The sequence below is a fragment of the Argiope bruennichi genome, chromosome X1 (assembly GCF_947563725.1).
Source record: "Argiope bruennichi chromosome X1, qqArgBrue1.1, whole genome shotgun sequence".
Taxonomy (NCBI): Eukaryota; Metazoa; Arthropoda; class Arachnida; order Araneae; family Araneidae; genus Argiope; species Argiope bruennichi.
The window spans coordinates 25,358,984-25,462,932 of record NC_079162.1 but is presented as its reverse complement, the minus strand read 5'-3'; the positions used below and the strand labels follow the sequence as shown (position 1 = coordinate 25,462,932).

General features: G+C 28.6%; 1 protein-coding gene across 3 annotated transcripts; it reads left to right on the top strand.

The window, feature by feature from the left end:
• Window positions 1-30,621: 30,621 nt before the first annotated feature.
• On the top strand, window positions 30,622-103,170 carry LOC129959555 (suppressor of lurcher protein 1-like). Of its 3 annotated transcripts, none has more exons than XM_056072463.1 (9): window positions 30,632-30,762; window positions 37,725-37,781; window positions 85,686-85,875; window positions 90,350-90,543; window positions 92,256-92,294; window positions 96,120-96,288; window positions 97,065-97,264; window positions 98,939-98,989; window positions 100,794-103,170. In XM_056072463.1, exons 1-9 carry the CDS (start codon window positions 30,681-30,683, stop codon window positions 100,859-100,861), a joined length of 1,050 nt encoding a protein of 349 aa, XP_055928438.1. In that variant the 5' UTR covers window positions 30,632-30,680; the 3' UTR covers window positions 100,862-103,170. The 3 variants fall into 3 exon arrangements, with proteins under 3 accessions (XP_055928441.1, XP_055928438.1, XP_055928440.1); XM_056072465.1 differs by having other exon boundaries at window positions 90,353-90,543; window positions 100,794-103,164; XM_056072466.1 differs by lacking the exon at window positions 37,725-37,781 and having other exon boundaries at window positions 30,622-30,762; window positions 100,794-103,165.
• Window positions 103,171-103,949: the final 779 nt, after the last annotated feature.

The window sequence follows — 103,949 nt, the reverse complement described above, 5'->3', positions numbered from 1 at the left end:
TTACAAATTTTTAAAGTTTTTACGTACTTTTGCCCACCCTGTATAAGCAAGATTTTATGGTTCTTACTATTCTTTTCCTTTGTACAATGTATGGAATGCATTTATAAAAATCATGAATTCTGTTGTTAGTACCATGAATGTCCTATTACTGTATCCTATTTTTGCAATACATAAACAGAACCTAGAATTTGAGTGTCTGCAAGATGAATCGATTCGGAAAACGAAGCGCAGATTGTAAAAATGCTTTTAAGGACAAACAATTGGAACTATATTATTATATTCTAAGTGAAGAAATTTGCAGTATCGTAGATATATTTAAAATGTAACAAAAAAAAAAAGATACGACCTGCATGAAACTAAATATTATGTTTGCTAAATATTCCATAATAGCGCCATTAAAAGTTGTTTTCTCTTTAATGAAGGAAACTGCTCTCCAAATATTTCAATAAACATATAAATTACAATTTAGGACATTGTATAACATTCGACACACTTACAAGAAATAAAAAGTAATAATTTCCGGAACTGGTAAATGCAGTTTTATCAACCGAAGATCGAATTTACCGAAGCAAGAATAATTTTTCATATTCCTAAAGAAATTTTTAGATGAAGATGCACGAAGATGTAATCACATAAATGTGCTATGTGAATATTCATGCGTCATACACAGTTTTCTACCCTTTAGATGTTTATTGGTTATGTTCCAGTTTTGTAACATTGAAATCAGTCGGTTGGCAATAATTACTGGAAATAAGAATGCCAAGTATAGAAAGTACAGATTCTACAACACATAATACAAAAATTATTGTTATTTCTCTTGTATCGTCAAATAATCCATGATTTAATTTTAGAAGTTTTATGTAGAATTTTAATGGAAAACCATAAATATTTCCATTTAAAATTTTATTAAATTTTCCTTTCAAATGGGAAAATTTTTATATGCACTTTTTCTGCAGCAGAAATCATAACATAAATCAATATTAATCTTGCAGCAAATCCGAATTTATTTTCTAAATTTACTAAACCTACAATAGGAGTTTACAGAAAAGTTTATCTATGAATTGCTATATTTCTTAGAATGTTTCTCTTTTCTCCTTCATATTCATTGTTGTAATCGAAATAAGTATTATTTCAAATAATATTTACTGCGAATAAATATTATTACTATCTAATAAAACGTCTGATTTATATTTTTTAAGCCTGATTTATATTTTTTAAGCCCGATATATATTTTATATGTGCCATTGTGAATATTTTGCAAATTATTTGTTTATCGATTCGGATTTGATATAAAGTACATTCCATTACATAGTGACAAAATTTCTTCTTGAATTAATATCATATATTCTCGGTGCAAAATATATGATCATATATAAAAGAAGCTTCTGGCCGTATGCCAAGCGGATGAAAAATGCTCATATTATTTTCTCGTATACGAAGAGAGAGTACTGTGTTCATAAAAGAAATTTCGACCATGAGATTTTGATGAATCTCCACGTTTTAGATATTCCCTCAGTAAGGGAAAAAAATACATTTTTAGAATTTTGCCTTTTACTAAAATTACTCAAAAAGGCAAGCTAAACAAATAAAATTTGACTTTCAGTCTTTACAACAAAATTGAGGATTTTGATCAAGACTGCAGACGAAATACGCCAAAAGAAAATCTGTCTTTCCATGCGCATGCGAGTAGGGTAATTCAACGATGGATTATATAGACAAAATGTGATGCATGGTTTGTTTCATAGAATTTGTTTTAGATCTATATCACATTATCTATTAAATTCTTTAAAAGATTGACTGCCTGTAATTCTGTTCCCTGCATTGCTTAAGACATATCTTAAAAATGAAGCAAGATATATAGGAGAACTTTATGATTATTATACCAAAAATGTATACACGTGTCTAATTTTGATGAAATCCATTAAACGGCACACTACCTTTTTTGATTACCCATATGTATAAACACGATAACTCAGAACCAAAACAAGCAAGAATAATGAACTTTGTTATATTGTTGATTTGCGTCAAACTTAAGACCTAACAAATCGGCAGATAAACATTCAAAATGCTCATGGGGATTGTCTTTATGACACTACAAAGCTAGACATAAAATGCAGGCATTATATAGCTTTACAAAAAAAGGAAGGGAAAATAACTCCATTGTTTTTTTATATTACTTAGAAATTTTCATTTATTTTTAATAAAAGTTTATATCTTCATATGCTTATATTGACGCTTAATGGAAATAAGATCGAATGAAATATTTCATCGATTTTGTTTTAGGTTATAAAAGTAGCCACATTTTAGATGACAGATTCTTTAATTTAACTATATAAGGTGAAACCTGTCTATAACGATACAATAGAGACCAAAATAAAATATTTTTATAGTCAACTTATCATTATTGCCAATTCGAATGTATAAAGTCCTATTTTGTAACTTTAAATTATTTAAATTTTTTATAAGAACTTTAAAATGAAAATTTCACTAACAGTAATATAAATATGAATTACTCTCTAGTATTCAAATGAGATTAATATTTCTTTTATTTTGTCATACTGGCCATTCTAAAACAGGAGTCTGGCTTTTATTATCCTACTCTCATCTTTTCCAACTTGGAAATGTCATAAGTTTACAAGTCAAACACAAACTCTCTGAAGAATCGCATTGAGATAAATTCCGTGCACAATGTGTCACAATGTCACAAATGATCAATGTCACAATGAGGGACAATGAAATGAACATATCGTTTTTCTCAGTAGAATTGCACGCCTCTACGTGTCCCCTCATCCGTCCATAGTAGGCTTGACGGTGAATTTATGTTATTTCAAAATCTACTAGCTACAGGGTTAAACTATACGAGTTATAACTGAATCTTATTTGGATTATTTTAATAGTACAGACGTCTACAAAAATAATGGGACATCTTTATAAATTTGTTATTTATTAAAGCATCTTCATAAAACAAGTAAAGCTAGAAATTACTCGTTTATTCTGATAGAAAAATTGATTGATCGGCTTAATTTACATAGTCAATTAATTAGTATCTAGGAATTTCCCAATTACAGAAATCTAGTTTTCAATCATTCGTTCCAGATGCCTTATATATATATATATATATATATATATATATATATATATATATATATATATATATATATATATATATATACAAAATTGGCAGTAGCTCTTGAGTTATAATTAATTTTGTTTGCTTAAAACACAGCCTCTAAAAAGCTAACCTACTATGGACCATATATTCAGTAAACCTAAAGTTTCTAAAAGCAAAAAGAACATTTTTTTACATTTTATTTCACTGAGATTCTTAAAAAAGTAACTAAACATGACTCAGATTGATCTTTATTATGGATATTCATTTTTAAATTCAAACTAAAATACGATTATTTTTTTTTGAAATTCAAGCATTTTATTATGTTTCAAAATATTTTCGAATCTGCCTCGATGTTTGATCCAGACCTTCATTCTTTGTAGTTATTGGTTAATCACTATTTATATTCAATTATTTTTCTTTAAACTATTCTATCTTACCTTACCTATTTCAGAAAAAATATAAAGTCATATCTAAAGCGCAGTTCAAATAGTAATTTGAAACAATAGAGCATCTCAAGTAAATATAAAACAGTAATCGCTCTAATTTCTCTATAAAAGTTACTTTTAAATATGAAAAATAGAAATTTATAGTTATATTTGATTGTCATTTCTAAATAGTACAGATTTTATAAACCCTTACTTTAAAACCTTATGTACAAGGAAATCCAAAGTATTTAAATTATTGGATTGATCCTTAAATTTTACTAACAAATTCATAAATAGGCATTAATTTGTCAATAATAATTAAATCTTAGAAACGAAAGACAATAAAATATAAATGATCCGTTAAAAATCACAATCCGGATATTCTTTCGACTAATAAGAAATTTTTCTTAATATTCTACATCTTTTAAATCAACAGATTACTTTTGATAAAAAAAGGTAATCTGAATTTATATAAAAATCATCTGATCTACAAATTAGCTACATAGTCATAACAACAGTTAATACTAATGCATCACGACGAGTAGATCGATAGGAACAATTTGAAATAATAAACTATCCTTCAACAAGTAGTAAAGTGCAAAGGAGTTTCTAAATATTTAAAAAAGCTATTACAAGTAAGCAAATAATTTTTAGAATCCAGATATTTTAGTATACTAGATTTGCTCTCATGTAAAAATTTTACTATGTTACAATTTACTTTTTAATCACAGCCGTTCTAAAAAAAATTGTAAAAATTATTATTTTTTAAAATTTAAAATTTTATTTCATTCATTTGTGTAGTAAAATTACATTCTTTAAATTAATCAAAAAAATTGAGAAATATATTATAATTTCCGAGATATCTCCAAGAGGTTGTGTGATTCATTTAACATTGGACGTGCCCTTTTTCAAAACTTATAACAATTGAAATTTTAATCTAAAGCTTATAAAACTTTTGGTGCCTATTTTCCTGATGAACAACCGATTAATCGAAAAAAAATTGTAGGCATAATGGGAAAATTTCGTGATACTAATTAATTAACTATGTTAATTAGCTCAGTTAATCAATGTATTTATACAAACAAACTTGCCCTTTTGAGTCATTTCCATTGACACCTGTTTTGTGTAGATACGATAGTAGATAGCAAAGTTACAGATGTATCCTATTATTTTTGTTGATGACTGTACACTAAATAATATCTTATTATCCAGGTTATATACTTCCAAAGTGCATTCATTCATATATCGCATATTTAATAGTACTGGATGTGAAATACAAAAGTATTTACGTTAAAAAATTCATAAAATTCGGGTGAACAGATTTTTGTAAGAAAGAGAATAAAGGTAGAAAATTGACTGCATCAAGGAATAAATTTCAATAACAAATTCACTCATAAGTGAATGAATCTATAATTGCTTACATTTCCTAGAGAACAAAATACACAAATGTGTCTAGATCATAGTCTTGACCACTTATTGCAATTCTATATCATTTTATTTTTCAAGCATTCGTGAAAAGTTTGGCTTTAATTCATATCCTTCACACACTTCAATAATCCGACCAAAATTTCCACCTCGATTTGTGATGTAAACACGTGGAATTGAAACTAATTTTGTCGCCACATTTGGGCCCACGCACGCCTATAAACATTTTCCTCCATCACTGGCCGGATTGCCTTCATATTATCGATTTCTCCATCGCCGTAATTAAGATTCTGCTATCCACAATTTCTGCAAGTCTGGATTTTCCATTAATGGATTATCCTACGTAACATTATTCCGCATCTACATTGGTTGCAAATCCATTATCTAACTCATATGCTGAACCGATCAATTGAAACTGCTGCATAATAAAGACCGAAATTTACAATATGAAGCTTATCATTCAAATAGTTAACAATTTCAGATCTTGTCTCATGAGAAACATAGTTACAAAGTTTAAACCCATCGTAACAGTTATCTTTTCTCAAAAGGCTTTTCCTCTTTGGTTATTTTTCTACTTTCAAAGGAAAAAAAGGAATTATCCATTCTAAGCTAATAAGGCAGGCTTAATTTACTAATGCATAATTATTTCCTTATTTTATTGAGCAGCTCAAAAATATTAATTAAAAAGCAAAAATGGCGTTTTTCGTGAAAAGATATTTGACCGTGTCGAAATATTTCTGAATTTAGCCTTTTAAGTGACAAACAGTAAAAAGTTGTAGTAAAATTTTTTTGGATTGTACATACTAATTAAGCAAGGTAGGTTTAATATATTTATGTGTTTCCAGAAACTTATTTTTATTAATAATTAATAAATTTTAATTTAATTAATACTTAGAAATTTATTTTCATTCTCACCCAGAAATTTGTGTACGAAGGTTATGTCTACAATACCCATATAAAGTATTTGAAATTATAGATATCTTATAAGAGCCAATGAAATCACATATTACTTCTGAGTAACCATGCCTAGTAAAGGTTCAAGGACATTGAAAATTCTTTTCAATTTTTCAGTAGCATTTGGCTACATGGATTTCCTTTTGATGATTTTTCAGAGAAGGTATAGAACGAATAAAATTTCCCATCTCATCATTTAACTCTTTGATTACTAAATATAAGCGATATTTTCCCCATGATTTATTTTCAAACATGGTTAATTTGGTGTCAAATATCATAAATTTATTCGACAAAGAAAACTCTTTATTAAAGACCAAGGGAGAAAGATTTAAATGTGTGAAAGTAAGTGCCTCCAAACGTATTGTATTAATTAGTAAATTTAATAAAAATATAAGAAAAAACAACATTATTTTGTATAGCGTGATTAAAAAACACAATATTTATACATTATTTTTTGGACCCATTCACCATCGCTCCTGAATACCTATACCAAGTTTCCATTCGTACAAGAATGTACAAAAGTGTCCCAAAGTTGTCCTTTTTTAAGATGGTGGATCCAGTTTAGGAGATGGTTCTTTCTTGACTTAAAGCTAAAATACCTTATAAGATGTTTATGTTCCAGGGAATAAATGTTTACCTGTATCGAAAACTATATATGCTGAACCCATATCACATATCCATGAAATAGAGCTATCTCTCTACAGTTAAAGTTACATGTTTTCGGTAGATTCACTCGAAATAAAAAAAAATCTAGTTCGGTGGTGCATACGTCTGCATATCAAAATCGATATTTTAACGTTCAGGTATTTTTATAAACTGGTAAGGCATAATGTACCCTCTCAGAGGAAATGGTTGAAATAAAATATTCTAAAGCTAGCTATGTTATTCTAAAAATATAATATTTTTCGGATTTTCGGAAGATATTGAACATTTATTTACTCATAGCCATTATCACTTATTATGGTAATCAAATTATTCTCTGATTTGATTTTTCAAGGCTTGGAAGACAATTTCTTACTTAGAAGCAAACGCCATCATGTAATTTAAAATTATGTTCAAAATCCGACTGGAACTTAGGAAAATCACTTGAGAAGTTCATTAAGGAAAATCTTTTAAACTGAAAGAAAATCGTGGAGAAAGCTGAAAGCTGCTGACCAAATTCTGCTGAGCCTTCCAGTAATAGAAAGAAAATTGTAATCAACTATCTCACTGCTCTCATTTAAATAGAATTTCTGAACAGTTTTTGTTTGATTGAATCTATGTTCAGTAAAATAGTTGCCCAGCAATGCCATTTCAATGGATTTTATCACAGGAAACTATTTCAAAAGAAAATTCAAATGTGCTGTTGACAATTTGAATACATTAATTCCAACTTAAAATTAAATTTGAAATACTAAACCCAAATCTTGAAATAGTGAAAAGAATATTTTAATTTGAGAATCAAGTTTTAAACGGCAGGTAACAATATGGTTCTTAGCATTAAAGAAAAAAGATTTACGGAGACAAACAAATGAACCACCTAAGTAATCTGATTATGTTCGACCTTCTTTTACATTTTTTTAATGAATCTCAGGAAAACCAGCTTACTAAATCTTTTCAGTTTTAGAAATAAATATCATTTGGTTTCATAAAAAATCCCATTTAAGCTTAAAAAAAGTATTTAAATTGAAAAATCCAATGAATCATGTATAACCTATAAAAATGCATACAATAAAATCATATAACGAACTATAATTAACAGTGTAAAAGAATATTACTATAAAAGAAATACTGATAGCTCAAGTTAAAGAAGAATTTATCAATAATTAATTTTATACCGGTACGTTAGAATTTAAACAACTTAGTATTAAATCTGACCGCAAACTATTCTTGAAAATACTTCAAAAAACAAGTAGAAAATCCCGATTCCGAACATTTAAAAAAAATGCGAATTAGGGAATGAAATATCGATGGGATGAATTTCAGAGCATGATGAAGAAATGTTCGACAAATAAATAAGAAGGGAAGAAAAAAGAAGCATTATGCAAAGGGTCGTTGTTTTATAATTCAGTCATTATCGTAATGCATCAATGCGAAATTAAGAATCAAAAGCCTTATACTAGTGAAAGAAGCCCTAATACTTGCACATTCATTCAAGTTTTAATTTAGTAATTGCATGTAAAGTGAAGTGAAATATGGAGTGTTTCAGATAAAAGTAACTATTTTAACCAGGTGTCACTTTTTTAATAATTTTTTTACATCATTCATTGATCCTGAGGGAAGTGCCACAGAAATTGGGATGAGAAGCTTCCGATACGTTGGTTGGTTCTCGCCATCCTGATAAGCGTAGTAAAGATATAGGATCAAGTCACCTCCTTCCGATGACGAGACTGCCTCTACACGTTGGGTTGTACCGTGACGGGTGATGATCCTTAGGTATCAACCATAGTTCCCGTCTACTGCTGTCGTGACATCCTGATCAATCAATATACCTGCATACCTTCGGGTAGGATGGATATTTTCATTAAGCATATCATTTGTTTTCCTATCATTGGAATTGTAAGCCCTAAGATGCTATCTTTATATGATTTAAAACTTTTTCTTCTAGAGTGCTCTGTACAAATTTAAATTAATTGTAACCAAAATACATCTCAAATTTCTAAATAAATTATTTAATGTCATTTAATAGATATTTCTTTAACTACTGTTATCAGGATCCCTTTTTAAAGGAAGTTAAAATTAATGCTTAATCTTCAACATACCCGATACAAGAACGTGATACAGGGAACCATAATTATTCTGATAAAGTCAAGAATTTTTATCAAAAGTTTCGAAAATCCTTTTACGTGCAAAAGGAACTGGGAGTTATTTTTTCCCCTTTAATTTGATATACCTTTCAATCTCTTCCTGAAAAAAAGTTTCTCATTCTCTGCAAACTTTCTCAGACCGCCCTTCGGAATCGATTTGAAAGAATTGAGCGTTTTTCAAAAGAATTTTCTCTTTCTTCCCTGAAGCTCAGAATCAATTCAAAGGCAATGAAGGAAGGAATAAAATTTTTCGATCATATGATTGAGTGATTAAAATAACGGATGTTATCAATAATCTTTATTCGTATTTCAGTACCAAGAGATGTTACCAGAATGTTAATGTTGGCCTATGTTTTTCAGTTCTTTTACAAAAAAAATATCATCAAATGGGTAAACTTCTAAAATTTTGATAAGTCCAGATCAAGCTTCAAAATCTAAGATCGTCCGAGTGCCGTTCCAATAAATTCTTATTTTGAGCCATGATTACTTGGCAAAACAAACACCAAATGGTCATGCTTCTTATTTATTCAATTCAGTTCACAATATAAAATATTAAATGCGATATATATTTAAAAAGAACAGTTAATAATAAAAGGAATCTCACCCGACTGCGGTTAAAAATAGCAAAATTCTCATAACTACCAAAGGCATGTTTCAAGAACTGAAAATATTGATAAAGGATTAGCAGATGTCATGTAAAATTCGCCATGAAACAAGATTATTGTTACCCTGAATGACGTTTGAGACAGTGTTTTACTTTACTTGTATGGTGTATTAGAGAAATAGGTGGATTTATGAACACCATTCAAGAAACAAAATCAAATTGATTTTTCTAATCCCTCACCAAATCCAACAGCCATGCTAAAGAATTTGGTTGCGATACTATTATTGCAGCAAGAACCATTCTTTAATTGTGTTATACAAATTTCCTTTCATGAAAAAACTATGATAAAAGTATGATTTTTAAGAGCCCTTGAAGCACCTAAATATAGATTAAGTAGGCATCTAGTTTGTTAAATTATATGTGAGTAGGTTGCTTTCATGTAAGACGTCGAGGGAAACTGACCTACATTTGTATTTCTCTTGGAGGAAAATCATGACAAATTTTTAAGCCAGCTCGACCGTGCCAAATAATCATTGTTATCGCTCACATCTTTAATAATTACCAGTGTTTGAATAATTCTGGTTAAAACTGAAATCAAAATATATAGTTTGCAATCTTTTCCATCTGATTCACAATGTTCAGCTATAACTTATTACAATCCACTCAGCCACTTGTGGAGCCAAGATTTATTTATAGCGACATGAAGAAAATGCTACAAACCGGGAAATGCAATATTTCCGGTTTTAATAAATCTTTGAAAACAAAGTTACATATACGCAATTCATGTAAATGATTTGCGCATATATAACAAATTCTCAACTACTTTAAAATTTAATTTCTTACAAAGTCTAGCTTATTCACTGATGTGATCTGTCTTTTCTCGCTTCTAACCATTTTCTCTCAGTACCATCCGTTTTCGCAAAGAACTAATTTAATTGCAGAATTTAACACTAATTTAATTACGGAAATAAAGGGATCTGGATTCTATTATACGTGATTAAAATGAACTCGAACTGAAGGCATTTTGGCCATATAATTACAACTAATATTGGGAAAATATATCGCATACTGAATATAAAATGTCTGCAAATTCATAATTCTCTTCAATAAGCACGAAAGAATATCGTTATTAGAATAAATGCAAAGGCTTTTCTTTCGAGATGGAACAGTTCTCTTTTTTCTTCTTTCTCAGTAATTGTTTACTTTTGGGTTTTCTTATCATTCTCATACTTTATACAAATTACGTATAAATAGAATATTTAGAAAAGTATAATATAATATATATATGTAACATAGTCTTGTAGATGAGTGACCGAATAGAAGACAAATTTGGTATTAACTTCAATTTATTTTTCCACGGCAGGGAATGATTAATAAATGGGTATTGAAGGCGGAACAAGTCTGTTTGAACCAGATTACAAGAGGAAAAAGTGTGAGAAAATTTTCCCTCTTCTTTTGCAAGGAGATTTGTATGAAGATTTCTTTGGCCCGTGTCGATTCAGGAAAGGGAATCTTAGGTATGTTTGGAAGGAATGCGTGAGACTTTATCCCTTCGTTGGAGCGTAAGAATTGAAATAGTCATCAACTTTATAAATCCTGTGTTAGAAAGGATGGAATTAAAAAGTGGGGTTCGTATGAGGAAATTAGAGAAAACTTTAGAATAAAGTAATATGGGCTAATTGAAGATAAAAATAGGAAAATAATAAGAATTTAAATTAGAAAAAGGGATATAATTACATATATTTATACAATTTTAAGTAATATTTTATTCAAATACAATTATAAAATTTTACACAAATATACAGAAAAATTTATTTCCATTATTAAACTCCTCTAAAATTAAATAAACGTATCTTTATTTCCATATGCATTGCGTGAGCATGCAAAATTAACCTTACAAATAAAATACTTTTTTACAATTTTAAATACAACATTTATTCATGTTGTGATCAAAATTTTTTAATTTAAAATATTTTTTCAGTATTACCAGTCTATTTTTTCAGCATTCTTCATTTTTTTAAATTTATTAGTACAACTGAATAAATGTAGAAATGTTTTATAAGAAAAATACACGATAGTATTTTGTTTTAAAAAGTGGAATGGTTTCCTATGCAATGATATCCTTATTGTTCATTTAAACCGTTCAAAATGTGTTCCAAATGGAATGATATTACGTGCATCATTTCACATAATTGGACACTGCTTTTACACAGTTGAAAATATTTTATATTCCCTGCTTTCATATTTTTTGGCGTTAGTTTTGAAAACTATGACCAGAAAAATAATGCAAATCAATTTAAAATTCAAACTATTTTTCAATCAATAATATTAGATTAATTGAAGTGCTGCTTTTTCAACTAGCTTTTGAAGACGTCTTACTGTATAGTCATAATAACTTCCACGTAAAAAATAAATTTAATATTTGCACTAGATGGTGCTGATGAACACGAGTAACAGAACAAATTAACTAAAAATGAACATAATAAATACCTTAATTGTGAATATAGACGCTCAGTTAAATAAACACTATCATTGAAAACGCATTGAACTATTTACTTTTATATGAAGAGTAACACATGTATTAATAATATCTTTGAAAATAGATTTAGACGGTTTTTCAAACCAGGTTTTAAAAAAACGGGTTTTTAAAGTAAATTTTTCATATTTGAAAACTGGTTTTTAAATTAAGAAAACCGGTTTTTACGGAACGCCTGGATATTCCTCCTCCTCCTCTTCTTCTTCTTAGAAAAAATGAATTTTATCGGTTGAACCGAATCGTTCAGCAGCTGAAGGCTTAGGGCGACGAGATGCCAATTTATTAACAAGTGAAGGTATATTTGAATTTCTGTTAAATGAACTAAAAAATGTAGACACTGAAATAAGTTTGAAATTATTACATGCTTTAGAAGAACGAATTCAAGTAGAATTAGCAACTCTTTTACTGTGTTTGCAAAATCCACAAAACATTACTAGTTCAGCGAAGAAATCTAGTGTACTTTTATTAACTTCAGAAACCGAAATTATTAAGTTATCTGGAAAGATATTGTCTAGAATATTTCCAAATCCTTATGTGGGGACCGATTCTGATAAAGAGCAAATCGAAGAAACTAATCATCAGAGTAATGCTTTTTTAAAGGAAGCCATGGAAAAATCAATTCATAAGTTTCTGAATAGACCCTGAAGGAAAACTTACAAATCCAGAGACACTGAAAGCTGAATTTTCATTATTTGAGGCAACGTATAAAAGAACAAAAGCCTTAGATCTGTTATTTGATGTTTTGAAAACAGTAAAACCAACCTCAGTAGCTTGTGAAAGAGTCTTTTCAATTTCAGGCACTATTGTGTCCAAAATAAGAACAAGTTTTAGCCACCGCTCAGTGGATATTTTATGTTTTTTTTTAAATCCTATTTTCTTCGTTATTTTGTGTAAGTAATATGTATATGTAATCCTTAATTTTTTTTATGTTTTGAATTTGATATTGATTTCCTTTTTTGTTATTTTATATAAATTAAATAAAATATTTTTTCCCTATTCTATTTTTTTTGACAAAAATTCGAACATTGGATAAAACCGGATTTTTGGAAATATTAAATTCGAAAACCGGTTTTTTGTATAAACCCTATTTGAAAACATAGCTCCTTTTTTTAAGCATAAATTTCACTACATAAAGAAAGAAAAAGGGCGTTTATATTTTAAAAAATCTCCCCAATGGATTGAATTAACTTAAAGTTTGGTACAAAACCCATGTATACAAAAGATTTCATCCATCTAGCATGTTTGCATTTTAGAGTTATCGTATTCTAATCTACAGGGACAAAAAAATAGACCTGCATAATCCAACAGTACTATTTTTAATGCGTCAAATAATGTCTAAATCATTTATAGTAATTTGTGACAGTTTTAAGCATTTTATGAAAGTTTCATTAAATAAAACTTTAAAAGTTCTTTTTTAATATGATATTTGATTTAAAATTTAAAACAGCTTATTTAGCTTAAATCTTTCAATGGGGGAATACAAAACTATCTTATATTCATACACAGTTTCTTCTGCTGCAGAGAGATAAATAGTTGAAAAATGCTCAATTTTGTTAAGGATACATTGAATGAATTGGGCGCATCCCTATCATTCTCTAATCTAGGTCTCTTCACGAATTCAACTTCTGATTAATGGTATTAACTGAAATGAAAAGTCCTGAATCCGAGTACAAAGGGTCGCAGTGTCTATTCTTCGGAAGTCCTTTCATCATTTTAATTTATTCGAGGGGCATTTGTCATGGAGCAGATCGAATTCCTAATGTTCTAATGCATTTTCTGATTTATAGAGTAACGGAAACGTAGATGTATGCTTTTAGATATTGGATTTATATAAAATGTTTCAAGATTTGTTTGTGTTCATAATAACTGAAGCGCTGAAAATCAATCACCGCGATTTTAAAAGGAGATGGGAAATTTTCTTGAAGTATCCAGCCAAAAACTAATCAGTTTTAATTGATAAACCTTTGCATTACTTCCATTTGATGATTTCTGACCGCATTTTGAATATTGGCAGCGTTTTAATAATTTAATAACAGTTAGTAATTAAAACGCTATATTAAATAAGAATAATTATTTGATTTCAATTGCTAAAAATCGAAGAAATGGCTGTTTTGTAATAGTTCCAATAATTGACTTGCAGTAATCAAAATAGAAAAAAATGCTGATAAAAGATATTTAGTAGTGCATGTAGCTCAGTTACTCAATAATTAATGAGCCAGAATTGAAATGCAAAGAATCAATTGCTAGAAAATATTCGTTATATGTGACCAAATAGGAATTTTAGGGATGTTTGGCGCGAAATTTAGAAGATAATTTTAGTTGAACCATTATTTTTCGAATATGCATTAATTACTGCTATTTTTTCTAATCACTATTTCGTCATTTGGAGGAGACTCTTTTCTATGGGATGAAGCAAAACTGTGATTTCAGCAAAAGCAGTTTCTAAAATCTTCAACCACTTGTTTTCCTGGCCAATAGATTTAAAAATATCATTATTCGATATATGGTGAGAGGCCTCCACGATCGCCAGATTTACGTTCATCAGATTACTTAGTTTGAAATTACTTAAAAAATAAAGTACACTAAATATAAACAAATAGTAGTTCAGATTTGATACACGGTTTTACTGCGTCACGTAGATCTATTACACCAACAATGGTGCATAATGTGCAAGAAGAATTTGTTTCGCTAATGCGTTTTTGCATTTTAAATAAGCGAAAGAAGCCATTTCGAGGAAATAATATGATAAAGTGACTTTTATTTCAAATTTTAAGAATTGTTTTTTATAATCATATTTTTTAAATTATATCACATTTTTTTTAATTATGTATTCTGTTTTATCATGTTGTATTGTTGTTCTTATTCATGTTGTTCTTCTTATTATTTGTTGCGTATAAGCAGAATATCTGTTTTAAATGTTCCTGGCGAATACTTAAAATAATAAAAAAGAACAATACATTTATAATATTTTCCAAATATTTTACTTTTCAATAGCTGATAATTGTCCGCTCAAATAAATTTGTACATGACCTCTTTTAAATTTCAACTCTTATTAGTCAATCAGTTTCAGTCACAAAACAATGGATCGTTTTTATTGCATACATTAGGGTTATACTACTGTTTTACTAGATATGAATAATTGGTCTGAATAAAAGTTTAGATTCAGCAATTTTACAGGACTAAATTTCTTGACAAACAGTATAAAATATTATTTTTTAATTCACTTAAATTTTTCAACTGAATAAATATGCTTATATCTAAGCTTAATTTTTTACTTTATTTTCTAAATTTAATTTTTAATCTAAACACAAAAGGACATGTAAAATAAACAAAAAAAACTTAAACAAAAATATATACTTCAAAATATAATAAAACTCCATTACGCATAATGCAGTTATACGAGCCTGAGTTACTTAATCGGAGGGAATATGAAGCAAAGAATAAACAGTTCATGCAATCAATGAAATAATTTTTCGTATCATTATGAGAACGAATAGCATAATGAGCATTGAAGTTCAAAATTTGAAATGGCGCGGATTACTTTAAGTTTATCATGTGAGCATGAATTGATTCTGTTGCACAAGATACATTGTTTAAGACAATTGTAGGATTTATCCTTTTTTATGCTTTAAACTTTGCTACAGTGAGTCGTGGAATTTTATGGTTAGAGAAAATGGTAATTCTTCCAATGAATTTAAAGATTAACAATTGACTCATGAGTTTTGTGTGGAAGTGAAAGAAATAAATGAAGTACATTATGTGTTTGTAGAAAATCACGAAATTAAAAAATTTTTTAACATATTAACAGTCACTGATAAAAATGAACGGCATTTCAAAATATGTTAACAAAGTAAACTATAAAGATGTTATCTGCGCTTGTTAGAGAAGAATTATAAAAAAATTCGGATTGCTAAACAACTCTGATTTATTTTCCTTATTTTTACTTTCATGCTTTATAGTAATTAATAAATGTATTTCAAAATCTTGCATAAAATTATTCAATGAAGCTTGATGAATGATTTAAAATTATACTTCTGGAATATATTAGTTATATTACTTGAATTCTGTTATTAGTATACATAAATGACATTATTAGCATAAATTAATTACGTTATTAGAATTAAATAAAATTCTGAATATATCTCCCTAAAAAACTTATATCCTTTCCATTGGGTCATAAACATCACGTTTATTATTGTCTTCTTAAACAATTCGAGAAATATAAATCATTCGTTAGGTCCAGTTCTTTTTTGATATAATTTAAAAAGAAATCGAGAACAAAAACTGCTCGAAATTAAATGTATCAAAATCAACAAAATCTGTATAATATTTTCTCGCTTTCCTAATTACGAAATATATTGATGAAGAGATTTGGGAGGTATTGAAACATTAAAGCAATAAAGAATCCAAGTAATGAAAATGGTTTTGAAAGGATCACCAATAAAAGAGCAAACATACGGCCAGGAATATTATTTCTCAGTGGAACATGTGCTGATTTTAGAGCGAGCATAATCAAAGACTCCAGAAAATTCAGATTTTATTTATTTCATTTAGATTTTTTTCGTTGAAGTGGGACGTGATTTGAAACTGCGATTGCGTGACTTCGCACAAAACTACGTGCTCGAGCTTCCGGATTTTCCATTGATTTTAGAAATGAACTAAAGAAAAGCGTCTTCTTGGCAGTTGTGAAAGATAACAAGCTTGCAAAGCAAAATCCATTAGCAGTACCCTTAAAAAATGTATTTATTTTGGAGGGAAAGATCTTTTTATATTATTTTTTAAAAATAAGAGACCAACATTCAATACTCTGGTGGCATTTGACATTAAAAATAATTTTTTTTAGTAGGACAGCATTTCTTAAGATATATTGGATTTTTTTATGAAACGGAGAAATAAGTTGAAAATTGATTTTAATAACTCATCTAGTATTGTTTACGACTTATCATGTAAAGTTTTGTCTTTAAAAACAAAAGAAAATTCATTAGTTAATACTAAAACAATTGAAATCGCCATCTCAATTTATTTTTAGATATCTTGAGGAAATCAAGAAAAACAGATTTATATTGAATTTTTTTAAATATAAGGATTCTGGCAGTTTTTGTTACTGGCTACATGAAATTTGAAGTTATATATATGAAATTCTTATAATGCTCCAAAATCCTTCAAATCTGACAGGATAATATAATAACATGGTAATACATTATAACAAACTATAACATACTTCTGTTTATTTATGTTATATTATATTTCCTAATCCGTATATCATGCAATATATGTAAAGAATTCCAAAGAATTCTATACGGACCGATTTCGCAATAAAAATATAACAGAATATATATATATATATATATATATATATATATATATATATATATATATATATATATATATATATATATATGGAAAACTTTGACATGAAATGGAATCTATACGAAATGTTGTAACTATCCATCCCGTAGAAATATCCATCCATTAGAAATTGTTAAAAAAAATGGATATTTGTATATAAACGTCACATTTGTAGTTTATCTCTTTAAATATTAAATAAATAATAAACGAATTTCTTTCCTAAATATATGATACCTGCCAAATACATGATTAAGGTAGAAGTAAGTTTATATTCAATGCCGGTCAGTTTAATATTAAACTGTACAGCAACTAACCTACAAAATAAATCTATGATGACGTTTAGGGTGTTTTCGGGCACTCGGATTATCATTATTTATGATGAGAAATGTTAAAATGTTCGATATTCATGTTATTTTAATTTTCTTTGAATTTAAGGAAGTAAATTAGAAAGCTAGCGATATTACGCATTTTTATATAAAAGTAAATTTTAGGGGGAAAAAATATTGTCCAAGGGGTGTTAAAAATAGAGTTCAGTAATCAGTATTATGACGATATACGACACTGAAACAGTCTCTTAAAAATATATTAGAGTTTTTTTTTTGTATATATCTGAGAAAGCATGATATTAACTTAATTAACTGATTGAAAGTGATTCATTCTTAGAAGTTCATTATTAGAAAGTTATTCATTAAGCAGAAAACAATCAAATATTAAAAGAAAGCTTGATCATCAGTGAGATATTTATGAGGGATTTCATTTAAAAGATTTGGTTTTATAAAAATAACTCAGCGCAACTACAGTTCATTAGTCTGATTGCTACTCAAATAACAGCAATCTTTTATCGGCTCATTTCCTTCGAAATCAAGAAGAGAATCTCAAGATTGTCTAAGAATAGATAATGTTACTTTATGAAGCTGATAAATGATAAGCAGCTTACTTATGTTTCAATATAATCAATTCAGAAGTAAATGTTCTTAAATATTCTGTGAATAATCCATTAAAATTATTTTTAATTAAAGTACGTTGGAAAGAGCAGAAACTAATTTTGTAGAGTGGCAACAAATCGATAGCGAAGTTGAGTATGGAGAGAGGATGGCATTTTAAACGCAGTGCACAATGACATTGTTGTGTCAATATCCGCATATGTTATAATATGGACTTTTTTTTATCATGTGCATGTGATAACATGAAATTGCACAGGTAAATAAAATAAAATTTCAATGGCGAGTTCTGTAAAACACCAATTAATTGCAACATAGGGCAGTAATTTCATTAATGATAATTTGCGCTCTCGTAAGATAGCGTGACAAGAGCTATTGTAGTGCTGTTCCACTATAATGGTCATTATCGCGGAAATTTTGTCATTACATGCGTGTGATACCGTTACACAGCTGTTGAGCGCTCGAAAATCGTAACACAGAGTTGTGTTTGCAGCGGTAATCAGCTGCAATCTTGATTAGAAATTTTAACAATTAAAATTTAGGTCTTAACACCAGTGACCCTTCAATACATCATCAGGGTCATTGGAAAGAAGTGATTTAATTAATATAACAGTGGAACTAATCACGCTGTTTTATGAAATTTACAGAGAAATATAGTTACAAACTAAACCCTGTGCTGCTGTCTGTTAACCTTCTATAGAATAAGTCCATGAGCGGTTTTTCTTTTAATACCATAGTGTCTCATTTCTAGGATTATAAGAAATCAGGTTCGAAATCCATTTCTTCTAAAGATTCGCTGCACATGTGACTCCTGTTCCCGTTGAATTCGATATACATAGTCAAATGTCTTCCATTGATGTGAGACGAGAGTCTGGAGAGAGGGCTGCAAGCTCAGGTGTCTTCCTCGTTATCTGACAGACAGAAATTACAAGTTAGATTAATTTAAAAAATTTACCCTAAAAAGGATGTTCTTTTAGGGTTCTTATAACCAAATGTTTAATTAGACTTTTCCTACATAACTAAATAAACATAGAAATCTTTTTTTGTAAAAAATTTCTCCATTTCAGTTTGTCTAAAGAACTAAATTTTATGATAAAAACTTCGGAAAAATCGCTTACAAACTCACAAACTTTAAAAATTCTCAAATATTTTCGAAATATTAGATAAAAGAAAATTACACGAAGTATACGCAATTTCGGCTGGAAATATTTCTTTAATAAAATTCGTTTGTCTCAATATCACTGTGTTTTATTTGCTTTCAATGTCCGTATAACAATATTCTTTCACCTTATTGTTCGAAAAATAATACAATCAGTCTTTTAAAATAAGCAAATGTAAATACAAACATCTGGAATTTTCCATCGAAATATCACTAAAAAGAATTTGCCTTTCAATTCTTTGTTAAGTTGCAATATCATGCTTCCGTTTGTATCACGCGAATGTTTGACATGTCATTCAAGTTGAAATGCACCAGATGTTTGTGACAAAATTGAATTTACGCTCCATAATTTACATTAAGACATCGTCTCAGCCTCGGTGCATGTTTGTCAGAGATTCTGGCGCTGTTTTAACTCACGTACATAGATTTTACACATGCTCGCGATATTAAACTTTTGACTTTTTCCTATAAATCTTCTTGTATGACTTGTGCAAACTGTTATTGAGTTCTTAGTAAAAGCCAAAAGCCTCAAACTATCTACTGAATGTTTGTGATAGGAGAGTCAATCCAAAAAGTTTCTTTAGAATGACTGTTCGTAAATAATAACAATAAAAAAATAATTTGTTGGAATGATAGTTAGGACAGGTAAATACTTTACTTTATTTCTCAGAGTAATAAAACAGTCTTATGCATGTTATTTTTTTAATTCATGGACATTTTCAATTTTTTTTTATTTCTGTAATATAAAGAGTGATTTAACAAACTATTCGTTTTTTGAGGTGGAAACACTCAATCTAGAAACAATATTTCTAAAGAAAAATGCGAAAAAATTATTCATCTTATATTCCGCGTCTTTTATTATAATGAACTGCCAATTTTAAATATAAATAATTTCCGCCTTTGATGTGCAGTTTCATCCAAAACAATATTTTTGATATATTTTCATATAATAAGTAATTAGAAAATTTGGGAATTTTTTAATTTCATTTGAGATTAATGAAATAGCTTCATTATAATATTTCCACACACATAAAGAAGTTCCTTTGCAAATAGAGGCAGAATTATTTTTTAGAAATAAAAAATAATTAATTTAACTATTCCCGTAACGTAGATGAACTTTTTGGTTATTTTTTAAAATAATTCTTCGAAATCGTTCAATTAAAAGTAAAAGTAATACCAAATATGCATTACAATATCTTGGTAAGTAAGAATGAATAGCCATGATTTATTAGGAACGACGCTTCAGATGGTTTAGCTTAAAACTTTCAGAAACTTATAATATTTTGTACACTTTTTCTTCAAAAGGCATTTAAGTAAGAATTTTAAAATTTGTATTCAATTTTAATTGCCGCTTTACATTTACTGTTATCTTTGCCTTAATTTTTATTTAAAATATAAAAGATATCAGACAGCTATACAATAACTTCAGATTTGATGATTTATTAGATTAATATCTCTTTTTTTGATGTGTGTTTCCAAGGAAACAAGGGCCGCGGTGGCCTGGTGGTAAGGACTCGGTTTCGAAACCGGAGGGTTTCAGGTTCGAGACCCGATTCCACCGAAGAACCGTCGTGTAAGGGGGTCAGTTGCACGTTAAATACGTCCTGACAAAATGTCCTCCCGCTGGTGTGGTGTGGAGAGGGGGGTACCAGCTCACGTGTCGTCCTCGTCATCTGACCGCGGTTCAAAATTACGAGATCCGTCCCGAAATAGCCCTAGTGTCAAATCTGGACTGTCTGGACAAACAAGACTGTCAAATCTGGGCAAAATTTAAATTGGTATCCAACTCTTCTAGCATCCACACCATATTAAAGTACCAAAGTTTGACCTAGGATAGATTCCATATGAGCTATTCTGAAGAATGAAGAATAAAAGCTCTAAAATCTAGATCCCGAAGCTATCATTCGCCTTTTAGAAAAGCCCCTCCCAATTTATACTAAATAGTTTCACAATCTTTTTCTACTGAATTGCGTAATTGCGAATCTGAAAATTTGAACTAATTAAATTAACAAGACTTATCATAGACTAATTAAATTATTCGCTTTAAAACAGTGGTTGCTGTTTTCATTTTTATAAATTAATATTAAAATCTACATCATTAAATTCTATTGTCATGATAATTAAAAAATCCCCATCCTTAACCCTTCATGAACAAACAATAAAAGCGAAGGAAACACAAATGTTTGTATTGCATTTCTGCCTTCATTCAGAAGCCTCAAATAGCGTCAAAACTCCTAATATCGTAGCTACATGGCAAATGTATCACTGAACTGCACTCCAATAATTTTTCTCATGCATCATCAGTTTAAAAACGGTACTGATATGTATATGTGAACATAAACTAAAAGCGATGAATACAAAAATCAAACTTCACCCAACATTGTGCAACAAGAAGTGTTTGCATCATGTTTCACAATGTTGTCAATCTAGGTTATGCATAAGAAACGACATTTAAAAATATATGTTTAATAATTATAAAAATTACAATTAGTTATATATACTTGTAGATTATTTTTATCATATTTGTAAGTAAAATGAAACATAGTAATATTTAAAAATATTTTCACTAATTTTATCATTTTCCAGTTTGAATGATGAAACCTATTAAAAAACAAAATGTACATTAAGAACTGCAACTAAACCTAAATAAAAGTTTAATTTCAATTCCTGAGACATTCGACCCCCCCCCCCTTCCCTTGCCAGACGGAACTCAGATGAGAAAGCACTTCTGAAGGGACAAGTGTTCAGATCACGTACATCATTAAATATCGTCACGTAATAATCATTGTCATATTTCAGACAACAAGCTGTAGACAGGCTTATACTTGTCTATATGGCTCTTTCGCGATCGATAGCGAGGGGTCTGTCACTTGCCCAATGTAGATATAAAGGACTCACTACCAAAAAGATCTATTAGAGATACTTATTGGCGAATAATTTCAAACTTAATTCTTTAATGGCATGAATTTTATTCATAGAAATTATTGTAACAAAGATTAATTTTCATTTCTGGAAATATTTTAAAATTTTGTATGCTAGAATTTAAAGGCACTAATGTAACTAATGGAATAATCTGAACTACAGATGTCATTTGAAATGTAAACAATGCAATCCTTTAAAAAATTCAAATGTTGAAGCTTTAATGGCAGTCAAATTATTTTAACAACCAACCCTCTTTCGTATTCTATGAAATTAATCCTTAGTAAAAGGTTAAATATAACTAAAATGCCTTGCGTTGAATGCATTTCGTCTAGATGACATGGAAATAAGTTCTTTCATAAATTTTATTTTTGTATCAAGAAGCTGACTTAACAGCTTGATAGTGGGAAGTGGAAGGAGAATGCTTCATACTGAACTCATTTAATTCTATTCGAAGCATTGGATAGGACGAAATCAATCCACTTATGTAGCTTCTTTCACCATGAAATACGCTGATTTTATTCAATTTAGTCTTTTCAGAAATTTCGTTTTTATTTAAAGGAACTGCTCAAGCAACTTTCTTAAAAAAGACGGATGGAGAATGCATGTCTATTAAACCAAATTAAGCCTATTCACACCGATAGATGGACCGAAATTGAAACTCTTAGTTTTGTGTGTAACTCGTCGTGATATCGAAATTAGACATTTCCACAATTCCATGAACCTTCAAAAAATAACAGCTGACTGACAAGAAAAGGGAATATAACATGTGTAAAAATAAACAAGTTTAAATCATACCTATTTAAACCAAAACACTTATTTTTCAACTATACTACCCTGATAGCTTCGAAATTTCCCTTTTCATAAATTCTCATTTCTATTTAATGAAAGCGTTGGAATATTTTAACACAAAGAAACTGAAAAAACTTATATATATATATATATATATATATATATATATATATATATATATATATATATATATATATATATATATATATATATATATATTAAACAAGAATTAGCCTGTTCGAATAGATAGATGGTCCAAAGGTCCAAAAAGAAAAATTTTCTTCTTCGGTCTGTCATGATGCGATATCATCTAATATCTTGAAATTTCTTGATATCAATTCTAGTATTGATTTGTCTTTTGAATCTTTGTTGTATCAAAAAAGCTAGTCACTATTAATTTGTAAGGATTCCCGGTTTACCTCTCGTTTATTTTCATTTCGAGTAAAAATCGTTAATTCTTTATTGGTTTTTCTAATGCTTGGTTTCAAAGAAATCCTAGCCTTCAGCCTTGCTTTGAATTATCCCTGAACTGTTGATAAAGGTATTTGAAGCACAATCCAAGTTTTTGTAAAGCTTCAGTGAATTGTTCTATAAGGTCTGCATCCGTTTAGAAGTAAAACTTTTCTGGACTGATAACTTTTGTAAAGCTTCAGTGAATTGTTATATATATTCTGCTTTCGTTTGGAAATAAAATTTTTCTGGACTGATTAATCAAATTTTATAAACATACGGAACATACTTTGCACCGGTTCATTTTTGTCTTGCTCCTCTACTTTTATGGTCCCTCGTAATTGGGAACTGAACACCTCGTAATTGGGGATAAGAAACTTCAGATATGGTGGCTGGTTCTCTCTTCCCTTGTGGGCACACGAAAACACGGGAGTCTGACTTCTTCCATCGATGACGGAACGTACAACCCTTAGAAAAAGGGTTGTACTGTGGTCAGTGATGGCCTTTAGGACTGAACTACAGTTCCCGCCAATGTTTTTGTGGCGGTCCGGTCATTGAAGTTTTTCCGTGCGCCTTCCTGCGAGTCGGAGCAAATATATTAAAATAATCAAATCAGTTAATTTATCTTAAGGAAATCATTTATCTCAATCGCAATATAAAACTAAAAATGAAATTCACGTCTTAAACTCGTAATTACATGCAAATTCGGTTCTGCATTAAAAAAAACATCGATGAAAGAGAAGGGAAAATGACAAAAGGTGGAAAAGGAAATGGGTGGGGAGTGGGGAAGACCAAAATGCACCAAACATCTAACTAATCCTGTTAAAAGTGATTTCCCTCGCTTTACAATTAAGCTTAATAGACAATTTATCGAATTGAAGGATTATTGAATTAATATTACTTGTTTATTTCCGGATAGAATTTATGAAGAGCAAATTATTATTTGCGATTAATAAATATATATTTAAGAAGTTCATATATATATATAATATTACGTGCTTTTAAATATATAAAATTCAAATACATTAGACGAGCGATTTGTGATAAAACTGTACATGTTGGAAACTTTAAATCATTTTTTCCAGTAACCAGCATCCAAAAAACACTTATTTTAATCATTAGTGTCTCCGCTAATAAGCTAATTTTCAAGCATTAAAAAATAATTTTAATTAAAATGTTTAAAAAAGGTTCGTAAATAATATCAGGACCTTTGTGCTTTTGTTCGATGTAATATCATTTAATTATTCATCAACATTTAAACGTATTCGAATATAGCCCGGCAGTTTCAACAAAAATGCTCTCTAACATCGATTCCAAACATTGAATCTCATAGTATTCAAACCAGACACAATTGAATTCCTTGTTTGAATTATCTCCTCTCTTATCGGAGAATAAAGGTTGTCTTTATGTTTTCAGACAATGATAAAAATGTCAAACTGTAAAATTCAAAAGAACTTCTTGCTCTTTCCCTCCGTGAAACGACTAATACATTTATAGTCAAGTATTTTCATAGTTAACGAAGTCTGGAAAGTTTATGTTGGAAAAACTTTGATAAGTAAATGTTCGCACGTCATTAACAGCAATTCAATGAGCAGATAAAAAAATTAAATAGAGAAATGTCAGTCTGCAATGTAACGTTTTATGAACTGACGAAATATCTCTACCAGCAGATTTATTTTTCCTTTTAGCATGAGAGGGTGCAGCTTTAGAGCTCAGAAATATTAGTTCCACTTTCTTTGCATAGCTAAACTTTGAAGTATTTATTCACCATATCCACATTCCGGTCTTTCTGCATTACACATTGATAGATTAAATGTTAGGAGTAAAGTTAAAAGAGAAATCTTTTGAGTGTTGAAAGAAACATAAGGTCTTATCTTCTGATTACATAAAAGGGAGAGAGGCCTTCTGTTTTTTTTCCTCAAAGCCCTCTTCTTAAATGGTCATCATGCTATGGTAATCCTTAAATTTTTGAATCTGGTTTTCATCATTTTTTTGTATTTATAAAAAAAGGAATAATCACAATTCTAATTTTTCTATTTACGTTTTGAATTACACACATTCACCCTCTCATCTTCCTATAAAATATAAACTTCGTATTCCAAATTTTTCTTGAAATCCACTTAAATTTTTATTGCAGCGACCTAAATATACTCAGTCATTTGCTTTTATGCGAAATTGAGCTTATCTTTTAAAAAACTAAATACATCTTCAATACAAATAACAGAATGAATTGCTTCTTGCTCTATATCGGGCAACAAAATTAGGAACTTCCAAACTCAAAAGGCAGGCTGAATAAATCGCGTCAAAGGTTATCGTGACAGAGAGGCATAACATGCTGAGGAAAGGCAATTATATCTTCATTAGGGATGAAACATACTGTAGTTTTCGGATCGGATGATCTCCGTGCTAGTCCATTGGGATATTCTGGAGAAATTATTCTCAAATTTGCTCTTTTCCACCTCTGTGGGAATAGCGCATTAACAGACCTCTAGAACTGTGGTTAAAAAAACCGTCCAAAATGAGAGCAATTATTGTTTCCTAGAAGAAATTAAAAGTAACGATTTTCTTCCTCTCCATCAAAAATCCAGCTACAAAACTTGTATCAGCGTAACATTTCGGTGTGAAGAAACATACTTTTTAGCAGATGTATATGAATGTCTTTTAATTGGTCGCAATTATAAAAAAACAGTTTTTAGTACTTTATTTTGCGTTTGAGAGAAGAAAAAGATAAAAGACACAGCGATAATCGTAAGTTAACTGTTTTTGTTCATCTATATCAGCTATTTTATGAGTCTGAAATCTTTGTTCTGAAGCGTTTTGAGGGATGATTTAGTATATATAGGATGAACTAAAATGTAGAGCGATATATCAGTTATTTATGGTACTATCAATCAGAGGAAAAGCAAATACTTTTGAAAATATTACATCATAGTGAAAAATAACAGCATCACGAATATGTTTTAAGAAAATAATGGATGTGGTTTTTCAAATGTTTATTTCTTTCAATGAACAGATCGTTTATCTTTTCTAAAATAATGGAAACGTCGATCACAAGATTCAAGTCGTTATTTATAGCGGTGCTTTAAAACCAATGGTGTTTTTTTTTTCCCAAAAATAACCGTCACTAATTTAAAACACTGGTCAATCCTAATTGGATGTAATACTTTTCATATAAAGTTAGCATATTCTTAGTAAGACTTATCAATCGCCTAGTTTGCAAAATTGTTTCAGGCAAAATTCAGTGGTAGGTAACGAGATTATGAGCTCAATAACGAATTTGCAATCACTTGGATTACAAACTTTCTAAAGTTACCACAAAAACGTTTCAATTGAGAACTCTAAATTTAGTTAAAAATAGATATTGGGCAAAGTAGTATTGTCATTAACTTAGGTGAATAGATAGAAATTTGATTTCAATACCAGTTTCAGTTATGATTATAGTATTTTTACATCGTTTCTCTTCCGAAAGAATGCACGCATCATTTTGCTGTTGGAAGATACGATAACAATAACAAATCATGCATTCTATAAGGCTACTTTGAAGACTTGGATAATTTCTTTTTAGTAAGAGATTAAATTATTGATTTTATTTGAATTTATAAATCTCAGCTGCATTTCTTACTGGATAAAACTAAAGGCTTTGAGATCCGCAAATATAAACTTCTCGTCTAGTATTCAAAAACGATGCAAAAGAAAAGCGCAGGAATATGATTGTGGCGCTAGTTTCATAAGCCAGTTAAAAGCCTCTGGGCAGAGGTGATCCCTTTTGTCTAGTGGTTATGTTAAGCGGCTTCAGATCGTAACCACTAGACAAAAGGGATCATCAAAGTCTAGAGGCGTTAACTAGCTTATGAATCTAGCGCCACGTGATGAACGGCAGACAGAAAAACTATTCACAGATCTTTGAAGGCAAATCTATAAATGTTATTAATACTTTTATCGACATATTTAAAAAATAAATAATGGAGTAATTTTAAAATAAAACTAATAAGGCGAACGAAGATGTTTTACAAACATCAAACAATTCATATTTTTAGGGGGTGGAGATAAGTATAGTCATAGACTGACAACTCCAACCCGCACGAAGGCACACGGAAAAACTCGAATGACCGGACCGCCACGACACTAACACTGACGGGAACTGTGGTTGAGTCCTAAGGGCCATCACCGGCCACGGTACAACCCTTTCCTAAGGAAGTACGTCCCTTCATCGATGGAAGGAGCCAGTCCCCACCTTTTCGTATACCCACAGGGAACCAACCACTATGCCGGAAGCTTCTCGTCCTCAGTTACGAGGTTAAAAATTTCATTAAAGTTTAATTGATTTTAATTGAATTTCCCTTCATTTATCGTTAGTTACTGTTTACTATGTTTATTTAATACCACTCAGTTTTTTTTATTATATGTTTATGTTTTATTTTCCTATTTTATTTATTATCCGAATTTTTTCTTTTCTGTTTTTCTTTTCTTCTATTTATCATCCGATCTGAAAAATTGGCTTCCAAAAAAAATAATTAGGTCTGAAAAGGGATTCGTAAGGGAAAAAGAAACTTATTTTGTGGTACAACAGTCGATTTAATCTTTACACGGAGAAAAAATAATCTGCTGCTACTGCATCCATTTCACCCATGAGGAAAAGCACAAATAATAACATTTTATTGTTTTTAGACCTCTTACAGCTTATCTTTCAGTGACATGTTACTTGATCTAGGTTTCATTTACTAGCTACTAGATCAGAAAAAGAGAAAAATCCATTTCCTCTCTAAGCGCTAAAAAGGATTTATGAAAATCATATCTTAAAGCTTTTTATATCTTGGTAATGGTAGCATATTTTAATACACGGCATTTGGTACTTTTTTCAAATATGATCACCAAGCTACAACTAATTCGATTCTTTCATCTATTCGAATATGTATTTTTTTACCCTTTAAATACTCCAGACGCGTCCGAATCATTATAAATCACAATTACCATGAACTGATCCTGTAATACCTCTTTCATCATAAAAAAATGGAGGAAAAGAGAATCATTTTCTTGAATCTCCCTTTCCCTTTTCGTGAAATTAAGGTTTCTTTTTCTTTTTTTCCTTTTCTTTTTTTCCTACGTTATTACAAATGTTGAATTGTTCAATGACGAATATTAAAAACGTTAGTGCCGAAATTATGAATCGTAAATCTTCATTTGCAGTTCTTATTACTTTCAATCGATCTTTCGATTTTTTTTGCATTGTATCATGATTTGCGGCTGGACCAATCTAAGTAGGATTAAGTTAGTTTCTGGAAGCCATCATTTATATTGAAATTTTTTGTACAAGTAAACTTTTATATAAAGTAATTTTCATCCACAATGTCCAACGCATCATATTTCTAAATATGGATATGTAAGATCATATAATACTGAAGTGAGATTACTATAATCTATATACCGTGTATGAAGTTCAGGTGAACTGTCTGTTATGTTTATTACAACGAATTATGTATCTTATAATATCCGCTTTAAAAAAAGCAAAAGGTTTGCAAGAAATTAAAAGTGTCATTATAATAATTTTTGTTGATTTTATATTCAACAGAAAAGAGTGTCAAATGTGTTAGCTTGTAAAAAAGAAATAACTGAAAAATAACACAACTAGTACAATTAAAAACATGATTAAAAGAAATCATTACAAAACGAAATATTATTTAAAACACGTTTATAATGCACAATTTAAATACTAATCATATTATAGGGAAATTTGCTGAAAATGGCTTCCTTCGGATGAAATACAGAAATACATCTATCAAGCAAATCCATCATGTAAATTCTATAACATTGTTGTTTAACAGATTTATATGCCATGATAATACGTTTATCAAATCTGCTCTATTCTTGATTTCTCTTTCATGATCTCTATTTTTTAGGTAATCTATAAGTACGTAATCTAACTCATTTTTAACTCATGAGCGTTCACAGTAATTGAAAGTGATATTTTTGTCACTGGTTTAAGTCAAACATTTTCTTGGAATTAGTCATATAAATTTTAGGGAATAAAACTGAAATTCTGGATCAATTTTAAGTACTATTTTTATACTTTTATACATAATTTGCTACACATTTGTAGAGATGGAATTTTATAATCACTATTTTACTGATTTCCTAATATACTTGAGTTCTGAAATTTTGTAAAGTCATATGTTCCCGATGAAAAACATTTTTTTTTTCATACTTTTAAGAAATAAGGATTAGTTCATAAATTAATTTTGTTTAAATTATTGCTCCATGATAAATATAATCTTTTGAAAGAATTTGAGAAAAATGTTGATTACCAGATTCATAATATTTATAATAATGAATTATGAAAAATACCACATTAGATAATTATAAAAATAAAACATAATTTTTATAATTAGTTAAAACAATTTTATCAATTCTCAGAGCTTTTAGAATTTTGTTTTGACCTTTACATTTAAATGATAAAATTTAATTCCGAGTTTTAATAACCTTAATAAAAGCCGATTGTTAAAAGTTTTTTTAATTTGCAATTATTAACTTATTAACTAAACCAAATTAATTATTAACTTAAACTTAATTATTAACTAAACAAAAATAACTAATGAGCAAATTGTCCCCTTTTTATTCATTAATTTTTTCCCATTTGTTTACAGTTTTAATAAAAATATCAAATGAAAAAGTTATTAACGTTAAAAAATTACAAAAATATATGTATATAAAATATACACAATTTCAAATTAAATCTCAAAATTTTTCTATGTTCTCTTGATGGAACAGCAGATACCTGTTTCTTAATTTTAAACTAGTCAATAAAATTATAGTTATGCTAACATATTTATATAATTCTTAATAACTGTCTCACAAGAAATTTATTCGCTTTAAGCAATAACAAAGAAATATTCTACGAAAAAAACCGCTTAAATTTTATCTTGAAAAATTTCCAACAACGGTTGTATTAATGGAAAATTAGAAAATAACATTCTAATTCCTTGCACGGCGAGGGAAAATGTGCGCTCATAAATGATGAAAACGTGTCAGACCGAAAACACAAACTGACGGAATAACTACCGCAAGTAATCCACGATTGCTGCATGGGTTCTCCCGCTCTCAGCAATAATAATAATGAAAAAAAGTCATGTCCTCTACTGCGCATGCGCCGCTGCTCTTGGGCTTCCGTGGGCAAGGGTTTAGAAGGAGTTGACTGGCAGAACTCGAGTCCATTTCTCCACTGCTCTCCGAAATGTGGGCTCTACTGTTTCTACTAACCACCGGAGCAGCTCTAGTGCAGAGCGTGAGCCGTTTTGAACGAGCTTCTGTGAAAGGTAAATAAGTCTTGCAACTGATCAACTTGCTCTTAAGTAATGAAGCGAATGCCTTTTATTATAGTTTTGCTGTCAGAATGTTGAGACAGAATGATGCTGTGTGCATGTGCTGGTTTTTTATTAAATGTAAATAGCTACGGACGGCAAAAGTGTAGATTGTTGCTTTTTAGTTATATCCGTTCCAGGTAGACGGTTTCGTTAGTTCTCTTGTTTAGTAAGAAAGTTTAAATCTCAGACTAGAAATTTTTGTCGAAAATGATATATTTTAAAAATTGAATATTTCGTAGCATTTGAATGTAAAATAAAATGTTGGAATGACTGTTTAATTTTACAGTTAGAAATTTAGTGTTTTTTAATTATACCTGGCTCTCTGCAGATAGAATTGTTATATTAGTATGATGTTATGAAGTAAATGTGCTGTTAAATTTCATGTTTTTTTAATACTTATTATATAACTCTTATAATTTCAAAATTTCGAGTAGAATTGAAATGACAAAAAGTTTCATTTTGAAATTCTTCATCGTGTTTTTGAACATTTTTATGAACTTCGATGAGAATTACTTTTGTGATGTTTTTTGAAACTATCTTATTTTTATATGCTACTTTCATATTCTAGATGGTACTTCAAATTAAATTGCCCGCATTTGAATTTTCATTTCAATTTTTATGCCTTTTTTCATTTAAAAATATTTTTGTACAATTTTTATAGCATTCTACAAATTTTTATTACATACACTGACTGAATTCTTGAACATTATTTAGCGCATCAAATTCTAAAAATTTACGATTTGCACCAGAACTAATAAATCATCTCCTATTTGTTTTTATACCATTTATTAAAATGCAAGCAAGGACGAAATTAAGTATAAGAAAGAAAAATATACCTTCATGTTAACATCCATTCGAAAGAAAAAAAGAATGCTATCGAATGAATATTCTGAAAATCCTTCCATTTTTGTACTTTGTGAAACAATGAATTGTATTCCAAATAAATACCATTCATACTTATTCTCAATAGACGAATAAATTTATTTAAATCTTACCTTAATATAACACTGTTATTCTTTACATTTTAGTAGAGAAATAAATGAGTCTATTTCCAAGAATAATTATGTGAAAAAACTCTTAATTAAAAAACCCGTTCGGAAAGACATATTCAGCATTGTTTTAACGCATTAATATGGCTATAAAATTCAAATATTTCTGTTGTTAAATTTGCCTGGATTCAAAATATGTGTGAAGTAATGTACTTTTTCAGAAGTATTTCAACTATTAAAGTGGCAAATATGAGAAAACTTTTAAGACGCACTTTATGAATTACGTTCGAAAACTGCGATTACTACCTAATATAAAAATATTCTAACATAATCAATAAAAATTAAATTTCTCAAGTATAAATCATTTAAATGTATTAATATTAAAATTGCATTAATAGTAATATCATAATCCCTAGTACTCTTTGATTTTTATAAACGCAGTATGGTTTGGATAAAAATATTCATTGCAGTAGTTAAAAGGCTAATCAAAATTATAAGATTTTCGAATGACTCCATACTTTTCTGTATTCTGGGTAATTGGTTTACACACAAGCAGAAAATATAGGATAATTTTTAATATACTGTAGAATAAATTAATTATAAAGAAAAATTATTTTAAATTATTTCCATCTAAAAATCCTTCAAATTCTTTTTCAAATAATAGAAAAATTTACTTCTAAAATGCGTTATTACCTATTACTGATAATTTATATTACACAAAATTTATTTTAAAAAATTGTAAATCATACTATCAAAAATTAAAACAATTATAAATTATGTATACTTTTTCGCTTTAAAATAATAATTCATTATTAAAATTTATAAATTTAAACCTTATATTCTAAACAGTTCTTATAATTACGCATATTCTTAGTTGCAATGCAAGAATTACAAATTTGAAATCAACAATATATCTTACTTTTACAATGACTGAAACATGAAGACTCAAAAAGTTAACTTTTCTTTTTGTAGTTAAAAACTTTTTCATTCTATAATTTTTTTGAAAAAAAATATTGTTTTAAATTTGTCTAGAAGTTAAATTTTAATGTATCTAAATTTGTCTAGTTTCCTGATTGGCTACATGATACAAGTAATTTATTATTGCATATTTAAATGTAATAAATATTAATCAATTGAAATTTTATTCAGTTGGTAAGAAATTTTTAAATTGAATCTGAATATGTTTAGCAATATATGATTCCCTCCGATTATTCTGTATGAATCAAGAAAAATTACTTTATTAATTATTTAATAAAATTTTAAGATTTTTTGAAAACTATTTGCTTACTTAAACATGGGGAAAATAAACTTTCAGATAAATTTTTATAAGCAGAACATAAAATTCTGTTACAATTTTCATTCCATAAGATAACTTATTTTCAAATTTATATTATATGAAAATGACAGAAAGTAATACAAAAATTATTTTATCACGTTTATAATAATAATAGATATAATATTTAATTTGTGCATCCCCAGATGAAAATGCGCATATTTTAATTATTTTTTCTTTTTCTAATTCTAAATGAAGCAGTCTTTCTTAGTTTTAAAAGTTGCCATTTCTTTGACAATAAATTTTAATAATTTCTTTATCTCATTCGACTGTTTAAATCGAATTATATATAGTTGTATTAATCTTATACATAATGGAATTATAATGTAAAATGTTTAAAACCATTCAAAATAAAAGAAGTTACGTTTAGATTATTTCATGGATGTATATACAAAAATACCTAATCTTCATAATATAAATACAAAAGTACCTCATCTTTTCTGTGCTGAAATATTTGGAAGCTTAATTACACAATATCAAATGCATTGTATAAAAATCTTACATTTGACTCTTTAATTTGACGTTAAAAGAATTCAAAAAATGCAATAAGAAAAGAACACAGAATTATATTCTCGTGGAAATATAAGAAATAAAAAAATATAACCATATATGCAATAAAAAATAAAACTGTATTTTGTTATATATTTAAGTTATTTTCAGTACAAATTAAAACAACGTTGAATATAATTAAACGTTCAATCCTGCAAAATTAAAACAAATTCTTAGATAGGAATCCACAATTTCCCTTACAAACCCGGCGAGGGAAAAAAGCATTTCTAAAACCTGCAATAAAACGTTATCAGACCAATTTTATTTGATACCTGTTAAGTAAATACTGGTCAAATATTATTTCTCTGTTTGACTTACTACCCTTTCTATATAATTTAAGGTAAGAATAATATTTGATATGTCTCATGCTTGTATCACAAGGGAGCATAAATGAGAAGGACAGGAGGTCATGGATACAGTAAAAATTCATATAAATCATTTAAAAATAATTTTATCAATGGAAAAATTAAAATGCATACATTATTTAAATAAAACACTTCTAATTATTTAAATGAAAATTAATAAACATCTTTTAATAATTTTTTTAAATAATTTATTGCACAGAAAATTAAATTTATTACAATAGAAGTTCCGATTTTCTTGGTTATAATTATGATCATCTTTTAATACAAATAAATTAAAGTAATAAAGTAATAAATTAAAGTAATAATATATATATATATATATATATATATATATATATATATATATATTTCAAATTTCTAAACAATGATATGAAAAATTATTCCTTGATACGCTGATTTATCAAAAAGCAATTATTTTCTCATAGAAAGTCGTAACGTAGATTTTTTTATTTCTTTTTTCTTGAATGTTGGTTTAATGAACCAATAAGAATTTAATGTCGTTATTTCTATCTAACTATTGTAGCCTACGATGGAACTTATTAATTTTAAATTTATAAGACCTAATTTGGTAGAGTAATTTATATAACATTTATTAAAAAATTTATAAAAAATGTCATTAATTGGAAAGTTTAGGAACAAAGCTTTTATCTTGCGTTTTTCAAGTGAATGTATCATTATTTGCAGATTATAAGCATAATATGAATGAATAAAAAATATAAAGAATTCTGGGCATTTTCATTACATTTTTCTGATTTGAATCAATCTGAACGAGCGTTTGGAGACTGTATCCCGCTTGAACTATTCTTTCCAATCAGTTCATCTCTCGAGTACAAGCATTTCTATAAGGATTAGGATATTCGGAGAGTTGCTGCCTGAAAGACTGATTGAATTTTATCATACGAATCAAAGTTTTACCGACTTCGCTAATTAAGATAAATAAAATAATAAATAATTTATTACTCATACTTTATATATCTAAAGTATAAATAAACTAATCTTTAATTTATTACTAATACTCCATATATCTAAAGTATAAATAAATTTATTCCTAACTTTATTACTCATACTCCATATATCTAAAGTATAAATAAACTAATTCCTAATTTATTACTCATACTCCATATATCTAAAGTATAAATAAACTAATTCCTAATTTATTACTCATACTCCATATATCTAAAGTATAATTAAACTGATTCATAATTTACTATTCATATTCCACGTATGTAAAGTGGAAAATATTCGTACATTTCTCTTATGCGAAATGTACCATAAGATGTACTGAAATGTACTGATGTTTATAACATTCGTCGAAGCTGGAAAGAATAGATGCATATAATAAGGAGTAGAAAGGAGACAGGAAAAAGAAGATTTTCTTTTAGTGAAAACATTCACATCTAAAATTACTTAAAACCCACGGAAACAAACGAGGCGCTATTATTTTTATATTTACTCCCTTTTAAGCGCATAAATTTTGGTACTATTATGAAGGAATCAACATACAGATCCAACTGTCCAAATTAAGATTTATCTCAAACAGCACGGCTTAGCTTTTAAAATCAAATGAATAAAAGGACAAAAATTAAAGAATAATTTTAAAATAATACTCATATTCCATTCTTTGTATAGAATCTCATAGGAAAATGAAAGCCAAACCAGCAAGCATTAAGTATTTATCATTTGACTATTTTGTACAACAAAAAAAAACATGTAATTGCAATTTCCTTCCTGAAATTTTAACTTGTTACTAAATTTCAAAATATAAAATTTAAATATGAAAGTTCTAGTAACTCATAGATACGTTAGTGTACTGGTCTATGATAACCAATCAAAATTCAGGAAAAGAAAGAAGCTGTTTTCAAAGCGTTCTTTATTAATTCACGAAAAAAATATACGCAACCACAAAATTGTAAAGGATCAACAATTAGACTGATTATTTCGATAGCATTATAAAAATGCTCAATAAAATATTTTGTAAATTTAGAAAACATAGTTTTACGCAAACATTAAAATGCAACTTTCTGTTAAGATAATTATAAAAATATAAACTAAAAAACTTTCTATTTAAAACTAAACGAAAATATTCACTCCAATTCTTTTTGGAATTGTAATTTTTTAGGTAAAAGATTATACTTTCTTCCTTTTGATTAAATATCTAAAGAATTTTTAAATTACTCATTTTGCCCAGAAAATAATATAATGTCTAAATGTACAAATAGTTTATTTAACTTCTACATGCTCTATTTCAACTGTTTCCTTCTATTTATTTGCAATGGAATTGTATCAAAAAACTATTTATATGCAATGCTTGCGAATAAGTCCAAAAACTTATTACTGAAAATAATATCTGGTATTTGTTTAGATTTTCAAAACAGCATATTTCTCCAAAGTATGTGGAACAATGTAAACGACTTTTTCGTAAGCGAAGACAAAAGGGTTCATTAATTATATACATGCTTAGAATAATTTTTTGTGCAATAAATACGAACAATAGAACAGCGGAATCTTAATTGAAATTAATTTAAAGAATACTACAAAACAACAATATTTATTATGATTTAATATGTCACTGATTCCTCCTTCCGGACCTCTTAACTTTCGAACGAATTTCTATTTTTATATTTTTAAACAAAACTAATTGGAATGACCTGCATTCTACGGATTTTGAGATTGAAACATTTTTATTAAAACTATTCTAATCCTCTTATGAGTTTGTATATTTATTTTTAAGAGTGATACGATTTCCAATTATAATTGGAAAAAGTCTCTGAAGCAAAAATATCTTTTCTATCGTGAATTACTACATGCTTTTAACTTATAATAATTTAGCATTAATTTCATTCTATGAACGTATGATCGTGCCTTTCATTAGAAAATGTTAACTTTCTAAATGAATGAAAACGACGACTGCCGTTGCTTAAAAATACACTAATAAGTCCTCCAGATAACTCATATTCTATCATCTTAATTATTAATGACGCACTTTCTAAGGCATGTTAATGATCAATGTTCTAACTTCAAATAATTTATGATCATTATCCTCAACGTGAAGCAAGGCAAGATATGAATGCAAAATAAATGGAAAAAAGCTTACACGTTTATTTTAAATTTTTGATTGGATACTGAAGGATTTTGTATTACTTTTATGAAATTTATTCAGAACTTTTCAAAATTATTTTGCCATGTGGGAGATTTTTAAATGAGATATTTTAATTGATATAAACTTTTGAATTTTTTTCTCCGTAGATCAAGCTTTTGAAAACAGAATTTTGTCTCAGAAATCTTTTTTAACTCGAGTTTGCATACATTTTCAATTTGTCTTTAGACAAATTAATTAATGATGAAATGAATTGCATATTTGGAGAAATGAAATTTTAAATTATTTAAAAAAAATAAAACAGAATGCAGTTCTTTTTCGCTGATTTTTTTATATCCTATACTGAATGTCATTAATATTATCTCTAATGAAAATTTAAAATTTCCTAATATTTGTTATAGTTTAATATTTTATTTATGATATACGTGCATTGCTTGTGTCTAACTTTTGCTTTCCGCTTCGCCTTTAATCCCATGCAGCAGTAGTGGAATCCGCATTCTGTTTTCTTTTTAAAATTGTTTTTAAAATTTCCTTTCTCGGGATATGCAACTGTTTAGTAACTGTGTTCACTCTTTCCACAGCCTTATACACAAAATTCGTCGTTTTCCCAAAGTGTTGCACTAAATATGACGGCTACTGTAAGTTGTATTTAAAAATTGTTTCTGTATTCTAATTAATCTCTATGTGTTTCTAAACTCTCTTGGTGTTTTTTTATTTACATTCACTTCTTCCCTAATATAATTTATCATTTCAATCTTTTCAGTGTCATAGATAGATTAACGAGATGTAGACTGTACGTTGTAGATAATACAGTGGTGTTGCGTAACTAATAAAATGAGCAAAATAAGCAATGGGCTAGACTCGATAAAAATATAAACAACCATGCTTTAAAAAGTGTTAAATGCTTATAATTTACTTTAAATACTCAAGTTAAATCATTCAAATTTATTTACTCTAGGATACAAATTTTTCTAAAACTTTGACTATAAGTTTTATATGAACTAATTTGTACTTAAATAATTTGATCGCTTGTTAAAAAAACAACAAAAGGTTAGTAGCATTTGTGTTTCAAATATACAAAAATTTTCTAGTATTTTGACTTCTTTTAATGTATTTTCATTCTTGCTACATATCGAGAGATGGCAGATACTTAATGATTACGAAATAAAGAGAAAGAAAATGAAATGTACACCTACATTGCACAGTGATGCTTTTGTCATTATTCATATTTTTTGCCTTTATAAAATTAATATAGAATAATTTAACAGTTAATCTATAAAATTATTTACTTATTATATTATTTACTTCAAGCAAAAAACTCTGAAAAATATTTATTTATATAATAAGAGTTCTCACTTAATTGTAAATGTATTAAAAAATTAATTTATTAAATTATTTTTTCTGCTTTTCTTACATTTACTTAAGTGATTTACATAATTTCATTGAAAAAAATCTTGCCATATAGAGTTTATAAAATGAATAACTATATTAAATAATAACAAGGAAGTATTAACATCCAAAATTAATAGTTGTATCTCATTATGAATTTCCATTCTTTTTGTAGATAAATTAATAATTCAGAAAGTCAATGAACGCACTCATAAAGGGGGCTTAGGGAAAAATATTGATTTTAGATGCATTGTTATTCGGATGAAATTATGCCGAAAATTAATATATTCCCCCATATTAATATAAATTTTATTACAAAAATCGATTCAAATAATATTTAAAATACTTCATATAAATTATATTTATCAAACATGCCGAATTCATGGTAATTGTCTCCATTTAGTTAATAACGAGTGCATTAACTTAAGCGATTATAACTTTTAGGGTACGAAAGTCTTAGTTAAATAATATCTTGTTCTTAAATATTTGTACAGATCTATAAAGATGAATGAATATTACGAATACGAATTTGAAAACTTACATCTTTTAACAAAATAATACATTTTCATCGTTTTTAAAGAATTACTAACGGTTTTTCTTTCTTTGGAGAAATTAAAAAATAACGTGAACATTCAAGACTTTACGAGGGAGCACATTATTCTAGAAAAAGGATAAACGTATCAATTCCATTCGCATCTAACTTGAAAAAGCCATATATTTAAATATATTTGAAGCTCAAAATAATTTTTCTTTTATTGACTGCTGATGCATAGTTCCTTAAATATACTCATAAAATATATCAAAACAAATTTATAAAAGAAAACTATGAAAATTTTCTTGATTAAGGATTCATGTAAGACATATGTCTAGAATTTAAAAGATTTTTCTTGATGTTACTTTAAAGTTCTATGGACTCAAAGGAATTCTCAAAATGAAGAAATCTCTAAAGTAAACCATAAAGCTCTCCAGAAAGACTAGAAAGGAACTCTCAAAAACAAGAAAAGAAAATATATTGATATTCCAATTTTCTTCACAAACCGTATTAAATTCATTAATAATAACTGTATTTGTAAACTTTTGACACCTTTCCCCAGTTATTTTCTCTTTTCTTACAGTAAAGGCAGCATTTCCAATGTCTGATTATAATAGTCTATTATGATATGCATTTATTGGCAGTAAATACGCTCAAAGACTAGGGTATTTGATTTCTTTAATTAAATTCTTTGAATCACTCGTGTTGACTCTAGTTAATTTTAAGGGCGTCTAGAAGATGTCTTTGAAGCAATTAAACTGTATTAGATCTACAAGCTATCCTTTGTATGAATTGCAACGTACTTGTGTTAAATTATTTAATCACAACTACAAAACGTTTTTTTAAATATTTTTCATAAAATGAGTGGGGAAGAAATCAAACTTTTCTCTACTTGTCACTGTACCACGAAAAAGTTGCGTATTGAGGAGAAAAGAAAAGATTAAAAAAATAATAAAATTGAATGACATATGCCTGTCTTACATTGGGGTTAAATATCATAAAAATTGGCGAAAATCAATCACTTTTCTTTCATTTTTTCAATTTTCTCTCTGTCTGTGCATTATCGAATTAGCTGCCAACTCAATTTCTTAACAGTAATAAAATTTGTTTCACTAAAATCGGTTTATAATTTCTGGTCGCATATTTCTTTCAAATTAAACAAAAAAAGGAGAGAGAGAAATTGTTTCAATGAGCAATTTTTAACACATAATCTAATTGTCACATAATCTTCACGTTTCATCTCGTTGATGAATTATAATATTTCGATATATATATATATATATATATATATATATATATATATATATATGTAGCGAAAATTTATTTAGTTTTAAAACCTTATATCGATTTAATTTATTTTATCTTTATTTTCTTTCTTTCTATATCAATTTAATTTATTTCTACTAAGATCCAAAATTATATCATTTGTTAGCTAAGATCGAATGGCAAGAATACAGAAAGTAGGAGTAATTAATAAAGACCTTTAAGAAAATACTTTAGGTATTAGGTATTTAGGTATTAAAAAATTCTTTAGGTATTAGGTATTATTAGGTATTAATACTTTAGGTATCTAGGTAGCAGGTATTATTTAGGTATTAGGTATTATTAGGTATTAATACTTTAGGTATCTAGGTAGCAGGTATTATTTAGGTATTAGGTATTAATTATTTAGGTATTAAACTTTGGGTATTTCGGTATTAGGTATTAATTATTTAGGTATTAAACTTTGGGTATTTCGGTATTAGGTATTAATTATTTAGGTATTTAGGTATTAGGTATTAATTATTTAGGTATTAAACTTTAGGTATTAGGTATTAAATTATAAGGTATAACTTTAGGTATTTAGGTAATTTATTAGGTATTAAACCGTTTATTTCTTTTTTTGTTTTATATTTTTACGATACATTTTACTTTCTCTTCAGATATACGTGATAACTTGCGCGTTATATATCTAATCCCTAATGTTGACAAAATAAAACACCCAGCAAATATTTAAATATATATATATATATATATTCTCAATTTTCCCGATTCCATTCAAACGTACTGAAGTTAATTAGAAGAATTAGTTCGCGATGCAGGTGATTAAAAATAGCAAACAAAGAACTCAGATTATATTTAAATGGGAAAAAACCTATTTAGCAAGGTGGAATTAGTGGTTAATGATTTTAAAAATCCTTAATTGATTCTGAGTTTAAACATAACTTCCAACTATTTATATTATAGTCACTAACTTCTGCTTTTATATTGTAATATATCAAATTGTTCAATGGCCTAATTAGCTACTGAAGCTAAAAAATTCATTTATAAATATGAAGTCTCGTGTCCCAATTCTCTATTTTCTCAAGACAACTGATCACAACCCCTTTAAAACTCAGAAATAATAAATAGAAAAATTGCTTTAGAATCTGGAATGCTATATTTTTATTTAACAGATTTAATGTTCTGGCTTCATGATTAGAAGCTAAAAACTTTAATTTCTTTATAGCATTTGTAAGTGAAAATGACAATGAAAACCACAACACTGATTGAGAATGTTAAACATTGATTGAAAATGAGACAGTTTTTTAAAGATATGCAATTTTTCTTTAATTATTTTGTGTGCGCGTACAATGATTTATGCATAAGCACATTTATGAATAAAATAGCAGTAAATATAATAACTACGCATTATGAGTTTGGCAAACACTATAGTTCATGAAAACTTTTAAATAAACATTTTATATTATTTTCAAAAACTGCGGGCAAGTATGTTATTCTGCATACAAGTCAAACTTTCTTTTAAAAATTAAGCTTATTGGCATATGCTTTAAGAGAAATTAAAGTTTAGCAAAAGTTTTAACAAAGCTTATTATAAATTGAAAATGTTAAATGAATACTAAAAAATAAAGTGCTTTTAATTAACTTAATGTTGGAAATCTAAACAATATAGTACAACGCTAACTTTGATAAGTTAAACAAAACCGTGCCTGGAAAGCTATATTTACTTATCATTAGGATAACAACCTTCATAATTAAGATAAATCAGAGACCTTATACATTTCATATTTATGTAATTGCTTAGGAGATGGGTTTAATTTTGACTATTTTCAGAATTATTGTATACACAGTGTCTTCTGTTCACAGATGTTTCTAACGTGTCTTACCCATAAAAATAAATCTAATTTTTAGATTATTATTCATTATTTTAACAGTGCCAGGATATTTTTAATTCCAGTGTAAAGAGAATACATAGATGTATGATGCTAAAGTCTTCAACATCGTTCGTTGGATTTTGAGGCACTGACGTAAATGCGAAGCAGACACACCAGTATATAATAAATAAAAATTTGATTTTTAATGAAAAATAGAGCATATTATGCATTCAGTTATATTTAAATAGTAGTATTTCATTTCAACACTTTAATATAAAGAGAAAAATTAATATATCATTAATCCTCCTTTACCCCTTTGCTTTTTTTAGCTTACTTTCAGTCACATTCTCATCTTTTCTTGTTCCAAAATAGTTTCTTTAACCCTTTTCTTTACTATGTAATAAGATGACACCTTCTATTTTAGGAATATATTCTTATTTTGATTCAAATGGAAATCTATTGAATACTTGACTTATCTATGTATACGAAGTAATTTTAATATTGAATTATAATCGTTATGAATGGTTTATTTTTTGCTTACAACTATCAAAATTCAATAAATCGATGCACGTATGGCACTAAGGCAAAACAGTTAAAGGGTTAATGGTGGTGTAATCAGACAATATAGTATTCTTGAAATTTCTTTAATCTATATTTTAAGAAATGCAATATGACTGCCCAGAGTACCCAATCATCCAGTCTTACTATACATTAGCTTCATAATAGCCCGCAATTATTCCCTTATGTCAAATTTATTTACATAGTATTATTTCTTCCTTATAACTTCTTGTAAAATTTTATATTTTTTATGCCTTTAACAACAAATTATAGGTCATTGTTATATCACTTTGAAATGCGAAAAGGAAAATGCCATTTAGCTTTAAGAAATAGCGAAAAGGTCACTATTTCTTGTTTAAGATAAGGAAGATTCGACTATTTATATAATGTTAAAATTATTTTTCAAGCATGTATAAAAATATTAATATTTCGATTATCAGGAAGATTTTGTATACGCAAAATCACCTAGTAGGACTAAAATGAATGTCTTCATGAAATTAAAGCTGAATGTTATGATTGTTTTACCATTTTCTCCAAATGTAGAAGCTACAAATACCATAAATAAGGAATAGAATTCTGTAACGTTTAAATAACATAAAAAAAACTTCTAACGTATATTTACATAAATTTTAAATCATTGTTTCGGCTACATATTGGTCAGTATGTCAATTTATGCTATGAAAAAATAATGAAAATGTTTCGTTTTCAGATAGCATGTTTTTATTTATTGTGCAAATCATTTTCATTTGCTTTTTTTATGTCTGTGTGAATAAAAAAGAGAACATATACTGGACGAATCAAAATATATACTTTACTAAACTTCAGGTATTATATTAAAATTTTGAATGTTGGCATTGCAAATATTTATTAACAAGCAATTCTCTTATAATGTGATGTACATAAATGTATAACACATTTCTTATCCACGATACTGTAGCTCAGTCGATAACAGCTTTGATGTTATTGATGGTTGTAAGGCACTGAGACTCTTAACTTGAAATTATATCCATCTCTGAGATACAGTAACGTTATTCTGGTCACCACGATACCGAAATCTGACTCCTTGGGATTTCTGCTTATCGGAATAGAAAAATGCACTTATATACTTCCATGTTTCATGACTATTACTGACTTTGAATCGACGAGCGATATGTTGCAAGAAAGCTTGAAAATCTTGACCGAGTTCATAGATGGGTTCAAAGGGTCTACTAATGAGACAATAAAATTTCCAACCTACTTAACTTCATTACGTTAGTTAGTTAGATTAACGTCTCGTTTTTAAGCAACACTAGGGCTAATTTGGGACTGGCCTCGTAATTTTGAACCGCGGTCAGACGACGAGGACGACACCTGAGCTGTCACCTCCCTCTCCACATCAGTGGGAGGATGTTTGGCCTTGACGGATTTAACGTGCAACAGACCCCCTTACACGACGGTTCTTCGGTGGAATCGGGTCTCAAACCTGAAACCTTATAGCTCACGAGCCGAGACCTGACCACCAGGCCACCGCGGCCCTCTTAACTTCGTTACGATTGACGATAGAAGGATAATCCGAATTAGCCGAATTATCGCACCTTCATAACGAATCAATTTTGTACATTAGTTGTAATTTTTAGAAGTAAGGACCTGAAAAATGATATTCAGTCCTTCACTTTGTCGGTCTTTTAATCTACGCATGTGATACTACGTTGGAAAGTTCTTATCAGTGGCAATCTCTTCAACACTTTTTAATTCATATAGCTTCTACGCTTATAAAATTAGAGCTGGAAATGGCGGAGGGCTGAATTTTTTCCCCCTTAAATCTCCGACAGAAGAAATCTATTAGCTTTCCCTTCAGCTTTACAAAAAAGATTTTCTCAAAATAAAAGGGCAGCCTTATTCATTTAAATCCGAAATATATTACATTTCATGTATATTATTCATAAATATTACATTAAACTCTTAGAGACTGTATTGGATTTCCTGTTTAATATTTTCGTTCCCTTGAAATCCGTAAAATTCTGTTAAATAATGGCAAATAAACCTATGATTAGGTGAAAACCTTTAAGAATCTCTATGCAGAAAAAAATGTGTGTATGTTAAATAAAATCTCATAAACGAAATAACTCTGCTGTAGACCTGGTGAAGAATCAAATATTTTCAGTCACACAATATAAAAACCCATTTTTCTGGATTTTGGAACAAATGCATACAAGGAAAAGATATTTCGGCTAATTCTTAAAATTTATTCTTTTGCACGTGAATTTTTCAGAATTCAGATAAATAGCGAAAAATGGCAACATGTATTTTGCATATAATAAGCTTTTTTCGATTTAGATTTAGATCAGCCCCAAAAGCTCTTTGAATATATTAAAGTATGAATTATTCAAGACTATAAAAGCGAGCTGTACATGGTTTGAAGAAAGTTTATAAATTAATGTTTTTAGCGTTCAAAGCGGACTTAGACCCATTTATTCATTGAAAGCAGATTTTGTTGTTCCAGCAATCGATGTTGTAGACAGTTATTAGTCAGATTGCATTTTGTATTCCATTTTCTTGGAAGTAAAAGAGAAAGCAAGATTTTAAAATATTTTTGTGACTATATTTACACAAAATGTTTTTCGTAGTTCCCACAGACAGTGTTGAAATCCTTCTTGATCGATTCCAGGAAGCCGAAAACATATTTTGATAAACAGCCATTTTGAATATATATAAATAATTCTTACGGAGCCTCAAGTAGAAAACTGAGTTGCGAAGCATGAACTTTTCAACTAAGTCTTAAACGTCGGTGAGGGGGCCTTTTTTGTTATTTTCAAAAATAAATTATGAGTTTGTTAAGTAATAAAAGTAACTGCAATAAAAATAAACTTCAATTAAATTATTTATTGCCATTCCAGAAGTTATTATAACAATAATTATAAAATATAATTATTAACACAAAAAATAAGTGATTTAAACATAACTGCATATAAATTATCATTTTCCTTTCATAAAATAAGATATTGGAATTTAGAATAAAACTGAAAAATATACTGTATAAAAAATAAGAACTATGCATAATTTTTGATTTCTGTTGCTGTATTTCCTTCTTTTTTTAACCGTCGTTACAGGGAAGGATTCACAATTAGACAGGGATCATAACCGTTACAAACATTGTTTCTGAAATTTGTTAGGAATTTTTCTCTGGCCCTTCATTTAAGACTTTATTCTGTTATAATTAAATCATTTACTAAGTCAAAATGAGGACTCCTGATCTAGCATATCTAAATGTGGGATTTTCTATTTAGTTCAGAACTGTCTAGCTTTTAAAGTAGAAGTCTGATTTAATTCCCTTTCATGGGCATAAATTTACTTCCCGGAGAAATTTCAGAGTAAACTGACGTTTTGCTTGGGGAAAAACCGTAATCAGCCGGCAGGACTGCAAGGTGCAGTTCTCTGTTAAAGCGCTCAAATGTCTACCGTTTTTGAACAGATCTGGTTAAAAGTATAGAAAAAGCTTATATTAAATATTTAATGCTATAATTGTGTCCATTTTATTTTCTATTATTTCTTTAACTTTTGTTTTAACTTAATATCTGCATAATCAGAATAATTCCTGATTATTATTAATAATAATAATACACTGGCTGAAAGCCAGTACGATAGTTTATATCCATTTCTATGGCATGGTAATAACATTTTCACTGGGCGGCCTATATAATTAAGGAAAACAGAAAAATTATAATTAACGAGAAAAGTAAAATAGATATATAAATTATTGCAAAGTAGCAATTATCTTCAGTGAATGCAATGAGATTTAAAAGACACAAATAATGGCATGTCTAGTCTGTTAAGATAACAAGTTTTCAACATTCATTTTAGTAATCACACATGTCAAAAAAGTTTTATCATTTATAATATTTACAGATCACGTTGAAAGGCCTTGAACAATAGACTTGGTGAAGTAAGGAGATCTTGCCAACGAAAATCAATTACATACGAGTCTCGAATACACTAGTCTTCGCAGATGCATCGATCTCAGGAACATAAAATAAACTTAGATCGCAAAGGGACCCTATTCTAAGATCTACTATAAAAATTTTCTAATCATTCGAATTCATCTTTATTGTTCTGAGAGTCTTATGCGATGGCGGCAGATGTCTGTTGGATTAAAAATATTCCTAAAGCTTAATATTGTTGATTTTATTTCTTTCCAATTTCAACCTTACTGCATTAAAATCAATTTTTTTTATCTCATGTATACTAAGATATTCTGAACCATATAAAAATTTCTTTTCGAATGTATGAGCAGATATTCGAAATATTTTGTTTTACACCAAACCTCATCACAGTTTTCAAAAGACTTTCCAGCTCTGTTTCTGTAGTTGACAAATCCGGTTAACATACGCTCAATGACAACGGAGGGTTTTATTTCATGCATAAAATCAATTGTTTTAAATTTCCATCATAAAACAGACGCAACTGTGCTAAGCACAACTCTTGGGTCTGTCATTTAGATTCGTCACTCGAAGTGCAATTCCCTTCAAAGAAATAGAATCTGACGATTCGAGACCTCTTTATTATTTTAGCTAGTTTCCTCAACTTTTCTCTGACATCAGTGATTCCCAAGCTTTTTCGATTCTTAGTATTCCTAATAAATCCATGTCTTTCCAAGCAGACTTGTGCAAAATTTAATAAGTACTTTTTAAGGTAGCCGACTACGTTCGAAGCAATATTTTTGAAAAATTGGATTTTTAAAAAAACTATTTATGGTCTTTAGATGTATTGTCAATTATAAACACTATATATACAAAAAAATTATTTGGAAATATAATATATTTTGAGAAATAGGAAAATTTGTAGTAAATTTTAATGAAATTTAACCTAAACGGTTAACACTCTACACAAAATTGTAATGCAGCAATCCTATTTTTCTTTGTACACAAGTTATAGAATATAATGATGAATGAAATGTACCAAAATCTAAGAAACATTTTGAGAGGCAAAGAAATTATGGGTAAAAATGTACGTATATATACATTATTTCCATAAATTTACAACTTAATTTTTCTAAAAACACCTATAAATGAAAAAGTATTTCACCAACAATAAAACTTTTAGTTCAAATCATTGCCCACAGTATTTAAAAGACACGCTGAAATTTTTATGTAAATACCTCTATTAGTTTTTGAGATATCATGTTACCGGTGAATAATTTTTATAAAAATTAAAGTTTAAGAAAATTGAAGAAATATTTTAGCTAAAAAATTGTTTAAAATTATCCTGGATGATAGATCAGACCTTCCTTTTTTTAGAAAATACTATTTTGGAAAGAGAAAAGCTTGAACTACAAGAAATAATAATAAAAGAAGAATTCGCCAATGTGGTCGAAAACCGGTGTTTTTAACGTAGTCGGATGCCTTAAAACGAATTAATAATTTTTGTAAAGGTTCGGTAAAAATAAATAAAGTACATTTTAGTCACATAAAAACTTATTGAATGTGTTTAGTAATTATAATAACCAGAAATATGAATGAGATTAATAATCACGACACATTTCCTTAAATGGTCGAATTTACCTTCATATCCTTTTGATACGTCGATTTTTACACAATATTTCTATTTTATGACGATAACAGACGAAAACACAGTTTCTCACAAATAATAAATTTAAGAAGTAAACAAAAATAAATTTGTAACAAAATTTTAAAAATTATTAATCTTATTGGGATTTCCCTGCGAAGAAGTCGAAATTCCTAAATCGTCGAGACTATATTTCAGGAACAATTGTCCTATATATTTAAAAATAGCTTCACATATAATAATAAGAAAGCATATCATGGTACTGCGGCATACTGACAGTCTCATTTAAATATACTTTTTAATAACATGAAAATATGAAAAAATATAAAAGAGACCGATAAAGGCTAGTTAAACGAATTATTATTTTTTATAATAAATAAAAAAATATTAAAGGCTTATACAGGTTCATTTTAGTTTAGTTTCATTGAAAACAAATTCTGAATAGGTAGAACTATTTTGAGTCAGATATGGTCATTTTGAACCATATCGAAATGAAGAGGACAGTTTCAACCTTTTCAACCGCCTTTCCAAGCTCATACGCTACGCCACCTCAGCTTGAGGGTATTTGACCCGCATTTATTTGACGTCATCAGCCGCATGTACTTTGTAGATCAGTAGTAGAAGTGGGTCTCGAATCCTCGTCTCTCTGATATTAAACCCGAGACTCAGTCTTACGATTCCCACGGTTCATTAAGTTAACATAACAGATATCTTTATATACACTGCTCCAAAATAATTCATAAAAGGCTGACAAAGTTATTAGAGGAATCAATGATTGTAAAAATTGTGAAATTAGAAGAAATAAATAATAATTGCTTAGAATGAATGCGGAATTATGCACAAAAAGTTTCTCATTTCTAATAAAAAATTATTAAAATTCATTTCCTCATACAGTTTGAAAGTAAATCATTGCCATAAATTTAAAAGAAACTCATAAAATCTCATTAAAAGTAATAGAATAATAACTGTAATAAAATTGAAATTGGTTAAGCACTAAAGAAAAGGAAAAGTTTCAAAATAGCTTTGGTTCTATTGACATGAAAATATAGATTTTCTTAGGGGGTGGAGGAGGTCAAGAAGCAATCTTAGCTAACTTCTTACGTGTTGAAATGCATACTTACTTTTCTCTCCTGTTCCTCACTGAGGTTATGTTGTTTTATAGTAAAAATATGAATTTTGAGGACATGATAACTTGCCTTTTTAGATCCATTAAAATAAAGAATTACACAAAATATAAAGAAAAACATGCATTTTTATACTTACAAAAGCGAAAAACAAATAATCAAATCAAAACACAAAAAACGAGGAATAATACATAAAGAGGTTTCTTTTTAGTTTACGATTATTACATTAACTCAAATAGTCAAATTTTTATAAAGAAGACTAATATTAGGAACAAAGACGAAGAAGTACTAATGTTTTCAATATTTCAATAAAATATCGAAAGTCATAAATAAAACATTACAGAAAAAACTTTTATCATCTAGTTAATCACATACTTCATTTATTATTCCAAAAATATCCTTGGAGAAAATAAACTTATCAACTCTGACTGGAGCAGAAGCTAGAATATCATCACCCCCCCCCCAAAAAAAATAACGAATAAGGCGAAAATGTCAAAACAGAAAAAGAACGAAACTTCAAATGTTAATATAGACATAAGAATCAAGATCTTTTTACACAATTGAAATTCTAGGAAACCTAAAATTACCAGCGGAGAATGCAAATTACATTACGCCGAAATAAAGAAATATATCATGAACAAAACACAGTTCTGTATTCTATGTCTTTTAATGATGCGATAGCCACAAAATCCCAAATAATATTATCCGCCTGTGAATCAAACATTAGTTGCGTAATGAAAGAGGAAAACTAAAGCATATCGGTTTTTTTTATTTTCTTTTTTAATATCAATAAAGCAACAGCAGATGTGATTTGTCTTTTGTTAATGTTATATAGGAAGCAAAAATACATTGATTCTTATTATTTGAGACATCCGAGTTTTCTCATAAAATCTCTTGCCTGTTTTTATGAGTACAAAAAAATACTTATCGAAAAATTGGATTAAGTATGCTGTAATGTTTTATTTTCGTTTAAAAAATCTACATGAAGAATACGGACTTATAAAAAGAATTCTCATATCTCATGATTCCGTTAGAAGCCTGCGTAACTTTTATTTCTAAAATATTTACCTCTCTTTCTGTGTGTTTCTTTGATCATTCCTTTTCTCCATTTAAAGTCTTCAATTTCCGCATTTAAAAATTTATATGAATAGCGCAGCCTTACAAAAAGAATGATCATATTTCGCGATTTTCTTAAAACTTTTATTTCTCATATTTTTACTACTTTTTCTTTGTGTTTCCTTGATCATTCTTCTTCTTGATTAAAAAAAAATTTCTTCAGTCTTCATTTTAAATAAATCTACATGAATATCGCAGACTTATAAAAACAATTTTCATATCTCACGATTTGATTAAAAGATCGCACAACTTTTATTTCTTATATTTCTACTACTCTTTCTTTGTGTATCCTTGACAGTTAAGTTTCTAATATTTAAAAAAAATGGGGGGGGATACTCGCTCAGCATGCAAGACGAAAGTAACGCTATTTGTGATTCCTTATATATTAAATAAAATCCTAAATTTTTAAACATCAGAGAATTTTTTGAGGTTGATCTAAATTTTTAACATGGATTTTTTAAGTGGATCTCCGAAATTCGACATTAAAAATTCATGTCAGAAAGCATCTTTCAAGACTTGCGGAGAGGGAAGCCCCTCACTTTTCCTGAAACAAGAACTCGGAACACAAAATTCCTTTCACCCGACCTTCACTACCTGAAGCAGTAGAGGTCACTCAGAAATCCTAAAAGCTAGATAAAAGGTTGGATCGATTCAGAATTCGGCGCCGCTCTTGTGACTCTAAAGAACTTTTTGTGATAGATGTCCTTCCATTTAGATAAAAACCAAAATAAACTCTGAAGTCTACTACAAATTTTGTAGAAGCTCGGTTACCTGAATTTTAGACTTGAAAAAAAAATTAAAATAAAACAGTCCGTGAATTACTGTTCTTTTGGAATCCAGTTGAAAAAAACACGGAACATTTAGGAAAGATTCTTTTATTTCTTCAATAACTTTTAGATTTGTAAAAGCATCTTGTTTTTATAGGAGTACGTCATAAATTTCTATGAATAGTACAGAAATAAGTTAAAGAATAAAAACACTGACATAATTTCCAACTTTGTTTCTGAAACTAAAAAAAAAAATGCTTTTTAAGATTGAATAAATGTTATAAAAACAGTTTTTTTAAAAAAATTCTTATTAGTGTACTAAAAAGTATAATTTGTCTTTAATTTATAGATCATTATGATAAATATTATAGAATCTTGAAATCAATTTTTCTCAATTTGAATAATAGGAACTTAAATAAACTTAACTTAAACGGAACTTAAATAAAATTTAATTAAATTAATCAATTAATTAATGATGTTTTAATAATATTAAAAAAGTAAAGTATCATCGAGAATGCACAATTTTTTTTTATTCTAGCACATTAAGAAGTCAGTTAAATATCGAGTACAAAATTCCATTTTTACAAACATAAAACAAATCAAGCCGAATAATAATGAACAAAAATATGAAAAACTTTCAAAAATACTTTTTACCTCACGATAATTTTTAGATATTATGAAGTATTCTATTTTTAAATTTCTGGCATAAATAAACATCTGTCTTTCATAAGAAGGATAAAGAAGAAAAAAATAAGAGCACATTTTTACACTCCCCAATTTTGTTTCACATACTGCAATTAATATTTTTTAAGTTCAAAAAACATATCCTTTTTTTTTAAACATGGCATGAATAATTATCCATATGGAAGTGGAGAAGAGATTAAAAATGGGGGGATTGTTTTTAGCAATACAATAAATTCTTAATTAAATTTGCAAAATGTCACTTCATGATGGATGATTATTCTTGCGAAAGAAAAGTGTCTACTAAAACTACGATACATTTTGAGATATTGCATTTAATTCTATAAAAAGTACATTTTGTATATTAAAAAAATTACGCTTTTTATTTTACTCTTCAAAATTTATTGTGTCCTTTGAAATAGTTTGAAAAATATAAATGCTGACAGATTTTCAATAATTTACAATATTGTTATAAACAGTTTTTAGCTTTCAAAGTTATTTCTATTTTAATTAATCATATCACGAAAAATTATTTATCACACAAATATACTGAAGAATAAAAATAATGATACTTTTTACATTAATACACGTAATTCTAAGTGTACTAACAATCGTCGTGAGAGATATAGCGAGTTAAATAGAACTGATGAAAATTTTATACCTAATATGAATTATTAAAGATTTTGATACATTGTTTCTAATATTTTGTAGCATTTAAGAAATAAATATTCTAAAAAATCTATTTACTTTTATGAAAGCAAAAGACATTTTTTAAATAGTATTCAATTCAAATCTGAGCGAAACAAAGATAAACAGACTATATTTAGTCTAAAATTATTAGCTACACCATTTAAAATTATTTTTACCAGTTTATTAAAAATTATGTTCCATCGGGTTGCCTTTACATGGCTTCACTTATTTTCGATAAATTTAACCACCTCTATGTAGAACTTACACATGTAACAATTATACAGTAGGAAAGAGAAGTAAAACACTATTGCAGCTCATTATATAACAAACAGATTAGTTCAACGGTGGGAGAAACATCCCAATGTCTTGGTGGTATAACATAAATAAATGCTTGTACATAGAGGAAAATATTCTCATTATATAGCAGTTATTTCACAATGAAAGAAAATATTATATGTGGAAATTTAAAAACTTTGGTAATTAAGATATCATATTTGGTGTTCTCATTATTTGATCTGTATTCAAATTTACGAGATTTGCCCATGAAACGTCTTAGCTGCAATCAAATATATAAAACAAATCAATATAAAAGAATTATGAATATCTGTCAAATTTTTAACTTCAAGATATCTAAACACATTGTGTAATTATTAATATTCTTTGTGCTTTTAAAGGTTTTGCTTTGTGCTTTGTTTGTGTAATCAACTTATATTTCTATAAATTGTCGGGAAAAAATTTGCAGCTTATGCCTAACCGTTTTATATAAAAAAATACCCTAACAGACTTTTTCCATTTTAAAACTCTTAACATTTGAAAGTGGAGCAAAGCTGCCAAAAATGACATCATTCGTTATTCAATCTGAAACTGTTTAAATAAACTGAAGTGCCTTGATGCATTGTATCCTTTTTTTATAGTTATCTGAATGATATATATGTTGACGAAAAGAATTGTTGCAAATTCGAAATGCAGGGTTGAGACTGTGCCAAAAGAGTTGCAGATGAAAAACAAGAAAGAAAAGATCAACAAATAATACACAGCATTTTTTTACAAAGATTGCTTTCTAGGATAAAAATAATGATAGACTTATTTATTCAGCAAAACAATTTTCAATGATTCTTCCAAAATAAATTTCTTCACTCTATTTTCCACGTGTAGTAAACTGCAAGTTTATTTCTTTTTTACTTCGATCTTTTTTTTTTCTCGAAAAATTTTTGATTTGGGGCTAAAAAAAGTGGAAGTATGAATCCTTTATTTTTTGGAACTTAGGGTACTTTATTTCTTATCATAAATAAAGACTGAAAACGCAGTATTGCTTCTTTTCACAAGATCAAAAAGCATCGCAAAAGTTTCCAGTATATATCTCACATCAATAAAATATATATTCTGGAGTTTTGTTCCATCTTCAAGTTGAATTTAGAAGATACTATTGTATTCCTTTATATATACAAAATCTTTTTTAGAAGTGACGTTTAGTCTTATTCTTATTCAAAAATCCATTCCTAGCTATTAAAAAATTATTTTTAATTCATGCTTTTAACCTTTAGATTATGTGTACAAAAAATACCAATCGATAAATTCTTTCATTATTTATCGATTTAAGATGGAATTTCTGAAGAAAAACAGAAAGAACTTTCTCCCATTTAAATATTTTAAAGATAATATATGAATCCCTAACGACCACATGGGGGATTACCTGTTTCTGATTTCCCTAATAATAATCGATTTAGCCATTAAACAAAGGGAAATTATAGCCATTACGTAGAGGCATGAAAAAAGAGGAAATAATCTACATGGTGATAGAAATTCCTGCATTCGCTACTTAAGAAAAATGCTAAAAAAACTAATTCTTTATCTTTAGATATTAGATCTACCACACACCAAATTTCATTTATCTAAACGAATAGGCAAACAGACTATCGGTCTGCTTTTTAATGGAATTGATCCAAAATGTGGCACAATCGATTTTATGGATTTCTTGTAAATGATCGTTCGTGTGAAGATTACCGCTCTCGTATACAAATGCGAATAAGCGGAACAACAGACAGCTAACTCTGAATTTTTTAAAAATTTGTTAACAATATCTATATTACTAAAAATCAAAGCATATTTCGAACTTCTTCTATCTGGATCGTTGCCTTTTTGAGTTTTCGTGTATACAGACAAATACAGACGGACAGGTACGCAGAATTCCTTTTAACAAATTTTGTCCAAAATGCTTGCAAAAAAAGATCTGAAAGTGGCGATTCAATATCTCGAGGTCAAAATTTATAACCAATGAAATTCTTTTTTCTATGCTTCGATTTTCTGTACTTCGTTTTGAAATAAAAACTTTCTTATATATCTAAACAAGACCCTAAGATAAAGTAGATAGTTGGAGTTACCAAACTGAAATAGAATACAGTGGATTGTGTTCATTTCGGAGATACCAAAACCACACTAAAATTCGATTTGTTAAAAAAAAATCGAATTAGAAAACAGAAGACCGAAAAAACTGTATTCCAGATAGAGAACTCGAAATTTTTTTGAAATAAAAAAGTCAGCGAAGATTTATTCTTAATTATTGACAGTTTCTATAAATGAAACATAATTAATTAAATAGCAGTAAGTAATTTTCATAAATAAGGCACTACTGAATGCAATTTACAGCCGTGAGGAACTCGAGTGAAGAAAGGTCCTTAAAAACCTTTAAAAAAAAAACCTTACTTACTTTCAACCACCATAAGCTATGGATACAACCGATGAAAGCAGTTCAGTAGTAAAAACAATTTTTTTAAGTCTTTACATTTAATTAATAAAAAATTCCGGATTAAAGACAATATTTTAACATTAGGTAGATTGGAAATTTAAGTAAACAGAAAAAAAACCGAAGAGCCAACGAAATTGCATTTAAAATTTTCGAATTACCTAAGTTTCACAGTAAATGCAATAAAAAAGGACTCAACGTTTCATTTTAGAATTGTGGACTATGATTACAGACAAATATATAAAAAATAAATGTTCTGGTATGCTTTCCGGAGAGACTTAATATGAAATAAGAATCAAATAGAATGACTAATCAATACTGATAGCATCATTGTAATGTTTTCTAGAAGTGTTTCTAAAAATATGCTGTTAGGTATACTTAATCATAGTTTAAATTTGCTCAAAACTGAAACTTCTTAAACCGTAGTTCGAGAAAAAATATAATGAGATCAAAAAGAAATTCTTCAATATTTGCAATAAAATACAGTTTAAAAACATAGTGACCTAATATACTTCTTTAATTATGTTAAAATTATGTTAAATTTTATATTTTAATGAAATATGTTTTCATTTTTCGTTAAAGAAAACTCCTTTTCCAAAATCAGCTTTGATTTGGGTGTCTGCAAAAAAAATTTGGATCCGAATGGGAAAATGAAGTTTCAAGAATTTTCACAACATATATTCAATTTTCACAGAAATTCTTAACTCTGTGAAAGTAAAGTTTGAAGAGGTTTAAATGTGTAAATCGGAGATCGGGGAACAAGGTTTTTTTTTCCCATTTCACCTTATTTCACTGTCTTATTTTACTAAACAGGCAAGAATCAGTACTTGGACATCCTATTTCATTAAATTTTAAAATGAAGCCTATCGAAATTTTTAAATAAACAACATTTGGATCCATTAAAAGTATGCTTCTTTTATAATATCTACTTTAAGATCATTCGATTAATCTTATTACAACATGTTATCAACGTACCTTTCTTAATAGGACAGGCAAACTACTCACATTAAAATTATTACACATTCTCGGCGGTCATTACCTTATCTGTTTATTAAGATTAGCTGGTGGCACAGATGATGAAGCACCTGCAATCTGTTACTAAGTGTCTTCTAACTTTCTACTAAGTACTTAGTTGTAAATTCTTAAAAAGACAACCAATGGACCTCTGATCGATTAAGATGTATTTCTCACTTTGATTGTTCATGTTTTATTTAGTAATTTTATTTGTTTGGCATATTCAATTATAATTCGTATTCGATTTCTTTGTCAATTTCATTGTAAATCCAATATTATATTTATGTTTGTAAATTATAAAAATATCTTAATATTTTAAATAACGAAGGACATAACATATCATATAAAGCAAATATAATAGTAACATATACGTTTTACTTATTGCAATGTCTTTTTGGAACGGATTTGTTTTCAGGACTGAAAAGTTCTTAATTAGGCCAAAGAATTCGCCGTGAATGTGCCACATGCATGTTTAATATGCTTTAAATGGTCAGACTTCTTTCTGCTGGTGCGGCGTGGAAATTTGGTGAAAAGTGTCTTTACTCTCATTTGATTTTTTGTTCCGAAAAATATCGCGTTTTTTTACAAAACCAGACATTAATGTAAATAAATCAAGTTCAAAGAAATATTTTGAAAGCATTTACATAGCACGCAGCTATTTTAAAGATGATAATAATTAATGTAAAAATAAATCATCATCAATAATATGAAGATAAAAATAATTCTAATCCTTTGAAATAATTCCCTCAGAACATTTTTTGAGATTATCATCGAAAATTTCAATCAAATCATACGCTTAATTTTAAAATGTTTATCTGATTTGACTATTACATGTATGTCTTAAAGGCGCAATATCATTCTTTAGTTTGTGTTGCCACAACAACTGAATTCTAAAGAAAACCTGAAAACATTTATTACAAAATATTTGGTACAATATTTATCAAAAATTAAAACTGACACTGTGTGTGGAGGACTGACATTCTACATATTCTACGTATTACGTTGGCGATGACTGATTGTCATACTTCCTTTTTAAAGAAATAGAATATCCTTTAACTGAGAATGAAATTATTTAAACTGGTAATCAAATCTTTTAACATTTATGCAGTTGTTTTGAATAGAATATTGACTTTTTCCTTCAATGATTCAGGAAAACGTAAAAATTTAATCATGGGTTCTTAAAAATTTTTTATCATACTCATTTTTCCGAATGATACATGCTTCTTTAATTTTGGACGGGAAATAAGATGTTTTTCTTAATTAAACGTGTTTCTTCCTTAATTAAAAAGACATACTTTAAGTTCTAGGGATTAATTTTTAGTAATCCGCATTTCATTTTACTTCCCGGATTATTTTAATAACTTACTGGTGACTATTTTAATTAAGCAGCTTGCATTGAATTTGTAAGCAACTGGAAAATTCTTTTGCAATGCCTTCGGAGGTTTTGATTGAGGTTTGACAAAATTGATTAAACTAATTTCTTTAAATGAGATTTTTAAAAACGGTATTAATGTAAACATTTCAAAATTCTACGGCATTTACAAGAACATAGCATTTTCTTTTTAGTAAATTATTCTACTGATAACATATATTCTCTCTTGCACATACCTTAACATAGAGTACATACTTAAAATTTTTTGCATGCATATTTTGTTTATCCACTCTCGCTATAGAAAACAATACGAAGTTTTTCTAAGCATACCTCAAACAAATTATTATCTGCATTATTTAAATGTGTTATTGATCCTGAAATGAACTATCACAAAGCATAGAGTAGTAGTATACAAATTAAAAGGTGGAAACCAAAGTGATTTTTAAAATTAAATTAAATGTTCAAATATCGAAGACAAAAACAGATTTAATATGAATAAAAGGAATGACTTGAAATCAACATATTACTAGAAGGAATCTTACAATGATATACATTAAAAACAAAATTGGAATAAATTAACATGCAAAACAAAAAAAGCACGTTGCCGTTTCTTGCAATATAAATATATAATGTATATGGTATTTGAGTATATCAACGTATAATTCTGACATCCTCCCCTCTCTTGTTGATATATGCTCATTTCAAGAAAAAGATTACAAATCAATAATCACACCTGAATCAATACAAAGTTTGCTTGTTGACAGACTTCTTAAGTATATCAGCCACATTGATGGTATGTGGATAAAATTCAATGTACTTCTTTCGACAATCTTCCGCAAGAAGAAATACTTCAAGCCAATGTACTTACTTCTTCAGAAGTTACCTGGTTCTAGTGAATGCACATCATTCCTTGATTGTCGACGAAAAGTCGTTGTGGTTCATCAATGAAAGTTTTCATTTGTAGCTCATTCAACAGATTTTGAATCCACAGTACTTCTTTAGTTATTTGGAACATGCTGGTATACTCCGCTTTTGAAGATGAGAATGTTGCGCATTTTTTTTTTTTCGCTGCAGCACGAAATGGCTGTTCGGCTGTTCCTCCTAACACAATTATGTAGCCACTAAAAGATTTGCGATCGATTCTATCACAATCACAATCAGCACCAGAAAAGTATTTTTCCTCCGTCTCCTTCAAGGAAAGTTGTTCCTTTAGGTATCTGAATATGTGCTTTATATATCTCCAATGTTCCTTTGAATGGTGTTAGTTGAACTAGCTCATATATGTTACTGTATAAGACATATGTATATGAGCAGGTTCGACAGTCTCGACAGGTTCGGTCGAGAAGTATAGGCTAAGTGAATTTATGTATAAGTATGGGATTTTTAGCATCGCCAGATGGCGAAAAATTCCACTTTTTTCAAACAGTCGCCAAGCATTTTAATTATGTATCCTCCGCCTTTGTCGCTGCGATGAATCTCGATTTTAGTTCCATGATTACTTTCTACTTTTCTTGTATTCATCGAAACTTTCCAAAACTCGACTTTTACATTTCATTGGCTTCATAACTGTGTACCGAATGTAATCGTCCACAGAAGTTGCTAGCTAATTTGAACCTCCTTTAAAGACATATTTAATAGGTCGAATGATATATGAGTGAATTATTTGTAGTCCTGTTTTAATGCTCGTTCCTCTTCTTCAGTAATTAAATTTAGTTTTCTCTTCATTTTTACCAGAACGCAAATTGTATAAAGTTCGCTGTTCATGTTTACTCTATTTTTATCTTCACTTGTATTCTTGAATACCTCAAAGTTCATGTTGAACGTTTTTACTCCTTTTAAATGAAAATGATGTGGTATTTTATGCCAGAATTCTTCATTCGCTGATTTCGAAAGGTAGTAGTTGGAGATTTTTTTCTTCAGCTTGTTACTGTCGTCATCTACATCGATAAGAAATTAGGATAAGATTTCCATTTTCATGCTTTACAATGGCAGCTCTTCCTTACTGTTTAATTTATAACCTTTTGAAACTCAACAGAAAGTAATTTTTTTTTTCCAAATTTAGATTTTTTAGCTTTTTAGTGCCATATTTTTACCAGGAGAAAGTAGTATATGAAAACAGTAAATTTTATAGCATTTCAAATAGTATTATACATTAAAGAATAAAAATAAAAAAATATATTTTAGTAACACGAAAACATACTTTTGTTAATGTATTAAAAAATTCTTTATGAAAAATATGGTCAAAGCAAAATGATTAATGCATGAGATGGTGCAAACTGCTAAGCCAAGATGAAAATATAAGAAAGAAAATTCCTAAATATTTAGTAAAAATTAAAATATGAACAGGGTAAAAAAATCCAATTTTCTTAAAGTATTTCAATCATTGTTTCAAAATTTTCATTTTCAAATTAATGAAATGAAATCCACATTTTTTATTAAAAATTTTTCTGCTCTTTAGTACCATAATAAAGTGTGTTTATTAGCCTTTTTTTATTTTTACTATCAACTACTGTAAATAAATGTTCTAGATATATTTATGTATACTCTTATTGCACTGTTATCCTTCAAATATCTAGCATTTTCATTTAATTGGGTGATATACTGATCGCATGATAGCTTCACTTCTGCAACAAATTTTTAACGGAACAAATAACCGCACAATAACATTAATGAAATTCTATTTTTGATGGCCATAACGAATGATAACATGTAACTTTTCATGCAAGTTCAATGCTGCTTAACAAACAATCTTTGAACTTGTGATTCTGTCAGAAAATAAATCTAAGAATCTGAAATAACTTCAACCAATTATAAATAATTTGAACTTAATTGAAACATCAATAAATTAAAGTTAGTCTTTACTTATTAAAAATACTGAAAAACTGTAGGCAATAAGATAAAACTATTTTCATACATTATTGAAACTGGGTGAAAATTAAAATTTCTCTCTCGAAGCATATAGGCATTTCTTTATATGTGCTATGTATAGAGAAATGCATCAGATGCATGACAGTAAAAATACTTCTTGCCTGACAGTAAATCTTCTTTGCAACAAGAAAATCATGATTAATTGATAACTGGCATCATAAATTTCGGGGAATAAGTCAATATTCTACTCGTGACCTACTTTTCTAACTTTAACATCAACAAATGAAAAGTTTTCAACTTTTTCTTCCGATGTTGACTGCTTCGATCCTCTTTTAATATTATGCAGAAACTCTGAAAGTTCCTGCCTAAGGACAAATAAGATTATCCTTCCATTTTTGAATTCATAATACATGAATAATGAGACACTTTAAATGCCGCTTAAATAAAATAGTTGTAGCTCAAAAAGCATTGTTCAAAAATGGGAAAGTAATACATCTAAGAGGTAGGAAAAGGAAGAAAAGAGAAAGGCAGAGAGAGATAGAAAATACTTCCGTTATGCTTAATATACGCCTGAAATAAAACAAATCATTTTATAGAAATGACTAATCAAATATCATTCAAAAGTGAGTAATATTAAAACATTAAAAAAAATTTTCCTGCAAATGAAATATAATAAGTTATAATTCTGGGCAAAAGAATCTGGTAACATGTACATTTAAATTAAAAGTATAAAGTTATAAGCATAGTTTGGATGCAACTATTCTTCTTATGTACTGTCACGTTTGGGTAATTTTGCTTGAGTAATTTAAATTTTTTTCTCCAGAAAAAATACTGTTTTTAATTTCTTAGTAAAACATTCTTCAGTAAGCAGGCAACGAATTTAGATTCCTTTTCCCTATAAAAAAATAAATGTTTCAAAATTAAATTTGAACTGCCTATTGATTTTTAATAGTTAAAATTCTTAGATTTTCTTCAACTTTTAATTGAAATCTGCCTGATTATACAGTAGTTGTCAAAATTGTGGAAAACTTTTGGAAAAGTGCATCTTTGAGTTTTGGTTGCTTATAACAGGTATAGAATTTGCATTAACTCTAAAGCTAAACATCTGTACCCTGAAGCCATATATTATTTTAAAGTTAATTTAAACAAGAATGTAACGCACTGAATTAGGCTCAATTATCTTTTTGTAAACTATTGTCAAATAATCAGAATAAAGAAACACGCCTTGCTTAAGTTGATTAGACATAACTTTTCTTCATTTGAATGCAGGCAATGAGGAGAAGTTTTAAGAAAGCCAACAAAGTAGCACCTTATTATTAAAAATACAGCAATTGATACCATATTTTGGGGCTGAGAGGATTTATCTTTTCTTGTTTTTTGTGATTGTTCTCTATTTAATTACTTTTTTTATTTTTCCTTTTATGAGTTGTCAAACTGTAAATGCAAAAAATAAAAGCAATTGCACAAAGGGTTGATTCGGCACCCCCACCCCCAAAAGTAGTGTACATTTTACTATTGGATAAACAGAGCTTTAATTAAAAAGGAGCTAGATAGAAAATTTGGAGAAATTTAACTAAAAACATTCTAAAATTTTGGAGGGGTATAAGGAAACTTAGTCACCAAAGCCTCAAGTTGATAAAGGCAAAAAAAAGATGCATTCACCAAATAATGATACAGTAATTAAACGATTGTGTCTACGTGATAGATGAAAATTATACGGGAGCATAAAAATGAAATAATATAATGTAATGTAAAGTTGAGACCGAGGACCATTTGAAACAGATTAGAGAAATGTAGTTTAAATGTAAGAATTCCACGAAAAAAGTCATTTTTGAATCCGAAACCAGTGGGATTGGTCTCCTCGAAACTTATCATATACTCTTCAATAAAGGTCTTATCCCCTCCTCATCAAAAAATTATGGACCTTGACCGTTAACACCTTGCAAAACATTGATGACCGATAGTTACGAACCATAGATCTTTGACGTAAATTCAGCATTTTTACCGAATCTTTCGTGAGAATATGTACTTTGGACGATCGATTGTAACTAAAATTTGACAATTACTACAACAATTGTAGTCACAAGATCACATGCATTTGATTGATTTAACTTGTAACTTTTATTGGTTATTGCATTACAAGGATTCGAAAGTACAGACCGACAGATGGTCAACCTTTTGATAAATTGGGCTTAAAATGTGGCAAGAGTCTATATTTTAGATTCTAATCCTGTGAACCAAATTTTAAATCCTCTCTTTGCGTTTTGAAGTTATTGTGTTCTCTTGTGCTCGAACAGGCTACCAGATAGACATTCCTTGAATCGATTTCGTTCAAAATGTAATAGAGATTTACAAATTAGGTAGTAGGACCATACAGCAAATTTCATCTATATAACTAAAAGAGTTTTTGAGTTATAGGCATTCATAGACAGATTGACAGACGTAAATAATGCCAAATATATGTTTTTAGAGATCAGGGACGTGTCAAAGAAGTTTCGAATTCGAATTTTTTGACAATTGCCATTCCTCTATACTTGTTATACGAGAAAGTAAAAAGGTTGAAAGGATTAAACTGAGCAAAAATATATGTTAAGTGGACGTAGAACAATAGAACAGAGTGATTTGGAATGATGAGACCAAAATTTTACCTATTTGGTAATGATGGTATAAAATAGATAAGGGGAAAAATATAAGAAGCTATACACCTATTTTTAAAACCCAGTTAGTGTTAGATCTAGGGTTGTAAGATAGTAAAAAACATGGTAACAATCAATGTGATTAATACCTAAAAATGTATAAATAAAATACTCAATCCTAAACTGCTGTTTTCTGCATGTGATCTTTTCCGAAATTATATAGAAATTATAATTTATCAGGATTCAGCTCTACAATCAGGATTCAGCTCTACAGTGTAAAATCTGGCTTCAAGTTAAGAGTATTTCACTATTGGAATAGCTTGGATCTAGACCAGACCTTACTTTAATGGAAACTCTATGGAGCAGATTAAAGAAACGTGTTACATAAAAGCAACCCAGCAATAAAACCCAATTAAATGACGCACTAATTCAATCATGGTATCACATTATAACAACACACTACTTAAGAGCATTGGTGAATTCTATGCCACGACTTTGCAAAGTCGTAATTGACGCTAAAGACGATCTAAATAAGTATTAACTGCCATTAGTGAGACTTTTTGTATATGCCATTATTTCTGTGTTTCATTTTTCTTCTTTATAATAACTGTTATTCTTATACAAATATACCTAATAAAAATTTCTTAAATAATTTATATTATCTAATTAATGATGTTAAATTGTCTTGGAAAATGATGTATACCTTTATGGCATTTCTTTAGATAAAATTGCTGCTATGAATCATAAGATTTTTAAAAAAATACGCTTTTTTCGTAAAAAAATTCCACAATTTTGGTCACTACTCAAAGGTATAACTATGGTTGGGAAGGCAGGACACTCGCCCTGGGCCCATTACCAAGGGACGCAAAATTGTAGAATAAATTAATTTAATTTAATAACCCATAATTTTAACTCTATTTCCTCAGACATATAATGAAACATCCTAAAAATAAAGATGAAGATGTTTTCTATCATTTTAATATTTCTTATATTCAACTATCTTAATTAATTCCCAATTTCAATTACATATTGAATTAATTAAGCTCCTTACGTAAACATCGCTTCTAACATAAAAAAAGCGAGTCATGAGCATTTGAAAAATACTTCTCCGATTAGGAGTAAAGGCAACTGTATTTCTATAAAATAAGTGAACAAACCATGAGAATTATATTTTATAAAACTAGACTCAATGTGAAATCGCACTTAATATAAATAAACTAAGAAGGTCATATATTTCTCCTCGAGGAACTCTCATATCAATCAGCTAATAAACGATTAATTTTTTGAAATGACTAATAGGTTGTTTAGAATTGCTATAAACTAAACGGTAGAAGAAGGGGGTATAAATTTCATTTATAATAAAAGTGCAAAGTGTCTAAAAATTATTAGCTAAATAAAAAAAAAACTTTTATGTTATAGAATAACGAACTATTAATAAGATATTTTTGCTACATTTTGTGGTTGGAATGAATTTATTTATTGCATATTCGAATCAGGACATCCAAGAAAAACAAAACCACCAATATAAATATATATAATGGCACTACCCTTGAAAACTAAATTAAACTTTATTTCGCCATATGATTTAGTTTGAGAAACTCTTACAGCAAATTTAATTGTTGCATAGTATTTGACACTGAATAATTAATCAAATATCTGCTCTGATTTATCTCAGTAATACATAAATTTCAAAACACAAAAACTCAAAACATAAATTTCATAAAAATTCGAAACATTTTCATTTATAAAAGAGCAGAATTCTTATTTTCATTTTATAAGTGCAGCATATTAACTCATTATCTTCAATTAATTTGAAAATAACATTTTTGGATTTTTAAAATTAAGTTCAGTTAATTTCTTATAAAAGTAAAAGATTTTAATCAGCATTCTTTTTTTACTCGACTAATTTTCTTAAATTTAATTCGATAAAAAACAAGTTTCCTAATAATTAAAGTATATATTTTTTAAATGAAGCATTTCGAAGTCTCTTTTGAAATGCAAATCTTAATTAAATCTTTAACTCATTATTGAAATATAAAGATTTCTGAATCAATTATCAACTTAAGTTTTATATTACCAGCTGCTGCCTCTAATTTGATAAAAAAAAAAAAAAAAACATGCTAATTATTTTCAAAGTACATTATTGAATTGTATTTCTGCATTTTTCACTTCCGTATACGGTCACTTTTTAAAATTAAAATGAGATTGTCTTTTGTACTTTATATTAAAAAAAGATTCTCCCAATTTTAATTCATTAATTCTCAATTTTATTGTATCACAAATATTCCTATATGTAAAATTCACTTTCTACCATTAAATTCACACATTTCTATTTGCAAAACTCCAATGAAATGTGTTACGATGACTGTCATGTGACTTTTTCAAAAAATGGCTGATTGAATTTGTCAAATGTTTACAAATTATATAATTATATCAAGTAACCGAATAACTTAAATCAATAACTACAGAATTTTTAAGTCTCAAAATAAGGAGAATTTACATTTATTTATGAAAAGCATTATTAAGAATATCTATAGCTTTTATACGTTATGAAAATCTCCTAATGGCACTTAATATGACATGAAAAATCTAATTCTGAAATAATAATTAACTTGTGCTTAAAATAACAGAAAGAAAGAGAGAGAATCTCATATTCGCAAGATATAAAATCAACTACTTTTTCATAGTCTAAGAAATGAAATTCTTAATTTAAAAGGTAATCTGAGATACCATGATCTTTTTCAATAGAAGAAAAATAAATCATTCAACTATTTGATGAAGAAGGAAATAGAATTGACTTAAATTTCAACAAAAGAACCTACTGTTGTAAATCATACTTACAAATTTTTTTATTAATTTATTAAAATTAAAGAATTAAATATCTCACTGAAAATTGAGAGTCTGTACATTTTTTGAATATTAAGTTGATATAGGTGTTGTATATCATATGTATCTATATGTGAGAAAATATATATATTTTTTAGTTATCACTGAAAACATCAAAATTTCGCTTCATTTTTTTTATTAATTAAAACTAATTTAAGTGTCTAAAAATTACTTATTTACTGAATTTTAAGTGGGTGTACATTTTTTGAATATTAAGTTGATATAGGTGTTGTATATCATATGTATCTATATGTGAGAAAATATATATATTTTTTAATTATTACTGAAAACATCAAAATTTCGCTTCATTTTTTTTATTAATTAAAACTAATTTAAGTGTCTAAAAATTACTTTGATGTGCATGTCCCCATCGTCCAAAGTATATTTCTGTCAAGTTTTGTAACTATAATTCTATGCGCAAACCCACAGACGAAACAAGAAACGTATATTTTAGCTTTAAGTATTAAATATAACACCATAACGGATAATAAATACATATAGCTCTTTCATATAAAAAGCATCATAATGATATATCATAATAATGCTTTTTTTATTTTTAAAATTTTTTACGAAAGTTCATAATGTAGTTTTGTTTCACTTGCTTATGAAATGTTTGATATATTAATACTTAAACTCCAAAAAAAAAAGAGATTAAATAAAAAATTCGAACAATTATTCGAATAAGAATTTTGAAAGAAAAGTATAAGATCAATATGAATTCCACTGATCTCATTTGAGCCAGAATGTATACTTTTTAGGATTGTAACTATTTAATTAAAAAAAAATTGTCAAATTTATTTTTATTTATGATTAAGGCATAAAGAAATCCGTGTTTTGTAATGAAGAAAAAGCCACTTACGTTTATTTTGTATTATTGTTTGTTTTAAATATTCAAGATTTCTTATGAAAATATAAAAATTTAATAGAATTAATTAAATACTGTAATTAATCTGTGAAAGCTGTAATTGCAATTATTATAACATTGTATATAAACATAAACCAAATTAAATTCAGGCAACAAAGCATTATTATGATGATATATTTATGCCATACACAGAGGGAAAATGAAAAATTTCAAATTATTTTAGTAATTCAACGAAATAATGATAAACATTTTAGATTACCACTATTTCTCCAACACAAAATTATACAATTCTAACTTTAAATGAAGGACCGAAGCGGTTCATATAAAATTTAAAAATATAATAAATTTCAACCTTCCTAAATGACAAGACGAATAAGCTTCATGGAAAATAAAATTTTGTAAGAATTTCTCTTGATAAGCAAAAGTATTCTATAACAAAAAATTATTCAAAATTTCGAATGAAATTCATATTTAAGTTATTACTTTTATTCAAAATTTTATATTCAAAATTTTATATTCAAAAAGAAAAAGAGAGATTATAAGTGTCTTTTTTTAAAGTATTTGCGGTCATTTTTTAAATTTCGTCTTTATTATACGAGCAATCGTGATTTGTTAAATAATTCTGTTCAACAGAGTTAAAGCACTGCAAAAATTATATCGATTTTCAAACTTTTAAGTATAATTATGTTCTTATCGATAAATTACATTTAGATGTAAAATTACGATTTGTAACTCATTTTTATTGATTTTATTACTCTACTTAACATATTTGGTTGATAAATCTCAATTAAATTGAATTCATTTTATTGTGTTTAAGCAAAAAATCCATTTCTAATATAAATTTTCGGTTATTAATTTGGATACTTCTTGAAGACATTCTATGGAATAATCATTCTCATAATCATATGTATAATAATTATTCCTACAATATTATTTCTATAATTATAATTGCTTTCAAATTTATATTCATTTCAAAAGCAGGAAAGTAACGAATAATAACTTTAAAAAATGCAACAATGAAGGAAATTAAAGATACATATGTTAAAATGAATGAGCATTTAGAATTGTCTTCAGTACTTTGTATTCCAAGTCTGTAACAAGCATATAGCCTGTACATGTGTCTTCCTATAATGAAATTTTTCGCGATCAAAAGCCATAGAAACGCTAAACCATTCTCTCGTGCTTTTTGTCAGTAAAGCACGAGAGAAAACTGATTAACATTTATCAGTAATGAAATACAATACATTTTGAATATGCTCATAAAATAAAATGATGCATTACTTCATGTCTATTTATGAATCGTAAGCAATGATGATGTGAATAGTATTTACTGATAAAGAAAGAAATTTTTCATATACAATGATCGGCACTAAAGCAGAGTGGTTCTTTAGTGCACTAAAGGGTACTTCTTTCTTTTTTTAACAATTATTCAATTTTAAAAAATACTTTAAATATATTAGATGTAATTTTTTTATTTTTTTTAAATTTATAGTAACTTTTTTTGTTTAAAGTGCTTAATATTTTTAATAAATTTAATATTTATTTCTATTATTTTTAGGATTTTTAAATAAAGATAACTATTACTTTATTCGTTAAAATTACTTACTATTTATTTATTAACTACGTAATGTCTATAAAAATTGCTAATTTTGTCAATAAATCTTCATTGCCATGTTTAGTACAAAGATTGTTTTGTACTACATTGTGGCTCCGTTAGCTTCGATGCAGTCAAGTTCAAATTTTTTATCAACATTCAATTTCAAAATACTTCGTAGAATAATTATCCAAACACACTTTTCTTACATGAATTAACCTTTCTAACAAATTTTAAATAGGAAAAGCCAATATAGTATATAATAAATTGTAATTCTAAAAGAAAAGAAAGCAAAAGAAGAAAAATATTAAAAAATGCATGAACAGACGAAATGAAAGATTACATTTACAGCAATATTCAATTATAAGTAATACCTGTTTTATTTTCTAAATGCATAATTCAACATTCTTCCGTCTTTAGTAATAAAATAATTCCCTTTCTAAATTTCATGAATCACAAAATAAAAATTGCTAAAAATTACGCCAATTTAATACCTATCTTATTTTCTCAATGCATAATTCAGCATTCTTCCTTCTTTAGTAATAAAATAATTCCCTTTCTAAATTTCATGAATCACAAAATAAAAATTGCTAAAAATTACTCTACAATTGAATTAGTTACTCTACAATTGCTAACCTTTAACAATACAATTGAATTAGTTACTCTACAATTATATCCAAAGTAATTTTGCTTCAAAAAAACAAATACAATCTTTTTATTACCCAAGAAATATTTTTTCAAATATGCTTCTAAAAACATTTATATGTGAATTATGGTCAGAATCTGAAATTATCGAATTTAAAATTTAATTATTGAATTCCCATTAGATGATTTTAAAAAATGAAATATCTGAAAAGGTTGATTAAACTAATTGAAATTGCATAAATAATGTAAAACGCATTTATTACGAAAAAATGGATTATGTTTTTTTAAATATGGAAAATTCTTAATATTTTCTTCCACCTGCAATCTGATAAGTAATACTGCTCGCCAATTTCAGAGTTCATGCTACTAAATCTTCCAATTCCTAATGAATGGCATGATACGAGTGTATAACAAGCACTTCGCAGTAAAAGCTCATGCACTTAACGTCGGCGCCAGACAGTAAGTAATTCGATCATTCAGTTCAATGAGGAATGCTGTTGGACTGTTTTAATTGTAGAAATTTCGGGTTGTGGTTTTCCAGCATGATCCCACAAAGTTTTGACATCCAATGCAATAGTTGGCAGATTAAATATTGCAGGTATACGCCCGGTTTAATACTGTGCAAAAAAAGTGGTTCACAATGTGATAGTTGACACTCTCAACGTTGGAGGATGGAAAAAACATTTGTAAGCAGATACACAAACGTCTCAAATAACGCAATAATGCAAAAAAAGCAATAATTCAAAACTATATGAGGTTTTCAATATTAAATGATGCTTTCAATAAATTTCGGTTCCTTAAAAAAAAAGAATAAAAAAAAGAAAAGAAGTGCATTTTGTAAAATTCACAGAGTATTGCAAGTACAGAAGTGCAATTCAAAAATGACCCTCTGTTTCTGAATCACCGCATAAAATAAAATTTAAAAACTCGCATATTACAGAGAATAGAGAGGAAAACGTTTCTTTTTAATCCATAATTCTTTTGGGTCAAGAAACAATCACGTTTTTAACAGCATTAGAAACTCTTAGTTGGTAAACAATCCCAGATTTATTAATTAAAATTAATTATTTTTCTTAAAAATAATTATCACGAATCGGACAAATAACATTGAATTGATATTCTTTCTTTTGCATATATTTGATTCTCGAAAACGAAATAGAATCCTGTTTTAGAAAATGCGATTATAGTGGGATACTTCTGGGTTGAAATTAACTTTAAGGTCATGATGTCGCATGTAATGTTTTATTTAAATATTACCATGCTAAGGAAAACGTATGATGCAAAATAGACATAAAATTACACACTTTTCAGATAAGAAAAATGTAGCATATTACGCAATCACAAAAAAAATGTAGCAAGGTTACGCAAACGCAAATGATTTTATTTTCTTTAAAAAAAATACTGTTATGCGAAAAATAAAGTTTAATTAATATTATTATTATTTGGTTGAAACTACGATTCTAGATTAAGATAGAAACTTTCTTATGTGAGAAAGAGAATAATATATATATTTCTTTGATTCTCGATGTTTAAACCCCTCGTGTGCCAACAAGTATACCACAAGACTTACAAATGTAAGTCAATGCACAATTGATAGTAGAAGAAATTTCAAATGTAAAGGGCGTAGGCACGAATGCAAAAGAAAAGGGTGAAAAAACCAAATACAAAAATACAAATAAAAATAAACAGATTTGCTCACATACTAACGGAAATATACAGTAAAAGATATAATACAATTGAAGAATTATGATCACATAAAAATAGAATAGTCAAAATACAAATATAAAAGCATAAAGGTATATATGCAAATATATGTAGGCAAACTCACAGAAATAAAATCTAAATAATATGGGGGAAAATACTACTAATATATGCACAAAAGGAAAAGAGCAGAAATGAATTAACTCTTCCACAAGATTAAGAAAATTATTAATAATAGTAAGACTTAAACGAGTTTATTTGCTTTGTTGTTGTTGTTGTGACTTGTGGCACTTTTACAAGCACGCTGACAGTTATCTGTCAGCGATTTAAGCCGAGGGAGAGTCTCTTGATTTTTAAGTAGCGCCAACTAGGGCCAAGAGTACGACTTAGTTACTTCATGCGTCACATTCGCTTGCACAACCCCTTTTTACAAGGGGGCACATTCACACGCCTCAGATAGAACACAGAAGAACAACCATGCCCGAACCGGGACGGACAGATACCGGGGAAGACACGCTTTATTTGCTTTAAAAAAAGAATTAGAATCAATAAAAAACGTGTGTTTATTTTTCCATCTAAAATTACAATCTATTTTAGAAAAAGAGTCCAATTTTAGAAGGGCTAAGAAACTCAATTCATATCGAATTTCAATCAATCATTTTGCAGGCATGAATATTAAGGTGGTAATTGCAAACGCCATTCGTGTCACTAGTTTCACTTTTCTTTACAAGCAATAATCAGTGAGCAAAAAAAAAAAGTATTCATTTAATATTCTGTCTTTTGTTTAAGATGCAGTTTTTCGAAAAAGAAAACAAGACCCGATTTTTGAAAAGACGCAAAAATTCAATACCTTGGAGAAAGGCACTTTTAGTGGACGTTGATGTTAAGGAGCTGATGACACACGCTATTACTCAAATATCTCAGCAGGGCGCAGCTGTGAATGTGATGAAAGAGAATTGCGTGACCAACAAAAGAATGCAGGTGGAAATGAGATAAAAAGAACGACAACTAAGAAGAAGAGAACATATAATGAATAAAAACATAAAAGCGTCCCTCTTTTTCACCCCGCGATTCAAGTTACGAGATGAAGTTCAATGTTATTTAAGGACAGATATGAAAGAAAAATATTTAATCATAGCAGAACTTTAATTAAATTTGACTATAAGTCAATAAAGAATTTTCAATAAAAAAGATACAGAAAGAACTTAAGAAGAAAGTTTGTTAATAACATTTCGCCATTCATTTTTGCACGCTTTTTCAATCAAGAAAAGCAAACGTAAGAATAATCAGTCAATATTTTTCGGCTAATCAAGTTTTAGAAGTATTGGGAGAGGGAAGAGCCAGAAAAATTGCCTTTTTTATGCCTTATCTCCGGCTGAAGTTCATTAACTTTAACATCAAAAGAAACATTTTTATTATATGCCCCCCCGTGAAAGTTACTAAAGTTAATCAAGATATGTGTTTAAGATTTAAGTCATATTTTGAAATGAGAGAATCTTTAAAAACTGAAACTTTCGCGTTGATGCAAACTTAAAATGCCTGGAAATTAAATTGAAATTTTATCGTGGATCCCATAAGTAATTATCAAAGTTTACGAGCACTATCATAAATTTATAACATTTTTATACGTAAGAAAAATTTTGAAAAACTCCTGAAGGAGTTTTACGGCTCGCTACACGAATTGTGTCTTAATCTATATGCAACGATAAGCTATAATTTAACGTAAATAGTTCATAGATTATTTTTTTACAGTGATCATATTTCTACCATTTTCTCAGCCAGTTTTATAACTGGTGAAGGAAATTTAATTAAATTATTCAAAATAAAAATAATGTAAGCAGTAAAAAATAATCATTCTTTTCATCTTTTGCTAAGGTGAAATGAGAGATAAATGAAATTAAAGTGAAAAAATAAATCAAAAATTTATAATCCTTCCTTTATCTGTTAAAATTTTCCCATTTTAATTTCAATGCAGTTATATTCTAAAAATTTGTCAATGCTATTAAACATCGTTCGATAGCATTTAATAAGATTTCAAACAATTTTTCCAAAATAGATGTAATCTAGAAATATCTTAACACATCAGGTTGAAGGGAACCTATCTGGGAAATTAATCTGATGTATACAGTATTTTCTAACTTGGAAAACGATCTTCTACTTTTTATATTGTTGCATTGTGCACAATCTTTCACTCGGGGAAAAAGACGCAAATGATGAAGCATATATCTCAGATTAAAATAATTTAATATACAGCCAATCTTAATAGTAATGTCACGAGTTCAAATGCGAGAAATAGGCTTATAAAAAAATCGCAAAATTAAAAAAAAATCTTCGAAACAAAAAAAAAACTGTTTTAAAGCTTAGTAAAAAAATTTTCAAAATTCAATCGCAATAAATCACAGACTATAATATGTAATTGTCTGATTCGCAGATTTCGCGGAACTCGCAGGGTTTCAGCGTGTTGGATAACTCGGTCAACTCTGAAACTAAATTCAGAGCAGTTGCCTGCCTTTTACAGTCTGGTGAAGTAAGACACAGAACTTTCTAGAATCTCAAGAATCACGCTTCACCAAACCTCGAGTGAAGAAGCACACCTTCCAAACAAGTATCTGGTGATAAAAATCGTAATAATAGTACATAGCAATTATAAAAGGGATCATCTTCCTATTTATTTTTACACGAGCATCAAAATTTCTAATGTAAAATGACAGTCTTGTCATTTTCCATATATTTAAACGAGAGTTTCTGAAACGGAGAATTCTAATCCTAAATATTAAAAATAATTAGAACAAATATCAAGTCTTTTTAAATATTATAAAAAAAGAAAGTTTGTTTGAATATAACTCTCATATTTAATGAGTACGATTAAACATTCTAAATTATTAACGACGAAAAAATAAATCCTGTAACTGGCACGTAACTTTCGTAGGAATACACCTAATAGATATCGCATATGAAATTTATCATAATCTTATTAAATCCTTGGTTTAATTTCAAATGGCCATTCTTTAATTCAAAGTTGATTGATTCGTAAAAGGTGTGCCTGTTATTATTTTTCCAAAAGTAATTCGTTAAAAAATAAATTAATGAATGCCATTCAACTGCTTAATACCTTAATTAAAAATTTATGCGAAAATGTACTAACGTTAAGAAAAATTAAACTAAAGTAACTGAAAACCTTTAGGTAGTTTTGGTTGTAAATTACTGTTACACAACATATAATAAGGAAAAGAGCCTAATCTTATCATTCTGAAAATAAATTTGACATAATTAATCGAGAAACAAATAAATAAATGCCATTTGGTTATAAGATAACATAATAAGAAATTCACGCGAAAATAGAACTAAAGGCAAAGGACAAATGAAGTCGAAAAGATAGGCACTAAGCCACTTCTAGGTGTGCATGTAAAACAAAGACTTTACTTAACTTTGATTCAATCTTAAGCCTAACGGGTAAGATTAAGTCGAGTACACGTGTCTACAGAAGTGTGCGAGAGCCATTACCCTTGTAACTAGGCAACAGGAATTAAGTCGGATTTTCGGGAAAATGTGGGAACAGAAGGATCTTCTTGCCGAATGTCAGAAATTAGGAATTTGGTGATATGTGAAACTCCCTTATTCCAGCTGTCCTGCAGTTAAGCCCCCTAAGCGCGAGAAAGGCGTCATTTCGGATGCCCTTTTATTCGTTTATTTGCTAGTTCTCAGAAATATTTAGGAAAGTTTACGAATTTATTTCATAGCTAATGGAGAAAATGGCTGTTACAGTGACAGCCTATTGGAAATAAATGAGCACTAGTGTTGGAAAGTAATTTGAAAAAGCGACACTTTAGAGAGCTGATTTCGCAGCGTGAATTTTTATCTGAGGGAAGAAATAATCCATTAAAAAGATCATTACCATAAATTTTAATTCCTTAGCGTCTAATTTCGATGTCCCCAAAATTTAATTCAGAAAACATTACCGGCAGAAGAAATATTTTTATTTATTTTTTTATTCCTTTTAAAACACTTCTTTGGTAATACTGTTACAGAAATACACAGAACTTACTCAGAGGTAGAAATTTTAAAGTTTAGAGAACTCTTAGAAATGTTGTTAAATTTAAAGAAATTTTCAATGAAAAAATAATACTGAATAAAAACATATAACAATAACAGTAATACTGAGAAATAATATCTTTTAAAACATTCTGATCTTTAAAAAGTTCAAGTTGTGAGACAATACAGCTGAACAAAAATAATATTCAATAAATTTGATTGGAAAATTTCGAAAAAATCATCACTACTTTTGAGGTAGTTATACTGGTGGTATACATCAACCAAAATATTTGTTCTGAGATTTTAGTGTTTCGATTAAAGTAAGTGTAATATTACTTTATAATAAATAGAAGAATAATCTAACTTACAAAATTTATTAAAATTTTAAAGGTTACCTCTTGAAATGTTTTTGGGAAAAGTATAAAATACCAAAACAAATTATATATGTCTTAACAAGTAATTGAAAGAATAATTATTTACCCAATATAACGGAAAACAGATAAAAAATATACTCTGCCCATTTAATAAATAGAAATACTTTACCTTAAAATCTCCGAATTATTTTACATCCATAACATATGTCTTATTTTTAAGTTAATCCTCTAATATATTTTAAATTTACTAAACGCTAATGGCAAAATGTTTCCAAAAATTCTTTAAAAAATGGTTTAACACAACCAAATTAAAAATAGTTTCTAAATTTCCAGAATATTTTAATCGATTTTCAGAATGTTTCTAAGCTTGAAGCAAACTGGTGAAAAACAGGTCAATCAGCGGTACTTTAAAAAATATATTCAAAGTCCGTGACTTCCATAACCCAATTGAAAGCCGCAATTTCGACTTTCATTGCACTTAGCCCTAAATTAAGAAAGTTCGTATACTTAATTAACATGCAAATGAGGGCATTTCTTCCACGGTTAAAAGTTGCCGTCTTTTATACAGAAATATTAGCAGCGTAAAAGATTTAGGAAGTCATTTAAGCCACCTCAAGACAATTAAATGTCTAAACCAAAAGCTTCCTCTTTATAGTTAGCACTGTGCCTCACACCACATTTTCGAGATTCGGCCTTTTCAATTCAAAATATTCCTGAAAAGGAAGACCGAGGAACAAAAGGACTGCTCCAAAGAATGCTTTTTAATATATGTGAAAATGGTCTTAACATAAGTTTCTAATGAATACTGCTTTGTCTTCATTCTATTTAACAAGATGCCTTCATTAGTCTTTGTGGTTTTACATAAAAGATATGTAATTCTGTGGCTGTTACAGATTTTCTCTTGTAGTCACATCGTTAGTTAGGGCAAGGATGAAAGAATCTAAATCTTATACGCCTAGATATGTTCGCTTAATTGGGCATTTGTCTTTGTTATGTTAGAGTTAGCATATTTCATTCGCGTTATATTTTACATCTCATATGATTAAAGTCTGAAAATTGTAATCATTAATCCTTGAAATTCTCTAAATAATCACTATAACGAATGGATGTAGTTAGCTGAATTAAGATTAATAGGTAAATATAATTTGCATATTACTAACTAAATCATAAGCTTGAAATTTTCATAAACATTTTTTGGTGAATTTCTCTGAGTCAGTTTGTGACTATTAATGTGTTGACTTACGCAAAACATGAATAATTTTGTGTCTTCAGCGGAGTGTCTTTTGTCAATCAAATCAAATTAAATTCTTAAAATTAAAAATTAAATTTTCAGACTATTCTCTTTTAGTTCTTAAAATTAATAGCTATTAGGAATTGAATTATATTTATTTTATGATTTTAAATATGTAGTTAGAAAATTGATTTCGTATGGAGTCAGTTACTTTATTGCTCAATTATGAGGTCAATGTCACTGTGCATGTCACCTAACATATCACTGCACTTAACTTTAAGCTACGTTGTGATGGTTGACGTTATCAACTTTAAAAGCGAGCAACAAATTTCAAAACTTAACTACCGTGATGCATTTTTCATGTATAACATAAGCATGATTTGCTTCATCATTGGGAAAGGCTTCTATGAACGGGATTGTGCCTGCTTGTGAAAATGATATAAATTTGTAGCATGTTATCTTTTACTTCGAACCTTCTCCAAAATTCGAAGATTTCTCCAAATTTCAAACCATTCTAAGTCAGAAAAACTTACTTTAGAAAAAGCAGAAAAACACATTATATATTTCTATCTGTGAACACGAAAAATCAAAACTGTATTGAGCTAGATGGCTGAAATTTGGTATACGTAATTATGACCAATGTTTTAGATTTCTTTCAAATTTTGAACGAAATCCATTCACAGAAAGTCTGGTTGTTCGAATACACGTGAATTCGATAACTATTTATAGAATATGCTAGGTTGATGAAATTTGGTACATATGTTCAGATTCTAAAATATAAATACTTATCAAATAAATCAAATTTCCTCAAACGATTGAACGTTTGTCGGTCTGTATTTCGTATGCACGTAATAATGTAAATTAATGGAATTCGATATGCTATCTTGTAATTACAATTTTGGTTTCTCCTGAGACTTTTGTGTCAACATCTCATCAAAACAGGTGTCCAAAATACATATTCTTGCAACAAGTTCAATAAAAATGCTAGATTCAGCCAAAGGTCAATATTTCGTAATTATTGTTCCCCAATTCTATGCAAGGTATTCGCGCCTTACCCAAGGTCCACGATTTTATCTGGAAGAAAGAGGGGGGATAAGACATTTATTGGAGAGTATGCGAGAAAGTTTTGGAGAGACCACTCTTACTAGACATATTTGTTACTCTGGGACAGCAACGGGATCTCTGCTGATGTTGAAAACTATATTCCGAACAGGGATGCATTTATATCAAATTATTTTAGTCACCGTTCAGTTATTAAAATAAATTGCAATATTAATTAATATTGTTACGAAATTTCCGGGGTTCGTTTGGATAGTGGGAGTTATATGGTGTGGAGAACGCTCATCAGCAGGCGGCAGTAGAAAATAAAAAAACGACGTTTATTTACACGAAGACACACAGGACAGCACAAAGACGACAACTATATACAGCATAGAAGACGATTATCTTCAGCCGAGACGTGCAGCATACAACAAGGCTCTACTGCAGACAGTAGCGCACAGCTTAGTTCAGCCCTAGCTTGACTCCTTCGCTGCTCTGCTAATCTCTGGAAGACTCCTTCTTCACCGTTGATTCCGACTACCCTTCTCTGTCGCTTACGACTACTCTTCTCTGTCGCTTCCGACTACCCTTCACCGTCGATTCCGACTACGACTACTCAATTTACGACGACTCCGACAGCTGTAGGCTGCTCCTTTTATATGTCTCAGGAGGCGGGGCTAGAAGCCTCTCAACCAATCAGGAACGTTTGAGGCGTATCTCGGTTCTTACTGGACGGATCGGGAAAATTCTCGATGTTTCGAGTATAATCTATTTTGGCGCCAAAGTCGCCAAATTCATCGCCAAGTCGCTAAATGGTCGCCAAGCTCTGGGACCTTCTATGGAACCAACTATGCTGGGAAGCCGCATCACAGATTCGTAACAATATTAATAAGAGTTTAAATTTTGTATATTGAAACAGAAATGTCATTTTCTATAAAAGGAAAAGCTATCGATGAATTATATTGAATCAATATGTGATCTTCCTTCATTTTTACAATTATATATAAAATGAATAGGCACAGCAAACGTTCTGTGAACTCGCATTGCTTTTGTTAACTATATAAGGCAGTAAGTGAAAATATCCTCCCTTATTTAGAAGGTTAACATGATATGTTTATCTTTATCCTATTTCATTCGTGTAATGTAACACATCCCAGATGACAAACAATACGCAAATTTAATTTTTGACAGTTGAAGAATTTTTTTCAGTTAATGAAATAGATTTGTCTTTTTAATGGTATTAAAATAAGCATGTTAATAAATTTTAAATACTGAATTGAAGCATTAATTTTATAAGTAAAACAATAAATAAATAAAAAAATTCTCTGAAATGTTGAAAAACAAGCTGCGAAAAAAGTTTAATTTCATTGAATTCTTTTTCCCCTCTGAAAAATGGAGGAAGATTTTATATAGCCTAAGCAGCAAAAGAAATAAATTGAGCCTCATAGTTTAAGAGGATTTTATTGTATTTTTGAACAAATGCCAAATTTGGAAGAAAAATATCATGACGAAGGTAATTTTTTTACTCGTAGTTTTGGAACAAACTTTCCTTTGCTTTTCTATTTAATAAATGATGTTATTCTTACATTAAGTAATTACATATCATCATATTTTTAAGCAATGGATACAAATTTATTAAATTATCATGTATTTCATGATAATTTAAAGAGTTCATTCTTAAAAGATGTATTTTTTCAGCTAAAGATTGTTAAAGAGATTTTAACTGATGAGAACATTTTAGAAAAAAGAACATTGTTCTGAAAAGTATTTTCAATTTTGAAATGCGATGTTACTTAGCTTCTTTGCACAACGTCTAGTAGGTTATGATGAATTTATTTCACGAAAGTCAGAAGTCTTTGATTTACTGACATAAATCGCACTGTACTTATAAAGAATAGAGCACTATATTTTTATCCTTTCACTACACGGGTTTTAATTTTTTAACCACTATTATATTCAGATAGGGATAGGATTTACAGGAAAATAGTTTCAAATTTACAATTGTTAATTAATAAATGCTTTGGTTATATAATTTTAAAAAAAAACGTTTTCGAAGCCAGGTAAGAAGTGTCATTGGTAAATTTATAAAATTAGTCAAAATTATGATATAAACATGTTATGAAACGACACTCAGAATTTATTTCACTGTTCTATTGACTGCAATTCGATGATTTATGATTTCTTACCAATGCAAATTCAGTTGCTGAAAACATATATGACAAAAAAGAATCGAAATCAAATCGGATTGAATAATCAACCGCTGCGTTCTCAAAAACTTTTATCTTAAGTGTACTCTATGATTTTGAAGATAAAATCAATTTCCACTTTGCCATTGCAGAATCTGTCATATCTTTGATCGCGTTTATCCACTTCATTTGATGCGTTTCTAACAACATTTTGATATCATTTCTGCTCAAAACTATACTTCACACTACCGCTAATATCATGGCTTACTACGATACGTATTTAAATTATATTCAGATGGGGATTAATTATTATTACACAATTAAATTAGTAAGTAATTACACAATAAAATCAGATGTGTTGTTTTTTATGACACTTGTCATGGACAAGCCCGCTCTTACGAAGACAGCGATTTAAGTCGGTGGGGGAGCGTCTGCTGTTGCGTCTCTTGTTTTAGTAGCACCAACTAGGGGCCAAGAGTACGACTTTGCCACTCACGCATCACTCATTCGCTTGCACAACTCCTTTTTACAGGAGGGTACATTCACACATCTCACAGATAGAACAGAGGAAGAACAACCATGCCCGAACCGGGACTCGCCCCCAAGACGCCCAGGTCACGGGGAAGACGTCCCCCCGCTGGTGTGGTGTGGTGTGGAGAGGGGGGTGCCAGCTCAGGTGTCGTCCTGGTCATCTGATCGCGGTTCGAAATTACGAGGTCCGTCCCAAAATAGCCCTAGTGTTGCTTTACAACAGGATGTTAATATAACTAAACTAAACGGGGAAGATGCCTTACCCCAATACCAGCACGTCGGCAGTTCAGATGTAATTATTATTACACAATAAAATCAGAAAGTAATTCAGTTATTAGCAAAAAGTTTGTATTTTAATTAATCTTATACTATCATTATTGATTTAAATGCAATTTTTAACTTTTCGAACTTCTTTCGTAATTTTATACAAGCCATGATTATACACTTAAATAATTGAAAATTAATTCGGATATATATTAAAAAAATTTCAAAAATATTTCTCCTGATAAATTTCAGCTGCATACATGAAATTATTACGCGTAATTCGAAGAAGAACAATTGCGAAACAAACCCAACAACCCTCAGTCAAAACCCAACAAAATTTCTAACTTTACATTTTGTCTTGACACTCAAATTATAAATTTACATTAAGTTTCAGGTCAAATCATTTGGTCAGAAGCGCTATTGTTTGAAAATGCAACCTTCATTGTGTTCACTAAGCAACAAAGTTTAAAAAAAGAAAGGTGCCATATTTAGGAAGTTTGTTAGAAAGTAAAGAGGGAATTCTCCCGATTTTCTGTTAATCCCAAAATGGAGTACGATATACATTTATCTTTTAAAATATTTTGATATGTCTATTTAGTATTATAAGCACTAGATAGATATATGTCTTTGGAATAAAGATTTGATTATATTGGTTACTTAAAAGTAAATCGTCACGTATACTAAATAATTTTTTGTTGCATTTTGCTAGCTAATCAAAAAAAAAAAAAAAAATTCTACCATCAAACCTAAAAAAACATGAATCAGGCGAGAAAAAATAAAATTAAAAAAAAAACTCTCTTTGCCTTAAATTTTGATTTCCTAATACTTTTTCAAATTACTCGCAGTAACATATGTGAACAAGGGAACGGCGTTTACTAAAATAAATATCGACAGATTTTGAACCGAACTTGATTACATTTGTGGCGCCATCCAGATGAAGACGGACAAAAAGATGTGAAATCGAAAAAAGGAAAAAGCCATCAGGGGAAAGAAATCAATTTGGTTTTTGCAGGAAAAGACAGGGAGTCAAATGCAGTGGAAATAAATGAAAGGTTCTTTCTTTTACTTATCGTCAGATTATCTATAAGTCTATTTATTGAGATAATGCTTCAGAATTGAATTGTAAAGCACTCGTGTTTGGATAATACAGTATTTCGTTTAATTCAGTATTCTAAGACTGGTATGACAATTTTGCACTTTAACAAACTTTATCAATGGAGTCAATGCTCCATAAAGGAATGATTTGCGGAAATAAAGGAATGAATTTACAATTATTTAAAATTATTCAATTATTAAGAGTGCTATTCCATTATTATGAATTCAATTCAATTATTTAAAATAAAGGGATGATTTACAATTACGTATTTGACTCCATAAAACTTTATCAATGGAGTCAAATGCTGCGGAAATAAAGGAATTTCCTTAAGTCATCGTTACAATAACTACATTTATTAAAGTAACCTCCTAGAATTAACCAGAAATTCTTTCATCTTTACATATCTGAAATTAATATAACTATTAAGAAAATTAACGAATTTTATCAATGGAGTTAACTGAGAAGGAATAAATGAACAGTGTTTTTGTCATCGTCATATTAGTAGTAATTCCATTTATTGAAGTTCCATTCCATTTGTAGAACAATTTAACCTGAACTATTCATATATAATCTAGAATTGTTTATAATTTTTCATTCTCTCCATATGTTAATGTACCTTTTAAGAAAATGCTTAACTTAAAGAAAGTTTATAGGTTTGTGGGGGGAAGGGGGAGTAAACACAGAATTAGATTTGGATTAAATAATACTTTAGTATTACCAAAACGCTTTTGTATTTCAATTGTATCTCTAAAATTAATGTAACGCTTACAGCAAAAGACAAACTAAAATTTTACAAAAAAAAAAAAAAAGAGAGAGAGAGAGAGAGAGAGAGAGTGAGATTTCAGTTATGCTAAGATTTTAGTTTATCTTTTTTTTTATTTGGATAAATACATAGCATTGTTCAATGCCCTGCCATATTAATAACTGAGCACTTCTTAAACAGCGCTTTGAGAAGCGTCTGGTATTTCAAAGAAACACTTCATAGACAGTTATATCGAATGGTTCTCTCCTTTAATCAATTTTAAGAAAAATTAGGAAAAAAAAATATGCAATAATTTTTGCTACACAAGAAGATTCTATCTCTTTTTGCCAATTTTATAAATAAAAGTATTCGAACTGGTAAACATTTTCAATATTTCTTGAGATCTTTTCATACATTCTTTGCAATAAAAAATGGGAGAAATTTATTTTGAAATTTCTTAAAAAATTTCCTTGCATAAAATTATGTTTACTTTATTCAGTAAAATCATTATGAATTCTTTATTTTACATACCATATATTATTCTTCGTTATCTTCTGATACCTTTACTTCGATTAAAAAACTGTAATGTGGTCCAATTTACACAAATCGGGCACTAAATCTATATGATTCAATAGGAAACTATGCTGCAATATCATATTATTTAATGGATAGTAATTTTTTTTCCATTTGTGTATCACAGAATATTTTTCTTGTCTATATATTGTCTAGAATATTTCCGGATTTTTATGTGGAAACCTATTCTGATAAAAAGCAAAAAGAAACTAATCATCAGAGTAACGTTTTTTTAAAGGAAGCCATGGGAAAATCAATTCATAAGTTTCTGAATAGATCCTGAAGGAAAACTTACAAATCCAGAGACACTGAAAGCTGAATTTTCATTATTTGAGGCACGAATAAAAGAACAAAAAACTTAGAATTGTTATTTGATGCCATGAAAACTATAAAATCAATCTCGGTAGCTTTGTGAACGAGTCTTTTCAATTTCAGGCAATATTGTCTTCAAAATAAGCACAAGACTTAGCCACCGTTCAGAGAATATTTTATGTTTTTTAAAATCCTATTTTCTTAGGAGAAATCAAAATTAGTGAAAATAATATAAATATTATTTGAAATTTTTTGTTTGAGTTTTCGTTATTTTGTATAAATAATAGCATATGAATCCTTAATTTTTTTATATATTTTGACTTTCATAATGATTTCGTTTTTTGTTATTTTATATAAATTAAATATTTTTCGATGTTTTTTTTTTTTTTGACAAAAATTTGAAAAACGGCGAAAACCGGTTTTTTGGAAATATTGAATTCTAAAATCGGTTTTTCAAAAAGTCAATTTTTGTATAAACCCTACTATAAATGAATTACTGTGAAGCGTCGATTCAATATATTCTATTTTTGTAATTGCAAGTCTTATATTTTTAATATGCGTAACATCGAACTTTCAAAGTAAGTTACTTATTCAATCCCTTAACCCGTTTGGGATACGTGCTGTCAATGTGCACATACCGGAATAATGATTAAGGGATTAAAAGTAAAGATTGTCAGTTAAATCCATTAATTAAAATAATCCAACTCATGAGATTCTCTCAGTAAAACTAAATGGATTTGTGTTACATATATAAACACTTAACAAATTTCTAGCGAATATCAAAACGGTAATTAGAGCTTATATCCAGTAATTCTTGTTTACTTTCATATCTAGAGACTTTACTACAGTCTCAATATTTTAATGTTGTCCTCATTTTCAGCATTTATTAGGAGTACTTACGTATATAAATTTATTGTCTAAAGTCGTAATTTTATCTATGAAGTCTTAATGTAAAAGAAGAAAAAAAAATATTCAAATGTATTAGGGAATTAAAATAAAGTCTAGTTTTCCTTATAGTAACTAAAAATAGTCTTACATATTTGAAATTATAATTAACATATTTCTTTTTTTAAATTAAACAACTGAATTCTTTCTAAAAAATTCTGTAAGAATATTCATCGAATTTAATTCATTTAAAAGCTACTTATAGTTGAAAAATAAAGCATATTTTAAAATCATATTTACGGTAAACATTATAAATCCATTCCAAGCGCAATGGAACAGTAAACCATGTCTTAAATATGTTTGTTTTATCTATGGATTGGAATATCATTATTGATTTTTCAATTTACCAATCTATATTTTTAATTATTTTTGCAAGAATATTCAAATTAGACCTGGCCTGTGTTAATATCAAATTTATATTAGTCTGCTTTAAGACGTTTTCCTCCCAAATCGGGAGATAATCTAAATTTAATGACTTTTTCATTTTTCAATGTAAAAATATACTTAATAATCAAATTGATTATTTCTGCCAAACGAATGTAAAGAATGCCTCCAAAAGGCAAAAAATTACACCATCCTGTTTTTAGCGAAAATAAAAAAATAAATAGACCTTTCAATTTTTCAGTAAATTTAATAATAACATCAACTAAAGTTATCAAGTGTATTATATTCTTGAAAAACTTTATTGTTTTCAAAACTGGTATGCTACTAGTGAGCATTATCTAAGCAGAAATAGGGCTTGACTGCTTGGAGAATTTGCTTTTATTTGAAAAGTAAGACCCCATAGAAATATACACATACTCTCAGCTCTTTTGTCAAATGAAGCAATGATCTTCAATCTATTATTCTCTTAGTTATAATGTAAATGGGTTTTATTTTTGTTTTCTCTCAAAAATGGCAAAACCAATAGGATTTAGAAAATATAAAATCGTCAAATAATTCAATAAATTAAAAAAGTATATATTTTCCCTTAATTTACTTCAAGTAAGCCACCCGAATGATCGGATATTATATCATAATTCAGATTGTTGCTATTTTCAAAGCCATTTGGGTTATATATCAGTTTACTCAACAAAAGGTATCTTCAAGCAGAAAATTACTTGCAACGTTTCCTTTCCTTTCATATGCCCGTTGAAATATTTAAAGATTAATAATACAAAAGTCTAGATATTTAAAAGCATCAATATCATAGCACCTGAATTTTATATGAGTTAGAAGATCGTATAGTAAAAGATCTTTAAAAAGTCTTCCTTCAGTTCATGAAATTAAAAAGATGCTTATCTTCTTGTAACGCAAAACATGTTCTGCATTTGAACATGAAGTATTTAATAAATGATCTGATTTTTTTTTCTTTTGCAGCTCCCGCGTCTTGTGGCCAAGAAATCAACAGCGTGGGCTCTAAGAATGGAACTTTCACAAGCCCGAATTATCCTGATCCTTATCCATCAAATGTCTACTGCATTTACAAATTCATTGGAAAAGCTAAAGAAAGAGTTCAGATTAGCTTTACTGACTTTGATCTTCACCTTCCTCATGAACCTCCAAGAGAGTAAGTCATTCTTTGAAATGATTTCATATTAGCATTCTTGGATGAGACTTCTCCTTCCCCTAAGTTTTCGAGCAATTTAATCACTCTTAATATTTCAAAATTATTTCATGCTAGCATCGGTCTGAAATATGTAACATTTTGAACCTGAAAAATATGTTTCTAAAGATTTCTTTTCCTCCTTCTGAGTTCACAGGTAACGAAAAATAAGTTACTGAAATCATTATTTCTGCTTCAAACACTATTTCTAGTCTATTGAGTTAGCATTCTTAGGAAGTTTTCAATTTCTGAGATTCCTCTTTCTGATTTTTTCAAGGAAAGAAAAGTCTTAAACACTCTAGAGTTTCAAGCACATTTAAATTGTACTTTCGCATTCCTCAGAAATATATCACTTTTTTATAAATTAGAAATATATTTAGTTATTTGAAATTCCTTTTCTGAAGTAAGAATTTAATAAATTTTAATTAATCTTTAAAATTCAAATTCTTTTTAAAATGTCTCAAGCTAGCATTCTTCACAAATATACCTCTTTTCTAGTTATAAAATATGCTAGTTTTCCATTCATTTCGTAGCCCAACAGATAATTTCTAAACTGGTAGAGATTGGCACAAATTTCCAATCAGAAAAGTATTTTAAATTACCAATAAATTATGTTTTAGGGTGTTTAAATCAATAATCAATTATCAAACACAATTACAATTCCCGAGCCCTATTAACGACATTCAGTAAAATGTTCTTGGCACTTTAAGATTTTACAAAATAAAAGTACAAAGCGAATCATTATTTCATGCCATCAACGGCTACTCATGCAAGCCCCTCACGCTGATTGATAGATCATTTACAAAGCAATCATTGAAATAATCTAAAATAATGATATTAAAAACTTGTATATCTTGAGACTTGTAATCCTTTATGGGGAAATCCTTAAGTTCATATAATCGCTTCTATGTGTATGCATTTAAACTGTGCCACTTAAATCTATCACCTTCCTTGTCTTTAAAATATGTATCTTGAAATTCCATTTTGTGAGTTCTAAAGTAAAAAAAGTTTAAAGTGTCTGCTTGTCACCACGTTTTGGATATGAATATATTTTAATTTCTGATTACTAGTATGATTTCAAGAGATTCTTATAAGCTGGTTGTTTGAATTATTATAAACAAATCATTTCAGTTAATTTGAAAGAAAAAAATATTTCTCGTCCATAAGCTGACGTTAAATATTTTGAATTTTATGTATTTTATATACAATAATCTAATGCTTACAGAAGATAATAAATATAGGGTCCTCCTATTTCATCTCTACTAGACTGAAAAAAGTATGCAGGAATATATTTTAGATATTTTTCACACAATTTATCTAAAAATACATTTCACAAACAATGAATTATTGATGAATCAAAAGTATAACTCTTGGCTAATAAAAAAGGAAAAAACTTAAAATATGAGAAAAATTGCTTATATTTCTTTTTTGTTTAAATTCTCGAAGCAAAGTATTTTTCATGGGTTTTTTTTTCTTCTATTGTAGCACATTTGTTACACTTCTAAAGTTCTTATATTAACCCTATGATAAATTTTGAAATGTTTTGTAGCGAATGCTTCCGTAGACATTTATAATGGCGTTTAAAACTATATTTTATCCTTTTAAACGTCAGATATTTGGCATGATATCAAAAAAATATATAAGTACGGCTTTCTGATTTATCTTAGATGCAATAAGCCAAAATTGAGTGACAAAATATACTACTTTTTACACAATTCTTTCTTATGGTTATCTTAAATACCGCTTTAAAAATATAATTATCAAGAAATGCATGTCTACTTTGAAGTGACACTGGTAGCTATTTTGGATCTGTCTTCGTAAATTACAACCTTAAATTACTTCTTTTAAAAATTAATTATACCGTAAATTACTTCGTAAATTAATTAGTTGAGAAGAATGATATCTAAGCATTTGCATCTGCCTAATCAAAATGTCATGGAATTATGTTTGACCCTCAACATCAGATTTAACGTGCACCAGATCTTTATATATAGTGAACTTTTATAAAATCAGTTGTCGATTCTGAAACCTTAAGTTTCCTAAGGCACGATGTTGCAGCTTTCTCTCATTTTATTACCTAAATTGCCATCTCAGCTTTAGGGACCAAATCCTAGTTATTTGCACTGTAATTGCTTATTGTTACACTGGTGTTCGAAAGTTAAACAGCAAATACATTATTCATATTTATTCAAAATAATTATAATTAATATTTGTATTGATGTCATATATAAGTTGTAGAATGACTAATGCAAAGGAAGCGTCATCATTACAATAGGTACATTTTAAATGATGTTTTATTTTATAAAGTATCAGACTGACGGATTTTTTTTATTTGGGACTCACGACTTATTGATAATATCAAAAAATAGTTAATGGGAGTGCTCAGACGATGGATTAAGATGGAGAGTTTTTGATAGATTTGTAGATGGTCAGTTCCAAGCGGAGTTAAAAGTGTTTCACACGCTGGTATCCAGGTTAAAGACTAATTTCAAATTAAGGTTCAAATAACAGCTACAACCGGAGGTAAACGATACATGATATTCAATTCACAATGCTATTAAAGACTAAACACTGGCGACTTGAGAACTCATTGCTATGACAAGAATAATAAATTCAAGGTTAATTATTTATAGGCTACTTGCTGAAAAGGATATTTATTTACAGTGACCGGTGGTGAGAATTTAATTCAAGACATCACTTTGTGTGTGGGTGGATCTAGAAATACCATTATTAGACACAGGAAGATTCTACTGGCATATTTCACTCATATGTTCAGATTCAGAACATAATTCACAGTTAATTGTCATCTGGAGAGGGCGTGTATCCGCCACCATTTCTCCAATTTGAGATAAATCTATCACCTCGATGGAAAAGGACTGCTTATATGCCGAGTAATTACACTGGGAAGTCGTACATTTTAATGTAGATTCTGTGACAGCACAGACATGTAGAGATCAAGTTTTTGAATCATGTAAGATTTTTCTGGGCAACTGTTGGCGACAGTTTTATTTTTATAGATGGCGAGTTGAGGAAGCACACAGCTATACTTGTGAATGGCTTCCTGGAGACAGAGAGATTCTCAAAATCATATGGCCATCTACATCATATGAATTTCAATCTTAAGAAGCGAGGTTGGAATGCTCATGTAGACTCTTTGTATGAAGTCAACTCTTCCAATAATTTTTAAAATCTTCGATGTTAAAACAATGTTTTTTAACCTAGAGTTTTGATCTACAACTTCATTTTTGGTATCAAGGTCCGCTGTCTGGCTTATAAAGTTGTGCGGGGGGTCATATTCTTTATTTCTTGGACAATTCTGAAAATATCGGACATCCTGTTTTGACCATTTTGAGTCTTATTTAAATATTTGATAATATTTTCAACTTTTTATTACCTAACTCGAAATATTTTCGTATGTTTCAAAATTTCACTACAATAAAACGGTTATTTTCCGAGTTGTCAGATATTTCCTATTTAACTAAGCTTCTAAATACCCGTGCAAATATAGCAATTGCTGTTTTCTTAATTATGCTTCACGTACATTGATTTCGTAAGTTACCCATTCAGAATTTTTTTTAAACATTCGATGTTACTGTTAAGTTTAGAGCATACCTTTAAATCGCTTCGGTCTCTTTGGGTTTAATTTTTTCATGGCAAGCAATTTAAGAATTTTATATTTTATCCTAAATATCCACTGAGGTGTTAGTTTATAGCATCTTTTTAGACTTTGATTACTATACAACTGTAATAGCATAGTTGTAAAAAAATTTTGCGTCTTTGACTCCAAATGAACAAAATGGTATTAAAGTATTATACATCTTAAAATATTCATAAGCTTATTCAAAACAATTTTTCAGTAATAAGACGAACTCATAAACCACAGAGATATTTTACAAAAAAAATAATAATAACGAAACTGCCAATTTCACTGTTGCATCATTTGTTTGCTTTTCTAAACGGTTATCAAACAATTATCTTTGCCGCTTCTCTGCTCTCAGGTATAATAGAAAAAACTGCACTTTTCTAATAATTTAAAAATTTAACTTGGATTTAATTTTATCTATGATAATCAGATCAGATTCCTACAATTTCCAATTATATCGAAAAAAAGAACTATAACCATTCCTGCTTTTTGAATCCTAAGTAAAATTTTACGTTGGCTATTTCTTAAGCTATTATCAATACACAGACTCAACATTTTTCCGTTAGAGAAATGTTTAGTTATATTCGTCTCCCTTTCGTCTTTCTTTTTACTATTTGATTTCACCTTTTCAATCATTGATAATTAGTTTTAGCATGTTTTATCATCACCAATTACATTGTGGTTTGATTTCATTTTTTCAAGCTGAAATAAGCTGTGATATGATTTCATTTTTTAATCGCCGATAATTAGTTTTAGCATGTAAAGTTCTATTCAAAAACAGAGATTTCTTATCAGCAGCTGTGAAGCCGTTGATGCTGTAATGATTTTCATCACTATCAATGGCCGCCGAGAAAGATTGGATAATTTTTGTGGCAATAAGCTCCCTCCTCAACTGATGTCTAACGGACCTACAATGGAAGTTGAATTTCGATCATATCACTCATCCCCAGAAGTGAAAGGATTTCGAGCGATATATCGTTTTGTCACAGGTAAGTACGGCAGTAACTCTGACATATCGTATATTTCGTATTGTAACTAACGTTATTATTTCTCGTAATGGTAATAAAAATTTATGTAAATGCTGAATTATTATTACTCACATGTGCGAAATAAGTGTAAAATAAATTGGCCTGTTTAGAGCATTGTGCAGCGGCAGCGTACTCATAGTACTCAAAAAATGCCCCAGTGATTAGACAGTATAAAAGTTTAATGCAAACTTTCCTTGTAGAAGAAGCTTTTGACTGAAAAATTCAACTAATTTTGTAAAAGCATTATGAAATAATAAATTCCTTTAAAATTTTCAGTTTTAACTTTTAATTAAAAAATTATCTAAATTTAGTTGCAAATAAATTTTAATCTACTTGCAAAGAAGAAAAACTCAGATTTAAATAAATACAAGTAAAGCAGCCATATCGATTTATTAATGATCTTTATTTCTCTCTTATTTCTGACAGTCGAGTTGAACTTACAGGAACGTGCGGAGACGCATGACATGGATAAATGTTATCTCCATCTGCTAGAAAGAAGATGGAAGAAATTAAGAAAATTGGTCTAGAAGATGAAAACCTATACTACACGTTCCATAAAATAGATTTTTATTAATTATTAATCAAACTAACATAAATGCATTCTTTGACTGATGGCAATAACAATTAGAAATTAATGTACCAATATTAATTGAGTTCTAATTGTTAATTTCTAGCGCATTATTAATACATAAAATAAATTAATTCACATCTGTACTTTTAATATTCATAAAAAAAAAACTTTCGATTTACATAATAGCACATGGAAAGCAAACGACATCTGTTTGCTGATGATGGGCGCTCACTGAATCTCGTTATTACTGACAACCAAATTGAATTTACAAGAGCATGTATCGGTGGTTAAGAATTTTTATGCCGATTGCTATTCGTAAATGTCGTTGAACTAAAATATCAGGACAGTGACATATGAGGAATTAGTACAAGAAGTTAACTTTGGTTACATAATACTTCAGGTAATTTTTACGTAAGAAATTGATAACACACCTAGAATTTTCATAAGTTAATTAATATCTTGTTGCCCACCACAACGTGAAAACCATCTAGATAAAATTCTAATGAACAAAGAACGAAGAGGTAACATGGAGTTCCCTCGAGCATCAGGGATCGGTGAACGTGCATGGGTGAACCGCACTCACCCCACATTGATCTAGCTTGCCCAGAGAGTAGAAAGTTCCACTCGGGAATCCCTACAAGAGTGGGTCCCGATTTATTGTTGGGGAAACAGAAATATTATGTTTATAGCTCAAGACGAGCAACAATCGACGAGATGAGAAAAACCATTGAAGGAGAATACCTACTGATATGTTTATCGACATTTGCCATATCGTCGAGCGTTATTATCAGCAGTGACAAGGCAATTCCTAGAACTTTTTGTAGATGACAAAACTCTGCATTTTTATTGAAATTCTGAAATTTTGAAGTATATCAAAATTAATCCTTCATGATATAAATATTCAAAACATGTATATAATATTTGTAAAAAAGGAAAACTCTGGAACTCAAGAAAAATTCACTTGGCTTTTCACATTTTATGGAGCCCTTTTATTTTATTTATAAACTTTTATAAATTTCTGAAATTAAAAATTTGTTTGACCTTTCCTGAAACTTTAGTTATTTCTTTTTATATCTTTCCCTCTTCTTCATATTTCTTTCAGATTTTGGTATATCAGCACAAAGCCAAGATTCTTCCCAAGGTAAGATGCTTTTCTATTCAAATTTTACAAAATGAATTAATGGAAATATTGGTGGTATTCTTAAAGCAGATAAATAGCTTTTATAGATTTTTATCTATAAAAAATCTTTATCTTATTTTCTTTTTAAAATGAAAAACATTTATAATAGGAACAATCTGATGTCTTTTGCAAATTTAATATTTTTATTAAAATATTTTCCAAGTTAGAAAAGTCAAAATATTATACTTATTATTAGCATTTTTTTTCAACTATTAACGAATTTACTTGATTTTTGTTTTTCTTTACAGTTGATTAAATATTTCACTAATTATTTTTAAATGAATAAAAAAAATTCTAAAACACATTATAGTTTTTAAATATTAAACAATTTTTACTACAATTTTAAAAAGTAAAATATATATATATTTTATTAGAGTTCTTTTATGTAGAGGTCGTAAATCAATCTTTGTAAATCTTCAGTTACCAAGAGACTTCTTGCTTAGTAGCCAAACTAATAATCTTTCAAAATTTTTAATTCCAAAAAACTTAGTAGTCCTTGGCTTTCGACTCATGATGGAATAGTTTTTGATTCTCTCCGATATAACAGGCTTAACAACTTGATTTGAATCAATTTTAATATTAAATGCATATTGACTATTTTTATAAAAATACTAAACACTTCCAAATCCTATTTGTTGTCATTCAAAGCGCTTCCAGCGTTACTACGAGTTGCTTTACGTAATTTTCACTGATGTTACTCAGAAAATCGCGAGTGTTTCAAACTATTAAATCTGTAATGAAGGTCATAAAAAGTACTCTACGTGTTTTGTTTTTTTCCCCTTAAGATTTTATGAATCGTTAAAAACATTTAGATTAAACAACAAGTGTAAACTATCGTTAACGGTTTTCTTGTGGTCTTATATTCATTATAATTCATAAAGTAATGCTAAATAATAATGATTGCATCCTTTAAATAAAAAATAAAATTTGAAAAGTTCTCACTTTATATCTTTAAAAAAATAGATTCTTTAAATACAATATTGAGTCAAATTTTTGCAAACTTGAAGAATCGATTGGTTCCGCGACGCCTTAAAAAAAGTCATGCAATCAGTTTGCTTTATATCGATAAAGAAAACATGCGATAGAATTCATCAGAAAATAAAATCCTGCAATTGATTACCAGAATTAAGTTCCAAATCAGAGCATCGTAAAGAAATGCTAATAGTAATTAGAACAAATGTCTGAGTGACATGAATTTTTGAACACGGGCAAACGAAAGCCCTCTCCAAAAAATAAGATTAAAATTAAAATAAATATTTAAAAGTAATCACTTTTTTGGACTTAGAAACGTTTGCCTTACATTTTTTTTTATCAAATTAACATTGAAAAGGAGAGGAAATGATAAAACGGTTGTTATTATTATATATATTGCGTTCCTCTACCTTGTGCAATTCGTGTTACATCACGACTATGACTAAACTATTATACCCTAAGAATTTAAATGCATTTATACTAGGGACTGTTGGCCTATATTTTCCTTCCGTTCATTTGGGGAATTTTTATTCAATTTTCGTTTTCTCAGTTCTGAAATAAATACCATCGAGATATAGTATAATTTTCATTTCTTTTGTCGACTAGGTTTTTCTCTACAGCGCTCTGAATAAAGCAACTCTAAAATTCTTCATAACCATTCAGAATATTTAGTTTTTGTAATTATTAGGAGAATTTCCTCTTTAATTATCTCCAGAAGTATTGGGCATAACTAAAAAAATTAAATATGTATATTGATGATAATGCACGATTATGGTTCATAATTTATGGTAGTGGTTCCTAGTTCAGCCTAATCTCGAATTTTCAAAGTATGTTCGCCTAGAGAGAACCCAGACACAGCCGCTACCTCTTCTCCAACACCAGAGAAAGAAAAGGCTGTTTTAGCGGAGTTTCAATGCTCTGGGCAGGCATTGCATTGGATAGACGCTAAGACATAAATGCCCTAGGAGAGTCTCTATGGCACTAGAATGAGATCTTAGAGTCCAATCCCTTTTAGGAGTGTCGTTGGCATTGATTTAATTTTTAAGAACAACAAAACAAGCATTTTATGTACAATTTATATAGTTATCGACTTTCTGTAATGTCAGAATATTTATTGGATACATTAGTTAGTTAATTGCCAAACCTAAATCCTGTAAAATGTATGTAAATCGCTTTTGGGGAGGCATTTGCAACTACTACCCTCACCCCCCCCCCCTTTCCTTTGTTCAGAACCAACGAGAACCGGGGAAACTATAATACTGGAGAAATGGAACAGACTGCCAAGAGGATTCGTTAACTGCCACATTTCCATTTACGAATTAACGTTCTGAGAACTGTATATCAGCAGGATGAGACTAAGCTTGCATTGTCTTTTTTTTTATATTATAACATTTGTTTAGAACTTCTCGCATTAAGGAATCTTCACGCATTATCATGCATTAGTCCCTTAATTATCATATGATTATTTCCTGTATTCTAACAATATATTCAACTCTTATAAGTATCTGATATTATTAAATGTGCCCAAAATATCTGGAGATAAACGAGAAAAGCTGATAACTTTATTAAAGCTGAGCATTTTCATATGAATATTATAGAAGACAGAATCGATAAATAAATTAAAAATTACAACTTCATAGTGCAAACAATCTAAAGAGATTATGTCTAATGGTTTTTTGTTATTGGCGCTGTTATATATTTCAATATCTTGAAATAGTGTACCATAAAGAAAAAAAAATTTCAAAATTCAGTCTTTTATTTAGCCTTTTGATAAATAAAAATTTAAAATAACTAAAGTTATTTTTCTGTTTCTGTACAGCTGTTACATTTTATTCAAATTCAGCAATTTTAGTACCCTTGTAAAATATACAGCTCCTCGAATAGTTTAAAAATATGATCGGATTATTTATCTCACTTACCTGACGTTAGCAATCTATTTTCTATGATAAAACTAACTATAAATTTTCTTTATAAAGAAAGAGTTACAAAGTCACAATATTTTTTCTGACTCTTATGACCTAATTTGAATGAACTTGAATATCATAGGCAAAGATTTAAGACATATTGGAAGGACAACCTAAACTTGTTAGGAAACAATCATTCTCTTTGTGTATGTGAAAATAATGACTAGAAGATTTTTCAGAAACATTTAAATTCACTTTTACTTAGGACTATTCATTCCATGAGCGTTATTTTTACTTTCTTATAGATGAAATAAACAGAAAGAAAGGTATTATTATCGTCAAAAAATCGGTTTCGAGATTTTGAAGCATCTTTACATCTTAGATATCCCTTAGAAAAGTATTTTCTTTTATTAAAAAATTCCGTCTGTCTATGTATGAACAAAAAAAATGCTTTGATAAAACTTGATCCCTATCATGTTTTGAACCAAATTCTTCAAAGATAAGACCATCTATCCGTCTACATTCGCATACATATAAACGCGATAATTAAAAAAACAATGATTTAGTAAATTACATGAAACTGATCTTAAGGTTAAAATTGTAGTTCCGTGTCATGGGTCAAATCTTGTTTTCAGTTGGTTAAAAAAAGCATCCAAATTGCTTACTCGAGTTTCCTTACTGTGCTATGAAGCACAACTCCTGAAAACGCTTCTGCGTGGAACTCTGAAAATAAAAACCTGAGCACTCATGGCGTCTACGGCTTTGACTAAGATCAACAATTTCTATGGAATGAGAGGTGGGTAGGGGCATAACATCTTTATTGGGGAGAAAGCGAGAAAGTTTTGAGGAGACCGCTCCCGCTGATTTCTATCAACTTAGGATGATTTAGGATGTCTCATCTTTCTTTCAGAATGCCGATTCACTTTTCGCAGTGAAGAAAGAGGAAACGGGACTTTTAATTCGCCGAACTACCCTGGTTTTTACCCTAGGGATACCGAATGCCACTACATATTTTATGGCAAAGATAAAGAAAGAGTACACATTACCTTCGCTTACTTCGATGTGGACGGAATTCCTCCGTAAGTATATTTTTTATTTAATACATGATGATTTCAATATGGCTATTAAATTTCTATAAAAGGAATTCTACTTTTTTTTCAATGTTCAATTTCAAAATCAGTGTTCTTAAATCTGATTTATTAATGTAATTAAAAAATTCCGCAAGTAACCGCATTCAAGTATTTCAATTAATTTCATAAGTCAATTGAGGTAGTTTTGTGTGTATAATTGGTTATAAAGAAAAAACGACAGTGTCTTTAGCTGTGTCGTAACGGAGTACCTTGACACGTGTTTTTGTTTATAATTGATTTTTAATCAAAATTTTAATGTGGAGCATATTGGAAAACTTAAAAGTGATCCAAAAGGAAACGTAGTTTAATCGATTGTTAAATTACTTCCATTACTATTGCTACGATTTTTCCTGACAGAAATAATCAAAGTAGTGAATTTAGTACAAAATAATATATCAGGAAACTGCAGTAATACAACAAAAGAAAGCTTTCTTAATTAATTCTATATCAATTAACTCAATTACAATTACTCAATTTAAGTTTTGACGCATATGAAGTACATCAAACCAATTTACATTTTGAGTAAAATGCTCATATTGCAACTTTTAAGTCATGGTATAGCGTATTACATCTGGCAGTCAGATGTATGATAATAGGCGCATTCGTGCCTGTCAAGTAAATTTATTCCATTCCAGCGAGTTCATGTTAAATTTATTTACCGAAATTTTCATTTTTATTTTCAGTGCTTCCAACTTATAATCATTCTATTTGTTTTCATTTTACAGGTGCTTGGGTGAAACTGCTAGTGATTATGTAGAGTTCTCCAATTACAAAACAGTTGACAGAAAACTTGCTCGGCATTGTGGGAACCAAAGGCCTAAACTCATTGAATCCGATGCTGATTTCTTCAGAGTCATTTTCAAGTCCAATGACAAATTTGACGCAACAGGATTTGAAGCATTTTATCAATTTCGGAAGCAAATCGGTAAGTGTGAAATTATTAGTTAGTTTGTTTTACATTATTCTTTCAAGTTTGGTAATCTTTATTTCACCATATTTTTCACGAAATTTTCTGCGTTTTATTTTTGTACCTTTACCATACAAGTACAACCAAATCTGGCATAAAGAGCAAAGCAAAATTTATAAAAGTGACTAACTTAATGAGCGATGTTTCACATGACGAGTAGTGAGGAGGCATCTTGACGTCACATGCTGCACTGGCTTGTATCAGTCTGTGTTGAACATTTATTTGAAAATATTACATGGTATGTGAGAGGCTGCCTATGGAATTTTAATCGATAATTTTGTCTCGGGGAAGATTATAGAGTTAAAGGTGAATAGCCAAGACATCTATAAGCTAGTGTAAGCACATGGACAGAATTACCGAAGGGCTTATGGAGCTGAATTCTGCGTCACAGCTTGAAATTGCGGAGGAGATGGTATAAGAAGAGGAAGAAAAAATAGACCCAATAGAGCAACCATATTCTAGTGAAATAAGGGAAAGCTGAAAAAATGAGAAATCACTGCATCACCCTGTAGTTATGAGCACTACAAATCCATTTAACAATAATGTTATGTCTTATTTTCGCCAGATTTTGAAGCGTAGCCAAATACAAATATCTTTAAACATTTTTTTCTTGTAATTTAACATTTATAATGTATGCTTTTTTTATAATATTATTAATTTGTTTGGGTATTTTTTTTCGGAATGGAGCACATTGTCAAATTAAGATTCGGGAACAAATTATGCTCGACAAGCGAGGTTCCACTGTACAAAGTAATGCCTTGTTCCTCTGAGGTTTGTTTTTATCCAAATGAACTGTACTTTCAAGAAATAAAATAATGAACATGAATTCAAAAAAACTTTATAGCCTGATAAGCAAAGTCCCCCCCCCCCCGGTTACTTAAATAACCTTTAATCTGAAAATAAAATTTTCAAAGCATTGCTTCAATTAATCATATTAATTTAATTACTATTTCGTTAATGTTCCATTTTTAAGCTACAAAAAAACGATTTTGCGATGTTTAAAACGATTCTAGACAGTATTTTGAAAAAATAAATACTAAAATTATTCAAATGATTTAGAATTTTATATCTTTTCGATAACCGAAAGAAATTATAAAACATAATAAACCTAAGAACTTTATGATGTGGTCGATGTCACTAAAACTGATTATTTTATTTTTTCTCAGTATTTTATGAATTTGAGTGGTAATATAATAAATAATGAGTAATAAGTTATAATGAATAAAATAATAATGAAGAAAATAATAAAAACTACAAGCATTTTTCAGTTCTAAATAATAATTTTTTTAATGTCTTAACTTCCCAATTAATTGAAAAAAGGAAATATTGCTTACAAGAGAAAAACTAATACGAACTCATCTGATATGCATACGAAATAATTATCTGATTCAATAAAAGCATTATATCATTGAAAAGATCCCATTCATTTTATTAATGGGAAAAACAAAAAGGGAAAAAATTAAAATGGTCTTACATAGAACTTTTTGTTCATATGTTTTAAAATTTATTAATTTATTGAAAATTATTTTAATTAAAATGAAATTCTTTCAAACATTTAACTTTAACTAATAGAAATATTTATTAAATAAAACTGAGTGTTTTCATATTTTAAAATTCTTTTCACTTTTACAGATCCTTTTACAGTAAAAAGAGTTTCAAATGTCCCTAAGGATCGCAAATCAGGTTTGTAGATTCCTATTTTCGATGCTGTTTTGAAATGTATTAAATTGTTAGTCATGTGCATTTTCTTCATCTGAGAATTTCCTGAATCCGTTACATCTAAAAATAATTTAGAACATCGATTATAAATCCCCACATTTAATGAGATGAAATGACTAAAATTCAATTTTTAAGACAAAAAAAGGATAAATTTGAAAACAATATAAAAAAATATTAATATTTATTCACACATGTAAATATACAAGAGAAAGTAAGAAATGTATAATGAATGATTTATTTATTTATAAAATTTTTCGTGATAAGAATTTTTTGAACTTTTTTAGAAATATTTCACACTGCGTGTTACAGTATGCAATTCTTTTAACGATATAAAAATTTCATTTTATCAATGTTTTATATTTTATTGACTCAAAAATCTGACTTTAAATTCCTTTTGAAAACCACATTATATGTTTGTCGCCTTTTTAGTTATTGCACTTTGTTTTTTATTTCGAATTTAGCCAACATTATAGTTTTTTTCCTTTAAAATTTCCACTGATTATTGAATAAAGCCCTTCCTTTATAGTTTATTGAAATTTAAGATCTGCTTTCAGTTTCCCATAAGGTACCTATTTCTTTCTTACCCCATTTGTAGTAATACATCCATCATGCATTCAATGGTGCAGTACCATAGGTAAGCAAAAGTATATATAGAGTATTTAGAGGATAGGCAAATTTATTCGTGAGAAGACAGAAATTCGAATGTTAGACGTAAGTGTTTATTACTTTCCCACATTGAGAATAAAAAAAATTCTTATGCATTTTATGTAAAGTTTATATAGAGTATTTAGAGGATAGACAAATTTATTTGTGAGAAGACAGAAATTCGAATGTTAGACGTAAGTTTTTATTAATATCCCACACTAAAAAATTAAAAAAGAAATCTTATGTATCATCAGCGCCATTCTTGCTGAAAGATTAACTTCCCACTGAATAAAAATTGCCTTATAGGAACCCAAGTGCCCAGCTATTGCCATATATATTTTCGAAATAATGATGAAACCATTCTCATTTTTTGAAAGAGTTTGAACTATTGCGACAAACCCAAAAACGTATTATGGATACGTAGCATACCGTATTTCATCAAAAAGTGTGGCATGTAATTTTAAGCTATATTTATAGTTAGTGCGAGTCGTTTCTTCTTAAAGATAACATCTATTTAAATGTTAAAACATTTTTTTTTATTAAACAATAATTAAAAATAGTATCGGAGCTCATAATTTAACTGCTTTTTTTCTGGTACGTGAGAAAAAATACATGACATAATTTTTAATACTGAATTGAACATGTAAAATGAGAATAGCATGGCTCCATCAACCACACTTTTTTTATGCAACCTAGATTAAATGAGAATGAAATATGCATATTTATATGTATAAGTGACACTATTCAACTTATCTAAAGTGTTTGGAATGTTAATTTTTTTGGTGTTTGCCATTTGGAACACCCTCTTCAATGTGCAACAGTAATCAGCCAACATTACAGTTTTCCCATATGTTAAATAATATTCGTAAATCGACAAAGTGCTCAAAAGTCATGATTATTAAACTACGATAGTAATTTACTTGAAAATTAGATAGCAGGATTTAGAAAAGGTTCATAGAGTTTGACAACAAATGCAAGCACATCTCAAGTAAACAAACTGTCGGCTTAATGTCCCATTTGTTAAATGTCAGGGACCAGGTTTAATCAAGAGTCTTGAGACTTTTCCATAGTTTTATGCTTAAAAAAATATTTTTAACATTAATACTGATTTTTTTTCTTATAGGAGCTGATTCCCGGTGGTTGAATTTCAGTTTCCTCTTCATATTTACAACGATTTTGGTGCTTTCATAAATAAAGCAAATAATTGTGTCATACAATAAAATTTGTATGCTATTGATCGGCGTGCTATCGATGTCCAATGCGTAGTTTGAAAAGAAAAAAAAACTGAGATTAAAGACTAAAAATATCAAATACTATGATCATGAAAAAACGTTTACAGAAGTGCTGGATCTCAATTCAAGCCTCGCTACATGAAACAAACTTTATCTAAAATATTTATCATGGCGATTGTAAAAATATTCGAAAAGCTACAAACTCAGCATGATTTCAAGTACCTAGCGAATAATTTGTGGTTTAATCAAAAAGTCTAGAAGTTATTTGTTCAGAACAACAAGAATTAATGTAAGACAAAACTTTCCGAAAAAAATATTTAAAATGATTATTAAGAAAACTTGCTGTCAAATTCCTTTTCCTTTACATTAGTAAAATTCGACGTTTTTTAGATGAATTTTTAACAAATTTCTATTTGTTAACATGCAATTATAATCAGTATCGCAAATTTATCTTCTTAGTTATGTACGATATTTCAGAAAAATATTTCATCTAATTTAATTTTTGAAGAAAATTAAACTGTTCATCAGAATGCCCTAATCTAAATGACATGCTCGAGGTATTGAATGTACATACGAAAAAGAAGCAGAAGCAAGGGAACAAATTCAACGCACAGATATAAATGTCTTGTAAGATAAATAATTAGAATCGCAGCGTAAAATGGTAGTTACACGTAAAAAGCACATGATGAAGCTTTTTTATTCACATTTTTGCAATCGAATGCTAGTATTTTATTATTATTATTTTTTCCATTTTTGGTTTTTCATTTATTTATTCGCAAATCCCCCCCTCATCAACATTTTTTTTCTATTTTATTACCATAAAGTCATCTCATTAATGGTTGCTTCGCATTTAAAAAGATAGGACGAATGTTCTGAAAGGAAAAAAAATTGTTTTTGAATTATGATAAAAAGTGGATGATTTGCTACGGGATACTATCAATTTCCCATGACACTTTTCCAATTATTCTTCCTTAGTGTAATTTTAACTTTAAATGCTCTGGCTTTTTGTCTCGAATATTTATAACGAATGTATAATTCATATTTTTTTCAATTTTTTTTTCTAAAAACTGTGGTCTGCTTCGAGAGGACTCTGTGTTTTCTTTCCATCGCTTAGATGAAAACTTACAATTAGAAAGAAACCATTCATATCGCCACTTTTTCTAGATCTATTGAAGACTTTCCATGATCAGATAATTTTACATAAATATTTAATAATGAATCTGTTTTTCAATAAATACTTAATAATGTTATCTGTTCCATTTCCAAGACGGTTTTCATACTTCGTGAAACCAGCATTATCATTAATTCTTTTAACTTCTTTCATATCTTAACTATACATTGATAAATATATTACAGATAACCGTGTTTTAGAGAAAACGAAAAAACGCGTGCTTCCTTATTATTTTCTGTTACCTCTGGTAACAATTTATGAAGCACCATTCATAAAGCGGAGTTTTCTTCCTTTTGTTTCATAAGTCATATTTTTTTTATGATCTGTTTTAAGAAGCATTATTTAAAGGCATAGCTCAAGATGATACTCTTAATTCAAAGTTTCAGAATACTAGTTGCTGACTTCCAAAACACCACCTATGAAATGAATGGAATTATTCAATGCTACAGCAATTTCATTCAGAATGCATAAACTTAAAGGTGCTGGATTCGGTAAAATTTTAACGAGGAGAGTAATAAGAAAAACGTTTTAAGTGCAATGGTTGAGCTTGTGAAATCATTTCAAAAGAAATAAATTGATATAATCTGGGTCGGATTAATTACAAAAAAAGCATTTCAAAGCCAAATAAAAAAAAAAATTTAAAAACCAGTCTTGGCCATGTTCCAGTAAAATGCTGAAGCTCAAAGAAAAAGCACATGATATTTGCAAAATCAGGCTGATGTATGTTGAATATAGTGTTTCATTCAAATACTCTATGAATTCCATTTATATAAATATAAATTTTTCAAAGACACTATATTTTTTTTTTTTTGGCTGGGTGACCTCAAAATAATTATTAATATAAATTGATCTTTTATAATACTTCTCTATATGTATAAGTTTTAATGAATTACCTGCACTTCACCCTAATTAGGATACATCATGTAAATACCGAAAGAAATTAATGGTAAAATTTCCTACATATTAATTGCACTTAACGCGTTGATGAAAATTCATAAAATTTTAAATATTCATAAATATGTTTTTATTCCGATATCTATTCTGTTTATCTTGAAACATGTTGTTGAGCTATGTCAAAAATGTACACGTTAGAATATAAGTCTGCTCATTGTATCTAAATAAACTCCTTTCAAATGGATCTGTTTTGTCCTATTTTTTCTAATTGTTTTCTAAAGATCACTTTTACAATCTTTTATCTCTTGCTCTGATATTCAATACAAGATTGCGAAAATTCATCGGGATATTAATTATATCTATATAATAATGAAAATACTTTATATGAATTCTTTAGATCCAGCAGGTACACAATACATTATAAACATAGGGGTCAGGTTCCTGCATTAAAACTGAATGATTTATTTATCCTAATCTTGCAACCTATAACAAATTTCATACATTAATTAATTATTTTTAATTAAAATAATATTATTTTCATTCCATTTTTTTTAATTTCATAAAAAATTTGCGTAATGGCCTCTGTCATTTTAAAGCAAGACGACAAAAGTCTTCGTTTTTTGTGTTGTTTTTTTCAAAAATAAGCTTATCAAAGAACACGAAAACATTTTTTTCCACAAACAATTGAAAAATATATGTTAACGATTAATTTTCGTTAATAAATTGATTATATAAACAAATATTTTTTATTAAAAAAACTTCTTTGCTCTGACAAAAAAAGAAAAACTCGTTAATATTGTATCAGTATAAAAAATTACGAGCGATAAACAATTCAGAAAAAACAAAATTAATTCAATAAATAGTGAAAACAAAGAGTGTAAAAATAACAATTTAATCCTTTATAATCGTACCACTTTAAAAATTGTCATCATTTCTTAAATTATATACACTATTTCTTAAATTATAAAACACTTCATTTATA

Bases quoted from the DNA above. Each gene is read 5' to 3' on its own strand.
- LOC129959555 (XM_056072463.1), top strand. From the start codon at position 30,681: ATGTGGGCTCTACTGTTTCTACTAACCACCGGAGCAGCTCTAGTGCAG. The intron at 96,289-97,064 runs GTAAGTATATTT...TTCATTTTACAG, and splicing joins GATGTGGACGGAATTCCTCC to GTGCTTGGGTGAAACTGCTA. The intron at 98,990-100,793 runs GTTTGTAGATTC...TTTTTCTTATAG, and splicing joins CCCTAAGGATCGCAAATCAG to GAGCTGATTCCCGGTGGTTG.